This window comes from Bubalus kerabau, chromosome 6 (genome assembly GCF_029407905.1).
Source record: "Bubalus kerabau isolate K-KA32 ecotype Philippines breed swamp buffalo chromosome 6, PCC_UOA_SB_1v2, whole genome shotgun sequence".
In the NCBI taxonomy this organism is placed as follows: Eukaryota; Metazoa; Chordata; class Mammalia; order Artiodactyla; family Bovidae; genus Bubalus; species Bubalus kerabau.
In genome coordinates this window covers 9015218-9156710 of record NC_073629.1, presented here as the reverse complement: position 1 = coordinate 9156710, position 141493 = coordinate 9015218, and the positions used below count along the sequence as shown (strand labels likewise).

At 46.4% G+C, this 141493-nt stretch overlaps 5 protein-coding genes and 2 pseudogenes across 18 annotated transcripts; 1 reads left to right on the top strand and 6 right to left on the bottom strand.

Annotated features, from left to right (window-relative positions):
• Nucleotides 1-1650: 1650 nt before the first annotated feature.
• Nucleotides 1651-2591, bottom strand: LOC129655858 (heterogeneous nuclear ribonucleoprotein D-like; annotated as a pseudogene).
• Nucleotides 2592-15795: 13204 nt separating this feature from the next.
• LOC129655924 (neurotrophin-4-like) lies at nucleotides 15796-16421 on the top strand (annotated as a pseudogene).
• A 39154-nt stretch (nucleotides 16422-55575) lies between these two features.
• On the bottom strand, nucleotides 55576-80013 carry F11R (F11 receptor). 5 transcript variants are annotated; one of them, XM_055587375.1, is made up of 11 exons: nucleotides 79861-80013; nucleotides 59879-59947; nucleotides 59621-59728; nucleotides 59258-59404; nucleotides 58758-58960; nucleotides 58295-58397; nucleotides 58050-58157; nucleotides 57818-57830; nucleotides 57454-57502; nucleotides 57233-57313; nucleotides 55576-56492 (listed from the first exon to the last, which is right to left on the bottom strand). In XM_055587375.1, the coding sequence occupies exons 1-10, from the start codon at nucleotides 79919-79921 to the stop codon at nucleotides 57278-57280; spliced, it is 897 nt and encodes a 298-aa protein (XP_055443350.1). In that variant the 5' UTR covers nucleotides 79922-80013; the 3' UTR covers nucleotides 55576-56492; nucleotides 57233-57277. The 5 variants fall into 5 exon arrangements, 3 of the variants coding, with proteins under 3 accessions (XP_055443350.1, XP_055443349.1, XP_055443352.1); XR_008716423.1 differs by having other exon boundaries at nucleotides 55576-57313; nucleotides 57709-57830; XR_008716424.1 differs by lacking the exon at nucleotides 57233-57313 and having other exon boundaries at nucleotides 57487-57502; nucleotides 57709-57830.
• Nucleotides 80014-99682: 19669 nt separating this feature from the next.
• Nucleotides 99683-101200, bottom strand: TSTD1 (thiosulfate sulfurtransferase like domain containing 1). 3 transcript variants are annotated; one of them, XM_055587371.1, is made up of 4 exons: nucleotides 101020-101200; nucleotides 100668-100790; nucleotides 99964-100134; nucleotides 99683-99877 (listed from the first exon to the last, which is right to left on the bottom strand). In XM_055587371.1, the coding sequence occupies exons 1-4, from the start codon at nucleotides 101093-101095 to the stop codon at nucleotides 99822-99824; spliced, it is 426 nt and encodes a 141-aa protein (XP_055443346.1). In that variant the 5' UTR covers nucleotides 101096-101200; the 3' UTR covers nucleotides 99683-99821. The 3 variants fall into 3 exon arrangements, with proteins under 3 accessions (XP_055443346.1, XP_055443347.1, XP_055443348.1); XM_055587372.1 differs by having other exon boundaries at nucleotides 99975-100134; nucleotides 101020-101185; XM_055587373.1 differs by lacking the exon at nucleotides 100668-100790 and having other exon boundaries at nucleotides 99975-100134; nucleotides 101020-101190.
• A 188-nt stretch (nucleotides 101201-101388) lies between these two features.
• On the bottom strand, nucleotides 101389-107150 carry USF1 (upstream transcription factor 1). Of its 7 annotated transcripts, none has more exons than XM_055587364.1 (11): nucleotides 107031-107150; nucleotides 105079-105171; nucleotides 104649-104698; nucleotides 104371-104486; nucleotides 103929-104030; nucleotides 103499-103694; nucleotides 103163-103250; nucleotides 102960-103018; nucleotides 102721-102815; nucleotides 102341-102469; nucleotides 101389-102143 (listed from the first exon to the last, which is right to left on the bottom strand). In XM_055587364.1, exons 2-11 carry the CDS (start codon nucleotides 105084-105086, stop codon nucleotides 102054-102056), a joined length of 933 nt encoding a protein of 310 aa, XP_055443339.1. In that variant the 5' UTR covers nucleotides 105087-105171; nucleotides 107031-107150; the 3' UTR covers nucleotides 101389-102053. The 7 variants fall into 7 exon arrangements, with proteins under 7 accessions (XP_055443339.1, XP_055443345.1, XP_055443340.1 ...); XM_055587370.1 differs by having other exon boundaries at nucleotides 103682-103694; XM_055587365.1 differs by having other exon boundaries at nucleotides 106996-107116.
• Nucleotides 107151-108836: 1686 nt separating this feature from the next.
• ARHGAP30 (Rho GTPase activating protein 30) lies at nucleotides 108837-124268 on the bottom strand. 2 transcript variants are annotated; one of them, XM_055587362.1, is made up of 12 exons: nucleotides 123673-124268; nucleotides 119059-119161; nucleotides 116767-116911; nucleotides 115498-115580; nucleotides 115271-115378; nucleotides 114397-114524; nucleotides 113754-113925; nucleotides 113571-113674; nucleotides 113417-113494; nucleotides 112733-113131; nucleotides 111257-111522; nucleotides 108837-111164 (listed from the first exon to the last, which is right to left on the bottom strand). In XM_055587362.1, exons 1-12 carry the CDS (start codon nucleotides 123767-123769, stop codon nucleotides 109557-109559), a joined length of 3291 nt encoding a protein of 1096 aa, XP_055443337.1. In that variant the 5' UTR covers nucleotides 123770-124268; the 3' UTR covers nucleotides 108837-109556. The 2 variants fall into 2 exon arrangements, with proteins under 2 accessions (XP_055443337.1, XP_055443338.1); XM_055587363.1 differs by lacking the exon at nucleotides 123673-124268 and having other exon boundaries at nucleotides 116767-116907; nucleotides 119059-119156.
• Nucleotides 124269-126217: 1949 nt separating this feature from the next.
• Nucleotides 126218-140853, bottom strand: NECTIN4 (nectin cell adhesion molecule 4). The gene is made up of 9 exons (XM_055586713.1): nucleotides 140775-140853; nucleotides 131950-132309; nucleotides 130422-130712; nucleotides 129214-129334; nucleotides 128138-128286; nucleotides 127754-127910; nucleotides 127266-127341; nucleotides 126889-126963; nucleotides 126218-126553 (listed from the first exon to the last, which is right to left on the bottom strand). The coding sequence occupies exons 1-9, from the start codon at nucleotides 140851-140853 to the stop codon at nucleotides 126329-126331; spliced, it is 1533 nt and encodes a 510-aa protein (XP_055442688.1). The 3' UTR covers nucleotides 126218-126328.
• Nucleotides 140854-141493: the final 640 nt, after the last annotated feature.

Below are 141493 nucleotides of genomic sequence, written 5' to 3'. Positions count from 1 at the left end.
CTCCATACTATTCTCCATAGTAGCTATACCAATTTACATTCCCACCAACAGTGCAGGAGGGTTCTCTTCTCTCCACACCCTCTTCAGCACTTAATGTTTGTGAATTTTTTGATGATAGCCATTTTACTGGTGTGAGTTGATAGCTCATTGTAGTTTTGATTTTCATTTCTCTAATAACTAGCAGAAAGTGAAGAGAAAGTAAAAAGCCTTGTGATGAAAATGAAAAAGGAGAGTGAAAAAGTTGGCTTAAAGCTCAACATTCAGAAAACTAAGATCATGGCATCCAGTCCCATTACTTCATGGGAAATAGATGGGGAAACAGTGGAAACAGTGTCAGACGTTATTTTTGGGGGGCTCCAAAATCACTGCAGATGGTGACTGCAGCCATGAAATTAAAAGACGCTTACTCCTTGGAAGGAAAGTTATGACCAACCTAGATAGCATATTCAAAAGCAGAGGCATTACTTTGCCAACTAAAGTCCGTCTAGTCAAGGCTATGGTTTTTCCAGTGGTCATGTATAGATGTGAGAGTTGGACTGTGAAGAAAGCTGAGCACCAAAGAATTGATGCTTTTGAACTGTGGTGTTGGAGAAGACTCTTGAGAGTCCCTTGGACTGCAAGGAGATCCAACCAGTCCATTCTGAAGGAGATCAGCCCTGGGATTTCTTTGGAAGGAATGATGCTAAAGCTGAAACTCCAGTACTTTGGCCACCTCATGTGAAGAGTTGACTCATTGGAAAAGCCTCTGATGCTGGGAGGGATTGGGGGCAGGAGGAGAAGGGGACGACAGAGGATGAGATGGCTGGATGGCATCACTGACTCGATGGACATGAGTTTGAGTCAACTCCAGGAGTTGGTGATGGACAGGGAGGCCTGGTGTGCTATGATTCACGGGGTTGCAAAGAGTCGGACGCGACTGACTGACTGAACTGAATAACTAGCAATGTTGAACCTCTTTTCGTGTGTCTCTTGGCCGTCTGTATGTATTCTTTGGAGAAATGTCTATTTTGGTCTTCTGCCCATTTTTTGATTGGATTGTTTGTTTTGATGATATTAAGCTTCATGAGCTGTTAGTAGATTTTGGAGACTAACCCCTCATCAATCACATCATTTGAAAATATTTACTCCAAGTCTGTGGGTTGTCTTTTGTTTTGTTTCTGGTTTTCTCTGCTGTGCCAAAGCTTTTAGGCTTAATTAAGTCCCACTTTTTTATTCTTATTTCTTGTTTCCATTATTCTAGAAAGTAGATCAAAAAGGATACTGTGGCCATCTATGTTAGCAGTGCTCTGCCTATGTTTTCCTCTAAGAGTTTTACAGTGTTCAGTCTCACCTTTAGGTCTTTAATCCATTGTGAGCTTATTTTTTGTATGGTATAAAGAATGATCTAATTTGATTTTTTTTCCATGTTGCAGTCCAGTTTTCCCACCACCATTTGTTGAAGAGACTGTCTTTTCAAAATTGCGTAGTCATGCCTCCTTCATCATAGATTAATTGACCATGGGTGCATGGGTTTATTTCTGGGCTCTTGATCTTGTTCCATTGATCTATATTTCTATTTTTGTGACAGTACCACACTGTTTTGATGACTATAGCTTTGTAGGATAGTCTGAAGTTAGGGAACCTGATTCCTCTAGCTCTGTTTTTCCTTCCTCAAGATTGTTTTGGCTTTCCCTGAAGCATTTTCAGGAACTGAGGACAAGAGACCAAACGTTATCTCAGTGCTCTTATCACTCAATGAACTCCAAGGGTTTAGGGAACTGTAAGACAGGAACTATGGATGAAGACCAAATATATATTTCTCATATATTCTGATTATTACCTGAATGATCAGATATATTTTGTAATAAACCACAGTATCATAGGCACTCTTATAACTTCCATATCTTTCATCATAATATTTGGTTTGGGGTTTGATCCTGATTTTCACCATGATCCTAGTTCCACCTGGTCCACCAGCTGCAGCTCCCCTTACTCCCATTGCTATTGATGCTTGTACATCTCTTTGGGTTGTGCTTTTTTTTTTAATTTACGTGTCACAGAACCAATTTGATGATATGTGCTTTCTAACAATTTCTTTACTGGCTCTTCATCTGTATATGTGATAAAACAAATCCTCATTTTTTCATTTATTTTTGAATCCATGGGGAGTTCAATATTTCAACCCCTCCAAAATCTCCAAAGTATTCTTTAATTTGTTCTTCAGAAGTATCTGGGCTCAACCTACCCACAAAAATCTTTTTAGGAGATTTCTTGCCTCTTAAGTTAATACTCTTAAAGTATTAACTTTTGGTGGGTCTATCAATTTGCCATCTAGTTAGTGTTCTTTGTCTTCCAAAGTCTTATTAACACTAGCAGCATCTTCGAAAAGCACAAATCCAGGTCCTCTTGATCTTCGAGTAATTGGCTCTGTTTTGATTATGCAGTCTACAGCTTACCAAGTGAGATAAGTATTCAGTCAGGTCTTTCTTGCTTATATACCAACTCAAGGCTCCAATAAACATTATACTATCATCCTGCTGATCCTTACTGATGTTGATCTTGTAGCCCTCTGCAAATGCTTCTGGGTCATCATACTTGCTTACATGCTGCATGGTGGGTGTGCGGCACCAGCTCAGCCTCAGTCCAGGCAGCAGTGATGATGGTACATTTTATGGACCTGAATTTAAAATGATGGCAGAAGGGCCCATTCCTTGAATTTTTTAATATTTTGACTTCTTGGGGCCTTACTTCCCCTGGAGGAACTATCCCTGTCAGGGTTAGCTAATTCCTAAGGGTAGCAAACAACTTGCCTGTAAACTTTCCTGTCATGTGCAAACCAACCAATACAGAGCTCGTACCCTCAGCCTTCTGTCTGTTAGGGTCTCACATTCCAGAACACTATCAACCTGCCCCAGTCACCAAGGATCAGGAACCAGACAACTAGAGACAGCCCCTGTGCCCCAGAGCCCGCTGAAATTATTCAAACTAGCCAACCTGAAATCTGCTTATCCTGCTTTACCTCTTCCTGTGGAAACCACAATAAGGGCTCTTGCATAAGATTTCCCCTCACTATCTCTGCCTCCTGATTGACCCTGGTTTCTGCCCTTTATGGCCCCCCACCCTGATGCTGGGAAAGACTGAATGCAAAAGGAGAAGAGGGCGGCAGAGGGTAAGATGGTTAGATAGCATCACCTACTCAAAGAACATGAATCTTAGCAAACTCTGGGAAATAGTGAAGGACAGGGAAGCCTGGCTTGCTGCAGTCCATGGGGTCACAGAGTCAGACATGACTTAGTGACCAAACAACTACAGCTTGTGGGACTGAGCACTTTACCTGTGGAATCTGATTCTATCTCCAGGCAGGTAGTGTCAAAATTGAGTCAAATGCTCAGACACTCTGTGGCATCCAAATATTGCTTGTTGGTATGGGGAAGCCTATACACACACACACAGGAATGAGTCTCAGAACCTTGCTTAGTGCCTACAGTGGTGAGCAAAACTATAGTGGCTATGGGTGGCATGAAGATACTGCGTAGAACTATGGGAAATCTGGATATGGACTAGATACGCAGATATTGGCAAACAGAGCACGTATGGCAATGCATCTCAAGCAGGAGACAATCACCAAAATGATTTCCAGCCATACTAGTGGGGGCATCAGAAAAAACAAGAGTAGTGCTAAGCTATTAATGATTGGCCTTCTGTTGATTTAAAATGATTATTTTGTAAAAGATTTTCTACGGTACAAGACAAAACTATGCCCCACTGTTTATAATTGAAACAGGAGGGAAGGGGGCAAAGCACATTCTTTAAAAGAGTGACATAGCCTGAGGACATGACATAAGCTGATTAGAACCAAACAGGTCCAAGATGGAAGACAAACTGACTTCCACTAGGCCTTGAGCCTTCAGTATATGTTCATTGTAACAGATCAGCAAGCTAAATGACATACCTACCAGGGAAAACCACTAGACCGTTCAGGTATGACCTAAATCAAATCCCTTACAATTATACAGTGGAAGTGACAAATAGATTCAAGGGAATAGATCTGATAGAGTGCCTGAAGAACTATGGACGGAGGTTCATAGCACTGTACACGAGGCGGTGATCAAAACCATCCTCAAGAAAAAGGAATGCAAGAAGGCAAAATGTTTGTCTGAAGAGGCCTTTCAAATAGCTGAGAAAAGAAGAGAAGTGAAAGGCAAAGGATAAAAGGAAAGATATACCCATCTGAATGCAGAGTTCCAAAGAATAGCAAGAAGAGATAAGAAAGCCTTCTTCAGTGATCAATGCAAAGAAATAGAGGAAAACAATAGAATGGGAAAGACTAGAGATCTCTTCAAGAAAATTAGAGATACCAAGGGAACATTTCATGCAAAGATGGACACAATAAAGGACAGAAACAGGGACTTCTCTCTTGGTCCAGTGGCTAAGACTCTGAGCTCCCAATGCAGGGGACCCAAGTTCAATCCCTGGTCAGAGAACAAGATCTCACATGCTGCAACTAAGACCTGGTGCAGCCAAATAAATAAATATTAAAAATAATAATAATAAAATAAAGGACAGGAACAATATGGACCTAACAGAAGCAGAAGATATTAAGAAGAGGTAGCAAGAATACACAGAAGAACTGTACAAAAAAGATCTTAATGACCCAGATAACCATGATGGTTTGATCACTCACCGACAGCCAAACATTCCTGGAGTGAGAAGTCAAATGCACCTTGGGAAGCATCACAAAGTCAGTGGAGGTGATGGAATTCTAGCTGAGCTATTTCAAATCCTAAAAGATGATGCTGTGAAAGTGTTGCACTCAATGTGCCAGCAAATTTGGAAAAGTCAGCAGTGGCCACAGGCCTGGAAAAGGTCAGTTTTCATTCCAATACAAAAGAAAGGCAATGCCAAAATATGTTCAAACTACCACACAATTGCACTCATCTCATATGCTAGCAAAGTAATGCTCAAAATTCTGCAAGCCAGGCTTCAACAGTACGTGAACCATGAACTTCCAGATGTACAAGCTGGATTTAGAAAAGGCAGAGGAACCAGAAATCAAATTGCCAACATCCATTGGATGATCAAAAAAGCAAGAGAGTTCCAGAAAAACATCTGCTTTATTGACTACACAAAAGCCTTTGACTCTGTGGATCACAACAAACTGTGGAAAATTCTTCAAGAGATGGGAATACCAGACCACCTGACCTGCCTCTTGAGAAATCTGTATGCAGATCAGGAAGCAACAGTTAGAACTGGGCATGGAACAATAGTCTAGTTCCAAAATGGATAAGGAGTACATCAAGGCTGTATATTGTCACCCCACTTATTTAACTTTTATTCAGAGTACATCACCCAAAATGCCAGGCTGAATGAAGCACAAGCTGGAATCAAGATGGCCGGGAGAAATATCAATAACTGCAGATATACAGATGACACCACCATTATGTCAGAAAGTGAAGAGAAACTAAAGAGTCTCTTGATAAAAGTGAAAGAGGAGAGTGAAAAAAGTTGGCTTAAAACTCAACATTCAAAAAATGAAGATCATGGCATCTGGTCCCATCACTTCATGGTATATAGATGGGGAAACAAAAGAAACAGTGAGAGATTTGATTTTGGGGAACTCCAAAATCAATGCAGATGGTGACTGTAGCCATAAAATTAAAAGATGCTTGCTCTTTGGAAGAAAAGCTATGACCAACCTAGACAGCATATTAAAAAGCAGAGATGTTACTTTGCTGACAAAGGTCTGTCTAGTCAAAGCCATGGTTCTTCCAGTAGTCATGTATGGATGTGAGAGTTGGTGAAAGCTGAGTGCCAAAGAACTGATGCTTTTGAACTGTGGTGCTGGAGAAGACTTGAGAGTCCCTTGGACTGTAAGGAGATCAAACCAGTCAATCCTAGAGGAAATCAGTCCTGAATATTCATTGGAAGGACTGATGCTGAAGCTGAAGCTCCAATACTTTGGCCACCTGATGTGAAGAATTGACTCATTGGAAAAGACCCCGATGCTGGGAAAGATTGAAGGCAGGAGGAGAAGGGGACAACAGAGAATGAGATGGTTGGATGGCATCACCCACCCTATCAATGTGAGTTTGAGCAAGCTATGTGAGTTGGTGATGGTCAGGGAAGCCCGGTGTACTGCAGTCCATGGGGTTCCAAAGAGTCAGACATGACTGAGCGACTGAACTGGCTGACTCACCAGTGCCATGACCATTCTGAGGTCAACTATCAAAGGTCAAAAGGTGGGTGGTGGCCCAGTTCCTGAAAATCCCTACCCCTTCCTCAAAAGAGTTGAAATAACTCTCCCACTCATTAGCTTATGAAACTACTCAGCCCATAAAACTAACCATGCATATTTCGGGGCCTCTCACCTTCTGAGATAGCACAACTCTGTTGAGTATGTTTCTATCTAAATAAAACCACTTCTTGCCTGTCACTTTGTTTCTCACTGAATTCTTTCTGTAATGAGATATTAAAGAACTGGGCTTCATTAAATGCTGAAGCTAGGTATATGATCTCAGTAGGAAGACTGTGAGTTTTGGCTGGATTTGAGTCCCAGCCTCGTTGGTTCAAGTCCCAATTTCAGTTACACAGTTTCATAGTCACCAATTGATTTTCTTTGTTTTTACTTGTCATTTGTTATCTGCCTTATGACTGAATGTGGATTTGTGTTTATATAAATTTTATTTGTAAAATTTCATGTTAAGCCTCAAATAAATGCTACTGTTGGGGAGGGAGAAACTTTCCCTCACCCTTCTCAAGTTATTCTGGCTGGTCTAGTAATTAAATTCACACAAGACAAATCAACAAGAGGGGAAAAAAACACATTTGTATGTGCAGAGATCCCAGGAATGGTACCTATGAAGCAGTTTTTTAGACTTTTTAGACAAACAATAAGTTTGCAAGGAATTGATAAGACAAACATTGGCTTTGGGTGCTTAACTAATGAAAAATCTACAGAGTTTACTCAAGTAGCAAAGTTTGTTTATACATACTTCTTGGCCCAAATATCACTAACCCTGTTGATAAGGGTATCCTTATATCTCCAGGTGCAGAGAGGGTACCTTTCATGTGGGAAATTTATTTTCTACTTTCAAGGAGACAGAGAGGAAAGTCAGGGCATTCGTCTTGTATTGGCCTTTCCTTAAGTATCTCCCATTCAAAATAATCAATATGCCATTCTGGCATATCTGGGGGCAGCCTGCCCTGAGTCCCAACACCTCCTTCTGTGAAAAAAGAAAAACAAAATGAAAGAAAAGAAATGGTTAGTATACCTGCACTCCCATAGCCTGAGTTAGGTTGCACCCTAGATACACTTCTGTCATCAGATTTATTAAACTACATCGTAAAATCATTTTGCTGGGTTCTGCCTATTAAACATAATTCTTGTGGGTAATCATTCTGTCTCCTTCATCCCTGTGTTCTCAGCTTACAGGGTGGTGTATTGCCCAGAGTTTCCCCGCTCCTGTAACTTAGCGCCTTTGTGGAGTGTAAACAGGTTACAGGTGTCCCAAGAGATCCTGATGGCTGTAAATTTTTTATAGTGATACAAAAGCCAAAACCATATTTCACAACCACTTAAATGTTCACTTCAATTAAAATTATATTTGAATATTATTTATATGGCTTTCCTGTTTTCAGTTATTATCTTAGCAAAAGACTTTAGGTATAATGCCCACCACCAGAATGTCCTCTATTGGCAATACTAAGGAGCGCCTCCCTCAGTAATGCCATGTAAATACCATCCTTGTTGTGTGTGCCAGGGTGTATTTTGGGAGCAGCGACCCACCTAGAAGGATTCTGAAAAGGGATTTGAATTAAATAAGATTGTATGAATGAACTGATGAATGTACTGGCTTTGCCTATTAGTAACTGCAAAGCACCAGCATGCCCAAACCTTGGTATTCCAGCTACAAAGAGAACAATGACTATTTTATAGAATTATGATGATTAATAATAAATGATCTAAGTTCAGCTATAAAACATTATATAATGTAAATTTAGTTACCGACTTTGGCAGTAACAGTTACACTACCATTTCCCTAACTGATCTCCCTTCTTCAGCCTCACTCCTCTGCCATTAAGAATTCTGCACCAAAAGAAAGAATTCTGCACCCTATTCTAGTAGGGGGAAGAGGGTTTCCCCACACTGCCAAGCACCACTAGCTGGGTGTCCTACAATTAAACACAATTCTGATGCTATCTAGCAAGAGGTTAAGGACTCCATCTCACAAGACTTCCCCCTCTGCCCACTTCAGACATCAGTTGCAAGTCCAGAGTGTCATCTGTGCTTCTGACCTACTGGCTATAGATGAGAGGTTCCACTGACTCCTTCCTTGGGTTCAATTAATTTGCTAGAACAGCTTACAGAACTCAGAGAAACATTTTACTTACTAGATGATCAGTTTATTATGAAAGGATGTAACTCAAGAAGAGCCAGATAGAAGAAATACACAGAGCAAGGTATGGGGGAAAGGCTCAGAACTTCTACACCCTCTCTGAGAATGCTAGTCTCAAATCCCCACGTGTTCACCAACCCAGAAGCTCTGGACCCTGTCCTTTGGGGGTTTTTGGAGGCTTCATTACACAGGCTTTATCGACTAAATCATTGATCACTGGTTGATTCAACCTCCAATCCCTCTCCCCTCCCTAAGGGTCAAGAGAGGTGGGAGTGAAAGTTCCAACCCTCTAATCACATGGTTGGTTCTGCTGGCAACCAGCCCCCATCCCTAGGTAGGGCTCAAATTTCACCTCATTTGCATAACAGAAGATACCTGTATCCTTCTCATCACTCAAGAAACTCCTAGGGTCTTAGAGCTCTGTGCCAGAAATGGAGATGAAGACCAAATATATGTATTTTTTTTTTATTATCAATCACAAAGTCAGAGCCATATACCCTGCTCTTATGATCAAATCATTCTTCAAGTCTTTTTCCCCAAATCACTCCTTAAATTAAAATTTTCTAGTCAGCTGCCCTTTGCCTACAGTTTTTTGCGGTTAAGCCTAACTGAGGCCATGAGGACCTTCAATTTTTAACTTTGAGGCAGATCCCTCTGTTCGCTATGACCTGACCCTACAACAGGTCTAAGAGGGAAGTCCAAGACCAATAAGCCAGGTACACCAGCCACTAAGGATGGGAGATCCCAGAGCCAAGCTATATTAAACAAGTTTATCCATAGAAGTCATATGCATGCATGAAGGCAGGCTCAGTAGATGAGGCAGGCAACGAGAAGTCAAAGCTGCAGCAACAGCAGCAGTATTGGGTTTAGAGGTGAAGTAAGGACATAAGTAATACGTTTTCATCAGAATGAGGTCCGTTATGTTCCCCTAGCAAACAGCCTCCAAATTAAGTGGCTTATCACAACACAGGTTTATTGCTTGCTAATGCAAAGTCAGTTGCAGGTCTGGGGAACTGCAAAATAATTATCATCTGTGGAGCAAGTCACAGTAATTATACCATGAGGCCTTCTTAGTTGCAGAAGAAATAATACATCTGGAGTATCTTGCAGGTTTTTCTTTGCTTTAGCCTGGAAATATATGTCATTTTTGCCAACAGCCCATTGTCCACAAGTCAGATGGCCCCACCTAATTTTAAAATGACTGATAAATGCGGGTGTGGTAGCTAGAATCCAAAGATGTAACCCACATACATTCCCTACCCATCAATTACACACATATTATACCATTTATATGAAATATTAAGAATAGTCAAATCCATAGAAAGAATTAGTGGCTACGTAGGGCTGAGGGGGTTTGGGGAAATGGGGTGTGTCCGCAGCAGGTATGGGGTTTCTTTGGTGGTGATAAAAATGCCCTAAATTTGATTGTGATGATGATGACACAGTTGTGTGAATATACTAAAAACCATTCAACTATACATTATGTACAGTTAAACTGTGCATTTACTATACATTTATGGTGTGTGGATTATATTTCAATAAAGCTGCTTTTAAAAATCAAGATAATTTATATACCCTCAGAACTCTTGATAAAAATTGTCCAAAACTCACAAATGAGGTGAAAGGAAGACTGCTTGTGGTTTCAAGGTCATATACAAGCATGGCCCAAGAGGCCTCCCCAAGCATTATCTCACCCTTCTTTCTAGGCTGTCCAATACTCCAACCACAGCCGCAGGTGTCTGCTGACCACCTAATATGTAGCAAGCACAACCCAATGTTTAATTTTATTTAATTTTAATTCATTTAAATGTTAAAGCTAGAGTTATTGGGAAACTTTTAAATACATATAATATATATATATACTTTTTTATAACAGAGGTCTTTGTCTTTATTTGTATCATAGGTAGGGTTTGGGGAAGTTGTTTGTTTTTGGCTGAGCCACACACCTTGTGGCATCTTATTGTTGTTTTTTTTTTATCTTTTAATTGGAGAAAAATTGCTTGATAATGTGTTGGTTTCTGCCATACAACAACGTGAATCAACTATAATTATACATATATTCTCTCTTTCTTGAGCTTCCCTGCCCTCCCCATCACCACCACCACACCCTTCTATGTCATCACAGAGTGCCAGGCTGTGTTCCTTGTGTTAATATAGCAACTTCTCACCAGCTATATATGCCAAACAATGCTCCAACTACCACACAATTGCACTCATTTCACATGCTAGCAAAGTAATGCTCAAAATTCTTCAACAAGGCTTCAACAGAACGTGAACCGAGAACTCCCAAATGTTCAAGCTGAGTTTAGAAAAGGCAGAGGAACCAGAGATCAAATTGCCAACATCCTTTAGATCATAGAAAAAGCAAGAGAATTCCATAAAAACATCTACTTCTGCTTCATTGACTATGCTAAAGCCTTTGACTTCGAGGAATACAACAAACTGGGAAATTCTTCAAGAGATGGGAATACCAGACCACCTTACCTGCCTCCTGCGAAACCCACAAGCAGGTCAAGAAGCAACAGTTAGAAGTGGACAAGGAACAATGGTTCCAAAGGAACCAAGGACTGGTTCCAAATTGGGAAAGGAGTATATCAAGACTATATATTTTCACCCTGCTAATTTAATTTAAATGCAGAGTATGTCATGAGAAATGCTAGGCTGGATGAATGATAAGCTAGAATCGAGATTGCCAGAGAAATATCAATAACCTCAGATAAGCAAATGACACCACCCTTGTAGCAGAAAGTGAAGAGGAATCAAAGAGCCTCTTGATGATGGTGAAAGAGGAGAGTGAAAAAACTGGCTTAAAACTCAACATTCAAAAAATTAAGATCATGGCATCAGGTCCCATCACTTCATGCAAATAGAAGGGGAAACAGTGGAAACAGTGAGAAACTTTACTTTTTGGGGCTCCAAAATCACTGCAGATGGTGACTGCAGCCATGAAATTAAAAGATGCTTGTCCTTGGAAGAAAATCTATGACAAACCTAGACAGTGTATTAAAAAGCAGAGACATCACTTTGCCAACAAAGGTCCGTTTAGTCAAAGCTATGGTTTTTCCAGAAGTCATGAATGGATTTGAGAGTTGGACCATAAAGAAGGCTGAAACTGAAGAAGTGATGCTTTTGAACTGTGGTGTTGGAGAAGACTCTTGAGAGTCCCTTGGACTGCAAGAAGATCAAACTAGTCAATCCTAAAGGAAATCAACCATGAATATTCACTGGAAGGATTGGGGCTGAAGCTGAAGCTCCATTATTTTGGCCACCTGATGGAAAGACGACTCCCAGCAAAAGACCCTGATGCTGGAAAAGATTGAGGGCAGGAGGAGAAGCGGACGGCAGAGGACGAGAGGGTTGGATGGCATCACCGATTCAATGGACATGAGTTTGAGCAAGCTCTGGGAGATGATGAAGGACAGAGTAGCCTGGCGTGCTACAGTCCATGGGCTCACAAACAGTCAGACATGATTGAACAACTGAACATCAGCATCGTCATCTAACCAGCTGTCTGTTTCACACATACTGGTGTGTATATGTCAATGCTACTTTCTCCATTCTTTCCACTCTCTCCTTTCCCCACTGTGTCCGTAAGTCCATTCTCGACATCTGTGTTTCCATTTGTTATTTTTTATTTACTTTTTATTATTTGGCCTTGCTGTGCAGCATGTGGAAACTTAGTTCCCTGACTAGAGACTGAATCCACACCCGCTGCTTTGGAAGCAAGGAGTCTAAACCACTGGACCACTAGGCAAGTCCTAGCCTTGCAGGATCTTAGTTCCTCAAACAGTGAAAATGTCAAGTCCTAACCACTGGGTCACCAGGGGATTCCCAGTATATTTTTAACTAGACTTGGAACAACTCTTTTTGACTGTAAATTTTATGAAACCTAAATGCAACATCAACAATTCTAATGAATATGTAGCATACAAATTGAGTGGAGCTTTATGTGAGTATTAGATACACAGTAGATTTTGAAGACTAAGCAAGAGAATAAATTTTTTACATTGACTACATGTTGAAATGATAATATTTTGGCTACACACATATTAAAATTAATTTCACTTTCTCTTCTTACTTTTTTACAGAGTTAATAGAAAATTTTAAATTACATATGCAGCTTGCATTATGCTTCTGTTGGACAGTGCTGCTCTAACGTCTATACCTTTAATTTACTATTTAAAATTAATTAGGGCTTAAACTGAAGCTACATATTAATTTGTCAATTTTTGCCTGATAAAAGCATAAATGATTGAAGACTACCCCCAAGTTTTGTTGTCTAGTTTGTTTATTAGTTGACTTATTCCAGAAGGCTCCTCCTGACTACTATATAAATCTCTATTCCACAAATTCTCTTTGAATCAGCTTTACTACCCACTAGATTCCTCATTAATGAGTTAAATAAACATCTGACACATGTTCACTTTACAGTCATATGAATCACATTTTGAACTTTTTTTAAATTACACTTTGGCAGAGCCCACTGTCAAGGTTCTACATGACAGATCCCTTCTTTAATAGAAAAAACTATAATCTACTATATCATTCAAATAAAATTTCTAAAAGGAAAAACACTTTACAACCTTGCTACTTAAGAAAATTATTTTGATTCATCTAAATCATCTACCAACGTGGCCTATATGACATTTTTCCACATAGATGTAATTATGATGGATGCTTGTATTTTCAGTATGTGTATGTGCAAAAATCATAAACATTTTCATGTTGATACATGTGCTTTGTAATTATCATTTTTAATAGCTGCATACTATTTTATTGGCCTTTGTGTTTTAACTCAACAATTTGTTTATTGTTGAGAATTTGGTTTCTTTCCAGGTTTTTACTCTTATAAATCATGCTTACAATGGATATCTTTCACATATATGTATATATATTTATACAGGCTTTTGCTTCTGTTTAATTGCTTCCTTAGGGCAGATTCCCATGAAAGGGATTATTGAACTTCAGGGTGTGAACAATTTTATAGCCACTGAAGTATGCTGCTATAATGCATCCAGAAAACTCTGTAACCATTTCTACCACCATCAACAGTCCATTAACTTTTTAGTTTTCCAAAAGTTCCCAGTCTTGGTGAAAGAATGTATTTTGAGGTCTCTTTGTTTGTTTTGTTTTTACTATGACTTGATAGATGCAAAACAAGTCCTCAATTTAAATGCTTCTCATAATTTCCTGTTTTCTTTCTTTTTTGATCAAAAGAAAAACTGGCATTCTGGGGACACCTAACCTGAGAATGATTCTTAAAGTATACCTACCACATAGCCCTCAGCTGTGTGAAGCCAACTGAATGTGTTACCAAGTATAACCACACTCTGCTAGACCCATGACAGGCCAGTGAATACAAGAGATGAGGTGTTGAGGCAAGGAATACAACTTTATTCAGAAAGCTGGCTGACTGCAAGAAGATGGCAGACTAATGGTCTCAAAGTCATCATCTTCTCGGAGAAGGCAATGGCACCCCACTGCAGTACTCTTGCCTGGAAAATCCCATGGATGGAGGAGCCTGGAGGGCTGCAGTCAATGGGGTCGCTGAGGGTCGGACACGACTGAGCGACTTCACTTTCACTTTTCACTTTCATGCATTGGAGAAGGAAATGGCAACCCACTCCAGTGTTCTTGCCTGGAGAATCCCAAGGACAGGGGAGCCTGGTGGGCTGCCATCTGTGGGGTCGCACAGATTCGGACACGACTGAAGTGACTTAGCATAGCATAGCAACCATCTTCTCAGGGTCTGGATGCCAGGTTCTTTTATAGAGCCAGAGGGAGAGAAGCAATGAGGAACTAATGTCAAAAGGCAGAATAGGGACTTCCCTGGTGGTCTAGTGGCTAAAACTCTCTGCTCCCAATGCCAGGGGCCTAGGTTTGGTCCCTGGTCAGGGAACTGGATCCCACATGCTGCAACTAAGAGTTTGTATGCATGCCACAACCAAGACCTGGTGCAGCCAAATAAATAAATATTGAAAAATTGAAAGGCAGAATAGAGAGGGAGAGGCAATGAAGCAGTAAAGTAGAAAGGGTCTTCAGTCTTGCAAAACATCTCTGGGAAGGGCCAGCCTTTGGAAGGGGTGTGTTAATCTCTTCTTTTTTGCATCCATTCACAGGTGGGCACCATCAGATTATCTCTGTATGAGCTGAACAAGCTAAAGGCAAAGTAGAAAAAGAAAGATATACCCATTTGAATATAGAGTTACAAAGAACAGCAAGGAGAGATAAGAAAGCCATCTTAATGATCAGTGCAAAGAAATAGAGTAAAACAATAGAATGGGAGAGACTAGAGATGTCTTCAAGAAAATTAGAGATACCAATGGAACATTTCATGCAAAGATGGGCACAATAAAGGACAGAAACGGTATGGACCTAACAGAAACAGAAGATATTAAGAAGAGGTGGCAAGAATACACAGAAGAACTGTACAAAAAAATCTTAATGACCCAGATAACATGATGGTTTTATCACTCACCTAGAGCCAGATATCCTGGAGTGAGAAGTCAAGTGGACCTTGGGAAGCATCACTATGAACAAAGCTAGTGGATGTGATGGAATTCTAGCAGAGCTATTGCAAATCCTAAAAGATGATACTGTGAAAGTGCTGCATTCAATATGCCAGCAAATATGGAAAACTCATCAGTAGCCACAGGACTGGAAAGGGTCCATTTTCATTCCAATACAAAAGGCAATGCCAAAGTGTGTTCAAACTACCGCACAACTGCATTCATTTCACATGCTAGCAAAGTAATGCTCAAAATTCTGCAAGCCAGGCTTCAACATTACATGAACCTCAAACTTCCAGATGTTCAAGCTGGATTAAGAAAAGCCAGAGAAAGCAGAGATCAAATTGCCAACATCCATTGGATGATCAAAAAAGCAAGAGAGTTCCAGAAAAACATCCACTTCTACTTTATTGACTACACCAAAGCCTTTGACTCTGTGGATCACAACAAACTGTGGAAAATTCTTCAAGAGATGGGAATACCAGACCACCTGACCTGCCTCCTGAGAAATCTGTATGCAGATTAAGAAGCAACAGTTAGAACCTGACATGGATCAATGGACTGGTTCCAAAATGGGAAAGGAGTACACCAAAGCTGTATATTGTCACCCTGCTTATTTAGCTTATATGCAGAGTACATCATGCGAAATGCCAGGCTGGATGAAGGACAAGCTGGAATCAAGATTGCCCAAAGAGCCCCCGACCGTGCCGCCAGCAAGCAGGAGGAGGAGCCGACAAGCCAGAGACAGCCGGGGGGCAGCTGAGGAGGTCTCCCTACACGGTTGCCCCCTCCCTCTCCTGAGATGTCAGGAAGAAGGGGGCCATCCGTGTCCCCAACAGGGGCCCCCTGGAACCGGGGGTCCCAAGCCCTGGAGCTCAGAGGTAAGGAGGTGCTGACAGGTGCTCAGCGAGATGCTCCCCCACCCCTCAGGCTCCCTTCCCATCCTCCTATTTTTCCTCCTCCCCAGGGTCCCAGTGGGCCCCACCCCCCACCCTCACCCTTGACCCCATTTCCAGCACCTGAGTGCGACTTCTTGTCCCCCCCGCGTATCCCTGTCCAGGGGTACCCTCATGGGGCCCCCTCTGCTCTTTGTGCCGGAGTCCAAGGCCTTTGGGGAGCCCACCCGGAGCCCAGCTGACCGCAATCTGCGAGGGGTGAGCAAGACAGCACCAGTCGGTCGCTGTGGAGAGCTGGCCTGTGTGATGCCATCCGCGGCTGGTGACAGACCCCCAGACTGCTGTGGACCTGCGTGGGTGTGAGGTGGAGATGCTGGAGGAGGTGCCTGTGGCTGGCGGCAGTCCCCTGTGCCAGTACTTCTTTGAAACCCACTGCAAGGCTGCCAGTACTGAGGAAGATGGCCCTGGTGGGGGTGGAGGAGGCTGCTGGAATGTGGGCCAGAGGCACTGAGTGTCTGAGTGTAAGGCCAAGCAGTCCTACATGTGGGCATCGACCACTGATGCCCAGGGCCGGCTGGTGATGGATTTGAATTGATACTGCCTGTGCCTACATGCTTCTAAGCCAGACTGGCCAGGCCTGAGACCCATGCCCTGGAACTGGGCAGACAGAGAAAGAAGGAGCTGGATGCTGAAAAACCTCAGGAGTGACCTGGGTGCTCTGGGCCTCAGTCTAGGAACTTGTCAAATGGTCACAAAAATCATTGAGAGTTCATTCTAGGCAAGACAGATGGTGAAATCAAATGGGGTTTTGAAGGATGAATAGGAGTTATCCTGGATGAACTTGAGGGTGAAAATGATGATGATGATGATAGCCAAAAAAAAAAAAAGAAGATTGCTGAAAGAAATATCAATAACCTCAGATATGAAGATGACACCACCCTTATGGCAGAAAAAGCCTTTTGATGAAAATGAAAAAGGAGAGTGAAAAAGCTGGCTTAAAACTCAACATTCAAAAAACAAAGACCATGGCATCCTGTCCCATCACTTCATGGCAAATAGATGGGGAAACAATGGAAACAGTGGCAGACTTTATTTTCTGGGGCTCCAAAATCACTGCAGATGGGACTGCAACCATGAGATTAAAAGACACTTGCTCCTTGGAAAAAATCTATGATCAACCTAGACAGCATATGAAAAAGCAGAGATATTACTTTGCCAAAAAAGGTCCATCTAGTCAAAGCTATGGTTTTTCCAGTAGTCACGTATGGATGTGAGAGTTGGCCTATCAAGAAAGCTGAGTGCCAAAGAACTGATGCTTTTGAACTGTGGTGCTGGAGAAGACTTGAGAGTCCCTTGGACTGCAAGGAGATTCAACCAGTCAATCCTAAAGGAAATCAGTCCTGAATATTCGTTGGAAGGACTGATGCTGAAGCTGAAGCTCCAATATTTTGGCCACCTGATGCAAAGAGCTGAATCATTGGAAAAGACCTTGATGCTGGGAAAGATTGAAGGCAGGAGGAGAAGGAGATGACAGGATGAGATGGTTAGATGGCATCACCAACTTGATGGACATGAGTTTGAGTAAGCTCAGGGAATTGGTGATGGACAGGGAAGCTTGGTGTGCTGCAGTCCATGGGGTCACAAAGAGTCAGACACTACTGAGCAATTGAAATGAACTGAACTGAACAGAACTAGTGACTTCATTTAATCATAATTGTTACTGAACTCAGGTTCAACGGCTCACCACTTGAAAGCCAATATTTGAGAGACAAGTGCTGGTTAGAAAGGAAAATTTGCTTTATTCAGGAGGTTAGCAACCTAGGGAGAAGGTGGACTCCTATCCAAGAACCAACTCATAGATTCTGTTCAACCAGGAAAGTTTTTAAAGGAAGAGAGGGGAAGCTTATCTCAGTTAATCATTTGGAAAGGGGGTCAGAGTCTTTGCTATCTTCCACTGTGTGCAGACTTTCTCCTGATTGGTTGGTAGGGAGGTAGCAAGGCAGTGTTCCAGGAATCATGTACTCAGTCTGAAGTTATCATCTTCCATCTGGGTGGGGACTTTAGTTCCTGCAGAAGAACTCGAAGATATTGTTGTATATATCACCTGAGTAGAAACCAGGTCCCTGTTTTATCACTGCACTATAGTTTCTTGACCATTCTGAGGCAGGAGATAGATAGGTCCATCCCTGGGTAAGATGATAGGAGATTCATTCTCTGTGGACTGAAACTCCAAGATGAGAATAGCAGGGCATTTCAGAGAAGAGGCTAGGCCTTGCCCAGACCACATATTTCTCATTCTCGAAGTCAGGAGATCTCCATGACCATGCATGTCCTTGGAGGTCAAAAGGGAAGTGATGCCAACTGATGCCAGGCTGCCCATAGGCCTCTGGCAGTAGAATCCATCTTGGCTAAGAGATGCATGCACACATATGGGAGAATCCTGAGATATACCAAATATGGACTCTGACCCAGGCAAATCAAAATGATAGGCCTAAAAAAAACCAGAGTGGTGCTCCACAAAAGTGATTTAAACTACCACAAGGGCAAGACTCGGGGACTTTCTCTCTGAGCTCACCTTTGTGTCTATCCACACATATGAACTTTTTCCACCTAGTAAATACTTTACTTGGTTCACTACTTTCTGCCTTTATGGGAATTCTTTTCTGCAAAGCCAAAGAGCCAGGGCTTTGTCACTGACCACTGGTCTAGTGGGTAGGATTTCGTGTTTTCATTGCTGTAACCCACCTCAGTCTCTGGCCAGGAAACCAAAGGCCCACTTCAAGCTGCTTCAGGTTGAGGCTACCAAAGATCAGTTCCTCCTTTCATTTCCCATTGCCTCACTATTTTGATTAACAACTGTTTGAATTTACCCTTTGATAAATCAGGAAAGGTCTAGGAGGCTGAAGCTTCTTTCCTACATACAAGAAACTGGGGACACAGAAAAAATTTGTACCAGGGGAGGTTCCAATCGGGTCCTGCTCAACTTTGTAATCACTTCCTTAAAGGCCTTATGTGCAAATATAAACATAAACCATGTTTATGTTTGATGTCAAGTTCTAAACTGGGTTAGAACTTCAGTTTATGAATTGGATGGGCAGGTAGGGGCAGGCAAACACAGTTCTGCCTATAATTGTAGTTTTAGCAATATTTGTTACAATTTGCAGAAATAAAAGTTTCAAAACCGGTAAAGTTAAAGCCCCTAGAAGGATGGTGCTTAAAAAAAAAAAAAAAAAAAAAATCACAATTCAAATAAGCAATGTAAGGGCAGAAAAAATTTCCCAGCCTCCCGTCTATTGCAGGAGAGGGGGGCACAGGAGGATGGTCACATCCCAGTTCCTGCAACAGCCACCAAGTGTGTGTTCTTGGTTTCATGAAACAAAGAATTCAAGAGCGAGAAACAGTAAAGTGACAAAGGTTTACTTAGGGAGGAAACACTTCGTTGACAGAGTGTGGGCCATCTCAGAAGGCAAGAGAGGCAGAAAAGGCACCAGGCTATGCTAACCTATCCTACTCCTGCTGCTGCTACGGCTGCTAAGTCACTTCAGTCGTATCCGATTCGGTGCGACCCCGTAGACGGCAGCCCACCAGGCTCCCCCGTCCCTCGGATTCTCCAGGCAAGAACACTGGAGTGGGTTGCCATTTCCTTCTCCAATGCATGAAAGTGAAAAGTGAAAGTGAAGTCGCTTAGTCGTATCCGACTCTTCACAACCCCATGGACTGCAGCCTACCAGGCTCCTCTGTCCATGAGATTTTCCAGGCAAGAGTACTGGAGTGGGGTGCCATTGCCTTCTCCGAACCTAATCCTAACCTGAGTTCAAGTCCTAATATGAGTTGTATGGTTTCAATAGTCCTGAATATGGGATTGCCAGTTTTTATAAGGGTGGGTAATTTCACAGGCTAATGAGTGGGAAGAGCGTTCCAGCTCTTTTGGGTAGGGGTGGGGATTTTCAGGAATTGAGCCACCGCCCACTCTTTGACCTTCATGGCAGCTGTGGATGTGTCATTTAGCATGCTGATGTGCTACAATAAGCGTATACTGAGGCTCAAGATCTAGTAGAAGATGACTCATCTGCCATCTTATACCTAGTTGGTTCTAAACAGTTGAAGTTGTGTGTGTTCTCAGGCTATGTCATTCTTTTAAGCGTTGTGCCCTGCCCCCTTCTGGTCTCAGTTCTATGTTCTTTGACTGGTCTAATAATTAAACTATATGAAACAGATTAACAGAGGAAAAACAAACAAAATTACATACCTCCAGGAGCACATGAAAATATAAAGAATCAAAGGCAGCCAGGTAACTGAAGCTTATATAATATCCTGAGCTAAAAAAAAGGGGTGGAGATCTAGAGTTACAAAAGTGTAAATGAGGAAGGACAAAAAAAGCATTCTTCACCACCCAGTTCTACATTGTCATAATCCTCTACAGCTGCCCACCAACAGGGTGAAGAACAGAGTGAGGCTCTCTGTGCTTTGGCCTAACAGCCCTTTGTGAAACTAAGCAAGACCCTGTGGGGCTCCTGGCCTTGGGAGCCTTTCCGTGTCCCCTATTCTTTGTAAGGAACAGACTCCAGCCTCCATGAGCTTCCCTGAGTTCCAAATGACAGACAAACAGTTGTTAATCTGGGAAGGAGAGGATGTAGAGACAAGGGAGAAACAGCCAAGAGTCAACAGTTTAGCCTTGGGGCAGGGGCAGGTTCCGCCTCAAGGAATACACGTAATAATATGTTTATGCTCTTTATAGAAATAAAAACACCAACAGATGAAAGATGTATGCATGGTTGACTGCATGTATTCCCTAGACCAAAAAAAAAAAAATTGTATGTATACTGGTTCTTCCTCTACCACTTCTAAGTTCTGAGCTTCATTAAGTCCTGAGATGAGGTGTATGATCTCAGCAAAAGACTGTGTGCTCAAGTCCCAATATGAGTTGTACAATTTAGCTACTACTTGCCTGTCTCCTCCTTTACCAATACTCAGTCTATCAATCCTCTATCCAAATTACCTTTCTGAAACACGAGGGAAGGGGTCAGGGTAGAGTCTTTAAAAGAATGACATAGCCCAAGGACAAGACATAAACTGATTAGAACAAAATAGGTCAAGGTGGAAGATGCATCAACTTCCACTAGACCTTTAGCCTCAGAGTATGCTCATCTTAACACATCAGCAAACTAAGTGATACACCCGCCAGTACCATGACAGTTTCAAGGCCAACCATCAGAAATCAAACAGTGAGCAATGGCCTAATTCCTGGAAATCTCCACCATTCTCTAAAATAGTTGAAATAATCCTGCCATTCATTCATCTATGAAATCACCCGACCTATAAAAACTAACCTCTCCATATCTGGGGGCTTCTTACCATCTAGTCAAGGCTATGGTTTTTCCTGTGGTCATGTATGGATATGAGAGTTGGACTGTGAAGAAGGCTGAGCACCAAAGAATTGATACTTTTGAACTGTGGTGTTGGAGAGGACTCTTGAGAGTCCCTTGGACTGCAAGGAGATCCAACCAGTCCATTCTGAAGGAGATCAGCCCTGGGATTTCTTTGGAAGGAATGATGCTAAAGCTGAAACTCCAGTACTTTGGCCACCTCATGCGAAGAGTTGACTCATTGGAAAAGACTCTGATGCTGGGAGGGATTGGGGGCAGGAGGAGAAGGGGACGAAAGAGGATGAGATGGCTGGATGGCATCACTGACTGGATGGATGTGAGTCTGAGCGAACTCCAGGAGTTGGTGATAGACAGAGAGGCCTGGCGTGCTGCGATTCATGGGGTCACAAAGAGTCAGACACGGCTGAGCAACTGATCTGAACTTACCTTCTGAGATAGCCCACAGTATGTCAGTGAAGTGTGTTTCTACCAAAGTTGTTCTTACTTTTTGAGATATACCTCATCCTATCTATGGAATATGTATCTCTCTAAATAAATCCACTCTTTACCTATCACTTTATCTCTCATTAGACTTTTTTCTGCAACAAGACATAAAGGACCTGAGCTCACTGAATCCTGAGACCAGGTGTGTGATCTCAATTAAAAGACAGTGGGTTGAAGTCTTAATGTGAGTTGTACAGTTTCAAAAGTCCTAAGTAAGCTCCTGATTATGTAACCAAGCCGGACCATATGGGACCTTTTCAGTTCCCCCATAATTCTGTTTTTTTCTCCTCTCTGAAGTACCTAGATAGTGGTATCTAATGCATCTTTCCCAAGTTTTTCAACTGACAAGTTCAGTTCAGATCAGTCACTCAGCCGTGTCTGACTCTCTGTGACCCCATGAATCGCAGCACGCCAGGCCTCCCTGTCTATCACCAACTCCCGGAGTTCACTCAGACTCACGTCCATCCAGTCAGTGGTGCCATCCAGCCATCTCATCCTCTGTCGTCCCCTTCTCCTCCTGCCCCCAATCCCTCCCAGCATCAGAGTCTTTTCCAATGAGTCAACTCTTCGCATGAGGTGGCCAAAGTACTGGAGTTTCAGCTTTAGCATCATTCCTTCCAAAGAAATCCCAGGGCTGATCTCCTTCAGAATGGACTGGTTGGATCTCCTTGCAGTTCAAGGGACTCTCAAGAGTCTTCTCCAACACCACAGTTCAAAAGCATCAATTCTTCAACTGACAAAACTGCCACCAAATGGATGAAATTAACTATTAATACTTGATGATCATGAGCAGTAGCTTGCTTCTAGTGCCCAAGGATTGATCACCATCAACCAATCAGAGAATTGTGCAGGAGCTGATCACACACCCTTGGACACCTCTTCCTCCCCTTGCCTTTAAAAATGCTTTGCTGAAACCCTTCAGGGAGTGTGGAGTTTTTGAACACAAGCCCCTTGTTCTTGCTCAGCCCTCTGTCAACTACAAATTGGCAGTTGACTGGGTGCTTGCCATCTACCTCTACAAGGATTAAATCATGTGCTGCTACACCTGTTGATTTTCAACACCCTCTGAAAGGAGTTCAGGGTAGACAGCAGAAATTGTTGCAGGTAAGAGCCTTGACTCCATGCTGAATCTCTTTCTTTGACTTTAACCTTTATTTTTTTGTTTTATTTTGTTTTTGTTATTATAATCATACATAACAGCCTTCCTAAAAGGACCCCACCCCTCTGCTGGACTGTTAAACTAAAGTGCCTTTGCTCAGCACACAGAAGTATAACCTGACTCTGCCCACCTGTTAATGGCTGCAAGAAAGAAGGTATTAACACATCCCTTCCCCAATACTGGCCATTCCCAGAGATGATTTGCAAGACTGATGGCCCTTTTTATTTTACTTCCTCATCCCATCTCTCTCTCGTTCTATAAAAGAAAATGACATCCAGACCATGATAAGATGGTTATTTCTAGACATTAGTCTGTCATCTTCCCAGTCAGCTGGCTTTGTGAAGAAAGTCGTATTTCTTGCCTCAACATCTCATCTCTAAGCTAATTGGTCTGACATGTGGCGAGCAGAGAGAGCTTGGATTCGGTAACAAAGTGAGGCACTCTATGCTCGGGGGGAGGCGGGATGAGAACTAATAAGACAGGGCTTCAGATAGTTAGATATTTTCAGGAGCCAATTTTGTTGTTGTTCTTGTTGTTGTGCTGGTTGATACGCAGGTTTTTCTCTAGTTGCAGCGAGTGGGCTACACTCTAGCTGTGGTGTGATAGCGTCTCTTGGTAGCGGCCTCTCTTGTTGCAGAGCACGGACTCCAGGGCTCTTGGGCTTCAGTAGCTGCAGGTCCCAGACTCCAGAGCACAGGCTCAGTGGTTACGGTGCACACACTTAGTTGCTCCGTGGTATGCAGGGTCTTCCCAGACGAGGGATCAAACCCATGTCTCCTGCACTGGCAGGTGGACTCTACCACTGAGCCACCAGAGAAGCCCCAGGAGTCCATTTTTTTGAGCCTAATTCTTGTGTCTCCTCTCTGGAAAAGTATTAAAGTCCATGCTGACAACTCTTCCTGATGACTAGCAAAAGCTTCACAAGACAAGTAGAAACCTTCTGGGAAACATGTGCTTGATTGATTTCCCCTTTACCAAAATTACATATATACTATTTTTCCCTCCTACATCTTGGGAGTAGTTTCTCAGAGATATTGAAGAAGGAATTCATAGGGCCTGGACTCCATCTTAGGCCTGTTCATGCTGATCATGCTCGGCCACCTTTCCAATGGACTCTGAACTCTCTGTTTAGTGCCTATGAAAACAACAACAGAAGGATAAGACCCCCTCCAGACAGGGGAACCTTGAAGATCATATCTAGGTTACTCATCGCCTCAGAGAAACATACACTAATCACCCCCTTCCTCCAGACAGGCCATAAATTTTTCTGTATCTATCGGAGTGTAACCTCGGGTTTATTGATTATTGGCTAACTGACTGTTTGAGCCCATGAGCACACAGCACGTGAATGATGGGGTTACTGGGATTGTATTTTCCTTGGTTTATGTAAGTCTCAAGGAATTTGGAGTGGTGGGTTCAGACATGTGCACATGGGGTATAAAAGGTTTTCACAAATGCTGGTCGGGGTCCTTGGCTAAGAGGAGACTCTGCCTTGGGCCCGCCAGTGTAATAAACTGCATCACTATCTGCATTGTCCTTCTGAGTGAGTTTGTTTCCCGGAACGCGTGGCTACCACAGTATCTGAGATGCCATCTCCCAGGCTGCAGTCCTCGTTTGCCCCAAATAAAACTTGACTCACGACTCTCATATTGTGCTTTTTCTTAAGCTGACACCTCCAATAAACCTTTCCGTGCTCTAAACTCATTTTTGTTTATTTGCCCTAGAGGTAGGAGATACGTGGGCCCAGGCTCAACAGTTTCTCCCCTGTGGACAGAAATTTCATAATAGCAGAAACTCTATAAAAACAGAATGATGGAGGAGGCTGGGCCCTGTACAGTTAAGAGATGAAAGACCACATATTCCTCATTCTAAAGTTAAGGAGACTTCCCCGACTACACATGCACTGAAAGGCTCCTTGGAGGTTGAAAAGGGAGGGGGGATAACCTCAAAGAAAGTGATGTCAACTACCCATAAGCCTCTTTACTAGAATGCATCTGGGCTAAAAGATGTGCACACACACGGGATGACCCTGAGCTATGCCAAATATGGCCTCTTTACCAGACAAAGCAAGATGATTGGTCAAAGTAAACTGGAAAGAAATGCCCCATAAAAGCGATTCAAACTAAAAGTGATTCAAAAGTGATTCAAACATAAAAGTGATTCAAACTCTGAGCCTGCCCATGTATCCATCCACAGGCACTATACTCTTTATCCTCCTAATAAACACCACCTCCTTGGGAATTCCCGTCTGCAAAGCCAAAAGGCTAGGACCTTGTCACTGACCACTGGTCTTCAAGACAATGGTGATCCAGGGACTCCAGCCACTCCCCACAGCAGATCCTGCAAAAGCAACTAAAGTCACCATGGGACCTCTTTAATGACACACGGTGAGAGCTCCATGACTCCAACTAGGTAAGGTCTATGAGGCCCTGTCAGCCTGAAGAAGTTACAGAAAACAGACCTTTGCCTGTCATCTGCCCAATAAAGATTTTTGGGGGTTTATGTTTCTCAGAGGGTGTGATGCAGGAGGTAGATGCACCCCCAACACGGTAGAGCAATTGGAGATTCATTCCCTATGGACTGAAACTCCAAAACAAAAGCAGCAGGACAATTAAGGGAGGAGGCTGGGCCCTATCCAGGACATATATTTCTCGTTCTTGAAGTCAAGAGACCTCCCCAACCACACATGTGCAGAAAAGACTCCTTTTAGGTCAAAGAGGGAGTTATGTCAAAGGATATTCTCTACCCATACACCTATTCATCTTGGCTAAAATCCAATTTGGCTAAGAGATGTGTATGCACACATGAGAGATCCTGAGATATACCAAATATGAATAGTGAACCAGGCAAATCAAAATGATTGGCCAAAGGAAACTCAGAAGAAATGCCCCATAAAAGTAATTCAAACTACAAAAGGCTGCAACTCAGCAATTCAGACACTGTCTCTGAGTTCGCCCATTTGTCTATCCACACATGCTGTACTCTTTTTTTCCTCTGAATAAATATTTTTATTTGTTTCCCTATTTTCTATCTTTGTGGGAATTCTTTTCTGCAAACCCAAAGAGCCAGGCCCTTGTCACTGACCCGTGGTCTAGTGGTTAGGATTTGGTGCTCACACTGCTGCAACACAGCCTCAGTTTCTGGCTGGGAACCCAAGCTCCAAGCCATAGCAGGCTGAGGCCACCCAAGGTCAGCCTCTCTGTGCATTGGGCTCACAAATTTGCATTCAGTAACAAAATTTAAATTCGCAATTTCACCTTGTGTGGTTTTCTTTAAGTAGACAAAGGGGAAGAAAACTATTCACAGGAAGGCAGAGGTGTTTGGAAAACAAAAGGTGAATAAATTTCTTTAGGTGTCTCAGGTAATAGCTCTCTTCCTGGTACAGGCACCCTTTCCAATGTAAATTTAAGCAGTTAAGGGAGAGATAAAAAGCTTTCCTGTTAGATTTAATTACCTTTACCTTGAAATAACCCTCAGGCCGAAGAGGCATATTTTGGGGTGAGAAATTCTGTTCCCCTTCAATACAAAATAATTTACATGGCCCCTCAAAGGACACTGAAAAGGGATAAATCCTTGATCTCACTTAGTAACTTTTCACAGAAAAGACCCTGGAAAAGACCTGAGGCTGGGAAAGGTAGAAAGCAAGAAGAGAAGGGGACAACAGAGGACAAGACCGTTAGATGGCATCATCAACTCAATGGACATGAGTCTGAGCAAGCTCTGGGAGATGGTGAAGGACAAGGAAGCCTGGCGTGCAGCAGCCCATAGGGTTGCAAAGAGTTGGACATGACTGAGCAACTGAACAACAACAACTCTTTTCACAATTCCCTTTCTCCCATCCCACTCACAACCACAGAATACTACTTCGCACCCATAGTTCCCAGGTCTGCTTAGGGACCCTGACTCTTTGTAATGCAAATTTAGTAAACTCTGCTGTTAAAACCTTACCCTTGCCTCTCCCTGACATTCCAGCTCAACCCCATCACAAAAGTTCAAAACCAGTCTGACTGGGATTTTCTCTCCACAAATGGGAGGTGGGGCTGAGGGTGGGGTCAAGTGTCAAACACTGGAGGAAATCAAGTTACATCTTGTTGGAAAGCTAGATGACTGGTTTTGTTGTTATTTAGTCTCCAAGTCCTGTCCTACTCTTTTGCAACTCCTTGGAGGTTACTGGAGGAGTGAGTAACAGTCATGCACTTGCACTCAGCCCCCACCTGTATCTTTCCTGGGAGCCCCATAGACATGCTGGATGCCCCAGTGTGTGGCCCACTGCCCCTGCAGCCCCTTCCTACAGCCAGTGCACAGGTCCTGTCCTCATTTGAAAACACCTGGGGCCAGATTTTTCTATTCCCGCAAAGTCAGGAACTTGCCTAGGATCCACACGACCTGCTCAATAGTTTCCTCCAAGATGACTGTCATTGGCACCCCAAGAATAAACAAAGGGAAAGGCAGCCACTAGATGGCCCCCTTTGCCTTATCCACAGCAATGCAGGGCTCAACTACCTCCCAAAGTTTCACATTCATTTGTCTCCAACTGGGGATTAGGTGACTGGCTTCCTCTTTGGAAGCAAGTGTTAACTACAAATCGGCACCTGCCATCTCCCTCTCCAAGGATTAAATCATGTGCTGCTGCAGCTGCTGACTTTCAATGGCCACTGGAAGGAGTTTAAGGTGGAGAGCAGAAATGAGCCCTTTTTGCTGGGGGGAGGGGTGGAGTGGGGGAACTGGCAGGAGAGGTCTTCATATATCTAGATATTTTTAGGACCTGGTTTTATGTGCCCAATTCTTGTATCTCCTCATATCTAGAAAATCACTAAAGTTCTTTATGGTGATGACTGTTCCTCATGACTAGCAAAAGCTTCAGGAGACCAGCAGAAACCTTCTGGAGAAGGCGTGCTTGATTGCATGTATTCCCCCTTCACCAAAATTACATATATAATGACCTTCCCCCCTGCTTCTTTGAACCAGTTTCTCAGAGCTATCTGAAGTGAAGTGCTGACTCCTGGGCTGCAGTCCTCATTTTGCCCCAAATAAAACTTAACTCACAGTGCTCAAGTTGTGCATTTTTTTAAGCTGACACAAGTTAAGGGACAAGTTATGAGCCCTCGACTGGCTCCACAAGAGGTGGCCCTGGAGGAGTCTGAAGAATTCCCTGAATCCACCCTCAGGGACTTCACATGCAGATACTTATCTTTGGGGGATCAACTTAGGCCTGCATCACTCCCAGGTCCCCATAGCAGGGAGTGGGCATCAAACTAAAAGACTTTGTGTTGTCTGCATCTTTCCAGGTTATCAGATCCTAGTGAAGGGAACAGAATCCCAGGGGGCTTTTCTGAGTACATATCCTTTCTGTGTCTCCCATTTCATGTTTGTAGGAATCAGGCTTCATTCAGCCTCCTAGACCTTCCCTGAGTCCCAAAGGGCTGATTCAAATGGTTGGTAATCAGGGAAGAGAGAATACAGAAACAAAAAAGGAATGTGACCAAAACTCGACTTCTCTATACTCCAGTGCTGAATCATATCCTGAGACAGAAGTAGAAATGAACAGCTTTCTTGCTTTGCCAGGCAAAGGAAGACACACCAGGCTTCTGCCTTGAAAACCTATGTGTCTCAACCCCAGAGAACTTGATGGGTGTTTTTACACCAGGCAGGGTCAAAGGTAGGCTCTGTTAAGATTAGGGTGGGTGCAGGGTTTGCCCTCCTTTAATCCTGTCTCAGGTGGTCAGGTGGTGAGCTTCTCTGGTTCCTTTTGTTGTAGGAAGAGCGGGGGAGGCGGGGGGCGGGGGGGGGGGGGTCCCTTACAGGGCCCCAAGAGCTGGCTCTTGTCTAACACTTGGAAAAGAATTGTCCGAGGAGACACGTGCTGACCAAGCAAGAGATTTCATTGGAAGGGCACCCGGGTGGAGAGCAGTAGGGTAAGGGAACCCAGGAGAACTGCTCTGGCTCACAATGTCGGGTTTTATGGTGATGGGATTCGTTTCTGGGTGGTCTTTGGCCAATCATTCTAACTCAGAGTTTTTCCTGGTGGCACACGCATCGCTCAGCCAAGATGGATGCTAGCGTAAGGGATTCCGGGAAGTGGACGGACACGAGGTGTCTCCTTTAGACCTTTCCCGAACTCTTCCAGTTGGTGGTGGCTTATTAGTTCCGTATTCCTTATCAGGATCTCCTGTCATAAAACAACTCATGCAAATGGTTACTATGGTGCCTGGCCAGGGTGAGTGGTTTCAATCAGTGTGCTTCCCCTAACACTTTCATCTTTGCCTCAAGTGGTTTCTTTGCTGATCCTCCCTTGATTAGCAACCATTCCAAGCCACCATTTGGAACTCAGGGAATGTCACAGAGGCTGGAGTCTTGCCTACAAGAAATGGGGGATAGAAAGTCTCCATCCTTGGGAGCCCCATAGGACTGGGTTTCAGGAACAGTCAAGGAATAATCATGTAGCCCTGGGGCAAAGTTCCAGTTCCTCCTCAGGGGACAAGCACAGCAATGTCTTTAAGTTCTTCTGCAGAAAGTAAGGGCCCCACTCAAGTAGAGGATGGTAATCTCATGCTGAAGCACAAGTTTCCTGGAGTACCACCTTGTTACCTCACCACCAACCAATCAGAAGAAAGCCACACACCCTGCAGCTCTCACCCCAAATTTTGCCTATAAAAACTTTTCCCTGGAAATCCTAAAGGAGTTTGGGGGTTTTGAGCACGAGCCACCATTCTCCTTGCATGGCCCCACAATGAACCTTCCTCTGCCCCTAACTCCAACCTTTTGGTTTGTTTGATCTCACTGTGCATCAGACACATGAACTTGTGTTCAGTAATGGTACCCTCTGTACACTGAGGAATTTTAAGCTGGAGGTAATTAATATGTTCAGTCGTGTCTGACTCTTTGACACTGTTATAGTTCATGGAATTCTCCAGGCCAGAATACTGGAATGGGTAGCCTTTCCTTTCTCCAGGGATCTTCCCAAGCCAGGGATCAAACCCAGGTCTCCCACATTGCAGGTGGATTCTTTACCAGCTGAACCACCAGGGAAGCCCAATTAATATGGTTATTTCCTTGATTCTGGCAGAATGGTGATTTCCTTGATTCTTGCCCTCTCAAGGGAAAGAATTTAGTCGAGCAGCATAGAGAAGTTTTAAGTAGCAAGAGTTTTACCAAGCACAGCAAAAATACACTCCCAAGAAAGGATGAGAGTGGGCTATAAGGAAGACAGTAGCAGCCCTGCAAGGAGGTAGTGTTAGGTTTTTTAGAGTCGTTGCTGTTCCCTGTGTCCTGCATCATTTTGAAACCATTCACCCAGATTGAGACTTGAACCCATGTGCCAGGACTCAGCCAAAACCCAGGTTGGGACTCAAACTAACATGGCTGGGACTCAAACCAACATGTCCAGGACTCAAACCTGGCCAAAATTGGGCTTGGACTCAAACCCACATGGCCAGGACTCAATCCCAGCCGAAACCCACTCTCTTCCAACTGAGACCACAAACCTGGTTTCAGGACCTAAAGAAGCTCTTGTTCTTGATGTCTCATTGCAGGAAGAATTCAGTGAGAGACAAAGTGATAGGTAAGAGGTTAATTTACTTAGAAACACACTCTACAGACAAGAATGTGGGGGGTCCCAGAGAGTGAGTGTGGCCTCAAAATGTGGAGTGGTTAAATTTATGGGCTGGGTAATTTCATAGGCTAATAAGTGGAACGATTATTTCAGCCATTTTGGAAAAGGGGTGGAGATTTTTAGGAACTGGGCCACCACCCACTGTTTGGTCTTTGATGGTGAATCTTGGAACTGTCATGGTGCCTCTGGATGTGTCATTTAGCTTGTTGATGTGTTACAATGAACATACACTGAGGATCAAGGTCTAGTTGAAGTTGACTTCTCTGCCATCTTGGACCCATTTGATTCTAACCAGTTTATGTTGTATCCTCAGGCTATGTTATTCTTTCTAAGATTGTGTCCCCTTCTCTCCTGTTTCAGCATCATGTGGCCAAAGTATCGGAGCTTTAGCTTCAGCAAGAGTCCTTTCAATGAATGAAATTACCCAGCCTATAAAAGCTAACCACACATTTTGAGGCTGCACTCACCTTCTGTGATGGCTCACACACTTGTCTATGGAGTGTGTATCTCCCAAGGCTGCCCTTGCCTTCTGAGATGGCCCACACTCTGTAGAGTATGTTTCTCTCTCAAAAAAAAAAAAAAAAAAAGGAAGAAAGAAAGAAACAAAACACTTCTTACCTATCACTTTGTTTCTCACTGAATTCTTTCTGCAATAAGACATCAAGAACCCGAGTCACACTAGGTCCTAAAACCAGGTGTGTGATTTCAGTTGGAAGATCATGGATTTGGGCCAGGTTTGAGGCCCAACCACACGGGTTCAAGTCCCAAGCAGGTTTTTGCCTGGGTTCAAGTCCTGATACATAGAATCTAAGGTGAATGGTTTCAATGTGAAGAGCTGACTCATTGGAAAAGACCTTAACATTGGGAAAGATTGATGGCAAAAGGAGAAGGGGGAGGCAGAGGATGAGATGGTTAGGTAGCATCACCATCTCACTGGACATGAATCTGGGCAAACTCTGGGAGATGGTGGAGGACAGAGGAACCTGTGTGCTACAGTCCATGGGGTCACAAGGAGTCAGACACAACTTAGTGACTGAACAGCAACAAAAATCCCACAGGCTAATGAGTGGGAGGATTATTTCAACTATTTTGGGGACAGGGTGCAATCTCCAGGAATTGGGTCACCACCCACTCTTTGGTCTGTTATAGTTGACCTTGGAACTGTCATGGTTCCTCTGGGTGTGTCATTTAGCTTGCTGACATGTTACAATGAAGGCTTCCCAGGTGGTTCAGTAGTAAAGAATGTGTCTGCCAATGCAGGAGGTATAGGAGACAGGGGTTTGATCCCTGGGTTGGGAAGATTTATCCATTTGTGTTGTGTCTTCAGGTGAAGCCATTCTTTCAAATGTAGTACCTGCCCCCCTCCCTCCTTGTGTCATTTCTTGCTCAGATTTTTGTCCCATATTCTTATGGGAAGGAAAAAGGCAGTGGTCCATTTTCTGTAACTGCTTCAAGGCTGAGTAGGGGCATTGCCTGTCAGGTAGTAAATATCTCTGGATGCCTGATCTCACAGCCTCAGGGACAAGACAGCTTGTTGTTTTAAGTCAATATGAGCTGGAACACTCCCCATAGCCATCATCTTGATAGGGAACTGTTGTAAATGCTTCACAGCTTTCTTTATGAATCTCCTTGATAATGAAGCACTTTTTCTAAGCACCAGAGTATAAAAATATCTATAAATGACAAAAGACTTAAAACACAGAGTTAAACATCCGGTTACAGTATAATTGATAAACAGTCCTCATTGCTGTTGCTGTTAGGGGAAGCACACTGATTGAAACCGCCCACCCTGGCCAGGCACCATAGTAACCATTTGCCTGAGTTGTTTTATAACAGGAGGTCCTGATAAGGATCTCATTTCCGAGTGTTAGACCAGAGCCCGGTTTCGGGCCCTGAAAGGGGTCCCCCTCCCTGCAACATTGTGACACACAATATTCTAAGATAACTAGAGCTATCACATTATACCAGGACACGTTCCAGTTTTAGAAACTTTATGCAATTTTTAGAATGTCTATATTAATCAAACCAACAAGCTTAAGCCACCTTCAGTACCAGATATTAGTTTTCTTCTGAATATTTTCCAGCTAACATGAACCTGAAATTCATTCTGGCCAGATTATTTTGTGTTTCTGAGTATTATGTAAGTGCTTAATTTCCTTTAAGTCAATTAAATATGGCTCTTTTATGAAGTAATTTTTGGTAATACCATCATCTATAACACTTATAGACACACATGAACACACATACAAACACAGAAGCCTGTCCAAAATTTCAGCCATCGTCTTAGACCCAAACCATTTTCCCAAAATACTTTCCAAACGTAGGAGAGGGTCATTTAGAGCTTCTATCTGTTTGTGCATGTGACTCAGTAATTGAGATACACCAACAGAATTATCTGGAATAAAAACACAATATTCTGTCTTTTTTTTTTTTTTAATATTCTGTCTTAATGATAGCACAGGTTACCTGTCCCCTGCCCCACCCCACCATGAAGCTGTGATAATGTCCAAGGCCATTCTATTTTGTAGGATAGCTTTCCCCATTAGAGGTCCAAATTCTTAAATAGATGTGCAACAGGCTGGTATGTAGGTCCTAAACATTGAGTTAACACACGAAGGGCCATACCTCCTCCTTCAGTACCAAAGAGAAAAATGTTTTTTCTAAATTAGGTGACCTCAGAGCAAGGGGGTCTAATAATTTTCTTTTTAGAATTTGGGAGACCTGTTCTGTATCCCCCCATTTAATGGTCCAGTTTCTGCATTTTGTTTTAGGAGCTCATATAATGGTTTTGCATCTAGCCCATAACCAGGAATCCAACCCAGGAATATTCAATTACTCCCAAGAAGGTCCTAAACTGTTTTACTGTTTTTGGAGACTTTAATCTTTGAATTAACACTATTCTATCAGCAGATATAGACCTCTTCCCTGGGGTAAGCATGCATCCCAGATAACAAAACTTGTTTAGAAATTTGCACCTTAACTGTGGACACCCTATTACCCTTTTTTCATAAATGAGTTAGGATCTTAACAGTATTCTCATCTGATGCCTTTTTAGGGAAAACTTTTTATTAAAATATCATCTACATATTGCCGAATAACTCCATTTGTTCCCTTTAATCCTCAGTCATGGGACAAGAATTCCCAGTTCTTATGCCAAGGCAGTCCCCAAAATATGTGGGCTATCCCTAAATCCTTGGGAAAGTCAAGTCTAAGTATATTGTCCAGTTTCTTTTGTATCTGAATCTGTCCACTTGAGGGCATAAGAAACTGAGATTCTTTGGCCCATGGAATGTAGAAAAAGGTATCCTTTGAGTCTGATACAGTAAGCCAGTTGGCTTCCTCTGGGATCTGAGTCAGAATAGTATAAGGCTTAGGCACAATAGGCTAGATGGTTTCCCTGCTTCATTAATAGCCTTTAGATCTTATGTAAATCGATATTCTCCAGTGGGTGTAAGAATGGGTAATATCAGCATATTGTGCAGAGACTGAGGTACCAATAAACCATGCAAAAGGTATTTTTTAACTGAGGGAGAGATTCCTCTCTGTGCCTCTGATTTTAGAGGGTTCTGCTTTTTGCAGAGAAATTCCCACCCAGGTCTTAATAACCACTGTTTGGATATCTCTGGCCAAGCCTGGACCCTCTATATTCTACACACCAGAGTCTATAAAGGCTTCTATCTCAGCTTCAATCTGTTCCTTCCTACTTTCTGTTAGAACCATTTGGCAATAAGCGTGGTTCCTTTGTCCCTCAAGAAACAGAGAAACCCCTAACTTTAGTTAATAAATCACTTCCTGTTAAAGGGATAAGACAACCAGGCAAAAACAGAAAGGAGTGTAAAAACAGCTGACCATTGATGTTGCACGAAAGGGTCTCCAAGAAACTGTGCCCCTGTTTCTTCCCTGACAACCCCATTACATATCCCTCATGATTGCTAAAGTCTCCAATTCTTTGGGTTTCGACCAAGAAGTTTGCATCAGTGTCTATAAGAAATTCTATCAAGTGGCCCACTACATCAAATGACCACCCGAGGCTCAGCATTAGTTATATAGATGGTATCTCTGGGTAGAGTCACTTTCAGCCTCAGGCTTCATAGGTCTTCTGATTGCAAAACCATCAGTGGCTGAGGGACCTCCATTGCTCTCTGGCATCTGGGGCATTCCTTATGCCAATGCCCTGGATATTTGCAAAGGCCACATCAACTGTAATCCTTCCCCCAGTGCCCCTTTCATCCACACAAGGAACACTGAGGTTGTATGGATACCCACGGACCTTGTGGTCTGCCAGAGTCAGATTGGCCCAGAAAAACCAGACTCTCAGTTCGTGGTCTCTGAGTAGACAAAGCCATTGCAATCATTTGGGCCTTTTGCATATTTCTCAGAGTACATTCAGCCTTTTTGGCCATATCCCTATTATTGAAAACCAAATAAGTCAATTGGAGCAAATTGCTCATTGGAATCTGAAGACCAGCAGTTGCTTTCTGAATTTTGTGCCTGATATCTGGGGCAGACTGAGCTGTGCCTCAGGGCAGAAGGGATCCCTGTTTGTATATTTCCTAAAAGCCTCCACTAATCTCTTTTAGAACACTAGAGGATTTTCATCCTGTAGTTCAACCTCTTTAACCTTATCATAATTAACAGATTTTACTGTAAGTTTCTTCATACCCTCTATTAAACAGTTAATCATAGGGTCTCATCTGTCTCTATCAATTGAATTAAGCCGGTAATTCCATCGCAGTTTTTCCTCAAGGACATCATTCCCCACTCAGAGCACGGCTAGTCCTGTTGGGCTTGGGCTGCCGGTTAGTCCACATGGGCTCTGGCTGCAGGTATTATACACTGCTTTTCCTCAGGGGTGCCCAGTGGGATAGTAATCAATAAGATCTATAAGTCCCCTCAGATGAGATCAAAAGATCTCACTAGTTGGGTAAATCCCTTTGTAAAAAAGCAGGATCATCAAAAAAACTTCCCAACTTGTCCCCTGCCATACTTAGATCAGGCATTGAAAAAGGTACATGGACTCTTATTGTCCTTTGATTTTCATCCGGGCAAAACTGTAAGGGCAGTTTGTTGGTAACTTACACCAACTGCAAGGGCTAGATGGGCTAAGGATGGGCCCCTTGGGTAACCCAGGGTACAAAGAGGTTCCTGAATATGGGTGAGGCCTTTTTCTTCGTCCCTAGCTGTGTTTCCCCTCAGGCAATAGCCAGAGAAGGGGCTCCTGCCTGTGGGTATCCCTCTGAGCTACATACACCTTAAATCCCTTTGGGGTCTCATTTAAATTTAAATACAAGGCCATGAAAATTTGAAGTGCAGAAGCTCACTCCATTCAAATTTCTTTCTACAATATAAATCTAACTGCAATATAGTATCATAACTAAGGGAACCATATGTGGCCACTTTTTTTGGGGGGGGGAGGGGGCTTCCTCCTTTAGTAGCCACTTTCCTTGGCTTCCTAATTTGTATCATGGCCAAACATGATTACATAACCTAATAATTTTTTTTTTTCTTTTTAATCCCTGTAGTCTCAATCTTTCCCAATCCCTGAGGATATGGCCCAGAGGGGTATTGGTTGAGACTGATGCAACTTGACCCATTTCAGACCCAAACCTGAGATGATGTCTCTAACTCCCATTCTATCCAAAATTTCACTCTTAAGTCAATATCCACTGTGCGATTTGGTCAAGATTTGCACTTATGATATTAGATGCTATCTTTTCCAAAATAGTCTCCCAACCAGGTGTTCAGTTCAGTTCAGTCGCTCAGTCATGTCCGACTCTTTGCAACCCCATGAATCGCAGCACGCCAGGCCTCCCTGTTCATCACCAACTCCCGGAGTTCATTCAGACTCACGTCGATCGAGTCAGTGACACCATCCAGCCATCTCATCCTCTGTTGTCCCCTTCTCCTCCTGCCCCCAATCCCTCCCAGCATCAGAGTCTTTTCCAATGAGTTAACTCTTCGCATGAGGTGGCCAAAGTACTGGAGTTTCAGCTTTAGCATCATTCCTTCCAAAGAAATCCCAGGGCTGATCTCCTTCAGAATGGACTGGTTGGATCTCCTTGCAGTCCAAGGGACTCTCAAGAGTCTTCTCCAACACCACAGTTCAAAAGCATCAATTCTTTGGTGCTCAGCTTTCTTCACAGTCCAGCTCTCACATCCATATATGACCACTGTGTAAGTGCCCAAAAAGTTGTTGCAGAGAAGTAACACAGCAGACATCCCAGTGGTATTGATGAGCTGGAGTTGGTCTAGCTATAAATTGGGAATAAAGGATCAGCACTTGTAAGAGTCAGAGAGAGGTATAGTAAAAGCAATAAAAAGTACAATTTGGTGGTCACATAAGTCTTCTAGGGTTATCAGAAGAAAGAACGAAATAGAGAGGGAATGAACAAGAATGCAAGAATGTAGGAGAAAAACCTCAGTCAAAGACTATAGAGATTAACAATTCTGTCCTGGACCCACTGTTGGATGCACATAAGCGTACAGACTTGACCCCACCAATGACATCAGCAGAGCTTCGTCCCTCTGTGGGCTTGTGGAATCCCACATGACTCTTAAGGACCAAGACCTAATTTTAAACCTTTCTGCCTTATCACTGTCCCTTTGTAGTCACTAACTGAAACCATTCACCTCAGACTGGGACTTGAACCCATGTGCTGGACTCAGCCAATACCCAGATTGGCATTTGAACACAGCCAAAACCCATGGTCTTTCAACTGAGGTCACACACCTAGTTTCAGGACCTAACGAGGCTCAGGTTCTTGATGTCTCATCGCAGAAAGAATTTACTGAGAGTCAAAGTGATAGGTAAGAAGTGGATTTATTTAGGGAGAAACACACTCCACAGACAAGAGTGTGGGCTGTCCTAGAGGGTGAGTGCAGCCTCAAAATGTGGTGTGGTTACCTTTTATGGCTTGGCTCAGCTGGTAAAGAATCCGCCTGCAATGTGGGAGACCTGGGTTCGATCCCTGAGTTGGGAAGATTCCCTGGAGAAGGCAAAGGCTACCCACTCCGGTATTCTGGCCTGGAGAATTCCATGGACTATATATTCCATGGGGTCACAAAGAGTCGGACACAACTGAGTGACTTTCACTCTTAGCTTTTATGAACTCAGTAATTGTATAGGCTAATGAATGGGAGGGTTTTTTCAACTATTTTGGGAAAGGGGTGGAGATTTCCAGGAACTGGACCACCACCCACTTTTTGATCTTTGACGGTGGGTCTTGGAACTGTTATGGTGCCTCTGAGTGTGTCATTTAGCGTGCTGCTGTGTTACAATGAGTGTATACTGAGCATCAAGGTCAAGTTGGCGTGTCTGCCATCTTGGACCCATTGATTCTAATCAGTTTATGTTGTGTCCTCAGGTTATGCCATTCTTGCAAAGGTTGTGCCCTGTCCCCCTTCCTCCTGTTTCAATTTGCCTGACAAGCTGATTGACAGCTTTAGGTTATAAAATTTTTGTCCTAGTGCACAGGCACTTACCCATGAGCCCCCGAGTGAAACCCATGGAAAGGGGGAACAACCAAAATCCTAATTTATTGCAAATATGGCATAATGAACCCAAGGTCACTGTGAGTCACCTTTTAGGTCTTGGTGCTCCTATGCTAACTTGTGCTGGAGTTTTGTTTGAAACTTAGAGCAAGGATCTCTGGGTGTGCTCTGATTACCAAGGTCCACATAGGGTTGGGAAATACGACCCTTCTAGAATGAGGTGGGACCCACTCATGTCTGACTAGCTACCTAACAAGTAGAAGTGTAAATTCTGTAATTTATGTGAATTTTATAATTTTCCTTCCTCCCCCCAAAAATCAACTTTGTCTCCATTTGCAGTTTATTTCAGCATTTGTGTTTTTTCTATTCTCGTTTGAATTGGTTATAATATTTGCCTAATTCTACCATATGAGTAAAATAAATCTTTTACCTAACAACATTATTATATCTGTATGAGATTCATGGTTTTACCTCCTTGCAAAAATTATCTTTTAACAATGGTTAGAGGTATATTCACTGTAATGTTAAAGAAATAAAGAAATCTGAGCTTCAGGTCCTCTTCCAATGTATTATTTTCTTAAAGAGACCTCCAGATTGCATAACTTCAGTCCCACCAAACTTATATCCACTACCATAAACTGCCAGCTCCCATTAAGCGGTTGAAATTTTATTAAGGTAAAGTCATAACTCCCATAGGAAATTCAAAATGAACACATGTTAACAATTAATTAGCTCATTAATCAATTCTGTGGAGCAAAAAATGCAATTTCTGGAATCATCTGCTTACTTTCTAGAGTGGAAATCAGTCCCTACCAAACAAAATCCATTTGCATTTCTCTGAACAGGGATTATCTGCATCACCATCAGGCTTCCATGAATTAACTTTTCCCGGTGTGCTTAGTCACTCAGTTGTGTCTGACTCTTTGCAACCCCATGGACTGTAGCCTGTCAGGCTCCTCTGCATGGGGATTCTCTGGGCAAGAACACTGGAGTGGGTTGCCATGCCCTCCTCCAGGGGATCTTCCCAACCCAGGGGTCAAACCCAGGTCTCCCACATTGCAGGTGGATATTCTTTACCATCTCAGTCACCAGGAAAGCCCAACTTTTCCCTCCATAGTTGCAAAATAGTCAAAGATGATAAAGAGTGCAAACCCCTATAGAACCAGAAAATCCCAAGGAGGATCCTCTGGTTTAGACAAATCTTGGTACTCCACTGAAGGGAGGCTCCGTGTTTGTCCATTTCAAAGTCTTTCACAATTTCTCCTTAATTAGCAGCAGGGATTCAGGCAGCACTAAGGTGTTGTTTGTAACAAACATGCTGTTTGTTTCCTCGTAAGAGTGTTGTTTCCTCGAGCCTCCCCTAAGCCTGTCACCCTGCATCAAGGTGACTGACAGTTTGTGGAAATTTTCCCCAAGGTACCTAGAACAATGTTTGGTTTTGGCTGATCGCTGGTGCAAGTTATGAGTTGGGACCATGAGTCTCTGTCACTGTCCACCAACCACATACTTGTTCTAGAAGATTGAGACAGCACTGCCCGGAAGTGCCAGGGGACAGAGACTCTCTCCTTGACCAGACCCTAGTGTGAAACACTGTACTCCCCCATCCATGAATCAGTTTCCCTTGAATAAAGCACAGCAAATTTATTATGATATTGTACTGTTTTTTCAGTTGATATTCCTTACTTTCTAGTTTTCTGTGTTCAGATATTACCAAATTGAGACCCCTTGCCAAGACCTATTGTCTCAGCCAGAGAGGTCCTTGCTCCTGCTTGGATTCTCTAAGCCAATAAGGGAACAAAAACCCATGCTGAGACCGGAACTGCACAGTCTGTATTCAATGGCCAAAGAATGGAAAAGCAGGAACTTAGCTCATAAATCAACTTCTCAACCCTGTTAGAGCAGAGACCTCATATTTAAGAGAGGGTCAAGCTAAAAGGGAGGCAATTGGAAAAAGTGAGAGAAATATTCATGAGTCATCCAAGAACAGGAGTGTGGTTTGGAACGGGAATTGATGCAGCTCTCCTTTTTGTTCTTGTCTGGTCTTGTTCAGTTGTTGTCATTGCAAACTGTCAACGATCATGGCACTGGTGGGTGTGTCTTTTAGCAAAGACTAATGTATTACGGTGAGCATATGATGGAGCTCAAGATCTATGAAGTCAAATCTTCTGCCATTTTGGGCCTAGTTGGCTCGAAACAGTCTTTGCTTTTTACTCTTTGAAGCTTCCTCCTGAAACTTACACAGGAGTAATTGGTCTCCATTGGCAAGAGAGGCAGGCATATGATTCTGGAGCACAGTCTTGGTAAGGCTTTTTCTTTTAGTCAATCACCTCAGTTCAGTTCAGTCACTCAGTCACGTCCAACTCTTTGCGACCCCATGGACTGCAGCACATCAGGTTTCCCTGTCCATCACCAACCCTCAGATCTTACTCAAACTCATGTCCATCAAGTCAGTGATGCCATCCAACCATCTCATCCTCTGTCGTCCCCTTCTCCTCATGCCTTCAATCTTTCCCAGCATCAGGGTCTTTTCCAATGAGTCAGTTCTTCACATCAGGTGGCCAAAGTATTGGAGTTTCAGCTTCAGCATCAGTCCTTCCAATGAATATTCAGGACTGATTTCCTTTAGGATGGACTGGTTGGATCTCCTTGCAGTCCAAGGTTCTCTCAAGAGTCTTCAACACCACAGTTCAAAAGCATCAATTCTTCCGTGCTCAGCTTTCCTTATAGTCCCACTCTCACATCCATACATGACTACTGGAAAGACCATAGCTTTGATTAGATGGACCTTTGTTGGCAAAGTAATGTCTCTGCTTTTTAATATGCTGTCTAAGTTGGTCATAACTTTTCTTCCAAGAAGAGAGCGTCTTTTAATTTCATGGCTGCAGTCATCATCTGTGGTGATTTTGGAGCCCAAAAAATTAAAGTCTCTCACTGTTTCCTTTGTTTCCCCATTTATTTGCCATGAGATGATGGGATCAGATGCCATGATCTCAGTTTTCTGAATGTTGAGTTTTAAGTCAACTTTTTCACTCTCCTCTTTTACTTTCATCAAGAGCCTCTTTAGTTCTTCTTTGCTTTCTGTCATAAGGGTGGTGTCATCTGCATATCTGAGATAATTGATATTTCTCCCAGTAATCTTGATTTCAGCTTGTGCTTCATCCAGCCCGGCATTTCTCATGATGTACTCTGCATATAAGTTAAATAAGCAGGGTGACAGTATACAGCCTTGACGTTCTCCTTTCACGATTTGGAACCAGTCTGTTGTTCCTTGCCCAGTTGTAACTGCTGCCTCTTGACCTGCATACAGACTTCTCAGGAGGCAGGTCAGGTGGTCTGGTATTCCCATCTCTTGAAGAATTTTCCACAGTTTGTTGATCCACACAGTCAAAGGCTTTGGCATAGTTGATAAAGCAGAAGTAGATGATTTTCTGGAACTCTCTTGCTTTTTCCATGATCCAGCAGTTGTTGGCAATTTGATCTCTGGTTCCTCTGCCTTTTCTAAATCCAGCTTGAACATCTGGAATTTCTCAGTTCACATATTGTTGAAGCCTGGCTTGGAGAATTTTGAGCATTACTTTACTAGCGTGTGAGATGAGTGCAGTTGTGTGGTAGTTTGAACATTCTTTGGCATTGCCCTTCTTTGCGATTGGGATGAAAACTGACCCTTTCCAGTCTTGTGGCCACTGCTGAGTTTTCCAAATTTGCTGGCATATTGAGTGCAGCACTTTCACAGCATCATCTTTCAGGATTTGAAATAGCTCGACTGGAATTCCATCACATCCACTAGCTTTGTTCATAGTGATGCTTCCTAAGGCCCACCTGAAGAAGCTGAAGTTGAATGGTTCTATGAAGACCTCCAAGACCTTCTAGAACTAACACCCCAAAAAAGATGTCCTTTTCATTATAGGGGACTGGAATGCAAAAGTAGGAAGTCAAGAAACACTGGGAGTAACAGACAAATTTGGCCTTGGAGTACAAAATGAAACAGGACAAAGGCTAACAGAGTTTTGCCAAGAGAACACACTGGTGGTAGCAAACACCTTCTTCCAACAACACAAGAGAAGACTCTACACATGGACATCACCAGATGGCCAATACTGAAATCAGATTGATTATATTCTTTGCAACCAAAGATGGAGAAGCTCTTTACAGTCAGCAAAAACAAGGTTGGGAGCTGACTGTGGCTCAGATCATGAGCTTGTTATTGCAAAATTCAGACTTAAATTGAAGAAAGTAGGGAAAACCACTAGACCATTCAGGTGTGACGTAAATCAAATCCCTTATGATTATACAGTAGAAGTGACAAACAGATTTAAGGGATTAGATCTGATAGACAGAGTGCCTGAAGAACTCTGGATGGAAGTTCATGACATTGTACAGGAAACGGTGATCAAGACCATCCCCAAGAAAAAGAAATGCAAAAAGGCAAAATGGTTGACTGAGAAGGCCTTACAAAAGCTGAGAAAAGAAGAGAAGCGAAAGGGAAAGGAGAAAAGGAAAGATATACCCATCTGAATGCAGAGTTCCAAAGAATAGCAAGAAGAGGTAAGAAAGCCTTCCTCAGTGATCAATGCAAAGAAATAGAGGAAAACAATAGAATGGGAAAGACTAGAGATCTCTTCAAGAAAATTAGAGATACCAAGGGAACATGTCATGCAAAGATGGGCTCGATAAAGGACAGAAATGGTATGGACCTAACAGAAGCAGAAGATACAAAGAAGAGGTGGCAAGAATACACAGAAGAACTATACAAAAAAGATCTTCATGACCCAGATAACCACGATCACTCACCTAGAGCCAGACATCATGGAATCAAGCACCTAGTGGTTTTTAAGTTTGCTTCTCACCCAGCACATTCAACAGGCCATGTAAGCATCTTCTCCAACCCTGACATGCTGTCTTTTCTATGTGTCTGTTTAGTACTTTCAATACTGTCATAGCTCAAGCATAATCAACTCCCAGTTCCTTTGTAATGTTATGGCAGTCTCTTCGGCAAGTTCTCCCATGAAATTCAAGCTTTTTTCTTGTTGGCTTTTTTAAATATGCAAAACATACTTATAATTCCAAAATTCAAAACAATAGAAAGTGGTATGCTCAGAGCCACACTCCATCATCTTTCTCTTTCACCTTTATCTTACCCACCAATTGTTTTAATGATAAACAATTTCATTAACTATTTTTCTTCCTGTGTTTGTTTCTGCAAAAATAAATATAATATGCTGTCTTATTTCTCATCACTTTTTACCAAAAAGGAAGCCTTGCTTTTTCTTCATTTAAAAAACATATCCCGGGGACTTCCCTGGTGGTTCAGGGGTTAAGAATGCACCTTCCAATGGAGGGGCTGCTGCTGCTGCTAAGTCGCTTCAGTCGTGTCTGACTCTGTGCGACCCCATAGATGGCAGCCCGCCAGGCTCCCCGACTCCTGGGATTCTCCTGCAAGAACACTGGAGTGGGTTGCCATTTCCTTCTCCAAAGCATGAAAGTGAAAAGTGAAAGGGAAGTCGCTCAGTCGTGTCCGACTCTTAGCGACCCCATGGACTGCAGCCTTCCAGGCTCCTCCATCCATGGGATTTTCCAGGCAAGAGTACTGGGGTAGGGTGCCATCGCCTTCTCCATCCAATGCAGGGGACATGGATTCAATCCTTGGGCAGGGAACTAAGAACCCACAAGTCATGGGGCAACTGGGTCTGTGAACCCCGATTAGAGAGCCCACACGCCACAGCAAAGACCTAGTGTAGCCAAAGTAAAAGAATAATAATTTTCAATTTTTTTAAAATTCAGTCTTTGAAGAATTTTATTAAAATGTATAGATATTTTAGATGTATCATATATGTTAAATATATAAACTATGTATTCAAACTGACTTATAGAAATCTTTCTCTTTTTTTAATAATTGTGTAAAGAAAAAAATGTTGTCTGCCATTCCAGTTCCACAAGGATCAAGCCATTAGCCACTGCCATCTTCCACTGAAAGGATGTTCAGATATGCAGGGTGGAAAAAAAGCAGGAAACATTCTGTGCTTTGGCACTAGATAGCTTGGATCCATATCTAAGGAAAATTTTCAAAGGACTCCAGATTCTTGCATCTTCTCATCAACACAAAAGCACTAAAACCTTTAACTTGAGACGTCTGTTCTTTGTGGTTAGCAGTAATATTTTGATGTTTGACTACATGTTCTTCCTAGAAAAAGAAAAAGTTCATATATATCCCAGCTCCTCCCTTACCTCTTTAGAGAAGTTCTTCAGTGCTATCTGAGATGTTCTCTTGTGCTATATAAGGTTCCCAAATAAAACTTAACTCCCAATTTCTTTTTTTAATTACTTATTTATGTATGCATTTATTTTCTGCACCAGGTCTTCATTGCTTCATGCGAGCTTTCTCTTTGTTGCGGTGTGCAGGCTTCTTACTGCAGTGGTTTCTCTAGTTGCAGAGCCCAGACGCTGGGCACACAGGTTTGTGTAGTTGCAGCACTCGGGCTCGAGGGTTCTAGAGCACGTGGGCTCCAGCAATTATGGTGCAGGGACCTAGCTGCCCCAAAGCATATGGAATCTTCCTGGACCAGGGATCCAACCCGTGTCCCCTGAAATTGGCAGGCAGATTCCCAGCCACTGTACCACCAGGAAAGCCCAACTCACAACTTCTACATTGTGTGTTTTTCAGTTGACATGTGCATAGTATTTCATTGTGTGGATATACCATAGCTTATTGAACTTTTTTTTTTTCCCCAGATTTTTTGGTTGTGATGAGCAGCAAGCACGATCTTACTTCCTCTACCAGGGATCAAACTGTCACCCCTGTCACCTTCATTTTCTTGTCCCATCCTTGTTCTGTCAGAATTGAGAACTATCAAAGAAAAGGGGAGGGGGATTAAAAATGAGCAGGAACCTGCAAGGCACAAAAAACCCTGGTACAAAAGCTGCTCCATGTCCTGCGCTTCTTATTTGGAGAAAAAAGTTTTAGTCTCCTAAGCCTTCTCTGAGTTCCAAAGAGCGGACTCAAGCAGTTACTAATTAGGGAAGTGAGGGCATGCACAAAAACAGGAAAAGCAGTCAAGCAAGGAAAGTAATGACGGCTTAACAGTATTTCAGCCATAAAACAGAGTTCTAGTTTCTCCTCGTGGAGAGATTATTTATTACACAGGTAATAAATAATCGGATGCATATATTTGAGTTGTTTTGCAGAAACTAAGACCCCTACCCAGGTGGAGAGCTATGACTTCATGCTGAACACAAGTCCATAGACCCCAGACTAGTTGGAACAGGAAGGCTGATGATTAAGATTCCTGAAACGTCAGGAATTTTCTAGCGGTTCAGCGGTTAGGACTCTGCACTTCCACTGCACAGGGCACAGGTTAGATTCCTTGGTTGGGGAATTAGGATCCTGCAAGCCACTTGATATGGCCTCCAAAAAAAGATTCCTGAAACATAAATAAATGCTGTCCTTTCCTTCGCCACACTGTGTTATCAGTAGACTGGCTTTGCTGCATGGCAGGTGAGCAGACAAGTTTTGTTTGGTAACATGTTGGCCAGGTCATATTTTAAATGTATATGTAGTTTTATTATGATACTGACAATGTCAACTAAAAAAACATGCACAACATGAGAGTTACAAGTTGATTTTGATTTGGGATAAAATAAGGACTGCAACTCAGGAGACAGCACCTTGGATAGCCAAGAACCGGCTCCAAAGAGATAGTGAAGGAAAGTCAATATATATATATATGATTCAGGGGAAGGGGGCCTTCAAAGCAATCAAGCACTTATCTTAACAAAAGGTTTTCTACTAGTCACAAGAAGCTGATGTCATCATGAAGGGATTTAGTGCTTTTCTAGAAATGAGATGCAAGGACTGAGATCATGAAATCATTTCCTGAAAACATCTATCTAAAGACCTGTTCCACCAGTTTCCCTGGAGCGCAAAGTGCCTCTTATTCTCCACCCTGAACTCCCTCAGGGAGTGTTGAAGGTCAACAGAGGCAGCAGCACAGGATTCTATCTTCACAGAAGCAGATGGCAAATGCCCTCCTTGTTGCTGTTGTTGTTCAGTCGCTGGCAAATGCCCTTGGCAAGGGCCAATTTGTAGTCGACAACAAATTGTCCCCCTTCACATCAGCAAAATATGTGTTTGTTTCTCCCAGCCTTGATGATCAAGTGTATTATCAAGTGAAGGGGAGCAGAATATGCCACCCCAACATATGTCCTTTTGGTATTGAAGAGGAAGAAATTTTCCTCTCCCTTTTTAGCTTTTTCTGGCTAGTTTAAGAAATAAATTGACATGAACCAGATTAACAAAAGAAAAGCAAAATTTAATTAATAACATGTATCCAGGGGAGAGACCCGGGAAACTGGGTAACTGGCTCAGGAAACTGAGTAACTCAACAAAATGGCCAAACTCTTCACCTTAAATATCATCCTCAGCTAAAGACAAAAGAGAATGTTGAGAATGGGGGCAGTGCATTATGCGAAGTTACCAGGAAAAGCACAGTAAAGAAGGGTAATTGTGATGCAGATTTTGGTCATTGCCTTCTCTGCTGATAACTTTCCAGAGATTTGCTCATCTTCCTCTTACAGGTACAGAGAAAGCACACCATTACAAATGGAGATTTCCCTCACAAACGTAATCATTTCTTACAAAAGGGCAACTCCTACCTGGTTTATAGAGCCCCCGCTGGAGAAGGGATAGGCTACCCACTCCAGTATTCTTGGGCTTTTTTTCCTCTGGTAAAGAATCTGCCTGCAATACAGGAGACTTGGATTTTATCCCTGGGTTGGGACGATCCCCTGGAGAAGGGAAAGTCTACCCACTCCAGTATTCTGGCCTGCAGAATTCCATGGACTGTATAGTCCACGGAGTTACAAAGAGTCGAACACAACTGAGCAACTTTCACTTTCACTTCACCATGTCTACTGTTTCTCAGAGAATAACCAGCTTAAAACAATGACTATGCCAATAAGAGGGGCTTCTCTGGTGGCTCAGCTGGTAAAGAGTCTGCCTGCAATGCAGGAGACCCCAGTTCGATTCCTGGGTCTAGAAGATCCCCTGGAGAAGGGACAGGCTACTCACTCCAGCCTTCTTGCCTGGAGAATCCCCATGGACAGAGGAGCCTGGTGGGCTACAGTCCATGGGGTCGCAAAGAGTCGGACACAACTGAGCGACTAAGCACAGCACGGCATGCCAAAGAGACATATTTTACAGTGGCAAATTCTGCTCCCCTATGTTGACATAAGGATTATCTTGAGTTGATTACTTTTTAAAAGGAGCAAACAAAGATAAATAAAAACAACAAACATAGGAAATGATCTGAAAACTAAGTAGAAGTCAACCTTTCGAAGAGAAATTACAGGGTGGGGTGGGTAGGGGGCGGATGGGGAAAAAAGGGGCAGTTCCTCAACCAAGAACTTAGAAGGGTGGATGCAAAATTCTTTTTCCTCCCCTGTACAAGATTTTAAAATTTTGCCAATCTGATAAGGGAAGTTAACTATTTTTAATTCCTCATACTTAACTCTATGTCCAGGAAATCATGCCTTTAACATCGCATCACCTTAGGAAGAATAGCCATGACAGAAGGGTCTAGCTCCACCTGGTGGTAGCATGTCTAGCTGCAGGAAAGCTGCACCTTTTCTTCAGGACTATTTGTGCCTTTGTACATTTCCCTACCTCTGTCAACTACAAATTGGCACTTGCCATGGGTGCTTGCCATCTACCTCTACAAGGATTAAATCATGTGCTGCTGCAACTGCTGACTTGCAACACCCCCTGAAAGGAGTTCAGGGTGAATAGTAGAGATGAGACACTCTGGGAAAAAACTGGCAGGACAGGTGTTCAGATAGTTAGCTATTTCACGGGCTGATTTAATGAGCGCAATTCTTGTATCTCTTCATATCTAGAAAAGCACTAAAATCCTTCAGGGTGATGACTGTTCCTCATGACTAGCAAAAGCTTCACAAGACTAGTAGAAACGTTATGGGAAAAAATAGGTGCTTGATTGCAAGTATTTCCCCTTCACCAAAATCACATATATCACCTTCCTCTTTGGAACAGCTTCTCAGAGCTATCTGAGTTGCTGTCTCCTGGGCTGCAGTCCTCATTTTGCCCCAAATAAAATTTAACAGATGTGGGGCTAGCCAATTAAAAAGATGCATAAAGTGAGAATTGCAAGTTAAGTATTATTTGGGGCAGCCTGGGAGACAGCACCTCAAATAGCTCTGAAAGACTGCTGCAAAGAAGTAGTGGGGGGGACTTCCCTGGTGGTCCAGTGGCTAAGGCTCCATGCTCCCAATGCAGGGGGGCTGGGGTTCAATCCCTGGTCAGGGAACTGGATCCCACATGCTGTAACTAAGACCTGGCGCAGTCAAATAAAAATAAAAAAAAAAAAAAAGAAGTAGTGGGGGAAGGTCAGTATGTAAGATTTTGGGGAAGGGGGATTTCAATGCAGCCAAGAGCTTTCTTTACAGGATTTTCTGCTAGTCAGGAGGAGCTGATGTCGCCATGAAGGGATTGAGTGCTTTTCTAGATATGAGGAGATGCAAGGATTGGAATCATGAAATCAGTTCCTGAAAATATCTATCTAAAGACCTGCTCCACCATTTTCCCTGGAACACAGAGAGACTCACTCTCCACCCTGAGTTCCCTTCAGGGAGTGTTGAAGGTCAGCAGCTGTGATAGCATGGCTAGAAGGCAAAAGCCCTTCTTGTTGGTGGTGTTCAATTGCTGGCAAATGCCCTTGGCAAGTGCCAATTTGTAGTTGACAGGCTTAACCCTTTTACCAGCTTTATTTCACAAGTAGACCTGTTGTCTTGTCCTTTCATCCACTGAGACCCTTTAAAATATTAGAGGATCCCTTGGTTCATTTAGGCCACTATAACAAAATACTGTTGACTGGGTAGCTTATGAACAATGCGAATTTATTTCTTCAGTTTTAGAGGCTGGAAGTCCGAGATTAGGATGCCAGTATGGTTGGATGAGGGCTTTCTTCCAAACTGCAAACTTCTGGTATCCTCCCTGGTGGAAGGAGCCAGGGAGTGTTGTGGAGCTTCTTTTATAAGTGCAGGAATCCCATTAATGAAGGCCCTCCCCATCCCTCATGACTTAAACTTCTGCTAATGACTCCACCTCCTAATACCATCACCTTTGAGGGTTAGGATTTCAGCATATGAATTTGGGTGGAACCCAAACATTCAGACAGTAGCAAAGGGCAACCTTTAGACCACCTGGACCTTAGGCTCTGTTCTAACATTGAAGGCTAGAGGTTGTCATCACCTGCTTCCCACACTAGCCAACTTCTTTCCCCTCATTCTATTTTCTTTTTATTTCTTCTTTTCTCTTTTCCTTTCTCTCTTCTACATGATCAAGGCCTAGGACTAAAAAAATTTTCAGTGTATAGGGAAATTTGCCCTGCATCCATAAGAAATGTTTTCTTGAAATAGACCTCAGCTCCAGGCCTGGATTCTGCAGGCACCACAGGGAGCTACAGGCAAGAGCCCCAGGTTGCGTCCTCCTGGCATTGCTTACATTGAATTCCACAAGAGCAGCACCTCTGGCTGCAATGCCTCCCAACGAGGCATCTCGTATTCTTGAATTTTCCAAAAAGCCTCTGGAGTTGTGTACAGAGTGACAGTGCTGGTGTGGTTTAGGGAAACTTTCCAATAGCTCTTTTTCATACAGATAATTACATTTCTATAACCTTGGAAGAGGCAGAATAGTGAGTCTTTAGAATTTGGGCTCTGGAGTCTGGGTCTGCATTCTGGCTCCACTGCTTACCCCTATATGACGCTGGGCGAGGCACTTAACTGCTTCCTGCCTCAATTCCTCATCTGCGAATGTGAATGATAGAGTACCTTCCTTTTAGGTGTGAGGATTAAATGAGGTAGTGCATTTATTGGTTTTAGAACAATGCTTGGCAGTAATGAGGATTCCAGGCCAACTATCACTATGTAAAGCATTAGGCAACTACAGCTTCAGGTCCTGCCCTCCAGCCAGATTGCTGCTCCCTAGCGAACAACTTCCTGGAGAAGGCAATGGCAACCCACTCCAGTGTTCTTGCCTGGAGAATCCCAGGGACGGGGGAGCCTGGTGGGCTGCCGACTCTGGGGTCCCACAGAGTCGGACACGACTGAAGCGACTTAGCAGCAGCAGCAGCAGGGAACAACTTCAGCCACATCAGCTCTCCTATGATTCCTAAATGTGTAAAAGCCCCATGAGGGAAAACATAAGGCTGTTTTTCACCTAAATCTGCTTATCTCAAACTCTAGAGAATGGTCATCTTTCTCACACCTTTGTAAAAAATCTGTGATGTTTCTGCCAACAGTGACATCCCTTTTCAGCATGGACATCTTTAAAAATTTCAACCTGTGTTTCTTGGAGATGCAGATGACACCACCCTAATGGCAGAAAGTGAAGAGGAAGAGAAGAGCTTCTTGATGGAGGTGAAAGAGGAGAGTAAAAAAGCTGGCTTAAAACTCAACATTTAAAAAACTAAGATCATGGTATCCAGTTCCATCACTTCATGGCAAATAGATGGGGGAAAAATGGAAACAGTGACAGACTTTCTTGGGCTTCAAAATCACTCCAGATGGTGACTGCAACCATGAACTTTGCTGACAAAGGTTCATATAATCAAAGCTATGGTTTTTCCAGTAGTCATGTATGGACGTGAGAGTTGGACCATAAAGAAAGCTGAGCCCTGAAGAATTGATGCTTTTGAATTGTGGTATTCTAGAAGACTCTTGAGAGTCCCTTGGACAGCTGGGAGACCAAACAAGTTAATCCGAAAGAAAATCAACCTTGAATATTCGTTGGAAGGATTGATGCTGAAGCTAAAGCACCAATACTTTGGCCATCAATGCTAAGAGTTGACTCATCGGAAAAGACCCTGATGATGGGAAAGATTGAAGGCTGGAGGAGAAAGGGCAGAGGATGAGATGGTTGGGTGGCATTGTCGCCTTAATGGACATAAGTTTGAGCAAACTCCAGGAGATAGTGAAGGACAGGGAGGCCTGACATGCTGCAGTCAATGGCCTTGCAAAGAGTGAGACACAACTGAGCAACTGAACATCAACTCCCCTCCAAAAATAGATATTGATGGGTAGCAGAATATGCCACCCCAAAATATGCCACTTTGGCACACTGAATATTTCAAGCTGAAGAGAATGAGTAGTGGATACAAGAAAAGCCCTCTGCCCTTTCCCTATTTGCCTAAAAGCAGGACATAAATTCATTAAGGTGCCCCTCCACCTTTACCAGAAAGGACAGAAGTTAATCACCAGAGACAACTCTAGACTTTAGCCCAGAGACGGCCCAAGAAAAAAAATCTATATAACAAACCTAACATTCATGTCCCATTAGTTTCTCCCATATACTTGCTGCCGCTAAGTCATTTCAGTCGTGTCAGACTCTATGCGAACCCATAGACGGCAGCCCACCAGGCTCCCCCGTCCCTGGGATTCTCCAGGCAAGAACACTGGAGTGGGTTGCCATTGCCTTCTCCGCTCCCATATGCTTTACCACCTGAGCCACTAGAGAAGCCTCCCATATACTTACTTCCCTTCAATTTGCCAATCCTGGAAAGTCTTTTTCCTTTTGTCTGGTCATTTCACTAAAACTTTATTCTTTTGTTATGCTGTATACGCCCAAATTGTCTTTTGTCAGTCTAATGACAGGTTCCCAACTGAAGAACCTAGGAGGGTAGTGGGGAAATGATTTTTCTTCCCCTACAAGGTAGACTTCAAGTGTTCTGTGTGTAAACAGAATTAGATCACAAGTCTCTAAGGAGTGTTGTCAAAATATTGATGGGAAAAGGTGAGAGAGAGATGCCTGGAGCCTTAGGGGTTGTCCCTGCTCCTTGCTTATCCCTCTGGCCACACTGCTGTTGCCAGGCTCCTTCCAGACCAGGATAAATGGACCTCATTCTCAGCATTCAGCCTTTCCTGTATAGGTTGATGCCTCCCCAAGGAAGGTTTCAATGTGCTCCTTCCTGGCCACCTCAACAGTTAAACTGTGAGCTGGGCTCAGAGACAGGAAGAGCACTGAAAACCCAGGAGCCCAGGCCCCTGGGAAAGACTCCACACCAGGAAGTGAATGAGGCTGCTCATTGTCTTCTCAGCCCTGTACCCCATTCCACTGCCTCTACAGCCCACACACCAAGAACAAAATGCAGGCTTCAAGGCCCGGGACCATCTGTCCCCTATCTCTCTTCTGCTTGTTTTCATTTGGCTAGCACTTAAAAATCAAGAGGTGAGAATGTTAGTGAGAGAGGATATATGTATACCTACGGCTGATTCATGCTGAGGTTTGACAGAAAACAACAAAATTCTGCAAAACAATTATCCTTCAATAAAAAATAAATTAATTAAAAAAAAATTGTTGGTGAAAAATCTGGTTTAAAATTCAACATTTAAAAAATCTGGCTTTCCATTCACTCCTTTCCTGCAGGGTCCAGGGATTTAGCCCTTATTCTAATCCAGGTGTTCCCACTTACTCTGTTGTCTGAGTTTCTTTCTCCACAGGGATGTCACAGACCTGGACCAAAGAAATGTTAAAGTCTATGTTCAAAATCAAATAGGTTAGGTGCTTTAGCTTCTTGATAGCTCAGTTGGTAAAGAATCCACCTGCAATGCAGAAGATCCCGGTTTGATTCCTAGATCAGGAAGATCCATTGGAGAAGGGATAGGCTACCCACTCCAGTATTCTGGCCTGGAGAATTCCATGGTCTGTATAGTCCATGGGGTCACAAAGAGTTGGACACAACTGACTTTCACTTTCACTTTTATGAATAAAATAGGGCTTCTCTGGTGGCTCAGATGGTAAAGAAACTGGCTGCAATGCAAGGAGTTCGATCCCTGGGTCAAGAAGATCCCATTTAGAAGGAAATGGCAACCCACTACTGTATCCTTGCCTGGAGAATCCCATGGACAGAGGAGCCTATAGTCCATGGGGTCACAAAACTATAAATTTTATTCTCCGGAGGTATCTTTGAGCTCACCAAGTGGACTCTATGAGCCAAGTTCACCTTTCTGATTTGTAAAAAAAAAAACAAAATTTATGGAATAAAGTTATCATTGAAATTAAACCATGGCAGACATGTCCAAAAAACATTGTGGAGATTTGATCCCTTTGATTCTTGAGGTAGATGAATGTGTGGAGATGGCAACCAGTGGGCAACAGAACAGTATCAGAATGGGGTAATATGAATAGCATCATCACGTTAGAGGACTTCCAGTGTTTATGCTGCTGTGTTCACCAGAAAAACTGATTGCTTCTTCACGTCCCCTCTCCAGCATGTCTTACTATGATATAAAAATCGGGTTGTGTATATTTTCTTCCCACTCCAGTATTATCACCTGGAAAATCCCATAGGCAAAGGAACCTGGCAGGCTACAGTCCATGGGGTGAGTCAGACACGACTGAGCAGGTCCATGTACACGTTCTTTCCCCCATACAACACCCCTTCCTTAAAGCTCCGAAGGGCACATTCTGAATTATAACCAGTCTTCTTTCTTGGACATCATCCATTGATTCTAATTTCCTCCCTTGGGGACATCCATCCAGTAATCTTCAAATATTTGTCTTGCTTGAGTCTTTGATTCTTTGGGTTTGACATGGTTTCAGAAGTTTCTAGAACAGTTTTAAGTCCCTTCACCATCCATATCACTTTCTATGAAGATATTCTATTTGTCTGTAATCATCTTAAAAAGTTTGACACCTAACACAGAACTTCATATAGGGTTTTAGCACTATCAGCAAGGAGTATCTCTCTGCTTCTAGACATCCTACATTTTCCCAACTTTATACATGGATAATTGGTTTTGCAAGTCCAAAGATACAATCTTACACTTACTACTATTGAACTTCTAAGATGCAGTTTATCATTCCTGCCTGTTGAGATCTTTTTGTATTCTCATTTTGCCAACAAAAGCTGCTGTTCTCGCTCCTCGTTATCCACAAATACGATGTGTCTTGTTTGCCACCTGGGCCACAGGCAGTGACATTATCTTTCATTCCAGAAGGTGGCACTCACAAGCCCTTCATTTTACCAAGAGCTTCATAAATGCTAGTCACAATCTGTACTGTAGGTACTGTTGGGGTGTGACAATTCAGAGAAAACCCCAAGTGTCATTGCTCTCTCCTAATCCTCACATACACACCTCCCTTGCTGCTGCTGCGTCGCTTCAGTCGTGTCCGACTCTGTGCGACCCATAGACGGCAGCCCACCAGGCTCCCCCGTCCCTGGGATTCTCCAGGCAAAAACACTGGAGTGGGTTGCCATTTCCTTCTCCAATGCATGAAAGTGAAAAGTGAAAGTGAAGGCGCTCAGTCGTGTCTGACTCTAGCGACCCATGGACTGCAGCCTACCAGGCTCCTCCGTCCATGGGATTTTCTAGGCAAAAGTACTGGAGTGGGGTGCCATTGCCTTCTCCACACACCTCCCCAGAGAAAGCTAAATTTTGTCTCCAGCTCCTCCTGCCCTTTCTCATGCAGGTTCACTGTGAGAACATAAGCTACCCAGCCTCTTCTAAAGCTGTCCTGAATCCTAGATCTACACTTGGCTAGGTTCCTTAGCATTTCTGTGCCTCTTTTTCCCAATCTGTGAAATGGGGATAGTAATAATATACAGTAACTTTATGAATGATAGTAATTTTTCAACAAGCAACTGGGGAATTCCCTGGCGGTCCAGTGGTTAGGGCTCAGGCTTTTGCTGCCGTGGGCCAAGGGTTCAATCCCTGGTTGGAGAACTAAGATTCCACAAGCTCCAGTGTGGCCAAAAAAATTACAAATTCCTCTTCTTAGAAAAGTTCCATTTCATACTAGATTTTTACAGCTAGTAGTACCAAGGAAGGGACAATAAATTGCAAGAGCTACAAAATTAGAGATTTTTAAAGTGCAAGTGGCTCAGATGGTAAAGCGTCTGTCTACAATGTGGGAGACCGAGGTTCGAGCCCTGGGTTGGGAAGATCCCCTGGAGAAGGAAATGGCAATCCACTCCAGGACTATTGCCTGGAGAATCCCACGGACAGAGGAGCCTAGTAGGCGACAGTCCATGGGGTCCCAAAGAGTCGGACACGACTGAGCGACTTCACTTACTTACTTCACTTAAAGTGCAAGTTGTCCTTTCCTCATGTATCTCCTTTACTGATCTGTCCCATGCCCCAGCATGCAGAAATGGACCAATCTATTTCCCACTTTCCCCCACCTTGATCTGCAAATCCTATTAACACAGGGACAACAAACATATCCTTAATGTTCAATCATTTTATCTCTAATCAGGTTGGGTCCATGTCTAAAACACGAATCTCTACAGAATCACCCTGTTCTCCAACACCAAGTCTCCTTTTAATATAGATTATATTCATTTGAAACATTACCATTCAAGTACAGTCTAATGGTAAGTTAAAGTGAAAATGAAGTGGCTCAGTCGTGTCTGACTCTTTGCAACCCCATGGACTGTAGCCTGCCAGGCTCCTCCATCCGTGGGATTTTCCAAGCAAGAATACTGGAGTGGGTTGCCATTTCCTTTTCCAATGGTAAGTTAAACTGAAATCTAACCACCAGATTCTGTAGAAGGATATCCCTGATCTCTTAAATACTACAGGGAAGATAATTGAATGTCGAAGTCACTCTGGGAGTTCCAATTCTTTAAAGCTAGAACTTCAGGATTTAAACAAACTCAATGTGAAAAATAAACATTTATTACAAAAATTAGTTTTAACATTCTAAAATGAAAGCAGATGAGGTGTTTTCCAACTCAAAGGGGCTGTTGTTAGCTGGAGAAGTAAATTCCAAGGCTGGTAATTACTGACTCATACTCCTCAAGTGACTTAGGGAGTGAGGAACCATTTGCTCCAGACTTGCAAGAGCAATGATTCACCTCTGCCTCCCTGTGCCCTTTACTCCCTTTACTCCTTCCCACCCTGTCTCCCAACCAGGAAGCTGAAACATACTTTGATATTTTCATTCTTACTGAACCGTTTCACAATCTCTACTTTCATTGCTTAATTAGATTTTATTTCCATCTGGAAAGCTTATTTTTTATTGGTGCGTGACAATATGATTTGTTTTTTGTTTTTCCTTCTGGACCCTGGATGAAAAGAAAACTCAGTTCTGGGAGGAACTGTTAGTCAGATAAGGGTACAGAATATGGTCAAATGGTGCTCAGTCTCCTCCACAAAATTAGCAAAATCAATCCTAGAAGATCCCTTATTTGCCCTCTTGCTAGTTAATAAATAGACTACTGGGGTAAAGGGAGAAACAGATTCAAGGGCAAAGAAGGGTCCAGATGGGATGAGGAAAGCAGGGCCCGGCGTGCCTACCCCACTCACTCCTGCTCTCACTTACGCCTATCCTCTAAATAAAGTAGTAGTACTACTTTAAACTACTAGTAAAGAAGTGGTTCTCCAAAGGATTTGAGAAATCCTGCCTCAGGCCCTGGAGCAGCTTTTCCTGTAGCCTCTGGGAAGTGTACTAGCGCATCTAGGTTGGCAGAGGTGGGAGGGTGGTCTTCTTTCACTGGGTGAGTCAGATCAAGTAGAACCTGGAGCACAGCATCACTTCAGCCAGGTGCTCGCCTCCTACCGCAAGAGGACTCTGGAACATTAGATTTCAACATAGGGCTAAGACCACACACACACACACACACTCTCACACGCTCAGCAGAACTGACTGCTACACAAATTTCCATAACCCTGCAGACATATCTTAAAAGGGCAGGTCAAGTTGTTCCAACCAAGAGAAGGGTGATAGCTTGAGCTACCCACTCCAGCTTTCTTTTCTGCAGATCAGCGTCTTGTTTTCCCTACAGACACAGTTGTCAGTCTGATTGTGTTCGGGAAGAGGATGGTGCAGGAGGATCCCAGTGGCACTTCCCATGGAAGACAGAAGAAAGTGGCCTGCAGAGGTGGCAGAGACTCGACACCATTTCCAAACAACCATTCCAGCTGCTCCAGTCTCCAGCCCCCACTCTAGAACAGCTGCACCAGGCCTCAGCACGGCAGGAAGGAGTCAAGAAACCAGACTCCAGATTCCTATCTGAGAACCACTACATGCAGGGGGCAGTGAGTACCCCACTGCTCTTGTGGTCTACTTGTGGTCAGCAGGCATCAGTCAGGACTTCTCTCTGATCCCTTGTAGGGCTGAGACAAGAAGGTTTGAAACAAGTCCCAGGCCACTCAGCAGTGGTGGGAAAGGAAGGGAGGCAGGAAGGTGCACATTGCTGAAATTATTATAAAACACAACCTAAGATAAAAGTGGGGGCCCCTGAGGGGGCTCGAAGACACATAAGGCATCCTGTGAAACTACAGACTTCAGGGGCCAGAGTCTGGTAGCACCTGAGTAAGGCAAGCACTGAGGACAGGAGAGAAGCCGGACCAGGGTCACACCAAGAATGACGAGGTCTGTCTGAACTCCCCCTGGAGAAATAAAACATCCAAGTCAGCTCTCGTCAGTCTTCTCTAGCTGCTAGATAATCCCCAGAATACATGTGAACATGGGCTGGAAACCCCCGACTCCAGCCAGGGGGCCCTCCTCATCCCAGGGCAGGCATACTCACGTCACTTCGAGCACTGGGCTGGCTGTAAATTACCTTCTTATTGGAGGTCCTAAAGACAAGCCAGAAGATGGAGACACTCAGCACCCGCCTCGCCCCCGCCATCCCTCTCCTTAACCTCCGCTCATTAACGTTAGATGTCAGGACTGAGAACTTCATGGACACATGGAGCTCTTGGTAGGCAGGTTTGGGTGGAGGGAGAAAGGACAAGCACAGGACCGCAGTGGACCATGGTAGGAATCCAGATGTTCTCCCTACCAGGCTGGTCGTCTCCCCTCCAACCTCTTCCCCTGGGCACATTTCAGCTTCAAACCATTCACAAACACGTTCTCAACCTCAGAGAGCCCCTGGACAGCAGCTCACTCACCCTTTCTTTGCTCCTGAAAGACAAGAAATGGGACCATGAGTGTCAGCAGAGTAGAAGACAGCATGGCACCGGAAGATGGGGAACCCAGTGTGTGGTCCTGAGACACGGGTGAGCCATGCTTCCCGGGAGGTAACGCAGCACACAAAGGCTCAGTACCAGGTCGGCACTCAGGTGGCACTCAAGAATCAGGCCCCGAAGCAGGGAGGATCCACCTTTGAGGGCAAATACTCACTGTCAAAGTAGCCTCGGCTATAGGCGAACCAGATGCCAAAAATCAAGGCTCCCAGGAGAATGAGTGTTACAAGGACAGCTGCCACGATGCCCCCAACATTGAGCTCCACTATGGGACACAAGGGAGAGGTCAGGCGCCTGAATACGCCTTCACGGCACGGACAGCACCACCAAAGCCAGGACGGAAAGCAGACCCCAATCCGCACCCCAGGTCTGAGCGCAAGCTCCAGCCACACCCTCACTCACCAGCATCCATGTGCACGGTGTCTGACTTCACGGGGGACGCATAGCCATTCTGTGCCACACAGGTGAAATCTCCAGTGTCAGAGGCCGACACGGGATCAAAGATCTAGCGGGCAGAAAACGAATTGGCTTCCTGCTTGAAGAAGCCACTTAGCTCTCTTTTATGTCTCCTGACCCTCATGCCAAAGTTACCTTGCTGCTTGCTTTTTCCCCACCTTCAGAGCTTCTATAAGCCTGCACCCCATCACTCACACCTTTTACCCCAACCCCACCTGCACTGCCTGCAGTGCAGGAGACCCAGGTTTGATCCCTGGGTCGGGGAGATCCCCTGCAGAGGGAAATGGCAATCCACTCCAGTATTCTTGCCTGGAGAACTCCATGGACAAAGGAGCCTGGCAGGCTACAGTCCATGGGGTCACGAAGAGTCGGTCATGACTGAGTAACTAACACACACACACATCCGTACCAACTCCCCTGTCTTCTGGTTCAGTGTATAGGAAGAGTTGCTGAAGGCACGGTTGCTCTTGGGTTCCAGAGGCATCTCTACTCCATCCTTGAACCACTTGTATTCAGACGGCGGGGAGCCATCTTTCTCTGAGCAGGTCAGCACAGCTCGGGTTCCAATGGTAACAGAGGAGGGGACGTTGATTGTAGGCTTGGATGGAGGCACTGGAGAGGGAGAGAAGGCACTGGTCACAAGGGTGGGAGGGCTGCCTGCAGGCACAGTAGCAGGCACCCCCATCCATCAGCTCTAACCCTCTGTCCTTACTGTGCCCTTAGTTTCCCCTAACCAGGTGCTTATCACTCTCTGTCAGCACCAGGACTCTGAATACCCTCCTCCCTGCCCCACCTGCAACCTGCCATGAGCATGCTCACTATTAGTGAGCTCTGAAGCTTAGCAGAGTCTGCTAAGGGTTTAGGGAAGCAACCGACTGCAAACCCACACAGAAGACCTGCGGCACGTACCGAGCACGATGAGCTGGACAGTGACCTCCCCGTAGGTATTGCCGCCCTCATCAGAGACCATACAAGTATACATCCCCGTGTCTTTCCGGGTCACAGAATGGAAGGTGATGCCAGTATCCGAAAAGGTCACTCGGTTCTCATAGGAAGCTGCCAGGGGAGAGGAAGCAGGGGAAGAGTGAGCTGGAGAGCTGAGAGAAGCTGATGACGGCAGCACCCAAGACACAGGGGCTCTCTTCCTCCCACCAGCAAGGGCGATGGGAAGGCCCTGGAGACTTGAGCCCCAAGGTGCCCCCCTCCCCTGGAATCCAAGCACAACCAATCCCTCTACAAGTAGGCAGTCAGCAAGGAGATGGAGCGACTCACCTGTGATTTTGTTGTTATAGCAAACGAGACCTCTGATATCACCATGGGTAAACTTCCACTCCACACGCGGCGAGGAGAAGCCCGAGTAGGAGCAGGACAGCTTGGCAGCTGCAGGCAGAATCCAGGTGAGTTGGAGGAAGGAGCAGGAGTAAATGGACCCAAAGCACCACGTGGGTTGGATATTCCCCAGAGGTCTGCCCCTGCTCACCTCCCTCTCACCCCAGCCCCCACCATCCCCCACAGCACCTCCCAACTCACGGTTATTCTCAGGAACTCTGACTACCGGTTCATAGGTTTGCACCGCACCCCTGCCCAATGCCAGGGAGCCTGAGAAGAAGAGAGGTAGGTCCATCAGGAGTGGACAGAGAAATGCCATGGAGAGGGAAGAGCAGTCCCAGCTGATGGAGCATCTGGAGCCGGGACCCTCTGTGCTGAGATCTCAAGGTCAAGGGATTCAAGAGATCCAAACTCCTCTCAGATTTCACACCCTCTCACCATCTTCTTCAAATGCTTTTTGCTAAACTGCAGGCCAATACTTGTTTAATCAATGGAAATAAAACATTTATTTCTAAGGCAATGTCCTTCATTAAAAAAAAAAATTTCCCTCTGTGACTATCAATAATCTAATTAGTTCCTACCAGTCCAAGAACAGTTTCCCAAATGACATTTCAGAGTTCAGAGAAAGCTTCTCAGCAAATAATTGTTGTCACTCGTCAGACAATCCTGGCAGGAAGCCAGAAAGCTGGAGGCAAAGACGGGAAAGAAAGGAAGAGGCAGTAATAGGGTAATAATACTCGGCATTTTGAGGGCATTTTGTGCTTTTTAAGGTGTTTTCACATACATTACTTCGTTTGATCCTTGAAACAAGAAAGACAGATCAGCAGGACAAGTATCATCCCAGTTTTACACAAGGAAATAAAGTAAAGAAACGTGTCTAAGATCACACAGCTGGTTCTGGACCAGAACTGGGCTCAGATTACCTCAATAGAATCTCAATCACTGGGTTGGGAAGATCCCCTGGAGAAGGAAATGGCAACCCACTCCAGTATTATTCCTTGGAAAATCCCACAGTCAGAGGACCCTGGTGGGCTACAGTCCATAGGGTTGCAAAGTTGGACACGACTGAGCAACTTCACTTTCACTTCTGCCCAAAGGAAAAGGGAAAGAAAAGGTGGTGTGTGTGGTGGGGTTGAGAGAGGAGGTGAGAGACAGGCTAATAAATAACATGGTGGGAGAGAGGCAGCAGGTTCACAGGAGGGGCTGACACTCCAAAACAAGCGCCAGCACAGGACTCTGGGATGGTGATACAGTCACCAGCCTGCACTTGCAGAGTTACTCTCAATTATGCTTTCCAAGCCCAAACTGAAGAAAGATGTTTTAGTCAAAATCCTGTCTTTCTTAGATAAATGCAAGCACATCTGTTCAATGCAAGTATATTTTTCCTTTATTAAATTACTCATATAACTGAGTATGCAAAAGTAGGAAATCAAGAGATACCTGGAGTAACAGGTAAGTTTGCCTTGGAGTACAAAATGAAGCAGGGCAAAGGCTAATAGAGTTTTGCCAAGAGAACACACTGGTTGTAAGCAAACACCCTCTTCCAATAACACAAGAGAGGACTCTACACATGGATATCACCAGATGGTCAATATCGAAATCAGATTGATTATATTATTTGCAGCCAAGGATGGAGAAGCTCTATACAGTCAGCAAAAACAAGACCAGGAGCTGACTGTGGCTCAGATCATGAACTCCTTATTGCCAAATTCAGACTTAAATTGAAGAAAGTAGGGAAAACCACTAAACCATTCAGGTATGACCTAAATCAAACCCTTTATGATTATACAGTGAAAATGACAAATAGATTCAAAAGATTAGATCTGATAGACAGAGTGCCTGAAGAAGTATGGATGGAGATTCACGACATTGTACAGGAGGCAGGGATCAAGACCATCCCCAAGAAAAAGAAATGCAAGAAGGCAAAATGGTTGTCTGAGGAGGCCTTACAAATAGCTGAGAAAAGAAGAGAAGCTAAAGGCAAAGGAGAAAAGGAAAGATATACCCATTTGAATGCAGAGTTCCAAAGAATAGCAAGAAGAGATAAGAATGCCTTCCTCAGTGATCAATGCAAAGATATAGAGGAAAACAATAGAATGGGAAAGACTAGAGATCTCTTCAAGAAAATTATAGATACCAAGGGAACATGTCATACAAAGATGGGTACAATAAAGGACAGAAATGGTATGGACCTAACAGAAGCAGAAGACATTAAGAAGAGGTGGCAAGAATACACAGAAGAACTATGCAAAAAAGATCTTCCTGACTCAGATAACCACAATGGTGTTATCACACCACAATGGAGAGCCAGACATCCTGGAATGTGAAGTCAAGTGGGCCTTAGGAAACATCACTACGAACAAAGCTAGTGGAGGTGATGGAATTCCAATTGAGCTATTTCAAATCCTAAAAGATGATGCTGTGAAAGTACTGCACTCAACATGCCAGCAAGTTTGGAAAACTCAGCAGCAGCCACAGGACTGGAAAAGGTCAGTTTTCATCCCAGTCCCAAAGAAAGGCAATGCCAAAGAATGCTCAAACTACTGCACAATTGCACTCATCTCACACACTAGTGAAGTAATGCTCAAAATTCTCCAAGCCAGGCTTCAACAGTACATGAACCATGAACTTCCAGATGTTCAAGATGAATTTAGAAAAGGTAGAGGAACCAGAGATAAAACTGCCAACATCCGTTGAATCATCGAAAAAGCAAGAGAGTTCCAGAAAAACATCTACTTCTGCTTTATTGACTATGCCAAAGCCTTTGACTCTGTGGATCACAATAAACTGGAAAATTCTTAAAGAGATGGGACTACCAGACCACCTGACCTACCTCCTGAGAAATCTGTATGCAGGTCAGGAAGCAACAGTTAGATACGGACATGGAACAACAGACTGGTTCCAAATTGAGAAAGGAGTACTTCAAGGCTGTGTATTGTCACCCTGCTTATTTAGCTTATATGCAGAGTATATCACAAGAAATGCCGGGCTGGTTGAAGCATAAGCTGAAATCAAGATTGCCGGGAGAAATCTCAATAACCTCAGATATGCAGATGACACCACCTTTATGGCAGAAAGCAAAGAAGAAGGCTTAAAATTCAACATTCAGAAAACTTAGATCATGGCATCTGGTCCCATCACCTCATAGCAAATAGATGGGGAAACAGTGAAAACAGTGTCAGACTTTATTTTGGGGGGCTCCAAAGTCACTGCAGATGGTGACTGCAGCCATGGAATTAAAAGACACTTGCTCCTTGGAAGAAAAGCTAGGACCAACCTAGATAGCTTATTAAGAAACAGAGACATTACTTTGCCAACAAAGGCCGTCTAGTCAAACCTATGGTTTTTCCAGTAGTCATGTATGGATGTGAGAGTTGGATCTTAAAAGAAAGCTGAGTGCTTGAAGAATTGATTCTTTTGAACTGTGGTGTTGGAGAAGACTCTTGAGAATCCCTTGGACTGCAAGGAGATCCAACCAGTCAATCCTAAAGGAATCAGTCCTGAATATTCATTGGAAGGACGGATGCTGAAGCTGAAACTCCAATACTTTGGCCACCTGATGCGAAGAACAGACTCATTGGAAAAGACCCTGATGCTGAGAAAGATTGAAGGCAAGGGGAGAAGGGCACGACAGAGGATGAGATGGTTGGATGGCATCACTGACTCGATGGACATGAGTTTGAGGAAGCTCCAGGAGTTGGTGACGGACAGGGAGGCTAGCATGCTGCAGTCCATGGAGCTGCAGGGAGTTGGACACAACTGAGCAACTGAACTGAACTGATTACTGAATATAGTCTCTTGACCCCTGAGGCTCCCTTTTCTCATCTGAAACATGAAGGGTTTGAACTAGATATTCTGTGAAATCCTCTAGGTTCTTTTTCTTGTTTCTTTCTCTTTTTTTATAATAAATTTATTTATATTTGGTTGTGCTGAGTCTTTGTTGCTGCATGCGGATTCTCTAATTGCTATGGCTTCGGGCCATCCTTCATTGTGCAGTGCACAGGTCCTGGTTACAGTGGCCTCTCTTGATGTGCAGCACAGACTCTAGAGCACAGGCTCAGTAGTTGGGGCACACGGGCTCAGTTGCTCCACCACATTTGGAATCTTTCCAGATCAGGGATCAAATCCATGTCCCCTCTCTTGGCAGGAGGATTCTTATCCATTGTACCACCAAGAAAGTCCCTCTTTCTTTCTTCCTTTCTTTTCTGGCTTAAATATTTAGAGAGGATTTTTATGTAATTTATTTCAATTTGATACAACCACAGTGAATTAGCCAGGCTAAGTATTCTCTCTCCCATTTTATAGATGAAAAAATTGAATGTCTAAAAGGGTAAGTGGAAGATCCCAGGTTTTATAGCTAGGAAATGACAGAGCTCTGATTAGCATACAGGTTACTCCTATCCCTGCTTTCCTCCCTTATTATACCATATTTTATACATCATGCTGCTTTTCAGAAAAGCCACTGGTTTAACGGAGGCAGTGCTTCCCAGGTAGCTCAGTGGTGAAGAATCTGCCTGCCAATGCAGAAGACACGGGTTCGAACCCAGGGTTAAGAAGAGCCGCTCAAGGAGGCAAATACTGGAGTGGCAACCCACTCCAGTATTCTAGCCTAGGAAATCGCATGAACAGAGGAGCCTGGAGGGCTACAGTCCATGGGGTCTCAAAGAGTCAGACACGACTGAGTACACACGCCTTAATGGAAGGAAACTGTACTAAAATATGATTCTTTTAAAAGTCAGGTCCATTTTATCTCTAAATCACTTCTAATCATATTATTTTGTGTCTGTATATTTGGCACTACATTTCAAAGTCAAATCTATAATCAAGTGTAACAACAGACACAGAAATAAAGCAAATAACCTTTACTAAATTGAAATCTGAGGACATGGGAGTTCTCTGACTCAGCTCTCATCAAGGATGCTGATAATGAAATGTTTTGATTTTTTGCCCAAGTCAACTTTCTCTGCTTTGATGATGGGAATTTTGGGTGTTTTTTTTTTAAGATTCTCAAATTTTACAATTTGCTACCTGTGATGTGCACTGAGATACTCAAAACCAGATCTCTCTTCAGGAATGCAAGATTCGTCTTGGTTGCGGGACTACTCCCAGAAGAAAGCCTGCTGCTGTCATCCCTCTCTGAGGGTAACCAGAACACTTGCCCAGGGGCATGCCTCCTACCAGGCAGAACAGGGTCAGGGTACCAGCATCCAATGCCTGATCGAGAGGAGCGGGGGTTAGGATTCTGGACTTCCACTGCTGTAGCTTGGATTCAATACGTGAGTGGGGAACCGAGATCCAGCCAGTCCTGTGGCCAGAAATAGAGAGGGAAAACCAGCAAGAACTGACTTTTGGGGACTTCCCTGGTGGTCCAGTGGTTAAGACACTGTGCTTCCAATGCAGGGGAAGCGGGTTCAATCCCTGGTCAGGGAACTAAGATGGCACATGCCATGTGATAAAAAAAAAAAAGTGGGGTGTGGGGAGGACATATAAAGCACAATGAAGGGATCTTTCTGCTTCAAAGTTCCCTGTGCAGAAGGCTGAGGCCTTGTTGGGACTAGAGTGCAGCTCAACTTCTCCCTCTGCCCAATCCGGTTTCCTTTCCATAGGTGTGGATCCCAAGAGCACTCCCTCCTAAATGTCTTAGGACAGTAATTGACATCTCAGAGTCGGCTTCCCGAGAAGCCAACCTATGACACCACCCAAATAAAGAACAGCTTCTAATTAAGCTAAAAACTAGCCCTTGAAATAAAAGGCCACCTAAAAGAAGACAGATAAATAAACCACAGCATATGAATTCCACGGTTATTTCTGCCTTACTTCTAACTTTAGCCAAAGTTCTTTTTTGCGTCCTCTCAGGTCATCAGATCTAGACCATGCTCAGGAATGACACCACCACATAGATTCACAAACACACTGGACAACAGGCATCTTCCCCTTCTCATGAAGTCTGACTGCTATTACCTAGTCCAGGCTTCTCTTCTCTTATTTAAAATACAGGGCCCTTTACCTCCTGGCCCTCCCACCCTCCTCTGATGCAGGCACTGCTGATGACTTCCCCATGACCTGACTGCAGTGCTCAGAGTTCTACTGTGACTGCGTGCATATTGCACCATGAGTCAAGTCCAGCCACCGTGTCCTTCCTTCCTAGTGACCGCAGGACACCCCAGTCATCCTGATCCATGGTCCCTTTCTCATTCCAGAACAAGCCTCTGGAACCAGCCTGCCTGCATTCAAATCCCAGCTCTGTTACTTATAATTTGTGTGACCTGGGCAAGCCACTTTGAACCTCAGTTTGCCCATTTGCAAAATGGGGATAATAACAGTTTCAATATCAAAGGGCTGTTGTTGAGAGTTAAACAAGTTACTACAAATAAAGGGCTTATAAGAGTGTCTGACCAACAGGAAGCACCTAATAGGTATGATGCCTTATTATCATTATCATCTGCCCATAGGTCCTTCTGTACACACTTCTTTTTCTGACTTCAAAGTAAGGTATATAAGTAAATGTAAATACTTCTGAAAAAATGCTTACATTCCAGCCCACCAAACCATCTCTCCTCTATCACCGTGACTTAGCCTTAGGAAGACTGACTCTTTTCTAGAACCACCATGTACAGACCAGCAGAGTTGAGGGCTTTCCCTCATCACATCCCAGCTACGTCACAACATCCACAATTTCCACACCCATTCTCCTCATCTATTTTATATTTTCCCTTACCGCATCACAACCTCCCTTTTGCATTTAACCTTGGACCTATATTTGGCATACTGTATGTGTGTTAGTCTCTCAGTCATGCCAAATCTTTGTGACCCCATGGACTATGGCCTGCCAGGCTTCTCTGACCATGGAATTTTCCAGGCAAGAATATTGGAGTTAGTAGCCATTCCCTTCTCCAGGGGATCTTCTCAACCCAGGGATCAAATCTGGGTCTCCCACATTGCAGGCAGATTCGTTACCATCTGAGTATACTTGGCATAATGTACATACATACAAATGTCCTACTATTGATAATTAACATGGTAAACCACAACAGAAGAAAATTTCACCTTTTCCATTGTGATGTGTAATTTACCCTTAAGTTCACAACAAGAAAAGTTACAGAGTCAAAGGTATCAATAGATTTTTGGTGCCTTTCTGTACAAAAAACCCTCACTTAATCTTGCACCCCTCTCAGGTTACAATTTTTTCCTCCCTTCTTCTCCAAATTTCTTAAAGAAGTAGTCTACACATACTGTTTGCAACCCAACATACGTGTTCACTGCTCAGCCTACTTCAGTACATCTTTGGCTCTCAACCTGAAATTAAAATTGCTTTTACTAAGGGCACCAATCATTGTATTCCTCAATTTTAAGATACCCTGATTATAAGATAAAACACTGGTTTAGTAAAAACTTCTTGGGGGGAAATTAAATATATACAATAGACTTATATTGGCTGTAAGTCACATCCCAATTTCTAAAACATTAAGATAGCCTTAGAATTAAAATATCCAGTATTTGCTTTTTCAGTTACCTTCTGTGCTCTTGGTAAGATGTTTGATCCTGCTGACTAGTCCACTTTTAAGTCATCACCATCTTTCCTTCATTCTAGTCAATCAAGCACCAAGCACTACAATGTCATCTCCCAAACCTCCCCAAATTTTTTAGTACCATCACCATCTGTTGTTCGTTGTTCGTCACTAAGTTGTGCTCTGACTCTGCAACTCCACCAACGGCAGCACGCCAGGCTTCCCTGTCCTTCACTAGCTCTTGGAGTTTGCTCAGACTCACGTCCATTGAGTTGATAATGCCATCAAATCATCTTACGCTCCGTCGTTCCCTTCTCCTCTTGCCCTCAATCTTTCCCAGCATCAGGGTCTTTTCCAAGGAGTCTGCTCTTCATATCAGGTGGCAAAGTATTGGAGCTTCAGCTTCAACCCCAGTTCTTCCAATGAATATTCAGGATTGATTTCCTTTAGGATTGACTGGTTTGATCTCCTTGCAATCCAAGGGACTCTCAAGAATCTTCTCCAGCACCAGAACTCAAAATCATCACCTGGAGAATTGCATTTAGTCTTTCAGTTGTTTTCTCTGCCTTGTTTAATCTTGGCCCACTCGCATCCATCCTCCACCCCACTGATGGAGAAAGAGTTAACATTTATTGAGCACACACTATATGCCAGGCACTGCTATGAGCACATTACATGGACTACCATTTAACCCCTACAACAACCTTAGGAGTTGGATGATACTGTTATTATCATCTCTTTTCTACATGGGGAAACTGAGGCCCAGAGCTACAGATTCAAACCAGAGCAGTCCAGTTCCAGAGACTGGGCTACACTATACAGCCTTCTGGAAAGTCCAGATCTCACACTTGCTTCAAGCTTCCAGTGATTCCACATTGCCTGTAATATAAAATTCAAATTTTTCAGCCAGGCAATAGTTCTAGTAAAACCCAACCTGGTGATAAGTTTATCATCTTCATCACCCTCTCTACTCTTGCAATTTACCCCCCAGCAATACAAAACTACTTAAAATTCCCAGCAAAGAGTTTCACAACCTCTGCTTTTGCTCATGCTATTCTGGCCATGCGGAATACCCTTTCCCCTCTTTCTTCATCTGGCCAGCAGATATTCATCCACATTATTTTCTGGAAAATGACTTAGCCCACTCCCAATCCTTCCTCCGTCTCCTTCCTAGGCTTGCACTACACCATGCAAAACACTGTCAAAGTACTTCCCATATTATAATGACATCATCTATGTGCCTGTAGGTCTCCCCTATCAAGCAGTAAACTCCCAAAGGAGCAGGAACTTATGTTAATCTATCATTCTTTCTCATCACTTAGCATAAGTACAAATTAGTACAAATTGACATTGAACAACACAGAACCTTAACAAATCAGGTCAGAGCAAATCATTCACTATAACGTCTACTTGTTAAGATAAGACCATTTTTCAAATTGACAGATGAGGCACACCCCCACCCCCCAAAAAAAACTTGATTCAAAACACTAGCTTTAAAGCTGTAGGTATCTGCCTGCACAATGGTAGACGCTGGTTTCCCGCATGCAGAAGTGTGCAGAGCCAAAAGTGGAAGAAGTGCCAGAAGGTTTTCTAATGCAAGGTCTAAAATGTGGGGAAATGGACAAAAGATGTAAATCCATTTAAAACACCCCCAGCTCTTTGAGGAAAACTCAGCTGCTGCTGCAGCAGAGCCTGGAGTTACCTGCTCCAGCTCCCTGACTCACTGCTTGCTCTCGCCAAGTCCTGCCAAGGAACTAGCCTGCAGGAAGCCCCACAGCCACAGTCATGGCTTTTGAAGATACAGAAAGACTCCTGTGGAGCCAGAGCTGACAATTCATAGGATTAAAATCACCCCCACCAGCTGCAACGTTAAGTCTTTGGAGAAGGTATGTACTGACCTGATCAGAGCCCCAAAGGGAAAGAATCTCAAAGTGTAAGAACGGGTTCGGATGCCTACCAAAACCCTGAGAATAACTACAAGGAAAAAACTTTCTCCTTGTGGTGAAAGTTCTAATATTTGAGACTGATTCCAGATGAGGATCCATACACAACTCAATGACCTGCACAGTCCTGAGATTGCCAAGCAGATCTCTTCCATCAGTATGGAGCTAAGAGTCAAGGTTGAAATCACCATTGCAGAAGCTTAAATTAACATTTTTCTAAATATTGACAACCAGTTGTTAAACAAACAACAAAACCTATTTCTTTCATGATCACAAAAGCAACCCAAGTAAGCCCAAGCCCAAGTCATCTGAGGAGACACCTGGCTAGATCATTGCTCTTTCTGCCAAATCTTCAAAATGGTTTCTGGGGTTTAAGGATTGAATTGTATTCCCTCAAAATTCATATACGAAAGCCATAACTTCAGAAAGTAACTGTATTTGGAGACAAGCCATTTAAGGATGATATAATTGTTAAAATGAGGCCCTTAGGACATGCCCTAATCCAATCTGATTGGTGGTGTTCTACAAAGAGACACTAAGCATGCTCATGCCATAGAGGCAATGACCAGGTGAAGAGGCAGCAAGAGCTTGGCCACTGTAAGCCAAAGAGAGGTTTCAGAGGGAGCCATCCCTACCAGCACTGTGATCTTGGACTTCTGGGCTCCAGAACTGTGAGAAAATAAATTAGTGTTGTTCAAGCTACCTAGTCTTTGGTATTTTGTTATGGCGTCCCAAGCAGACCAATACAAAGGTTCAAATTGGACATCAGCAATGGCATTCTGGTTGAATCCCCAGTCACTATAGCCTTGACTCAAGTATGCATGATGACATGAACAGTGAAAGAATCAACATGCTGCACAGCAAAGGCAACCACCAACAAAAGGAAAAGGTGGGTCTTGCCTACAGTGTAAGACTCACGCTTCTAAGACAGGAGGTAAGGGCTTGATCCCTGGTCCAGGAACTAAGATCCCACATACCACACAGCATGCCTAAGCAAATAAATAAAATTTTAATTTGTTAAAAAAAAAAAAGCTAAAAACGCAACGTAGAGAATGGGATAAAATATTTGCAACTCACTTAACTGATAAAGGATTAATACCTAAAATGTATAAAGAATGCATACAAATCATAGTTAAAAAAAAAAAACAAACAAACCACACCTAACCAATCTATTTTAAAAACTGTCAAGAGGATCTGCATAGACATTTTTCCAAGGAAGACAGGTATGTCTTCCAAGGAAGATGGCCAACAGGTATATGAAAAGATGCTCAACATCATTAATTATCAGGGAATGTAAATCAAAAACCATAATGAGATAACACCTCACACTTGTTAGAATGGCTATTATCAAAAAAGAAATAGGAGATTTACTGGTGGTCCAGTAGTTAGAGATCTTTGCTTCCACTGCAGGGGGCATGGGTTTGATTCCTGATCAAAGAACTAAGATTCCACAAGCTCCCCAACCCCAGAAAAGACGAGAAACAATGAATGCTGGTGAAGACATGGAGAAAAGGGAACCCTCATGCAAACTTCATGTTGGTGGGACTGTAAATTGATACAGCCATGATAGAAAACAGTATGGGGTTCTTCAAAACATTAAATGTAGAAGTATCACATGATCTGGGGCTCTCTCTACCCAGGTGGCAAAGAAGAGTCCGCCTGCAGGAGATGCAGAAGAAGCAAGAGACGCAGCTTTGACCCCTCGGTTGGGAAGATCCCCTGGAGTAGGAAACAGCAACCCACTCCAGTTGTTCTTGCTTAAGAATCCATGGACAGAGGAGCCTGATGGGCTACAGTCCACAGGGTCGCAAGAATCAGACATGACTTAGCAACTAACAACAAATCTAAGGAGAAAACAAGATGCAAGTTACCTTCCTGACAGTTGTTTTCCTCTCAGTCTCTGCCCCCAATTTCTGCCCAGTCCTGCAAAGACTCAAAGGCTAAGGATCCCTTACCCTCCACACAACTCTTGAGCTGGAATCCAGGCTCCCACACTCACAGACCTCGTGTGAGTCTCAGCGGCACTTGCTTCCAATACAGACATCCCCTTTTTCCCTTCACACTGGGGCCAGCACAGAGTTAGCCGAGGCTTCAGTGCACACATAATATACAATGGAATATCACTGAGTCATTAAAAAGAACGAAATCTTGCCATTTGTGACAACAGGGATGGACTTTAAGGGCATTATGTGAAGTGAATTAAGTCAATCAGACAAAGTCCAAATACCATATGATGTTACTTATATATGGGATCAGAAACAAACAAAAAAACTCCAAGCTCAGACACAGAAAACAGATTGGGTGCTTGCCAGAGGCAAGGAGAGGGTGGGGGGCAAAAATGAGTGAAGAGGATCAAAAGGTTACTAACTTTCAGTTAGAAAATAACTAAGTCATGGGGATATGATGCACAACATGGTAACTATAGTGAATAATGCTATACTGCATATTTAGAAGTTGCTAAGATATGCAGATGACACCACACTTATGGCAGAAAGTAAGAGGAACTAAAAAGCCTCTTGATGAAAGTGAAAGTGGAGATTGAAAAAGTTGGCTTCAAGCTCAACATCCAGAAAACGAAGATCATGGCATCTGGTCCCACCACTTCATGGGAAATAGATGGGGAAACAGTGGAAACAGTGTCAGACTTTATTTTGGGGGGCTCCAAAATCACTGCAGATGGGGACTGCAGCCATGAAATTAAGACACTTACTCCTTGGAAGGAAAGTTATGACCAACCTAGATAGCATATTCAAAAGCAGAGACATTACTTTGCCAACAAAGGTCCATCTAGTCAAGGCTATGGTTTTTCCAGTGGTCATGTATGGATGCGAGAGTTGGACTGTGAAGAAAGCTGAACGCAGAAGAATTGATGCTTTTGAACTGTGGTGTTGGAGAAGACTCTTGAGAGTCCCTTGGACTGCAAGGAGATCCAACCAGTCCATTCTGAAGGAGATCAGCCCTGGGATTTCTTTGGAAGGAATGATGCTAAAGCTGAAACTCCAGTACTTTGGCCACCTCATGCGAAGAGTTGTCTCATTGGAAAAGACTCAGATGCTAGGAGGGATTAGGGGCAGGAGGAGAAGGGGACAACAAAGGATGAGATGGCTGGATGGCATCACTGACCCGATGGATGTGAGTCTGAGTGAACTCCGGGAGTTGGTGATGGACAGGGAGGCCTGGCGTGCTGCGATTCATGGGGTCGCAAAGAGTCGGACATGACTGAGCGACTGAACTGAACTGAAGAGAGTAAATCTTAAAATTCTATCACAAGGAAAAAACATTCCATAACTATATATGATGACAGATGTACATTTATTGTGGTGATCATTCTTCAGTATAATTGTTATATTATTATTTTGTACATCTGAAACTAAAATGTTATATGCAAAATATACCTCCATAAAATATTTTTTTTAAAAAACCAACAGAAATTTTTTTTGGAAGGGACCCTAGGGAACCTCTATCCCATCCTTTTATAAATATATAATTTTGTTGACTTTTGACTGTGCTGGGTCTTCATTGCTGCACAGGCTGTTTTCTAGTCTCGGTGGGCAGGGGCCACTTTGCGGAGCACAGGCTCGAGGGCTCAGGCTCAGCAGCTGTGGCCCCTGGGCTTAGCTGCCCCACAGCATGTAGGATCTTCCCAGACCAGAGGTCAAAGCTGGGTCTCCCGAACTGCCAGGTGGATTCTTTACTACTGAGTCATCAGGGAAGCCCAACAAAACTAAACAAGACCTCTGCAAGGTTTGTCCACTGAAAGATTTAATTAATTATATCCAAATTCTAGACACATGTTACTGAGCATGACCAAATAAATAAAAAAAAAAGCGTGAATAATAAGATAATAGCAGCTAATATTTCTTGAATACTATGCACCAGATACTCTTTTGAGCCCTTTACAGGTTCCATTAAATCCTTGTAACAATGCTATGAAATAAATTTTATTATTGCTCCCACCTTATATATGCATTAATTGGAGCACAGAAATAAGTAATTTGCTCAAGGTCTCAAAGCTAGTAGAAGGTAGAGCTAGGATTCTAACCAGGTAACCTGGCTCCACGGTACAATAAATTATACAACTAAGTAAAAATAAAAACAAACAAATAAAACTAACCATATTGCCATGCCAAAGGTTAAGGTAGATCAATTTATTCAGAAAAATAATCCTAGGATACACGTAAAGGTATCTCTAAGAATAGATTCCAAACCCTTGACAGTACGTATTATCTGAGAGGTGAGAATACAGGCAACTTTTCTATGTTTCTATGTTTTCTACATTTGTGTAATGGCCAAGTATGTATTAAAATATTTTAAGTTAAAGAAAAAAGAGTAGGAAATGGGAGTTAAAAAGGAAAGGAAAAAAAAAAATCAGATCACAAGAAGCAAAGAAAAATAAAACATAGCCAGAAAGAGGAAGCAAAAGCAAAGGCAAAAACAAAGGAAGAATGATCAAGAGTAACAAGAACACACCAGGAAGCACAGGAGAATGAAATAAAACTTTGAAGGTAAAATGAAATAACAGATGAGTAAGAAACAGGAGATTACAATCAAGATCCTGTATATGAGTCTGATAAATTTCAAGGAGAGAAAAAAGGCAGGAAGAAATGTGAACACATGCATTGGATTGTCTCATGAAAAATGTTTCGAGGAGAAAGAAAACAACCCTGGAAGGCAAGTATTATTGTTACCATCCCACTTTATAGATGAGAATACCAAGGCTTTTTCATAGTTGCCCCAAATCACTCAGCTGCAAACGAGGTGGGAATCTTAACCCAAGTCTGCCTGATTCTGAGTCTCCAAAACTACTGTACTACACAGTGTCTCCAGCAGAGAAGCCGGGAAACACCATTCACCCTTCAAGATTCTGGGCCAGCGTCCCTCAATCCATTATACCTTTCCCCAGTCAAAATTAATCTCTCTCCAACTTCTAGGAATATAACCTAAGAAAATAATCAAAGGTAAGCTTAAAGATGTATATTCAAGAACAATTTAATGTTATACAGCAAAGAAAAAAAAAATGCTCAGCAAAAAGTGAACAATTAAGTAAATTACAGGATAGTCATACAGTATAATACTGTAGAATGGATTTTATTTAAAGCACTGTTTGCTCAAAAAAAAAAAAGAAAGAAAGAAAAAAAAATACATATATGGCCATGATTTGCAATAATACGCTACCATCATAGAACATTAATGTTCCTGTCCTCTCTGTCATGGAGGTAGTCACCCATTTCATTTAAAACTGATATTCAGCCATTAATAATCTAAATGAGAAGGGCTCTATAACACAGTTTTGTTTTTTGCCACTGGAATTCCTACCTAATCTGACAAACTGGCCATAGCTCAAAGCAGTTTAGTACACAACTTGGTTTAAACACTGGTATGTATGGATTTCTGTTGAGCTGGTGTGACCTAAACGAATATCTGCCCACAGGGCCAAGGCTTAAGGAAAAGTCAATGGCATCAAACAGCCATTTCATTGTTTTCCAATATATTTTGCACAGGTCAGCTACACCACATATTAATCATAGAGGAAAGATTAGAATAAAGCCAGCAATCACTGTTATCTCTAGAGAACAGGATGGGATGTGATTTTATTTTCTCTATATCCCTCTGTTTTCCGATTTTCTGCATTGAATATCTATCATTTCTTAATAAGGAATTTATCATTTTGAAAAGTAATTCTATGTTCCCCAAACATTCTGTACTTCGATGACAGCCCCTGACGCATGGTGCTCTGTATTCTACTTAGTAAATACATGTCTATAGTTCCTTAGAAACAGAGAAAACGAGATACAGTTGTATCCTCCCCTGTTCTTAGAGCTGTGCTTTGCCACCAAAGCAGTGCTGTGTTAATAAGGTGGTCACAGAGGGTGGAGGCATCCAGATATCTGACAGAACCCAACCCGCCAACCTGTCCCTGTAAACACAGGTCAAACCCACAACAGAAAAGCTACTTCCTTCTACTTCTTTATTAAGAAAACTTTGGTCTCAGTATGCAATCCTGTTAATAATTAGAATTTTCCTTAAGGTGTTTTCATGCAATGAGTTTGTTTTGATCCATGTAAAAACAAACAAACAAAGGAAGGAAGGAAAAGGAGGGAAGCCAGGAAGCCAGCCAGCCAGTCTCTGGTTTTCTCTAAGAATTCATCCAAACTTCCCCTCTAAGCAGATGAGCCTCACAGGACCCACCAGCCTCAGAATAAGCCAAAGCCTCAGAAAGCCCCCAGATACAGCATGCTCACAGTTTTCAGCTGTTGGCTAATGGTTACAAATACCTGACTGCCCTTAGAGTTTCTTAATAGCAGAGGTCATTCATTTTTTAATCCCTAATCTCAGCACAGTGCTCAGAACATAGTAAACACCAATGCTTGTTGGATTAACAATTGAATCTGACATTATAGTGCAATTAGAACCTGGACCCAGGGCTTCCACCCCCGGTTTGCTCTTTCCTTCCCACCACTCACCCTGTAGAGACTGAACTCACTCCTGGGGGTTGAGGTGGGACAGATAAGGAATGCGTGGGCAAGAGGAAAGCTGTGTGAGCCAAAGACTGGCTGGGCTAAGTCTAAACAGTCAGGCTTGGCTGTACTTTCAATGACGTGGGTCAACTGACACAGCCCTCTGAGTACAGCGGAGAGTGCTGATGGCTCTGCAGGACAGGAAAGCTTTCACTCCATTGCTCCCTCCAACCCTCTCTCAGCAGAATTTCCAGTTCTACCAGCTCGGCTCTCCTCCCCCACCCACCTACTCATTACAGAGCAGGCTGTGCCTGCCTACCCAGGGCTCACTCCAAGGGCCTGGCATCAGACTTCTGGCCAGCCAGCTGCTTCCTCCCATCTGACCCCCACACTGTAAAACGAATGACACCAGGCGGACTTTGGACAGAAACCCTGCTTATCAGGGAGTCCCAGGCAGATGAACTCTGAGTTTTCAATGCCTGGAAAACCCCAGTGTGTTGTATCCACTCACTTTACTTCTCACAACCCTCTGACAACACTGAAACCTCTTCCAGTTACATTTGACAAGCGGCCATCCAGCGCTTTCCTGAACCTCTAGAGAGGAAGCTGGGCTGAGTTTAGAGATCCCCAAGGTCTCCCCTCAATGCTAACAGAAAACAAGCCCAATTTTTTTCCTAATCTCTCACATAAAATGTTTGTAGCTTTTAAATCTGTCCTTGAGCAGGAGTGTCAGCTCTTCTGAATCCACAGAATAGATACCTCTTAAACCAGAGGACTTGGGGAGGAGGTGGGGAGAGGGGTGGAATATTCTAACAGCCAAGGCCACACCAACAATATGAAAAGAACTCCAGGGCATATCAAATGAAATAAACAAGATACAGGATGGAATACAATGTATAGAGGGTGCCTCCTTTTGTGTCAGGAAAGGGAAAAGAAAGCAATATATATTTATATATACTGATATTTGTATAACAAACCACTGGAAAAATACACAGGAAACTAGGGGAGGTGTGAACCAGGTGGGAGTGATAACCCCACTTGTTTAATATTATTTTGATTCTCGAACCACGTTAATGTATTAATCTCTTCTAAACAGACAAACATTGTTGTTTGGTTTTTTAATTACAGCAGCTCCACCCCGAGCTAAAACTAGGCTGGAGATACCAGGGCAAGCCCAGATCACAGGAAACTGAAGAGAAATGTCATAAGGGGAAAGTGTTCTGGAGCAAGGAGAGAAAAACTAATAAGACACTGGAATTCCACTACCACTCACTTCCTTGTTTCATCTTGTGGCGTCACTAGTTTCTAGGTTCTGGTTTCGAGGGAACAATTCTTTCCTGGGAGAACCCCCTGAAGAGGGAGGGGAAAGGAGTGACTCACCAATCTACAGTTTGAGGTGAGTCTAACCCTGAACAGGAGAGCTAGAAAGGCTTGAGTCCAAAATATCGATATGAAACAGCCAGACTCCCAGGCTGACCCAGACAGGCACAGGGCAGCATTTTCTCCCTACTGAAATGCCTCAGTGCAGACACTTCATGAACGGGTGTGTGTGCAAACCCCAGGCTTCCAACCAGGTTTCCACTTCCCCTGCGGTCACAGCTGACACATACCATCTTGCTAAACAGAAATGCCTCTTCCTGCCTAGGAGATAGCTGGAAACTTTTTTTAAGCACAGGCTCTCTAGGGGGAGGGACGCTAGTATTGCTGGTCACCAGTTTTTCTTTTCCCAGGCCCAGTTCTCCCAGTGTTTATTCTCTAACCCTGTCCCAGCAGGTTCAGGCCTTCTTCTCCACTAGATTCCCCAGGCAGGGGTAGGGCCACTACTTGATCTTTTTTTCTTCCTTCCTGATGACAGAGTCCAGGTGAGGAGCAAGGACATGCAGGCATCCTATATAAGCTTCCAATATCCCAAGGGCAGAGGACAGACCTGCCAGGCAAGAAAGCCCCTACTTTTTCACTCTAGCCATTTGGAATCTAGCAGGATCCCTCCCTGCTTTCTCTGACCTGCTCTACTATGGGCAGCATTCTTTCACCCTCACAAAATCCAAAGTGGGGTAAGAGCTGCCCACTAATAATCGCTTTCATGGATGTCATGCAGCTATTATCCCAGTTGAGCCACAGGATGAGGTTAGAACAAGTATTATTACTCCTGTAATACTCTTGTATTATAGATGAAAAGACTGAGTTACTAGACTATGATCACAAATAAGCCAGAAAGTCAAGCGAGAGCCCAGGTGGGGGGTGGCCTGGTTGTTATTTCCATTCTCACTGTGCTAATCAAATAGCATCTCCCAGGTCTAGCCCTATTTACATGTGACAAGGTCAGTTCCTCCATCTCCTGGACATGTTACTTCCCAGGATCCATCGCCCTGTCAAGCTAATACAATATCATCTCAAGTTCCCTCTAAACCACTGTTTATTGATTCCCTGAGCAGACTAGAGGGCATCCCCAAGCTCAGAAGGGTGATATCACAAGGCTTTCAGTGTCAATCTGTGACAATATATTGTGGGGTTATTCTAGAAAATGAGGGGGAAAGAGGAAAAGGGAGAAGGATGCAGTTCTAGGAGTCTTATAAGCCTGACAAATACTGTCACAAATACACTTACTGACTCAGAAATTTCTAGGTTGGGAGGTGGGGGGATGAGTACGAGGGTTGACAGGGTTGGCAAAGTGTTTACTACTGAGCACCACACCCAACAAGAAAATGACTGTGGGTGTCACTAGCAGTTCTAAGATACAGACAAGTAAATGGAGAAGAATGGGAGGGAAAGAATGGAAATTGAAGAAAGCAGGAAATGGAAGAGTAGAATGAAAGGGAGGAGTGAGAAAAGAAAGAATCTAGTGAAAAAGAAAAATTGAAAAAGGTGGACTCTGGAGCAGTATCCCAAACTGATGTTTTGATATGCTGGTTCCTGTGTCACAGGGTGCCTGAGGTGGGCCCCGGGGTAGAAAAAGGAGAAGTGAGTCAGGAGACTTTGGTTCCAGTCCCAGGTCCTTTGGTCAGTCTTATCAAGTCATTTCCCCTCTTTGTACCTGTTTCCTGATCTGTACAATAGAGGGAGGGAGGAACTGATTTGTTACTGGTCCAGTCCATCCCAAGGGTTAATGTTTTTGTGATGAGAAACAAAGAAGTCAATCCATCTGTCTAAGGGCACCCTTCACACTAAGCAAAGTGAATTATCTTGTAACCACCAATATTGGTCTTAATTGTTCATCTCTTCTACATTTCCTTAAATAGGGATCTTGAGGAGGAAATGGAGATTCTTACAGACCCCCTGCCGACACAACTATTCACAGTAGCACACACAGACGCTCAAGAATCAGGTAAGGATACAGGTGCTGACACGGGTAGACTAAGGCACAAACCATAAACTCAGTCAGGCACAAGCACAACTATAGACAGAGGCCTGCCCAGCAAGGGAGACTCATTGTTCCACAGGAAAGGGAGTGTACAAAGGCAACAAAAACTCTCAAACATGGCCAGGGGGGAGGGCAGAGTTCTGGCTCCGAGAAGGAACCAGCCAACCAAAAAACAGGACCTTCCCCTGGGAATGGTCTCTCAGTCAACAACATTTATCAAGGACTCCTGAAGTAAGTTACGCTAGAAAGGAACTTTGAATGCTGTGCTAAGAAATTTTAGATTTCAATTTTATGTATTTCCTTCCAAAAAAAAGGTTTTACAACTGGACACTTTTCCTGGAGCAACCATGCAACCTAGAGGTTCGGGAAAAGCTAAAAAGACACTTCAGCAACAACCAGGGAAAGGGACTTCCACTCCAGTCGACCTCCATTAGATTTTCTCTGAGGACCCTTCAGGAGCAAAACATCCCAAGAAAGTCAGAGGACGTGAGGCTCTCGACTGATCTCGGATGGTTTGCGGATGTTGGAGGGGCAGGATGGCCCTTCCCAGATGCTTGATCCCGGCTAGGCAGCGCCCCCGAAGCCACCAGCACTCACCAGTAAGTGAGAATGGAGGAAAGGTGAACCAACCTTTCCGCGTTATTTTTGGTAAAAGTGCGGAAGAGGCAACTCCCTCCAGGTGGATGTAAGAGGGGATCCTTATTCATAAATGTGGGGGAGGGGAGCCAGCCACTCACCAGAGGAAGGGGGAAGGGAAAAAAGAGGGACGAGTCTAGGGTGGAAAAGAGGACTAGGAGGGTGAGGCGGACTGATTTCAGAACCCCTCCCCTTTCGGGAGCCAGAGGTGTGGGGAGCGCCTCCCTCCAACCTCCGATCAGACGCACAGATTACTCCGAAAACTCCGGGAACTTACACAGGATCATCGACGTAAAGAGAAGCAACTCTGTACTGCCGACTTTCGCCTTTGTACCCATCACGATCAAGATCCCGATGCGACAGCAGTCACTGCGACCCTAGAAAGAGACACCAGCTTCGCCCACAGCAGCGCGGGGACTAAACTCCAGACGCCAGGTTGAGCCCAGCCCGGCCCTTCCCTTCACGCCCGATTGGTCGGCGCCGCTCCTCTGCACTTTCCGATTGGTGGAGGGAGCCGCCGCTCCTCTGAGTGATTCACCGTCGCCAGGTGCAGCCCCGCCCACTACTCCCCGTAAGGCGGATTGGAGCCTTTCCAAGCCCAATCCGCCCCTGATTGGGCCAGGAGACTGTCGCTTACGGAGACCCAGGCCTCACCTTCTGCAGGTGAGGACTCTCTGATTGGGCGGCGTTCCTGAAGTAGGGACTTTATGACTGGCTAGGCTCTGAACTGGAGCCGGAAGATTATCAGAGGAACACCTTAAAGGATGTGATCGGGAAGGTGGTTGGTCTGTGGGACGCGAGAGAGAGAGGCCTGCTTTTGTTTGTTCGTTGTAATGGTCTGTTTGTTTATTCGGAATGTAAGTTGCAGCTGCAGAAACCTTGGTCCAGTCCTTTGTCAAGTGAAAACCACGTGTATTAATATGTGAGGGTCGGGAGAGAAGACCCTCAAAGTGTGTTCCTCTGCCCACTCCACTCGCAGGATTCAAGGCCGCGCTAGAGGAGGAAAGGGAAGAGGGGAATGAAGCGCTCAGTTCGGTAGTGGGAAGGGCAGAATCGAATCACCAAACACACCCAGATAATAGAAACTGACCTACAGACGCTCTATAAACATCACTGTGAGTGACTGTGGGTATGTCCTTTACACATGTTTAATCAGTCAGCAGAGGTCTGCATGCATTTCAGTATTACTTATCTTCTCACTGCGGATAACTGCGTGCCTGCTGAACCCTCTTTCTATAGGCTATGTTGATACTGTTAATATTTATATTGTTACAGCGTTTTTATTTGAAACCCATTCTCAACACCTTTACTATTTCTAGTTTCTAATATTTTACAATGATTTTACATTGTGATCGTAATACTTTTTTTTTTTTTTTTTTTTGAACTTTTTGGCTGTGCAAGGCTGCGTTCTGGATCTTATTTCCAGATCAGCAATTAAACCCACGCCCCCTGCAGGAAAAAAAATAGGGAAGTCCCTATTTTTTTCTTAGTATATCCAGGTTGTCCGTGGGAAAACTTCCTGAACTTTATCTCACTGCAAGTAAGAAGTCCATAGTGAAGTGAAGTGAAGTCGTTCAGTCGTGTCCGACTCTTTGTGACCCCATGGACTGTGGCCTACCAGGCTTCTCCGTCCATGTGATTTTCCAGGCAAGAGTCCTGGAGTGGGTTGCCATTTCCTTCTCCAGGGGATCTTCCCCACCCAGGGATCAAGAGCAGGTCTCCCGCATTGTAGGCAGACGCTTTTACCATCTGAGCCCCCAGGGAAATCCATACTTGTATCCAAAACAGTGGTATTTTTTTGACCTTTTGCTCTTTCATCTTTGTCCCATTCCTTTGGGCCAAAAGTTCTCTTCATGTTTCACCCAACTTAAAGCAATGTGTATCAAGCACCTATTGGGTGCTGTGAGGGAATACAAATAAATATAAACCATAATCTGTGACTTCAAATGACTTACAGTTTACTTCCAATACAATACAGGAAACAGGACAGTATGTATCCAAAAAAGAAACTTCCTAAAGTTTCAAAAGAGAAACACTTGCAACACTCTGGTTTTTAGCCTCAAGGGAATTTAAAGTCTTGGAGAGACATACACATCAAGTTAAATATGACAGTAAAGAGAATAGAGAAGAGCTTAGAGAGGGGACCAGGAACTCTGGACTGTGATTGTCAGAGAAAATTTTAAGATGGGCGAACTTAAGCAGGGATTTTATCTATTTACATGTACACACTGTTTGTTGTTGTTTAAACCCTGAGTTGTGTCCAGCTCTTTTGTGACCCCATGGACTATATATAGCCCATCAGGCTCCTCTGTCCATGGGATTTCCCAAACAAGAATACTGGAGTGGGTTACCATTTCCTTTTCCAGGGGGTTGTCCTGACGGAGGGATCGAAGCCGTGTCTCCTGTATTTGCACGCAGATTCTTTACCACAGAGCCACCAGGGAAGCCCTAACAGTGCTTTATTTGTTTATTTTTTGCTGTGCTGGGTCCTTGTTGCGGCACACAGGCTTTCTCTAGTTGCAAAGAGCAGGGGCTACTCTCTAGTTGCAGCCCGTGGGCTTCTCATTGCAGCAGCCTCTCCCGTCTTGGAGCACAGGCTCTAGGCACACAAGCTTCAGTTGTTGCCGCTTGAGGGCTCTAGAGTGTAGGTTCCGTATTGTAGCTCACCAGCTTAGTTGCTCTGAGGCATGTGGAATCCTTGGTCACAAGGGATTGAACCTGTGTCCCCTGCATTGGCAAGCAGATTCGTAGCCACTGCGCAGAGGAGTCCCTCAAGCAGGGATTTAAAGGAACTCTGAGACTGATCAGTCTCAAAGGTCATTTAGGTCACTTTCTCAGCCTTCTCAGAAAGGAATTCAGTGACAAAGTGATAGGTAGTGGATCTATTTAGGGAGAAACATACTCCACAGTATCAGGACCATCTGCCATCTCAGAAGAGGCCCTGAAATAAAATGTGGTTAGTTTCTATGGGCTGGGTAATTTCACAGGCTAATGACTGGGAGGATTATTTCAACTGTTTCAGGGAAGGGGCAGGGATTTCCAGAAATTAGGCCGCTGCCCTCTTTTTTGGCCTTTGAGGGTTAGCCTCAGAACTCTCATGGTGGGTGTGTCATTTAAATGCTAATATATTACAAAGGCTTCCCTGGTGGCTCAGATAGTAGAGTCTGCCCGCACTGTGGGAGACCACGGTTCAATCCCTGGGTCGGTAAGATTCCCCTGGCGAAGGAAATGGCAACCCACTCCAGTATTCTTACCTGGAAAGCCCCATGGATGGAGGAGCCTGGCAGGCTACAGTCCATAGTGTTGCAAAGAGTTGGACACAACTGAGCGACTTCATTTCATATTACAAAGAGTGTATAATGGGGCTCAAGGGCTTCCCAGGTGGTGCTCAGTCCGTTCAGTTGCTCAGTCATGGCCGACTCTTTTCGACACCATGGACTGCAGCGTGCCAGGCTTCCATGTCCATCACCAACGCCTGGAGCTTGCTCAAACTCAAGTCCATCGAGTCAGTGATGCCATCCTGTTGCACCCACATGTTCTGGGAAACAGACTCACTCAGAAGGACGATGCAGATAGTGGAGTGCAGTTTATTACACCTGCGGGCCCAAGGAAGAGTCTTCTCATAGCCAAGGACCCCGACCAGGTTTTGTGAAAACCTTATATACCCTAAGCGTATGTGCCCAAACCCACCTCCCCAAATTCCCTGAAACTAGTCTCAACAAAGGAAAAAAACAGATACAATCAAAGTTAATGGTGATTCATATGCCTTAAGCCTAGGTAGTTAACAGTGGACAATTATCAATAGGCTTGTGGTCATACCCCAATAAGCATAATAGAATGTATGATTCTATTCGGTTACACAGATAATTAGGGTATTCTTTTAGGCGATGGAGAGCCCTGGGGCTCTTCCTTCCGGGGGCCTGGTTTTCCAGTTGGCATGTCGTTTCCATCGATGTTGGGCATATAGCTCAAAGTCCACAGTCCGGCCCAAGCTGGAGTCCTGCTTTCAAGATAGGGCCTGTTCTGTTTCCTCCTTCAATCCAACCATCTCATCCTCGGTCATCCCCTTCTCCTGCCTTCAATCTTTCCCAAGTGGTGCTAGCAGTAAAGAATCCGCCTGCCAAAGAGGAGACACAAGAGATGCAAGTTCCATCCCTTGCATCCCATTCCATCCCAGGGGGTGGGGAAGATGCCCTGGAGTAGGAAATGGCACCCCACTCCAGAATTCTTGCCTGGTAAATTCCATGAACAGAGGAGCCTGGGGAACTACAGTCCATGAGGCCACAAAGAGTCAGAGATGACTGAATGACTGAGCACTGTCTGTCTGTAATGGTGTTCAAGGTCCATTGGAAGTTGAATTTTCCATCTAGGACCTTGTGGGTTCTAATCAGTTTTTGTCAGGGCCAATGTCTATATCATTCTTTTAAAGGTTGTTCCCTGCCCCCTTCTCTCCTGTTTCATTGCAGATAGTCTTCATATTGTTACCCTAAAACTGGGTTCGCCTCTTGGTATCACACCAATAGACAGCAAAGCCAATGATCAGGAGAAGGAAGAGTTTATTATCTCTAGCAGTAAGTACAGAGAAGGCAATGGCACCCCACTCCAGTACTCTCGCCTGGAAAATCCCATGGATGGAGGAGCCTGGTAGGCTGTAGTCCATGGGGTCGCTAAGAGTCAGACACAACTGAGCGACTTCCCTTTCACTTTTCACTTTCATGCATTGGAGAAGGAAATGGCAACCCACTCCAGTGTTCTTGCCTGGAGAATCCCAAGGAAGGGGGAGCCTGGTGGGCTTCCATCTCTGGGGTCACACAGAGTCGGACACGACTGAAGCGACTTAGCAGCAGCAGCAGCCGCAAGTAAGGAGAGCACCAGGGATTTTTCCCAAAGTAGTATCTCCTGAAAAGCAAAATTGGGGAACTTTTAAGCTAAAAGTACATATATATTCAGGAAGGGGCTTGAGGAGAGAACTTAGCATAGAATTGGGGCAAAGGTTGACAGAGTCCAAACTTCTAGTTGATTGGAGTCAAAAGGGTCAGCAGCATCATTCCATCCTCCACCTGTGTGGAGGTGTTAGTTCCACACAGGACCTATTATTCTGTATATCCCTTGAGGAGGAACTAGGACTCTGCTCTTTCATTGTACTATTATTTGCCTTTTCTCTGTTAGTGCATTCCTTTGTTCCTTAAGATGATTAATTACTGAGACTTGTTGAAGGGTAAGCATAGCTCCAGGCTTAGATCACAAAATGTCTTAGGCCAAAATGACTTCTCTTACAATAAGAAAGCCATTAATTGTTCTCTTTCTCCAGAGATTCCCCTAACTTATCTGCTTACAAAATGGCACAGATTCACATGCCCCCCAGTTAATCTCACTCCTCTGGATAACCCCTTGTTTATTATTTTACCAAGAACAGAACCAGGCGCTAGAGAAACTGTCTCTCTAAGGGATAGACAGATCTCGGTTAAAACCCAGTTCCCCAATCTACCTATCTGTCCTTGGCCAGCTCACATTTCTCTGACATTTTCTCCAGTCAGAAGGCAGTTATGATGATGGCAATATTGTCCTTTTTCTATTCTAACTACCTAACAATATGACTTACCTTAGGACAGGGAAGCTGGCATGCTGCAGCCCATGGGGTTGCAAAGAATCAGACACAGCTGAGCAACTGAAAAACAACCACGGCAAAATAAGAATTAAATAATATAAAAGATGTACTATGCTTCCTTAGCACAGGGCCTGGTACATTTTCAGAACTGCAATGGTAGTTATTTTCATCACTCTTATTTTCAGTCTAAGAATGCATTTGCAACCCCATACTTATGTCAGTTAATCTACAACAAAGGAGGCAAGACTACATGATGGAGACAAGACAATCTCTTCAATAAATAGTATAGAGAAAACTGGACAGCTACACATAAAAGAATGAGATTAGAACATTTCCTCACACCATATTCAAAAATAAACTCAAAATGGATTAAAGACCTAAACATTAGACCTAGAAGAGAATATAGGCAGAACACTTTTTGATGTAAATCATAGCAATATATTTTAGATCAGTCTCCTAAGGCAAAAGAAATAAAAACAAAAATAAACAAATGGGACCTAACTAAACTTAAAAGCCTTTGCACAGCAAAGTAAAAGAAAATCTAGTGAATGATAGAAAATACTTGCTGATGATATGATCAATAAGGGGTTAATATCCAAAATGTACAAACAGCTCATATAACTTAATATCAGTAAACAACACAGTTTTATTTATTTTTTGGCTGCACTGGGTAGCATGTGGGCTTAGTTGCCCCCAGCACATTGGGTCTTAGCTGCTCCACCAGGGACTGAACCCATGTCCCCTGCTTTGGAAGGCTGATTGTTAACCACTGGACCACCAAGAAAGTCCCTATTTTTTTAATTTATTTTTAATTGGAGGATAATTGCTTTAAAATGTTGTGTTGGTTTCTGCCATACAACAATGTGAATCAGCCATAGGTATATATATATCCCCTCCCTCTTGAACCTCCCTCCCTAATCCACCATCCCACCCCTCTAGGTTGAGGAGAGCACCAGGTTGAGCTCCCTACCACTGGGTTTTAAAACAGCCCAGATAGACAACCTTCCAAAGAAGACATGCACATGGCTAATAAGCACATGAGAAGATGCTCAACATCACTAAGTGTTCGGTACAGTTCAGTTCAGTTGCTCAGTCATGTCCGACTCTTTGTGATCCCATGAATCGCAGCATGCTAGGCCTCCCTGTCCATCACCAACTCCCGGAGTTCACTCAAACTCATGTACATCGAGTCAGTGATGCCATCCAGCCATCTCATCTTCTGTCATCCCCTTCTCCTCCTGCCCTCAATCCCTCCCAACTTCAGGGTCTTTTCCAATGAGTCAACTCTTCGCGTGAGGTGGCCAAAGTATTGGAGTTTCAGCTTCAGCATCCATCCTTCCAGTGAACACCCAGGACTGATCCCCTTTAGGATGGACTGGTTGGATCTCCTTGCAGTCCAAGGGTCTCTCACGAGTCTTCTCCAACACCACAGTTTAAAAGCATCAATTCTTCGGTGCTCAGCTTTCTTCACAGTCCAACTCTCACATCCATACATGACTACTAGAAAAACCATAGCCTTGACTAGATGGACCTTTGTTGGCAAAGTAATGTTTCTGCTTTTGAATATGCCATCTAGGTTGGTCATAACTTTCCTTCCAAGGAGTAAGCGTCTTTTAATTTCCTGGCTGCAGTCACCATCTGCAGTGATTTTGGAGCCCAAAATAATAAAGTCTGACACTGTTTCCCCATCTATTTCTCATGAAGTGATGGGACCAGATGCCATGATCTTAGTTTTCTGAATGTTGAGCTTTACGCCAACTTTTTCACTCTCCTCTTTCACTTTCTTCCACAGGCTTTGTAGTTCTAATACTTCACTAAGTATTCAGTTCAGTCGCTGAGTCATGTCCGACTCTTTGCGACCCCATGAACTGCAGCATGCCAGGCCTCCCTGTCCATCACCATCTCCCGGAGTTCACTCAAACTTATATCCATCGAGTCGGTGATGCACTAAGTATTAGAGAGATGCAAATCAAAATCACAATGAGATCACCTTACACCTGTCATAATGATTATTATCATAATGTCTATGAAAGTGAAAGAGGAGAGTGAAAAAGTTGGCTTAAAGCTCAACATTTAGAAAACTAAGATCATGGCATCTGGTCCCATCACTTCATGAGAAATAGATGGGGAAACAGTGGAAACAGTGTCAGACTTTATTTTGGGGGGGCTCCAAAATCACTGTGGATGGTGATTGCAGCCAGGAAATTAAAAGACGCTTACTCCTTGGAAGGAAAGTTATGACCAACCTAGATGGCATATTCAAAAGCAGAGACATTACTTTGCCAACAAAGGTCCATCTAGTCAAGGCTATGGTTTTTCTAGTAGTCATGTATGGATGTGAGAGTTGGACTGTGAAGAAAGCTGAGCACCGAAGAATTAATGCTTTTGAACTGTGGTGTTGGAGAAGACTCCTGAGAGTCCCTTGGACTGCAAGGAGATCCAACCAGTACATTCTAAAGGAGAACAGTCCTGGGTGTTCTTTGGAAGGAATGATGCTAAAGCTGACACTCCAGTACTTTGGCCACCTCATGCAAAGAGTTGACTCATTGGAAAAGACTCAGATGCTGGGAGGGATTAGGGGCAGGAGGAGAAGGGGACGACAGAGGATGAGATGGCTGGATGGCATCACCGACTCGATGGACGTTGAGTTTGAGTGAACTCTGGGAGTTGGTGATGGACAGGGAGGGGTGGCGTGCTGCGATTCATGGGGTCACAAAGAGTCAGACACGACTAAGTGACTGAACTGAACTGAACTGAGTGATTAACAAGTAATATTAATGTTATTATAAATACTAAGTAACTTATAGTCAATTTACAGCAAACTAAAACCCACAAGCCTCTTATTTTTTAATAATATTTATTTTTATTTATTTATTTGACTGCACTAGGTCTTAGTTGCAGCATGTGGGATCGAGTTCCCTGACCAGGGATCAAACCCAGGCCTCCTGCATTGGAAGCAAGGAGCCTTAGCCACTGGAGCACCAGGGAAGTCCCAGCTTTTTATTTGTGCTTGAACTACTATTAAACCAGATCTCTCACATACTATCTTTATACAGTTGTGGGATTTTGGCCACCCTGTACAGCATGCAGGGATCTTAGTTCCCAGCCAGGGATCAAATCTGTGCCCAGCGCATTGGGAGCTCAGAGTCTGAAGCACTGGACCACCAGAGAAGTCCCTATACAATTTTTTTTTAATATTTAAATTTGTTTATTTGGTTACATCAGGTCTTACTTGCCGCATGTGGGATGTAGTTCCCTAACCAGGGATGAATCTAGTTCCCTGACCTGGGCCCCCTGCATTGGGAGCTCGAAGTCCTGCCCCTGGACCACCAGGGAAGTCCCCCTGTGCAATTTTAACCAAGTACATTTGCATTTATCCGTACTCAATTTTATATTTTTTGTTTTGAAAATGAACTAATATACAGAAAAGTATACATGTAATAATGTTAATGATTAAAGTAAATACAAATAATGTGCATTCCAATTATTTCTATATAAAACATTTATGTGTATATTTACAAAGCATAAAGGGGCTCTCCTAGTGGCCCAGTGGTAAAGAATTCACCTGAAAGGCAGGAGACTGCCTGCAATGTAGGAGACGTGGGTTCTATCCCTGGGACAGGAAGATCCCCTGGAGAAGAATATGGCAACCCACTCCAGTATTTATGCTTAGGAAATCCCACAAACAGAGGAAGCTGGAAGGCTACAGTCCATGGGGTCGAAGGAGTTGGACACGACAGCAACTACACCACCACAAAGCATACAAGTAAATTTGGAGTGTCCAAATAACTGTTTTAATTCTGTATTTATTTCTGGCTGTGGTGAGTCTTTGCTGCTGCTCACGGGATTTCTCCAGTTGCGGCCAGCGTGGGGTACTGTCGAGCCTCAGTGCGCAGCCTTCTCACTGCGCTGGGTTCTCGTCCTGGAGCTCAGGCTCTAGCAGTGGCGGCACACGGGCTCGGTAGTTGTGTCTCTTGGGTTCAGACTCGGGCTCAGTAGTTGCGGTGCATGGGCTTAAGTCGCTCTGCAGCACGTGGGGTCTTCCCAGACAGGGATGGAAACCATGTCCCCTGAATTGGCAGGCGAATTCTCATCCACTGACCACCAGTTCACTTCAGTTCAGTTGCTCTGTCGTGTCCAACTCTTTGTGACCCCATGGACTGCAGCACGCCAGGCCTCCCTGTCCATCACCAACTCCCAGAGTCCCCCCAAACCCATGTCCATTGAGCCAAGTGATGCCATCCAACCATCTCATCCTCTGTCGTCCCCTTCTCCTCCTGCCCTCAATCTTTCTCAGCATCAGGGTCTTTTCAAATGAGTCAACTCTTCTCATCAGGTGGCGAAAGTATTGGAGTTTCAACTTCAGCATCAGTCCTTCCAATGAACACCCAGGACTGAACTCCTTTAGGATGGACTGGTTGGATCTCCTTGCAGTCCAAGGGACTCTCAAGAGTCTTCTCCAACACCACAGTTCAAAAGCATCGATTCTTCAGTGCTCAGCTTTCTTTATAGTCCAACTCTCACATCCATACATGACCATTGGAAAAACCATAGCCTTGACCAGACGGACTTTGTTGGCAAAGTAATGTCTCTGCTTTTGAATATGCCATCTAGCTTGGTCTTAACTTTCCTTCCAAGGAGTAAGCATCTTTTAATTTCATGGCTCCAATCACCATCTGCAGTGATTTTGGAGCCCAGAAAAATAAATTCAGCCACTGTTTCCACCGTTTCCCCATCTACTTGCCATCAAGTGATGGGACCGGATGCCATGATCTTAATTTTCTGAATATTGAGTTTTAAGCCAACTTTTTTACTCTCCTCTTTCACTTTTATCAAGAGGCTCTTTAGTTCTTCTTCACTTTCTGCCGTGTCATCTGCATATCTGAGGTTATTGATATTTCTCCTGGAAATCTTGATTCCAGCTTGTGCTTCTTCCAGCCCAGCGTTTCTCATGATGTACTCTGCATGTAAGTTAAATAGGCAGGGTGACAATATATAGCCTTGACGTACTCCTTTCCCAATTTAGAACCAGTCTGTTGTCCCATGTCCAGTTCTAACTATTGCTTCCTGACCTGCATACAGGTTTCTCAAAAGGCAGGTCAGGTGGTCTGGTATTTCCATCTCTTTCAGAATTTTCCACAGCTTATTGTGATCCACACAGTCAAAAGCCTTGGCATAGTCAATAAAGCAGAAATAGATGTTTTTCTGGAACTCTCTTGCTTTTTCCATGATCCAGCAGATGTTGGCAATTTGATCTCTGGTTCCTCTGCCTTTTCTAAAACCAGCTTGAACATCTGGAAGTCTGAATTTGGCAATAAGGAGCTCATGATCTGAGCCACAGTCAGCTCCCAACCTTGTTTTTGCTGACTGTATAGAGCTTCTCCATCTTTGGCTGCAAAGAATATAGTCAATCTGATTTCGGTGTTGCCCATCCGGTGATGTCCATGTGTAGAGTCTTCTCTTGTGTTGTTGGAAGAGGGTGTTTGCTATGTCCAGTGCATTCTCTTGGCAAAACTCTATTAGCCTTTGCCCTGCTTCATTCTGTACTCCAAGGCCAAATTTGCCTGTTACTCCAGGTGTTTCTTGACTTCCTACTTTTGCATTCCAGTCCCCTATAATAAAAATGACATCTTTTTTGGGCATTAGTTCTAGAAGGTCTTGTAGGTCTTCATAGAACCTTTCAACTTCAGCTTCTTCAGTGTTACCACCAGAGTAGTCCCAAATAATTTGATATTCACCAGGTTCTTTTTCCCATAAAGTGATGAAATAAATAATAAATGTTAAAGTTTTTTTATCATTAACATTTGTTTTCTGTAGTCTTAAGAAAAACAGATTTTGTAAACTTCAGATTGGTGAGTTTTTTTGCAAAGTGGAAAATTCTAGAAGGAAATATTAAATATAAATCTTGATTCTGTCATCCAGTATATTAGCAGTTGAACCTGAATCTACATTATATGCCAGTTTCATAAGCATGCTGTCTCTGACCCAGTTCAAAAAGTTTTTGTTTTAAATATGGCCAAAGACAAGAGTTGAAAACAGAATCCTTAAGTGACCTCTTTCCAAGCTGGCAGAGTACACTGATAGCACTGGAGCTATTGATATATCCAGAGGTTCCTGTCGAAAAATGCTGTGCTTCTGTCACATATTAACTGTATAGATGCCTTACATTTTATAATTGATCTTGTTAGTCATTTTGCTTTATCTCTAGGAAGAGCAAGCCAAAATTTGCAATCCAAATTCAAATATTGACATGCATTCCTCATTTCTTCTGACTTTATCCTGACTTCATCTGACTATGTTATTCAGTTTTCTCTTTGCCCTGAGATTTCCTTCCCCTTCTATCCTTTTTGGAATGTAGGGTTTTCTATACATGCAAACATGCTGTAGTGATGCTGTGATGTGCTATTCAGACTCCTTCAGAAATGAAGGATGATTTCCCCAGCTGTGGGCCTCTCTGGGAACTACTTCCACCTGAGAGAGTCACACAAAGTTGTGCCCCCTTCCCAGGGTGGTGGTGGTGGTTTAGTCGTGTCCAACTCTTTCAACCCCAGGGACTGTAGCCCCCCAGGCTCCTCTGTCCATGGGATTTCCCAGGCACAAATACTAGAGTGGGTTGTCATTTCTTTTTCCAGGGCATCTTCCCAACCCAGTGATGGAACCCAGGTCTTCTGCATAGCAAGTGGATTCTTTTGCAACTGAGCTACCAAGGAAGCCTCTTCCCAGGACAACCTATATCTACTCTAATTCCTGTATATCGTTCCTGGGTCACCTTGAAAGACATTTCAATAGAGTAGTGGAATAGGCAATAAAACCTGTATGGAGTAGGCTGAGGAGAGAATGTAAACTGAGAAAATATAGACTATGACCACAGACAGTTCAAGAGAGATGTTGCTGAGAAGGGCAGCAGAAAAAAGAAGCAGCAGCTGGAAGGGTGCTGGATGAAGGCAGAGTAGGTATTTTGTTTACATGGAAAGGACTATTTGCTAATGGCAATGGTCCAGTAGAAAGAAATGCTGTATGAAAGGGGGGTAGTTGCAGTACTCTGCTCTTGAGAGGAGATGGAATCCACAAGCTGAGGCTCAAAAGAGAGCAGAGATAACCACTATGACTAGCAGGAAGTGTATGGTGCCATTGGAACATTTGTGGCAGGAAGATGATACAAATTCAGTCTAACTTTTGTTCTCTGGAGTATGAGGTAAAGTCACTAGCCAAAAGTACAGAGGAAAAAGGAAAGTTTAGGAGACTGAAGAGTGGGGAGAAGTAGAGACAGAAACTGTACGTACTAGGGAAGTGTATTAGGACTGGTGAGCAGTAACAAGTGCCTTCAAGATATTTTAGACATAAATTTGAAGCGAGACCAGTCAAGCTGGTGTGACTTTTACTCCAGCTCTTTGACTATAGAAAAACAGTAAGTGGTTAGTTGGATGTGACCATAGTTGGGACTTTCCTAAACAAATGGATGGAGACAGCATCAAGGATGTTAAAGTGGTATTTAAGAGAATGGCAGTTTACTTAATTCTGTGTTTTCCCAGAGAGTTTTTTGGGTTTTTGTTTTTGCTAATATAAGCAAATATAAACATATATGTATATTATTTTACTTTTACTCTATTATTTTGCTTTTTTCTTTTTTACACAAAAGATAGCATATATTTTTTTCACCTGAAAATATGTCTTGGAGAATGCAGTTCTCAAATAAATTGTTTCCTCATTCTTTTTTACAGTTGTACAATATTCTGTTTGTAAGCTTCCCTCATGGCTCAGACACTGAAGAATCTGCTGCAATGCAGGAGACCCGACTTTGACCCCTGGCTTAGGAAGATCCCCTGGAGAAGGAAATAGCAACCCACTCCAGTATTCTTGCCTGGAGAATCCCATGGAAAGAGGAGTTTGGCAGGCTCCAGTCCATGGGGTCACAAAGAATCGGACACAACTGAGCGACTAACACTTTACACTTCTAAGGGCTCTTTATACAGTCCAGGAATTAGCCCTTTGTGTATGCTATGACTTCAATTTTCCCTTTACTTTGTCTCTTGGCTTGTGTGATGTTTGTTTGGGGGGCTTTTTTCCTTTTGTTTTTCTTTTTTGGCTGTGACACACAGCAGGCAGATCTGTTACCAGACCAGGAATAGAAACTGCGCCCCCTGCGGTCGACTAGTGGGGAAGTCCCTATTTGTTTTTGTCTGTTTTTGCCACCTATAAACTTGCTTGTTTTTTTTATCAGTCTTTTCTTTCATGGGTTCTAAATTCTGACTCAGAGATCTTCCTCGCTTTTATTTATGCAATTTGTTTTCTTATAATGAAAACCTTTACTATGTATTCTCTCAGCAACTTTCACATACACAGTACAGTATTATTAACTAAGTCACCACGCGGTACACTACATTCCCATCACTTTTTTTTTAATTGATTTTTTTTGGAATAGAGTTGTTTTACAATGTTGTATTAGTTTCTGCTGTGCAACAAAGTGAATCAGCTATCTATATACCTATATCCTCTCTTTTTTAGATTTCCTTCCCATTTAGGTCACCAGAGAGCATTGAATAGTGTTCCCTGTGCTATAAGTAGGTTCTCATTAGTTATCTATTTTATACATAGCAGTGTATACGTGTCAGTCCTGATCTCCCAGTTCATCCCACCTCCTTCTCTCCCTTTGGTATCCATACATTTGTTCTCTACACCTGTGTCTCTATTTTCTGCTTTGCAGATAAGTTCATCTGTACCATTTTTCTAGGTTCCACATATAAGTGATATTTTATGATTTTTTTCTCTTTCTGCCTTAATTCGCTCTGTATTACAGTCTCTAGGTCCATCCACATCTCCACAAATGGCACAATTTCATTCTTTTTTTATGGCTGAGTAATATTCCATTGTATATATTTGCCACATCTTTATCCATTCCTCTGTTGATGGACATTAGGTTACTTCCATGTCCTGACTATTGTAAAGTGTTGCAATGGACATTGAGGTTCCCCACTTTTAGATAATGAACTAATTCTTCTTGATAGTTTCCATTTTTACTTTAAATTTTTGATCAATTTGAAACTTTTCTTGGTATAGATTGTGCAGTTTGGAACTCATCTAATTGCAAATAACCACCTTATTATATATTGTAATAGCTGGTAAAACTTGCTCCCACTCATGTTTTTTTTTTTTTTTTTTCCTGGCAATTCTTAATTTCAACTAAACTGATACGTTTATGGAATTGAGTCTTCCTATCTGAGAATCTTCTGTTTTTTCTTTCATACAGGTCTTCTTTTAAGATTTTCATTTTCTTCAATATGTTTTGAATTTTCTTTGTAAGTTTAGTCCCAATTATGCAGAATAATGATGATAATAATAGACATACAGGGGGTCAACTGGATTAGGAGGAAAATAAGGGCATGAGGAAAATAATAGTGAAACTGAGGTAAGGTCTATTAATTGGAAGACTTGACAGGTTGAGGAATATGATTAGGACTGGAAAAACTAAGGGAATGAATGAGCTGGAAGGACTTCCCACTGGGAAATACTATCAAGTCTAGGTTCTTTAGATTCTCAGCTTTCCTGACTCCTACTCTCCTTCGAGTCTTCAGCTATTTAACTGATATTTTTCTTTTAACTTAAAAAATTTGCTTTCCTATAGTCCATTTTTTGTGTCTAGTTGTTCTTAGTGTTTTCTTCTTTGGTTAATATGAATTCCAGGAAACATGGCCTATTATTACCATGTAAACATTAACTGAAACAAAGCTTATGTAGTTGTAGTAACAGCAGATAAAATAGACTTTAAGGTAGAAAGCATCATCAGAGATAAAGCAGGATGTAATAAGAAAAGGATCCATTCTGGAGGAAGCATAGCAATTCTAAATCTGGAACATCTAATAACATCATCTCCAAATATATACATAAAAATGTCAGAAAAAAGAGAGAAAAGACAAATCCAAATCACAATGAAAGATTTAAACATATCTTTGTAAGTAGCTAATAGAATAAGCAGGCAAAAAAAGAAAAATCAGCAGAGCTATAGATTTGAAGAAAATAATTAATAAACTGGGACTGATATATTAATATACAGAACACTCCACCCCAAAACTGTAAAATATACCTTTTCAAGTGTTCATGGAACATATGCAAAAATCAACCACACACTTGGCTATAAAGCAAGTTTCAACACAGTTTAAATGATTCAAATCTCAGTATATGTCTTCTGAGCAGAAGCAGTGGTTAAATGAGTATGTAAAAAGTCATCAAGCTGCACATTTATGTTATCTGACTCTTGCATCAAATATATTAAAAAACAAGAACAATTTTTCACTGCCAGTCATAAATTCCCTTCCATCAATTTTCAGTTATATCTACACTATTTTATTTACCTTCTTGTGTTTACTCACACATACAATCTCTAAATCTACACATTTTGAATGGCAGGCACTTTTCATATGTTTACATATGCTATTCCAGTAAACTTTCAGAACCACCCAAACAGATGAGTCTTTTAACCCTCCTTTTATAGATGAGGAAAGTGAGAACTGGAAAGTAACTCGCAGTGATCACTAAGTAGTGCTGAGTCAGAACTGGAACTTAGAACTCTGATTCATAGCCTTGGTTCCTTACATAACATGCTGCAATACCATGTGTGAGTATTATTCCCAACTTTCTCCCCTTGCATTTCCCTCCCTGGATTATTAAACACCTCAGTAAAAAATTCAGCATCTATTGAGCACCTCCTTTATGCAGTTCTGGTTTCATTATTGGCCATACAGAAATGAAATAAACAGTCCCTCCCCTTTAAAAGCTCATTCTAGGACTTCCCTGGTGGTCCAGTGGTTAGGTGTCCACCTGTCAAAGCAAGGGACATAGCTTCCATCTCTGGTCCAGGAAGATTCCACATGCCTCGGGGCAACTAAGCCTGTGCACCACAACTACTGAACTTGTGAGCGCTAGAGACCATGCTCTGCAGCAAGAGAAGCCACCGCAATGAGAAGCCCATGAACCGCAACAAGAAAGTAGCCTCTGCTCATCCCAACTAGAAAAAGCCTGCATGCAGCAACAAAGACCCAGCAAGGCCAAAAGTAAATAAATTAAACAAAACAAAAAAAAAAAGAGCTAGGTCCAAGGGGAAGAACCACAAAGATTAGAATACAGTGTGGTAACTGCTACATTGAAGCGCGTACCTTCTCCAATATTCTTCTGGTCCCTCTGACCGTCATGAATCAGTTACATAATTTTATCGGGTTATTTTTCTTCCTTTTCCTTCAGTTTAAAAGCCCTCTGGATGAAGATAGCAAGCATCCTGCCAAACACATTCTTCTAATTTTTTGTGAAATTCAGAGTGGCACAGAAGAGGCTGGAAGCTTCCCAAACAGGGTAAATGGTGAGTAAAGGCCAGGGTCAGAAGGGAGGAGGATCTACTTAGGCCACTAAAGAAATTAGCCTGATGGGGGCTGGCAATGAAAGATGTGTTTGAAAAGTCAGGGTGCTGCCAGATCCAGACTAAAGACTGCTCGGAATGCCAGGTCAAGACACATGCTTGAGCCACTAGGCAACAAGGACCTATTGTAAATGATCAACTCTGACTGATAAGATTAAAATGTTATTTTAAGGTTGTTCAGGCAGCAACATTTCAGAAAGACTGAAATTAGGAGATTCTGAAAGTTGGGAGGCTAGTAAAGCTCAACAAACACCTACTGAGAACTTGAGTCCCACACAGTGGAGATAAGGAAATGAAAGCCAGTTCCTACCTTTGAGGAATTCATAATCAATTGAGAGAGAAACAAGCAAAATGTAATGCAATAGATACAATGACACACTCAACACAAACCTAGGGTAGATAAAGTATGATGAGAGAGGAGTCTGATGTAGCATGGGGAGAGAAGGCAAGGGAAGACAGCCGGCACACAGCTCCTCAGCCTCACCTGCTGACATAGTTAGCTATGAGGAGAGGGCAAGGTTGGCACAGCCCAACAAGGTTACGACCCACACAGTTAATGATAGGGAAAGAGGAATGTTCTCTTAACAATGATCAAGCCAGAGGGCATGGTCAGGTAGTGGGTCAGCTCAGTTTACTTCCAGGATTCTCTCTAACCCTCATCAGCTGAACTGAAGAAAGCAAGTATTGTAGGTTGGCAGGCCAGGAAAGAAGCTAGAAAAGTAGTTTAGGTGGCAGAAGATAGAAAATGGTTGCCTAAAAAGAGATAAAGGATGGAACTGACTGGTCCCAGGGAAATTTTGGAGATTTCAGTGTTCTATATCTTGGTTAGGATGCTTCCTTCAAGTAAGTGTATAACTGTCAAAACTCAATGAAGTGAACACTTAAGAACACTGCATTTTAGGGAATCCCAGGGCAATCCAGTGGTTGGGACTCCATGCTTCCACTGCAGAGAGCACAGTTTGGATCCCTAGTTGGGAAGCTAAAAGCCCACATGCCATGCCAAAAAATAAAAGCATTTTATTGTAAGTAAATTATGCTTCTCTAAAAAAGAAATGCTATAACCAAATTATAAAATTTGAGGAGGGATAAAGAAAGACTAGAACAGTTGAGACTCAACAAGGGAAATTTGGGACTTCCCTGGTAGTCTAGTGGTTGCGAGTCTGCCTGCCAATGCAGGGGACACGGGTTTGACCCGGGAGGATCCCAGGCTTCCCAGGTGACACTGGTGGTAAAGAAGCCACTGCCAATGCAGGAGATACGAGACGCAGAGTCTACCCCTGGGCTGGGAAGACCCCTTGAAGAGGGCACAGCAATCCACCCCAGTATTCTTGCCTGGAGAATCCCCATGGACAGAAGAGCCTGGTGGGCTACAGCCCATGAGGTCACAGTCGTACATGACAGGCAACTTAGCACACGTGCATGCTGGAAAGATCCCACATGCCAAAGGGCAACTGAGCCCACATGATACAACTACCGAAACTCAAGCACTCTAGAGCCGGTGCTCTGCAACGAGAGAAGCCACCACCAAGAAAAGCCCAAACACCACAAAAAAGAGTAGCCCCTGCTCACCGCAACTAAAGAAAGCCCCTGGAAAGCAATGAAGACCCAGAACAGCCAAAAATAAATAAAATTTTTTTAAAAGAGGGAAATTAAAGCCCAGGAAAAATTTCCCAACCAGTCTGAGAACCAAAGGAATTTTGGTATTTGAGGAAAGAGTAACTGACATCTATTATTTGCCAGACCCTAGACTAGACTCTTTCACACACTTCAAGTTTATCTCCAAACCCAACAATGTCCAGCTAAACTCAGTATTGTGACTAGTCCAGGGAGAGAATGAAATAGGTTTGTGAAAGGAGGTGGAGAGCTCAGATGAATGGAAGATTTTATACAGTGTGCAGTGTAGACTGTGAGGTAAAAGATGTATAAGGGCTGGGTACAGTCCCAAAAGCAGAAGGAGGAGAGGAAAAGGTGAGGGAAAGGCAAGGAAAACAGGAAATGCCTCCAAGGAATTTCTTCAGAAACTTGAAAAATCAGAAAACTGGGCCCATCTCTGACTCAACCTTCTGTTCCACAAATTAAGAAGTAAAAATTTTTTATAATCAGACTTAACACATCAGAACTGAGGGACTTCCCTGGTGATTCAGTGGCTATGACTCCTGGCTCCCAATGCAGGGGGTTTGGGTTTGATTCTTGGTTAGGGAACTAGATCCCACATGTACCAATTAAGAGTTTGCATGCTTCAATTAAAGATCCTGCGTGCCTCAATAAAGATTCAGTACAGCCAAATAAATTTAAAAAAAAAACAAAAAAAAAAACTCTGACATTGAAATATTTAATAGGTCTGGAAGGATATGCATTAAACCATGAACCATGACAAGGAAATTACCTACTGTAAAGTGTCCCATTTTGTGCTGTTTCTGTTTTTCTTTTAAACCAATTAAATTTTGTTAAATCTACTCTGGAATCAAGGAACTGTGCTGGCAAAAACTCAGACTTCTTTCTGGTGGCAAAGGGGGAGCTCCTCATACCTGTGATCTGTGCTTGGGATTAGGGGTGGCATCCATTCCTTCACCCAACTGCCTGGGAGAACCATTTCATTTCCTCAACCCAGTGACAAAGTCTGAGGGAAGTGAGGTTGGGGCTGGGGACCTGAAGACCTAGAGCAAGGGTACACAAACCTTCTATAAAGGACTAGATACTTCAAAGAATTCTGTTGCCACTATTCTCCCATTTTGGCACAGAAGTAGTCACAGACAATGCGTAAACAAATGGTCATGGTAGCAAGACCAAGTGAGGCCATAGTTTACTGGCCTCTGGTTTAGTTCTGGCTCCTGACCGCATATTAGAATTACTTGAGGGCCTTGTAGAACCAGGTCCCACCAAATCTGAGATGAGGCTCAAGTTTTGTTTTGTTTTTAAGCTACCAGGTGATTCTGGATTATAGTCTTTCAGCAAACTTCTGGGTGTTTTGGTTTTGTTTGGGAGGCAGATGAATGCTGGAAGGAGGACCGAGGGCTGAACTGAAGTCTAGGTTATGATTAGAACTGTTTTCAGTTCACCTGACAAATTAAGTGCTTCCAATACTTTGATTAAATGCTCTTTATTTGCTGCTTTTCATGCACAGCGCTATAAGAAGTTGCTCAACCCAACATGTCAGCTCCTTCATCACTCTTAGTTAAGGCGGCCACTGGCAGCAGGGAGGGAGCATTCAGTATTCCACATTCTACCTAACCTTCTTTCTGGAGCCATTCTCTATAGGCCCCTTCATAGTTCCGAGCCCTGTGAAGAAAAATAGGGGTGAGGGAAGGACAGAGCCCAGGAGGCAGTCCCCAGTCACCACCGCCCCCCGCCCCCGCCCCAGTTACCAAGCCCATACTCTTTGTATCCGAGTCTCTGGGCCAACTGCGTGGCCTGCAAGCCCCGCTTGCCCATCTGACAGAAGAAAATGAGATTCTCTTCCAGCTTTGGCTTCTCAGCGGAGTACAAAGCCTTGAAAGCAGCTGGCTCCATCTGCAGGGCGCTTTCCAATTCTGACACTGGGAGGAGGAGTCAAGAGGATACAATGGAAAGCCGGCAGTTGGGCAATCTCAGGTTCAGTGGTTGGGTCTGGAAGGACCGGTTCTGTGGTCGAACACATCTCCAAGGGGCCCCAAAACAACACACGGTGAGAACTCCTCCCCCCGCCCCCACCCACTTCGAGGACAGGATACGTCCTACCTGCACAGGTCAGCCAAACCACCTCTGAATGGAAGCCACTTCCCTAGTTTGTGAGGAGGCGCGGGCAAACTCAGGCATCCAGCTTTGGGGAGCTCAAGCGTGTGAATCTGGCCTGCCCCCTCCTCATTGCCTGTTACCCCTCAAACTGGAAGGGCCAGTTCCGCTGCCAGGATCCGCCTCCCATCAACCCTTCTTAAGGGAAGTTTGGGGGGCGCGAGCCACAGGAATACCGGACCCCTGTAACCAGTGCCTTCCCACATCATCCTAAATGAGGTCCTATTGGATAAGACCCTCCTAAACTGTCTGCAATCCACCACCAGGGCTTCCCCCCCCCCCCGCCTCAATCCCGTACCCGGGATGTTGAGAGCCCCAGGGATGGTTCCAGCCGCCGCCTCCTCCCGGGATCTCACGTCAAAGAGCCGGGCCCGGCCGGAAGCCAGGAGCGAACGGAGTTCAGGGAGCGAGACCGTAGGCTCTGAGGAAGGGGCACGCGAGCCTTGAGGGAAGCAGGACTGCCGCCCGCTCGCCTGCCGCCGGGCCCCCCTCACCTGGCAGCGCCCCAACCTGGCGGGGGATGCGTGAGGACCCCTCCGCCACTCCCCTTCGCGCCTCCCTCCGCGTACACCTCCACCGGGGGCGTTCCGAGAGCTCCTAAGGCCACAAGTTGGCTTAGACCGGATCCCAGGTCTCCCCTACGTACGTACCTCCAGCCATGGTGCGCACCGCAAATGTGAGTTTCAGTAACTCGGCCCCGGCCCGCCCCCTGGGAACGGGCAGCATCTCCCCCGCCCTTCCGAAGCTGCAGCTGAGCTGAGACCGACCGGAACCGGAAGCAAAGGCACCGCCTCCCGCATAACCCCTGCGGCACCTGTTCCCGGTACTCCTAACACACTCGCTAGAGAAATCCTCGCGATTGCGGGCGTGCACTGGCCTGGCCCAATAGGACTCATTGTCCTAACTATAGGAGCTCCGATACCCCACCCAACCTTGACCCAACCCTTACTGGTCAAAGCAGTGTGTTCCCTCCCTCCCAGCCTGGAGCCCACAAAGGGAGGAAGACCCAGAGACAGTCATGGCTCTTTACATTTTATCTTAAAAAAAAAAAAAAAGGAAAGGAAAAAAAAAAACCGTCCCCACAATGGGGTAAGGCCCCCAGTGGGCCCTGCCTCCTGTTCTCCCTGGTGCCAGAGACCTGCATAGGCCTCAACTGCTTGCTGGCCAATCTCCTCTTCCTGGGGCAGCAGCCACTGCTAAGCCTCCGATCCCCACTTCCTGCTAAAGCCTGTTCCTCAGAGTCCTGAGGAGCACATCTGAGCTCCAGGGAAAGGAAGAACCAGTGGAAGCGCCAGTCCTGGGGCAAGCCAGAACACTGCTTGTCAGCAGACCGTCTGCTGGCACTTTAAGCAAGCACAGGGCAAGCCCCCCAGTTTAGTGTGTCCAGTGTCCAGCATGGAGACAGCACATGCATTGTGCAAGAGGAGCACAAGGGCCCAGGGGCTGCATGGGAGGGTTGGTTGGGCGAGACTGTCGGTGCACACCCACGTGTGTGTTTCACACCACTGCAGGCTGCTAGATCACAGGGCCTTAATTCAAAGATAGGCCTTCTGAACTCCCCCCAGTCCCATGCCAAATGTGGGCAGTGAAGAAAAGGGGCATGGGGTTATTAGCCTGTGGCTCCTGGGCTATCTGAAGTTCTCGGAAAGGGGCTGTAGACCTTAGAGCCCCTGAGTCCCCAGAGTTAGTTGCTGTCACTCTTGATGACAACCTCTACTCCATGGTGCCGCAGCTGAGCTCGTAGCAGCAGATTCTTGTTCTTAAGATCTTCTACCTGGACATGGGAAAGAGCAGTAAGGGAAATAGGTAGAAAAGTCTCTGAACTTACGCAGACACCCACCAGTGACGAGGTAAAGATAAAGCTCTCTCTATGGAAAACAAAATAGGGAGTCCCAAGATTGGTTGGTGGCTAGGGAGTCGAGGACAGCTGTACTGAGGGGGGGCAGCGGGGGGCAGGGGGGAGGGTCTGACCTGCTGTCGAAGCACATCGTTGTCCAGCTGTAGTTGGTCAAGCCCCTGCAGTTCTTCAGACAACCGGTGGTTACTCTGCCGAAGTTCCTGGATATAATCACAGGCTTTGGATAGAATTCCACCTTTACTCTGTTAAGAAAAAGCCAACACAATAAGGACTAGGATATAAAAATACCTGGCTTGCTTTCCAAAAGCATGTTCACACTCTGGACCTTGTTTTCCCTTAAAGGGTGGTGGAATAAATTCTCCCAGGGATTCAGGAACCTCAGAGACAGACAGGAAAGAGCTACCGCCATGTGTGCCCACTGTCTACCATTTCTGGAAGCAACACCAGGAGACAGAATTCAGGCATCCTGCCACTACCAGGGTCTTTCCATGACCTGGCCGGACTTGGTGCTCTCCATGGAGCAGTCTGGGATGATCTTGGACAGCTGTACGATCCAGTTGTTAATCTTGTCTCGGCGGCGGCGCTCCACTGTGGGGCAAGTAGAGGACAAGGTGACTCGGAGAGAACTCACCAAAGGCCCCAGGATAAAATCACCTAACCTCTCCCTTCAACATCAAAGAGGTCCCCAATCCCAGCAGGCAGCGCCAAGCTTCACATGCAGATCGTGCCTACCTTCATTATGCTGAGCCCTGCGTTTCTCATCCCGAGTTGTCCGGGGAGCTTCTGACTTCCTAACAATAGAGCCCAGGGTGCCCAGAGTGAGAGGCAAGATCAAAAACTGAGATTGGAGTTTGGGGTGAGGAACCAACCGCACCAAATCTCTGGAAGGGATCAAGACTATTCCTGGTAACTGAGAAGAAACAAGGGTCACTCACGGGGAATAAGGGTGGGTCCTGGGGGCAATAGAGCGCTGGCTTCCTCCCTGCAACACTTCTTGTGGTGACATCATCACAAAGAACTGACCTGTGAAGATGCAGGGGAGGTTCCGTCAGGACAGGACTAGGACCCTCACCAAGCTCTAAGGACAAGGCCCTGGGCTCCTCCTCTAAAACAAGACACACTGCCTCCTGCTGGAAGGGCAGCCCCAGACTCACTGTCTGCCCAGGTCTTAGTGATCATTAAGGGATCATGAGTAAAGGCCCACTGCCCACCAGCCATGTCCCACAGCCTATCCTAGCCCCTCCAGCCAGCATCCTCACATAATATCTCACCAGTGCCAGGAGGGGTCGCCTGCCCCAGTAGTGCCTCTGAGCCCTGGGTAGTAACAACAGCTGCTGTACTGCCCGATGTGGTACCCCCTGCCCCATCTCCCACTGCAGTGCTGGGGAAGTAAGTATAGTGCGTCTCAGCAGCTGTCCCCTCTGTGTCAACTGCATCATCACTCGTGAACGCACCCTGGATCACGGCCTGGGAAGGGGAGCAAGAGGACAGAGACAAGTGACAGTCAGACACTTCCCATGAACTACTCTGCAGCTCTATCTCTTGTGAGGAGACAGGGAGAAACATCCAGAGAAGAGTCTAGTGCTTTGGGTCAAGGCAGCCCCAGATGTCTCACCATCCCAGCTACGCCCATCCTATTAGTTCCCTTCTTCATCTTACTACTCAGAGCTCAAGACCCCTCTGCAGCCCATACCCCTGTACCTGGGTCATGGATTGAGTGGCAGGATAGCCACTGATGGCACCAGTCCCCTCAGTCTGGCCATCCAGCTGCCCTTCAGACACCTGGATCACCCTGTACATCACCTAGATTCAGGGAAGGAAAAAGGAGGGGAAGAGAGAGTAAGTGCTAGAGACTCCAGAGCCCCTCATAAAGCTTCTCTTGGATAGGGCCCCCCAAAAAGAATCCAACGGAGACGTATATTTAGCCATTCCCCATCCTTTTCCCATATAGTGGTTTCAGCATGGCCCCCACCCCATACCAATCTCTACTGTAAACCTCATATTCCACCCCACAACCCCCACCCTCCAATTAGTCCACATCTTCACCTCATCCTCCAAACCAAGTCTCCACATGACAGGTTCAGTCACCTCCCTCAATCCCAACCCCAGGTAACACCTGCAGCCACCTGGCCCCCTCCCTTACCTGGCCCCCATTTTCAGTTCGGAAGACGTACTTGACGTTGGGGTCAGGGAAAGTGGCAGCTGACTGGATACTAGCTATAGCCACACTGGTGGGGTCCTCCCCAGTTGCCACTGCACCTGAATTAAAAGCAAAAAGTCTGTGAGTTACTGCTTTTCTCCCTCTGTTGCACTTGCGTGTCATTTGAAAGGAGAAGGGTACACAGGTGATAGGCCCAGGGGTTGTGGGGCGAGACCACGATGGGCTGTTGGCCTCAGCTCAGTTCTGTTTCTCCCACTAACCTTCCTGAATCTGCACTGTCCCCTCTTCGGTTTCTGCTGTTTTCTGCTGCCTGTTCATGAAGGGATAAGAGGAAGAATAAGGGAAAAAGTGAATGAAAAAGTGAATGTTACTGGCCCAGTAACATATGGCTCCCAAACTCATTGGCATTCCCAACAGATGCTAGGGGAGTTTAGAATAACCAGAGCTGGTATTTACTTAGCACTGAGCCAAGCATTTAACAGGCAATATCTTATTTAGTACTAAGAACAGCACTTATGAGTAGGTAGCACTACTTGCATTTTATAAACAGAAAACCAGATCACATAGCTAGGTGATATAGCTGGGACCTAAACTGAGGTCTGCCTGACTCCAGAGCCAGTGCTCCTAGCCATTCTGCATTCTCCCAGGCCTCCCATCTCCCATTCCAGGCCCTACCTCTTCTTCACTCACCCCTTCATCTCTCTGTGAGGGGGCACATCCGAGGAACTGGTCCTTCTTTGGAAATCTTCGTATCTCCTGCCTCACAGGCCTGAGTGCTAAGTCCTGGTAGAAATCAGGGAGTCTAGTGAGTCTAGGAAACTGAAAGCTCTCCTATTTCTAGAATAGAAATAGGCTCCATGAAGACACATCCAGGAACATAACCAGTCTTCTGCAGGGGACAACCAGCTTTCTCCATTCGGATGCTGAAGGCTGCCTACAATGACTGAAAAAGCAATTCTACAAATAATGTTCCTCACCTCTCCAATTCACACTCCATCTTCTGGTGGAGAGGGGATAATTATTCTGAAAGACTGAAAAACAACATATTTCTGGATGGATCATTATTAAAGCTATTATGATCTGCCATGATATGGGGATTAGGAAGGGCCATGTTTAGACCACAGCTATCAAAAAATACAGGACCATAGACCCTGATGCTTATTCCAGTTTCTCAGGCACACATACTGAACACCAAGAAATTCCTGTCCTCAGATCTAGGAAAAGAAAACCTCCAGAACCATAAATGCCAGACTTGGCCCTTGGGCCCCATTCTACTGATCCAGCTGTTGTTTGGGGAAGTCCAAATATATGTCATTCATTAAAAAGACCTTAAAGCCCTAGTGTATCATCTTCAAGCCCCTACTATTTTATTCACCAAGCCTTCCTGTAGAACAACATAGTTGCTAAAATGTTGCCATGACAACTCCAAATCAACTGAACCCAGTAAGAACGGAGAAAACTCCAGGGTTCGGAAAGAGGAGACAATGGGGGAGGAACGCATCAACAAGGTGCCTGCCTTAAGGCCCTAACGGGGGTGGGGGGGGTTGGGGGGGACGGGCTAGGGGTGGGGGGAGACGGCTGGAGGGCGGCGGGAGGTGGGCAGGAAAAACAAAGGAAGGCGCCTCCAGAAGGAAACAGCTATACAGTGTAAAGCAATAAAATAATCTCGACAGGAAAGGGGTAAGGTTCTTGTAAATTCTCTACCCATAAGGTCCCCCAAACCTTTATCTTCAGCGGATGAGTCATGGAAAGCTTGTATCCAAAGTGTTAACCCCAAAAAAAGGAACTGAAAGTGAAACCGTCCAGAGGAAGTAGCGCAGCAAGAAGATCCCAGTCCCTAAGGGGGAAGTAGGACCAGTGTGTGAAGACCACCTACCGCTCCATCCTCAAACCTGCGGAGGAAATGCCCCTCTGAAGCTTGCCGCACTGACAGCAGAAGGAAGCAATCAGAGGGCAGGGTACAAGAGGCGTCTCTATGGCCCACAGCTGTCAGCCAGGAGCAGCCTCTGAGGACAATCAGCAACGGGGTCAGGCTACTTATTCGAATCTTAGTTGGACATCCGGAAGCATTTCCTGAGCTTTAGGGGTATGCGACACGGAAAGTGGGCTAGGATGTTGTGGCGTGCACGCTCCGGGAAGGAGGGCCCTGAAAGAGCTTAGCTAAGTCTGGACACAAAGGGAAAAATCAAGTCCGCAAAGAAGTCAAGCACCTAGACCTCTCCTGAGAATGCGGCGTCTCCCTGCGGGCCCACCAACCAGCAGGCGCTCAGCAGCTGAGCTACGGCCAGGCGCGAGCCCAGGGGCCCGCGCGGTGACCCGGCTAGCCCGGCCGGGCTCACCCCCAGCCCGCGCTGCTCCTCAGAGGTAGGGAAGGACGCCGGGGGCTCAGCTAGCCCTGCGGTCTCCGGCCCAGCGGCCCGCGGCTGGCAGCGCAGGAGGGCGGGGACGTGCGCGCCCGGGGGCGGGGAGTGAGTTTGGCCCACACAGAGGGTAGGAGATAAAGAACCGGGCACGGCCCCCTCCCTCAAAACAAAGACTTCCGCCCCAGGAGTTCCTGAACCTAAAAAACGGAAACAAAATCAAAGCTGCTATGCGTTGCCGGCTCACCCAGTCTCCAGACTCCCGTTATGTCCTGCACTCACCGGCCAAAGCCGCCGCAGCCGCCGATCTCCCCCGACCGTGTTCTCCCTCTCCGGACTCGGGTATCTCCAGGGACAGCTGATCATGCGCACTCCCGGCCCGCCGCCATGTTGGTGAGGGGCGGAAGTGTCTGTTCGACCCACCCAGCCGTCTCTGCCTCCGAGCCGCCCGATTTCCGTTCCCTCCATGTTGCTGAGGGTTTGGATGCGGGCTTGAATAGTGTGGTGCTGGTACTGGGAAGAAACAACCCTTTGGGGTCCTGGGAGAAGGACACTGAAGTCCAAGTGGCTTTAGGCAAGAACGGGAGAAGGACGATTAACTTGGTGCTACCATTTTTCTGCTGGCCAGGGCCTTTTTAGTTCCAGAAGTGAGCTTATATCAAAAGAGGCACATCAGATGGAGGCAGAGGCACAGTCTTTAAAAACAGCTATTGGGGGGGTGGGGGGTGGGGTGGGGCGGGCATCTTGAATCAGGCCACCTATTTGAAGTTTCCTATTGGCTATTAGGACATATCTGGGCATATATAAATCTGGATATGCTCACGTGTATTAGTGTTAGCCGGGCTTCCCTGGTGGCTTAGTGGTAATGAATCCTCCTACCAGTGCAGGAGACGTAAATTCCATCCCATGGTTGAGAAGATCCCCTGGAGAAGGAAATGGCAACTCCAGTGTTCTTGCTTGGGAAATCCCATGGACAGAGGAGCCTGGCCGGCTACATTCCGCGGGGTCGCAAAGAGTTGACAGGACTTAGTGACTAAACAGCAACATTAGCCGTAGTCACTCGAAGACCCCGAAGGTGTCTAGTTTTTGTGAGTCTCAGTTTCTGTGAAAGGTATCTTAATTCCCATTCTTTTCAGTCAGGACCTACCCTTAATGGATTTGAAGTAGTGTGGTGTAAGGGAATGAGTTCAGACCCTGAGCCAGACAATTTTGGGTCTCAGACCTACCTCTGCCACTTGTTAGTTCTGAGACCTTTGGCAAACATTTTGACCTAATTAACTTTTGTTTCCTCGCCTACAAAATGAGATACTAGAGACTTCCCTGGTGGTCCAGTGGCTAAGACTTTGTGCCCCTAATGCAGGGGAAGCCAGGTTCCATCCTTGGTCAGGTAACTAGATCCCACATGCCACAAGGACGCGTTCGCAGGCAGCAACAACAAAAAAAGCCCACGTGCTGCAACTAAGATGGAAAATCCCACACTTCAATTAAGACCCAGTCCAGCCAAATAAAACTTTTTTATTTTAATGGAGATACCATTACCAACCTTACAGAATTATTAGGTGGACTAAAAATTAAGAGCATAGATTCTATGCACGTAGGATACCTAGCATTACTGGCATATAAAGAGCATTATGTAAATATAAGTTTCCCTTCCTCATTTCCTGACCACCATGAACCCAGCTCTAGTTTCTAGCTGTAGGTCTCCACCACGACAATTGAGGAAGAACACCCAGACAATAAAAACAGAAGAATGCAACGTTTGACCAAACATGAAAATATAACTATGCGTGCTAAGTCACCTCAGTCGTATCTGACTTTATGACCCTGTGGACTGTAGCCTGCCAGGCTCCTTAGTCTGTTAGATTCGCCAGGCAGAAATACTGGAGTGGTTTGCCATTTCCTCCTGCAGGGGGTCTTCCAACCCAGGGATGGAACCCCCATCTCTTACGTATCCTGCATTGGCAGGTGGGTTCTTTACTACTGGCACCACTTTGGAAGATATGGTATCTATCATTCAAAACTTTAGTGAGAGGAAAAAGAAACCACACAATTTATGTGTAAAAATACAGCATTTATTCTGAGATATTGCCCCTTGGGTCCTGTGGCCCCAACCCCTGCAGAGAAGCAATCCCAGAGCCTGAGTGACGCCATCCCTCTTCCCTAAAATAGGAAGTTATTCCAAAGGAGAAAGAGGAGGCCAGAGAGATCAGCATAAGACCTCGGTTCCTAGACATCCAGGGAGGCAGAGGGTTGGGGAGCTGGGAAGGGAACTAGTCCCGCCAACAAATATTGTGTATTCAAAGAGTTTCCTGGACATTTTTCTCCTAATCTGGAGTTAATAGGAGCAGGAGGTATCCAAGGGACCAAGAGTAGAACAAGGATAGGTAACCTCTAAAAGTGTTTGTGTGTAATGGGCTCCAACCTGGCCCTGACCCCGCTTCTACTCTGGACTTCCATGAAGAGTTCATTGCCTCAGAGGAAGGCAGGACCTTGGCTGGAGTTCCCCCTTCATTCTTCACTTTGAGAAACAGTTAAGTTTTCCACCTACTATTTGTTCCCTTTGGCCAGTGACCCCTCTCTCTGGGGACAGGATCTTGGTGACTCTCAGGAATCTCCTGAGGGATAAGTGCTTTGTGTCTGAGACAAACCCAGGTAAACAGATCAGGACAGTGCTTCCCACAGTCACAAAGAGAAGCGGGAGGGCCAAAACCTATAGAGTTGGACACTACAGCTGCTCAAGCTGCAGATGAAACAGTCCAAGACGCTGGAGACAGCTACTGTCCCTTATGCCCAGTGCTCTTGTCCTAATTACAGTCCCTCACCTTTCCCAGAGTTAGCCTGTGTTTCGAATCCATATGATCGGCGCTGGGGGGACATAAGGGGATCAGGAGGTTGGGGTTCTCTGGGGGGCAGGCTAAACCGACTCCGGGGTCCAGACCCTTCTGTGCCCTCAGCTGGGATCTCCAGGCAGCTAAGGGGCCGGGGAGCGTAGGCAGGGATCAAGCTGTAGGGGGAGGTTTTGGGGATGAGGCTGTAGTCCCCAGCACCAGTACAAGTCTGGGTCCGCCGAACTGCCTGAGCTTCAGTCCTCTGGCGGTCCCGGGCCAGGGCCACAGCAGCATCAAAGGAAAGACTACCCCCATTCCTCCAAGAGGAGCGGGAGGCTCGGGAGCCCCAGGCCCTGTCCCCATCGAGCCGGCCAGGCTTTGGGCATGGGTTTGCTGGTGCCACGTGGATCTTGCCACACATTGCACTGGGCATCTTGGCAAACTGTGGTTTGGGGGGCACCACAGGCACAGAGCGGACCTGTTGGACCTGAACGAGGGTGGAAGCCAGGCGCATGCCCACACCGCCAGCTGAGCCAAGGGGATTGGGCTGCCCCTCAGGATCCATCTCCTCCGGCCGAGGTGGCTGTGGGGTTGCCTGTTCTATCTCAGAGGACTGGGAGTTTCCCTCTTTGGCACTGTCAACCTCCAGGGACTCTACCCGTGACCCTTCAGGAAGGGAACCCTCTTCTACACGTTCACCTCCAGCTCTCTGGTCTCCCTCAGCTTCTCCATGTCCACACTCCCGTTCCTTGCTGATCTCCCCTGCTCCTCCTTCAGCTGCTGCTTCTGGGATCCTGCTGTCTTCGCCATCTCCGTGGTCTTCTCCTGCCTCTTGACCCTCATCTCCCCTTTGTCCTTTGACCTCATCTTCTCTGCCTCCTTCACCCTCTTGTTTGTGTACAACCTCCCAGCTCTCTTCAGCAATTTGGTTTTCCTGGGCCTCATGCTCTGAGTCCTTTCCAGCTGCTACCTGGGCTTCGTCTCCTTCCTCAGCACCTTCCTGTCTCTCCGTCTTTCCTTCCTTCCCCTTGTCTTTAGCCTGCTCTCCTCCAGTTTCTCCCACACCCTTCGCTTCCTCCGTTCTCTCACCCTCCTGCTGACCTTTGTACTCCTCTGCCGTGGCCTCTGTCTCCTCTGTCTCTTCCCCACATCCTTCTTTCAAACTGTCAGTCACCTTCTGGCTCCCCTCAGCCTCTGCTCCTTCCTCAGTGGCCTCTCTGCCCTCCACGCCACTCTCTGGCCTCCCTTCAGCCTCCTCGCCATTGTCCCGTCTGCTTCCAGGCTCCCCCTCGTCCACTCCACCCTCACACAAGGCTTGCTCACCCTCAGCCTGTCCTGAAGCCTCCTGTCTTCCAGACCCTGCCACCTTTTCCTCTTCACTGCCTGGACCCTCCCAGCTTGGGAGTTTGGGCTCCAGAAGGGGACTTAGGTCATCATAGGCACTCAGGAAGACTTCCTCCCCGCTTTCCTCCTCTGTTTCAGGCCTGGGGCCAGGAGAGTCCAGGGAACAGCAGCTGGGAGCCAGGACAAACTGTGCCTCATCCAGGGACAGGTCATCCAGGGGTGGCTCCACAGAGAACTCCTCCACCTGTAAATACAGCATCATGGCTTAGGACTTGGTGGCCCTGTCCACCCTCTGGGTTCCTTAACACCCCCAAACCCAGCACAGCGCCTCCTTACCTGAGGCCCAGCTCCCAGGAGCTCCTCCAGGTAGCCCATCCCAGGGTCTTCCTCCCCAGGGGAGAAGGCTGCTCCTGCTGGTCCCGCCTTGGCCACCTCCCCGTCCTCCACCCCCACCCACTCAGGTTCTGAGCTGCTTGAGTCCTCTAGGAAGGAGAAGGAATCCTGCACCTCCTGGGACAGGCAGTCCTCCAGGGCAGGGGCCACGTCCACTGGGCCCGAGTCAGCCGAGGGACCTGGGGCTGGACTTGCCTCCAACTTCTCATCTGTTGGGAGAGAGAGAGTCCCAGGAATACTAAGGTCAAGACCAGCTCTGACCCTTTCCAAGGTCATTCTTCCTAGCACTGCTTACAGTATGGGCCCAACATTCCCAGCGTAGATGATTCCTGTGGCTAATCCTCTCTGACCAGTATCCCTAACTATTGGCTTATAGCCACCTTTTAGAGCTCCTGCCAGGCGCCAAGCACTGTGCTGGATGTTTTATAATGCATTGCTTTATTTTCTCCACAAGACAACTTTATAATGTCAGGTATGTATCCCCATTATATATATGAGGAAGTTGAGACTCAGAGAAATGTGTCCAAGTGCCGGAAACAAGTGGCACAGCCCAAATTTGAATCCCAGTCTGCTTTACTCTGCAGTCGTTATCCTTACCCACTACCCAGGGCTACCTCAGTACTTCTTATTATTGACACTTAGGAACTGGAGTCAGAGCACAGATCAGATTCCAGCTGTGCCACCTCCTACCAAATTGCTTAACATAAGTCCACTGCTGTAATGTACGGACAATAACAATACCTGAGTCAACACTACGAGAAAATGAAACGAGCTAATGCCTTCAAAGTCCTTAAAGCATATCATAAGCTCTCAATGAATGTTAGCTATTCTTATTCATGTTGTTGTTATTATTTTTGTGATGCACAGGCTTAGTTTCCCTGAGCATGTGGAATCTTTCTGGAGCAGGGAATGAACCCGTGTCACCTGTTAATGTGTCTGTGCTCAGTCATGTCCAACTCTGTGCAACCCAGTGGACGGTAGCCTTCCAGGCTCCTCTGCCCATGGAATTTTCCGAACAAGAATACTGGAGTGGGTTGCCATTTCCTTCTCCAGAGGATCCTCCCAACCCAGGGATCGAACCCAGGTCTCTTGCCTCTCCTGAATTGTCAGGCAGATTCTTTACCACTGAGCTACCTGGATAGCCAACTATTATATCTTCCTACTTTGTACTTAGTAATCCCTACTGTGTATATCTGACACAAATCCCCATTCTTGGGTGTATCACTGATCTAAGGCTGCCAGAGAGCCTTTCTACGTGAAGCTCATACAACCTAATAATATTACTGGATTCCCTCAATCTTGAATTTGGAAAGGCAGCTAAAGATAACCACCACAGTCCAGGGCAGATTCCCAGCTTCAGAGCCTCAGCCTAGAGTTCTAGTCCCTTCTCCCAGTCCTTGGCAATCCTTGGGTCCTCACCTGGGGGGCCAGGGCCAAGGCCAGGGCCAGGACCGGGGCCAGAGGCAGGGCTTGGCCGGGGCTGTAGGGCAGGGCGTTCAAGACCACGGGCAAATCCCGCCAAGGAGATAGAGATGTTGTTTGAGGATATGTTGAGCATATTGCTGATGTGTGCTGGGAGGTTGACATCATAGGGCTCTGAGATATGGACACCAGCACGGCGCTCTGCATGGCTGCTGCCCCCAACACGGACTGCTGACCGCCCAGGTCGTGGTGTGCCAGGCTCGGAGCTCGTGCCACCCAGCGCCTCTGGGTCGGGCTCCTGCTCACACTCTGCCGCTTCCACGGAATCATTCTCCAGGCTTTCTGTCAGCAGTGGGCCTGGCCGAGGACTGTTGGATCCGACCAGCCCCTCTGGTTCTGTGGAGGAGAGAAAGGTAGACCATAACCTCCACCACAAGGGGCCTGGACACACCTCAGAAAGGCTCTGGAGAGTGCCCTCTGTTTTGTCTATAGCTTGGAAGGCACCAGGCCCAGCTTCCCTTAGCCACCGCTGCCAACCCTTCACAACCAGCTGAGCGGAGGTCACCCCACCAACACATATTTAGGAACACCCTCCCCTCCCTGGAGATGGAGTCACTGGCCATCCCTACCCTTACACCCCCCTCCCCCCCACCAAATACACGAGTGCACACCTATACTCACCATCACTAACCCCAGCCACAGCACTCAGCGAGTCCATGCTCTTGGCTGGCCGCAGAGTCCCCTTATCAGATTTGTCCTCTGCAAGACAGGGATGTGCATAGAGCCAGGACCTAGTGCACCTCAGCAGAACTCCCCCAAATCTCTGCAGACTTACCCCTGTCCTCAGCCCCCCGTGGAAGTTTGCGTTTGGTCTCATGGCCAGAGCGACCCAGGTTGAAGATGGATCTCCACTTCCTGACCTTCAGAGACCCCTTCCTCCTGGAGGGAATGGAGAAATCACTGCAGTTGGAGCCTGACGGCCAGTGCAAGGGAGAAGGGCCCAGGAAGAAGGCCTTACTTATGCTCTGCAATCTCTATGATGGTGTGGTAGGGCCGCATCTGGGGGGGTCCATCACCAGCCTGCAGGATGCTAGGCAGATTGTAGGGCAGGGACCGTGGCATAAGGTCCTCAGGGCTGCCTGACACCCGGACCCCTGGAAGTGACCGCCATCCACTTTCCACTTCACTACCTAGGAAAAGAAAGAGGAATTGGCCAGCCCGGAACAGAAAGAGGGCTTCGGGTACCCACCCCCTAACTGCATCCTCCCACTCACTAACTACCAAGGTAGGGGATATACCTGGAGGTCAATCCTCTGTGCTCAAGAGGAAGTCCTCAGGGACATAGAGGTCAGGAGATCCCAGGACATTCGCCCAGTGGACTGGGGGTGGGAATGATCAGTCACTAGCCTCGAGAACTGGGATGGGTGTTGATTAAGAGGTCAAGCTATGCCCTAGACTGAGAGTGGAAGAGGCCCGCTCAAGTCCTGACTGTACCATTCTTCTGCAGGGTCTTCTCCACAAGACCATAAGAACTTAGGAGACTCAGTCCTGTCATCTGCACAGCGGAGAGACTGAACTGGATGATCTTGGAGGCCTTCTCTAACTCTGACGTGACTCCCCAGGCAGAGAGTGGTGATGTGGGGGGTGGGAAGGACACTGACCAGAGAGAGCAGCACCCCCAAAAAGCTGGTCCACATGCGTGAGGATGAACTCGACGACGATGGACTGCACACGCACCTCCATGAAGGCTGCCGTCCCATTGAAGCCTGAGGCCTCTATGTCCTTAGACCTGTGGAGGTGTGGAGTTATGCCCCGCAGCCCCACCGCATCTCCCCATTCAAATTCTCCATAAAAATACCTTATACCCTTTCCTCTGCATGCCATTAAACCCATTCCGTCTTTTAATCAACATGCATGATTCAAGTCTCAAAGGGCCACTTCCTCCCGGAAGCCTTCTTGGACACCCTCCTCAGGATATTAGTCTCTACCTCCTCTGCCCACCAGGGTGCCTGTGTATGCACCACAGGGAGTGACATGCAGGCTACTTCTCCAAGATATTTGCTCAACAAACATTTGACAAGGCCCATCCCACCCCCACCTCCCCTCAACCCCCCACAGTCCCCCAGCTCCCACACTCTGCACCGCCCCCATCTCCTGTCCTGCTCCAGTCCCTGAGCTAAATGACCACAGTATAAGAAAACATAAAGGCCCAGAAATTCCCTGGTGTTCCTGTGGTTAGGATTCTACCCTTCCACTGCAGAGGGCACAGATTTGATCCCTGGACAGGGAACAAAGACCCTACATGCTACTCAGTATGGCCAAAAATAAAAGAAAACACAAAGGCCCCGTCCTTAGGGACTTTACTCAAGCTCAGAGAAAGGGCTCGCATAGGTGAGCTCTAGACCACACTGTGTAATCCTGAGCCTTCCTGTTCTCACTGGGTGAGACCCCTCTCCAGTACCACACAGCCACACTCCATCCTCAAGCAGCTCCCCAGGGGCTAGGCTCCACCAGGACACCCACACACGCACCCACCTCAGCAGGTTGGGGGCCCACACGATGGCCAGGTTGCGCGCATGCATGTTGGTCTGGGCGCTGAATGAGGCCATGTGCACCAAGTGCCTCATGAGGAACTCCAGGGTCCTGCAGAAAGGGGGCGTCATGGGGCCAAGCTCACACAGGGTGGGGGCCAGAAGAGAAGCGACAAGTCAAGGCCCCAGGTAAAGAGAGAGCCCGGGCTTAGCGGGGGGAGCCCCACACACCTGTAGTTGGGGACCGGAAGTTCTTGAAGCACCTCTAGGATCTTGACCAAGCGCTCAGGTTCCAGTTGTACCGCCACAGCCTCCTGGTTGGGAGCAAGGGGCAGGAGTCGGTGACCCAGTGCTGCCCCAGAGTCCTCCCCAGAGCTCTGAGCCAAACTCTCAGAAACAGTCTGTGCTCAACCCCACGCCGTCCCCCAACCCTGGATCTTCGAAGCACACTGAAGTAGCAGACGGAACTTGGGTTCCACAGAGACCTGCCGCTGCCTCTTGGCTATGCCACTTAGGGCTTTGTGACCCTGAGCAGCTCCTGCCACCTCTCCGCCTGAGCGTCCTCATCAGCAGTGCTCTGGTACTGGAAAACACTCGGGGTTTCATCCTGTGGGCGCGCCAGGGGCTGTGGTTTATTTCAGGGTGTCCGGGAAGACCTATGCCCACCCAGCTTGGTCTATTTGGGCTGAATGGCATGCCCTGGCTGTTTAGGATCTGTAAATGATGTCATGCTCAATAAAATGCAACTTAATTTAAAAGTGTTACTCAAGGCAGTTCCCTGGGGGTCTCCCGTCTCAGTGGTTAAGAAGCTCTCACAGTCGGGGACCCCGTTTCAATCACTGGTTGGGGAGCTAAAATCCCATAAGCTAGAAGGTACAACCAATAAATAAATAAATACTTTAAAAAATATAAGTAAAAATGTTACTCAGTTCAAAATAGCGCTTCTGCCATGTATTTTCTTTCCCTTTAAAACATTCTTTATGTATTTGGCTGTGCCGGGTCTTAGTTGTGGCGTTTGGGATCCAGTCCCTTGACCAGGGATTGAACCCTGGGCCCCTGCACTGGGACCGGGAGCCCTAGCCACTGGCCCACCAGGGAAATCCTGTCATGTATTCAAGAGATGTTCAACACACAAATCACAGTTCACAGAAGGGCACATTTGAAAAACATCTGGCTTCCTGAAAGTGTTCTCATTCTCTGAAATGTAGGGAAGCTCTGGTCTAGGTGATTTCCAAGGGCTTTCCAGTGTCTGCTCCCACCCACCCCCGCCCCCCATCTCCCCCTGCACTGGGTGCGGTTTGCAGGCCTTGGGGAAAAGAGGGGCGGGGGAGGGCGGAGATGGCAGGACCAGGAGACTTGTAGGGAAGGGTCTTGTCGTTTCCATGTGGTCTCCGCCACGCGGGGTCCCTAGGACTCTGTCTGGCGTTAGACTCATCTGGGGTGTTGCATCAGAGCGGCCACCCTCAGCCTTCTCTCCCACTCCCCTTCCACTCAACTCACAGCAAACTTGTCATAGAGCCGGTAAGTGAGCAGGGGGTCCGGCAGCTCTCTGAAGTAGGCCTTACACAGGGAGGAGACACAGTGAATGTCCTGAAGGTAAACATCTCGCCGCAGGTCTGGCTTCCGTTCAGCCTCAAATTCCTGCCTGGGGAGGTGCAGAGTAGTCAGGAGTGGCGGGGGTCTGGGGCAACGTGTGGACAGCGGGAGCTGTAGAGATGGGCTCCAGGCAGGGTCGAGGGCCAGCATGTATGAAACTTGAAAGGAAGAGGTTGGGGCGTGTATATGCGTGAGGCAGCAAGCTTAAGGCATTGTTCTTGTCAGCATGCAGTTGATGTGAGGTGGATGAGTGGACCTATGCATGAACAGGATACATGTCAGGATGTAGAGGCGTCAGCGGCAGCATAGGGGTATGTAGGAATCAGAAGTGGAGGAATGAGCCTAAAATGTGTGTTCCTGGCTACATGCAAAGATGGATGCAACTAAGTCTTAGAAGGAAACGTAAGTGTAAATCTTCATGACCTTGGACTAGGCAACAGTTTCTTGGATATGACACCAAAAGCACAAGCAACCAAGGAAAAAAATACATAAATTTAACATCAAAGTTACAAACCATTGTGTGAGAAAGGACACTATCAAGAAAATGAAGAAAACCCACAGAACGGGAGAACATATTTGCAAGTCATAGATTTAGTCAGTATCTAATATTCAGAATTCATAAAGAACTCCTACAACTCAAAACAGACAAATAACCTAATTTTTTTAATGAACAAAGTTGATGAATAGACATTTCTCCAAAGAAGATATACAAATGACTAATAAGAACACAGTATTTGACATCATTAGCTATTAGGAAAATGCAAATATAGATGAAATATCACTTCACACCATTATGGTGGCTATAATCAAAAAGACACACAGTAACAAACGTTGACAGGGATGTGGGGAGATTGGAACCCTCATACATTGCTGGTAGGGATGTAAAATGATACAATTGCTGTGGGAAATTGTGTGACAGTTTCTTTAAAAGTTCAACATAGAGTTACCATAGTGATAGTGAAGTAGCTGACTCTTTGCAACCCCATGGACAGTGGCCAACCAGGTTCCTCCGTCCATGGGATTTTCCAGGCAAGAATACTGGAGTGGGTTGCCATTTCCTTCTCCAGGGGATCTTCCTGACCCAGGAATCGAACCTGGGTCTCCCGCATTGTAGGCAGACTCTTTACAGTCTGAGCCACCAGGGAAGTCCCATACCATAGAGTTACCATACAACCCAGCAATTCCACTTTTAGGAATATACTCAAGAGAATCGAAACCATGCTGCTGCTGCTAAGTCGCGTCAGTCAAATCTGACTCTGTGCGGCCCCACAGACGGCAGCCCAACAGGCTCCTCTGTCCCTGGGATCCTCCAGGCCAGAACACTGGAGTGGGTTGCCATTTCCTTCTCCATTGCATGAAAGTGAAAAGTGTCGCTCAGTCGTGTCCAACTCTTAGCAACCCCATGGACTGTAGCCTACCAGGCTCCTCTGTCCATGGGATTCTCCAGGCAAGAGTACTGGAGTGGGGTGCCATATATGTCCACACAAATACTCGTACGCAAAATGTTTATAGCAGCATTACTCATAACAGCCAAAAGGTAGGAACAACCCAAATAGCCATCACCTGATAAATGGGTAAACCAGATGTGATAACATCCCACAATGGAATATTTTTCAGCCATAAAAAGAAATGAAGTACCGGTGCATGCGACAACATGCATGAACCCTGAAAACATGCTAAGTGAAAAAAAGCCAGCCATAGAAAGTTACCATTATATGATCGCATTTGTGTGAAATGTCCGGCATAGGCAACTCCATAGACTGAAAGTAGACTTGGGGCTGGGGGGGAGGGAAATGTGGAGTGACCGTGGGTACAGGGCTTCTTTGGAGTTGATGCTCTGGAATTAGTGGTGGAGGTTCACAGCCTTGTAAATATACTAAAAACCATGGAATTTTACATTTTCAAATGGTGAAGTTTATGGCTGGTGAATTATATCTAAATCTGTCCATAAACCTGGGTGGGTACACATGGGAGTGGAGGAGTGTGTGTATGTGTGTGTGCGCGTGTGCATACACATGCGTCTGTGCAGGCTAGCCTGTGGGAAGTGTGGGGCATGGTGTCAGCCTATCCTGAGGAGACTAGAGCGCATCCCTTGGACAGTACCTATCACCTGTGTTTCCTTCTCCCCAATTCCGCTCACCCCTCTGGCTTCCTGGCCTCATGGCTGCAGAGCCCTCCCCTCACTGCCTGACTCACCGGAGCTTCTGGATGTTGGAAGAGACCCCTGAGAGGCGGTAGATCCCATCCACCACTCCATACTCCTCCACAAACTCTGCACAGCTCCTTAGCACCTGGGGCACTGGGGACACAGAAGGTGCAAAGAAAAATCAGAAGGTTTGGGAGATCAGAGATCCCAGAGCATCTGAGAAATGGACACATCAGGAAAGGGGGTTGGGGAGATAGAAGGCAAAACTCATGGAATAAACACTTGTCAGAAAGATTCTTGCAGGATATCAGCTCCAGCCTGCCAACCTGTTATAATCTCTCTGCCCATTGGTTCTAGAGTCTTGGCATAAATTCCCCCAGTGAGGGTGAGATCACTGCCTCCCCAGACTGCCCATTCCCATTAGAAAGTTCTGCCTTTGTTGACCTGAAATTTCTCTCTCTGTAATTACTAGCTGGTACTACAAAAATTTTAGAGGGACAGCAATGCAGTTGGAAGAGGTAAAAAACTGGTCTTCAAAGTGCATTTACTAACACTCTACAGAAGTGAAAGGAACATTAATTCTTCCAACCAGGATGGAACAAGAGCTGGTGGGCATTATTGTGAAGTACCTCCTCTGGTTAGTGAGTGCATGGATGTTAGATCTATCACAGGAAGGTACACAAAATTGTAACAGACCTTCAAACTGGTCCGTTCAGGAGAAAAGCACCTATGTGCCAAGCACTGTGCGTTAGACATGAAAACAGAGGATCAAAGAAGTAATGAGTGCCCAGTATCAACCTGAGAGAGCCAGAATTCAAATCCAAGAATGCAAAAAATTGTGTTATTTCCCCCTGCCTTGGAGCCTTCCCCAGTTACTGGACTGTAAGCCCCTTAAGGACAAGATCTAAGTGTAACCCATCTTGCTTTCCCTCATTTTATCTGTTATGGTGTCTCAATCATGGGAAAACCTCAAAAACCATGTGTTGAATCTCATCTCCACAAGTCCACAAAGGTATTTCTCTAAAGTACTTCCATGCTTGAAATCCTTTGCTACATATATACTCTGCTCCACCCCAATCTTCAACGCTTAGCTTACAAACACAGAATAAAATAAAAACTCCTCAACAGGTATACTGCATAAGACCCTTCACAAACCAGATCCAACTGCCATCCAGCCTTACCAGTTCCAGCCAGCCCCCTCTCCGCACGCCGCCCCGCCCAGTAAATCCTATGGTCCAGCCCTTTGCTGTTCCTTGAACAAGCCTTGGTACCATCACTCATGTTTTCCCTTGCTTGGATTGCCTTTCTCACTGTCTCTGCTTGGTGAATCCCTATGCATTCCTCAAAACACACCTCAGACATCACTTCCAGTTCTAAACTCTTTGCTGATATCTGTATTATAGTTCCCACGGTCCTTTGTTTATATCTGTACTATAGTGCTTATTGTACTTTGTTATGATTAGTATATTTTGTATCTATACCTTCTGACAAATAGTAACATCCTCCCCAGCATCTAGCACAGTGTTGAAACAGAGCAGGTGCTCAACAGATGTTTATTAAATTACTCAACGAATTAGTCAATGAATTGGAGATTTAATAGAGAATATTGCCTAAGACAAAACACTGGGTCCAATTAACTGAGATGCAGCAGAGAAAACCCTGTCTTGTGTGCATCCGAAAAAGATGTGCTTCTCCTAAGCCACCTATATTTTTCATGTGGGCTTTATGAATTTTATATCTGATTATGTTTACCTCTTTAACTGTCAGGAAGCCCATATCTTGGAACCATACAGAACTACTTGAAATGCATTTCTGGGCACCGAGCTCACCCTACTTGTTTTCCCTTCACCTTAATTCCTTCAGTCATTTATTCTTTTTATTTGGCGTTTTGGAAGTCATCCATCCCAAGCTCACTGTGGAATTAAGTAAGTTAGAAATACAGACTGAAGAAAATAATAAATCCATCAAACACTATTTTAAACCCTTCTTGTATGACCTGGTGTCCACACCCTTTACCCTCGTGCACCCCAGAATGAGGACTTGGTAGGAGAAGGAAAGCACCAAGGCTGCACAGTTTTTTTGAAGGCTGCAGAATTTAAGGAAGCACTCACTCTTAGGGTCATGCCAGAGCCAGCTGTGCACATAAATGATCTTGAGAGTGAATGCCTCCTTAAGAAAGAGGCACCTAGGGCACTTGCCTGGCCCTGAGCATGAGAGCTTCCTTAAATTGTGCCCTCGTCACTTCTCTTGCCTCATCTTAGTCCTGGCCCTACAGTTTGACATCCATCGCTTTAGGATCTGGGCCCATTTGCCAGGGTCTCCCAACCTCAGGTTCCCAGCATTGAATGCTCCTCATTCAAGCTGTTGCTCTACTCTAATGCTACCCCAGCTCTTTTAGCCATCACTCTGTTAACTCATAGTTTGCTGTCACCTAAATCCCAAGCTCTTTTCACATGAACTGCAACCAAGTCAGGTCTTCCCCATCCTTATCTGTTGATTTTTGAACCTCCAGAGGAGGCCTTGAAAGAAGACATCGAGAGCCTAAGGAGTCAAAGCCATAGAGGAAATGGGTCAAGGAGATGGGGGAAGAGATAATAGGATCAGAGTGATGGAGGAGTCAAGGAGACAGAGATAAGAGAAATGGGGTCAGAGATAAAAGACTCAGAGTTGGGGTGGTAGAGTCAAACAGAGTCAAAGGGTGGGTCAGGGAGGACGGCCTGAAGCTTAGAAACCCGGAGAATCAGAAACCTGAGCAAGGTCTCAAAGAGTTAAAGTTTAGGAAAAGGAAACTCAACACACATAAGGGCTTAGGAAGGAAGAGACCTACCTGAGGCAAAGAGCTGGGAGAGGTTGCTGAAATGGAGCAGAGCAGCAAGGATTTGGGAACCCAGGATAATCAGGATAAATTAACCAGAAACACAGCTTTCCACTGGCCTGGACTTTCACTTTTGCTGTGTCTTAGCTTAAAGAGAGAAGCGGTTATGGCTTCTCTCTATCCTTCAATTTTCCACCTGTCTGTGCTAGGAGGAGCTGGGAGAAGGGGAGAAGGCTGCAGCTGCTGCCCTGCTGCCTAAGATTCTCCTCTACCCTTGGATTCAGATGTGGCTTTGGTGAAGGGCAGGAGGTGCTTCTCTCTCTCTCTCTCTCTGGGATTCATTAGGATCTGGACACAGCAACCTGTCTGTCCCTTCCAGAGAACATGCCCCGCACCATCTGAGGCCAGGAAGGTTACAGGAGTGGGATCTGGGTTGGCTGTGGGGTCAGCGTTTCAACATGAGGTTGGCAGGGGGTCCACAGGGAAGGACAGTGCCAGGATGAGGAGGCTGAACCGAGGGTTTGCAGAGAACTAGAAGAACATCAGCCCCAGCGAAAGCATGTGGCCCTCGGCCAAGAGCCATCTTTCTCAAGATTGTGATTCCTCTTGTCAGCCCTGCGCTGGCTGCTGGGCTCTGCCCCATGAGAAGAGAAAGGTGCAGAGAAACCACTTCAGCTATTGTACACCCTTCCTTGGGGCCCGGGTTTTCCCTTAAGCGAGGCCTGTGGGGATGGGGGCCTCTGGGGGAGGAGAAAAGGGGAAGGAGGTGTCTGGAGACACAGGGGCGGGCCTAAGAGCAGGAAATGAGCTGGGACCCACCGTCACCCTGCCTCCACTGCAGGCACCACAGCCCAGAGCAGAGAAGAGGACAAAGAGGAAATGACAGATTGGGGTGGGGTTGGGGGGGGAGGCAATAGAAATCGTGTCCTTCTTTGGGAGGAGCTCAAAGTACCAAAAAACAAGCTGGGCTGGGCAAGTCAGAATATATGCATTCAATTCCAAGTCAAATCAAGGAATGTTTCTGAGTGTCTACTCCACACCAAGCATAGTCGGGGGCCAGTGTTGTTCTGGCCCTGCTGGTTCCCAAGCCCCTCCGAGGCAATCCAGGCAAGGTGCTGTCCACAGGCAGTCCTCACGCCCACCTTCTTTTGTACCCTCCACCCCCACCTTCAAACCAGGCTCAGGCCATCCCTCTTACTCTTCTGGTGTTCCCCATTTTAGCAGCATCTCGCCTTACCCTCCACTTTGAACCTGCTTCTCCTTTGCACAGGGAGAACCAGAGAATCACAGAGACTGGGGGAGGGGACCACCCCTACCCCACATCTTCACCTGTGGCCCAGCAAGGCTGCAAAGAGACCAGAGCCCCGTAACCTCTTCTCCTCCAACCAGGAAATCCCCGTCCTTCCCATGTACCACCTCACCCTCTCCAGGGGCCCTTCTACGCCTTCTTTCATTCAGACCCAAGGACCGTCCATGCTCCTCAGCCACTCATTTCCTGACCCTGTCCCCTCAGCCTTCCTCTCCTGTCCCATAGCTATCATCTTCTCACCGCTACTTCTTCTCCCTCTCCCGGGTTTCCAGTTTTTCCATCCTCTCCTGTCAAGTGTCCTCATTCTCATCCCCAGGCTCTTCACCCCAGGCAGTCCCACGGAAGAGCTCCTCGGCCTTCTTCACCAAGCCACATTTCCTGCCCTGCCTACGCATCAGCCTCCTGGGGGTGACCCCACGCCTCTGCCCCTTCTCCACGAGCTCCCAGAAAAACTGCTTCTGTACCCTCAAATTCGATCAGGCTGGAGAAGCCCCGTGCCTCTCCATCCACCCAACAGCAGCTCTGGGCTAGCCTCCTTACCCTCCTGGCCTGAGTGCTGCAGGTGCTCCTGCAAGTCACACCCAAACACCCGCTCCTTTGAGCTGCCCTTCTTCTTTCCTTTCTGCCGAGACTTCATGGCCGGAGCCCCAGGGCCCTGGCCCAGCCACCTCGGTCCCCCAAGACCTTTGCCCTACCAGTCCCCCATGGGATCCCAAGCCAGCCTCTGGGCTTGGCCTGGCCCCAGGGGGGCAGGGCTCAGAACTGGGGGTGGAGAGTGGCCTGGGCAATGGGCAGCAGCTCCTGCCTCTGGGGCCCCGGCCACACGGAAGTAGCTGTGGAAGAGGAAGCTGCTAGGACCCCGGCAAGAAGCTGTGTCTCGTGGCCGGGACTGGCACTCGTCCTTCTCGCCCTGCTCAGCCCTGGGGCGGCAGGAAGCCGTGCAGCTCCTTAAACCCGCTTCCTGTTAGAGCATCTTTGCAACCACAGGGCTGGGGTGGGGGAGGTAGCTGACATTCACATCCTCACCCATTGCTGGGCCTCTGCTCATTGGTCAAGAGGAGGTGATGTCAGAGCCCTTGGGTGGGGTGGTAGCGCCTGGGGCACAAGCAGGTGACTGGCACTCTTAGAGACAAGAATCCTGGGGTCTGAGGTTGATACCCCAGAACTGCCTGGGAGCAGAGCAACGCAGGGCTGTGCAGGGCACACCAAGGAGGCAGGAGGCCGAGCCTCCGATTCTTACAGGCCTGCAGTGTCATTCGAGCTAAGCCTCGGTTTCCACACATATGAAAAAATGAAGAGTAGACTAAGATGACCTTTAAATCCTTCCAACTCTAATATCCTGTGGAACCCATCTGAGTTTTGGGTTCTTTGACCATAAACATTTTAAACTGCTGTTTACTTTCCAGGCCTGTTGTAGTAAGACTCCAGTAAAAGATAAGATATAAAATACTGTCCAAGTGAGTTACTGCCTATTCTGGAACGGGTCTTCCCTTCCACTGTCCTACCTGGGGACTCTCAGAGATGGCTCAAGGTCTGGTGGAGACCATTTCTCTCCCCGTCCCTCCCAGTTCCAGGCATTCTAGCTCCTCCCCAACTTGGAAGCACAGGGAGGATGTGCTGAGACAGAAGAGTATTCAGTATTCAGGATTTACACCATTCAGGGAGCAAGACAGGAACCAGAAAGAACAGGTTTTATCTGTTTATTTAAAAACAGAATATCATTTATGTACAACTATGCACATATTTACACCAAATGTACATACTAGAATTCCATTATCTTCAGGTTCCACATGCAAAGTCCTGGCTGGCTGGAGAGCAGGGGACGAGAGACACTCCTTTGGTCAGAAATCCAGCAGAGTTCAGGCTGAGCAGGGTTTGGCACTAAATCTAGGTATCCTGGTTGAATGTATTTGGGTCAGGCAGGCAAAAAGGGACCTCATCTAATCCCAGCCCCCACCCAGCGAAACTGCTGGAAGAGCCCCAAGTTAGTGACCCTGAGACCCCTGGGGAAAAGGGGATATTCTTGCTCCCAGTAGCTCCTTCACCTCACTTGAACTCCCACCCTCCCTGGTTCTATTATCACTATTCTCTCTCCCCTACACCATGACTAAACCAGGAGCCCTTGTCACCAAGTCCTAGTGACCCCCCACCACGGGACCACAAACACCTGTGCACGCAACTAAGAAACCATGAGCCTAGGGGAAGAGCCGAGGAACCGCTAGGGCCAAAGACCTTACTTGTCCTCCCGTTACCAGTAACTGTGGGGCACACGCGCCTCCTTCAAACTCCATCAGATCTTAGTCTCCTTCCCAGAAGGCTGTCCAGACTAGATGCCTCAGAAGGAGCACCTTGAACCATAGGAATTAACCTCCCGGGGTCAGGCCCGAGCAAGGTCTAGCTTTGCTGGATTCCTATGTAGGCTTATGACTCTTTAAGCAATCCTTGTAACGATAAACATCCAGATGAGTCCAAAGTTTTTAAAAAAGTCTTTTCTCTTAATGAGTTTGGGGCAATATTCCTTAAAGAGGCTCCCCTGTGCAGGCTTTTTTACAGAAAATATGTACATGCAACAGGGCTAGAGACCACCAGAGGGCAGTTTGAGCTTCTGGCGGACCCCGGCCACTGCTTCACACTTGCCCCAGCGGGTCCCAAGTGGTGGGAGCCCTGCTCCCCAACTCAGGAGGCCAGATTCCAGCTCCAGCTATGCCCGCACACCTGGATCTGGCCAAGTCTCCACCTCCCGCCTTGAACCTCTGCATCATTAATACTGCTCTGGGGTCTGAGGAAAACACCTGCATTTTACAGGCAAAGGTCCCACGGCCGCACGACACACAAGCCCATCCCCGTGACGTACCCCCCACATTGCCACCGAACTGGGTGACACACGTACCACAGCTCACTCGTGACAGCAAGACGCACACCACGGGCACAGTCACCCCTGCACACACACGCAGCACACACTCAAACAAGGACACATGCACACACAGCGACCTGCACACACTGTGGGAGGGACTCAACCAGCAGAGCCCTTCCATTTTCCAACGGAAGGACTGGAAGGACTGGAGATCAAGCAGTCAGTGGGGTGGGGAGCATCTTCCTCAAGAAAAGAGTGTGTAGGGAGGCCCCCCTGGGGATGAGCTGAAGGCTTCCCTGTCAGCAGAGGGAGCCAGGCTTAGGGGACGGAGGCAAGCCTGGGTCAGACCAGATGCCCCCGCCCGTTGATGTAGATGCCATTGCCCGTGGGCTTGGCCCGCAGGGTCCCGTTCTCCTGAATAAAATGGTTCATGGCCTGCTTGATGCCTTCATCCCGATCCTCCTCCTCCTCTGCCCGCCCAGGGCCTGGAGACAGCAGCTCGGTCTGCGTTTCAATCTCCCTCACTGTGGTCAGCGTGGAGTAACTGCGGCCCTCCGGCTCTTCACTCTGGAGACCAAGGGCAGGGGGCGAGTCAGGAGCCTGGGCGGGGTGGCCACGCGTGAGGGGGCTGGCTGGGGCACGGTGGGGCCAGAGGTCAGGCACAAGCAGGGGTTACGGTTGCTCAGCGGCTCAGCGATGGACAGGAGTGAATGTTAGGTGTGGGGAAGGGGCGACTAGAGAACAAAGGCGTAAGGGCATAGCTGAGGGTGTAGGGGGAGGCAGGCGGGCAGCGTGAGTCTCAGCAAGGGGGCTGGTGGAGGGGCTGCTGACGCACCACATCGGGGGCCGGGAGAGGGGCCTGAGCAGAGTGCTGGGGACACCGGTGGGGCCGGGGGCCTCACCATCACAGAGCAGCTACTGTTGTCCTTGAGACTATCGGGGTGGCCCTCGGCTCTCAGCCCTACACTCTCCTCCGGCTGCAGGGCCCGGACACGGGGAGGAGTCAGGACGGGGCTCAGGCGCCTCCCTAGTCACCTTCCCCCGCCCCACAGACATCCTCATTCCCCCACCCTGACCTTGACCCCACCCTGACACCAGTGCTAACCATGGCTTCCCAGAGCGACCTCGAGGCCAGTGACGAAGAGGGCTTTCTAAGTGAGCCAGCAGACCCAAAGAAGCGCTGCCCACCCCGCCACCTCCCCCCAGTGCAACCCTCCTATGCTCCTGACCTGCAGAGGGGCCCCGGCCCCACGAACACCCCCAACCCTGGTGCACACACCTGGTTTCTGGGGTCCGAGTGATGGGAATGCAGCCTCCGGATGGAGTTCTCCCTGGTCAGGGTCAGCTCCTCCTCACTGGGAAGACACCCCCTCGTCAGGAGCTGAGGGTAGTGGTAGCCTCCCAAGGCCAACCTAGTCTGGCGACGCCTCTATGAGCTGGGGCTGGAGGGTGTGGGCACTGGGCCGTCCCTGAAAGTGTGAGCGCGTGGCTGCAGGTGGCGGTGTGGCTGCAGAGTGTGTGTGCCTGGTGCCATGTATGTGCCCGTGTGTGTGACACCCTTGAATGTGGATCTGCCCTCACTCGGGCAGCGTGGCTCCCCTCACCCAGCTGCGGTCCGGGCCCCCAGGCCTTTCTCACCTCCCAGGAGACTCTGCCTACCTCTGGTCCACAAGCTCCTCCTCTTGCTCCTCAGTCCTGGCCCACCTCCTGCTTGTCTCCTCTCTGCTCCCCGCTGACCTCACCCGCCCAGGAGGGGCCAGTACTCACTATTTCTGGGTCATCTGCTGGGCCTTGCGCCGATGGTATCGGGACATGAGCACCACGACCACCACCAGGAGGCAGAACAAGAGCGCGGCGATCACGCCCACCACCACCACGGAGGCCGACACGAGGTCCACCTGCTTCCCGGGGGCGTCCTCGGGGTCTGCTGGGGGCAGGCCGCAGTCTAAGGCAGACGTCCAGATCTCTGGCCCGCCCCACCCTGTCCGCTCGAGACACATCCCAGACCACCCCTGCAGCCTGACCCTCTGCGAAATACACACAGTCCCGACTCCTCCAGATAAACACTCTCCCAGTTCACTCTCTGTCTTGCTTCCCGTTGCCCTCCACCAGGCCCCTGGCCCAGGTCCCAGCCTTTGCCCCCGTGCTTACCAAGAACATCCACCACCACCTGAGAATCCCTTGAGGAGAGTGCATTGCTGACACGGCAGACGTATGTGCCACTGTGCTCAGGGGTCAGTGTGGGGAAGCCCAGGGTGTCTCCTTCTGCTCGTACCCCACTGGGCAGAGGCCCGTCCAGCCTGGAGGACAGGGAAGCTGATGGGCGGGCTGAGGCTGCCACCATCCAACGTGCCCAGGCAGCTCTCCACCTCCCTCCCCCATGACGTCACCCAGAGCCACCGGCTGTTCCCACGGTGCCCCTCCCTCCTCTAGGCAGGTCTAGGCAGAGGCCCCTTCTCCCTCCCGCCCAGCCTGACCTGGGCACCCCCGCACGCACTCGGGGAAGATCCACACGCACACTATCTCACATGCTCCTGTGGGCATCACGTCACTCAGCACTGAGCACCAGGTCCACATGGCATAAAGTCCGTACGACAGGACTTTCCATTCCTATTTGGGCTCAGATGTACTTGGAAAAACGTGACTGCATGCCCCAATACCCCTGACATCGCATGGTAGGGTACATGAACAGAGCCCCAGGCACAAGGCCACATACATGGCTCATCCGCTCATATGTGAGAGCATGCGTGTCATGGGCTCACACACATGTGGCCCTGACCCCCCCCCTCCCGATTCTCTGGACATCTCAGACCCTGGAAAAAAGCCAGGGAACTAGCAGAGACGGGAGGGCGCTTCTAAGGTGCTGGCAACGTGACAGCGGTTATAAAAGTGCTGCTTCAACAACAGTCCCAGTCAGCTGTATCTTTTTGTCTTATCCACTTCAGGCACTTACATAAAAAGTGTTAACATTTAAATACTGTATTATATTTCATAATTTTAAAGTTAAGGGAAAAAGCCAAGCACTTATTAGCTAACTCCCTACGCATTGCCATGTATCCCACACTCCCTGGTGTAAGCCAATAATAATGTTAGGTGACCATGCGCATTCTTGTATTGGTCTGAACATGTGACCCAATTTATTTGGGTCTCAGAGTATATTGCCCCAGTTCGTGATGAGTACGTGTTGTTCCCGAGGGAAGGATCGCAGTCTCAAGCTTGGCCCTTACCGTGTCCAGTTGTACGAGGGTGGGGGCTGCCCTTCACTCAAGCACTTGAGCATAGCCCCTTCTCTGCCAACCTGCCACAGCTTTCGGTCTTCAAGGCCCCTCACAGAGGCTTCCGCAAGGACTGGAACGAAAGGTGGGAGGAGAGAGAATGGGAGTGATGCTTTTCCTCGAAGACCCCCGGTCCCAGGCCTCACCCTGCCTGGAATGGCCTCTTCCTGCCCTTCCCTGTCCTTCCCATCTGTGGCCCAACCTAGCCCAGCCCCACGCTGCTGACAGCTCCGTCCCCTGAGTTCAGAGAGTCCATGCTGGTTTACCTGTGCAGTGAGCCTATACGTTCCTCTGCATAGCAGCGTGGCAACACCTTTTGAATCCCCTGTGGGCCCTAGCATAGTGCCAGTCACAGAACAGGTGCTCAGCAAAACCCCTCCCTGATTCTTCAAAGGTTTAACCATCCTCCTAGTTCCTTCATTTCTTTTTTATTTTCCCTGACTGTGCAGCACAGCTTGTGGGATCTTACTTTCCCAGATCAGGGATCGAACCCAGGTCCTTGGCAGGGAAATAGTGCAGTCCTAACCACTGGACCACCAGGGAATTTCCAGCTCGTTCATTTCTTTAACAAACATATGTTGAGGACCTACTTTGTGCCAAATGCTATGTTAGTATGAGTAGAAACCAGTGCCATCCCTCACAGAGGCGTGAAGTCCAATGCCAGGAAAACAACATCTGCCATTGACCTGGCACCATCCATACACTAAGCACCGTGTGAGAGGCTTTGCATTTGTGGTTTCTAATTCCCATCAGAACCCTGTAAAGTTGATATAATTACTCTCCTTCTGCTAACGAAGAAAATGAATCTTGACTGAATAACAGCTGGTAAATAGCAGAACTAGGGTGCATTCCAAGTCCATCTGTCTTCAAATCCTAAACTATTTCACAAAATTCTTTCAATTCCATATTTATATCTGACCTCCCTGAAACCTGTAAAACAGGGCAAGCTCCTTTGTAAGCAGGAGGACTCTGAAGGTCAGGGAGTGATTTGCCAAGGTCATCTGGGATGGGCTCCAGGTGTTACACCTTGGACTGGTGCTCTCTTGGCCACACAGCATGCCCTGTAGGATCCAGGCTGGCCAGACTGGCGGGCCTCAGGGTCTCTCAGGATCTCACCCATCTTCCTGGAGCCCATGGGGGTGCCCTACCCAAGTACTCACAGGCCACTTGGAGGATGTGGGTGATCCGTTGGTCCTGGAGCAGGCCAGGGTGGGATACCACGCAGGTAAGTGGCTGTCCATTCATGCTGCGGCTGGGCACCAGATGGAATTCTGAAGTGACGGCAGCTGAGCGGGAGTGTGTGAAGGAGCGGTGGGATGTTGTGCCCTTGACCTCTGTGTCCCAGGTAACGCTGGGGGCTGGGCTGCCCTCTGCCGTGCAGGAGGCTGCCAGTGTCAGGCCCTGGCCCTCTTCTAGCGGCGGACCAGGATTCAGCGAGGGCAAGGGAGGCACTGCAGATGAGGGGAGGCGGAGATCACCATCTTCACAACCCTGGTTAGGAGGCCCTACCCCATCCCAGTTCAGTCTAGCTTTTTCTTCTTTCATATTATCAACAGAGAGGTCAAATGAGTGGTAGAATTTCAACTGACTTTGTACCTTTCTCCACTCTTTGAATTATTTACAATGAGTATGGGTCATTTTTTTAATAAAAATAATGAGGTAATTTAAAAACTAACAAGATAACATCTATATTATAGTAATAGTAATAGCCACTATTTTTAAAGCACTGACTATGTGCCCAGTACTGTGCTCAACACTTTACAAACGTTATTTCTTTTAATCCTGTCAACAAACATGAAGTATGTATTATTATCCTTATTTCATAGCTGAAGAAACTGAAGCTCAGGGAGGTTAAATGATTCAGTCCAGATCATTAGCTATGGGGTGGTGAAGCCAAGATTCACACTCAGGTTTTTCTACTATGGCTGGTATTGCTAAATTTCATGTGGATAAAGGAAAGCTATGAAGGTCTTTATTTTTATCTTCATAACATTAACAGTTCAAGCCCAGAATGGAAAAGACTTGACTTGACCATAAGTCCAGGGCATCCGTTGACCACGAGAGTCCACAGTGCCAAGAAGTGGTTTACAAGGCAATTGTGGCTTCCGACCGCATTCACTGAAGGTCAGGATCAGGGAAGGCATGAGCCCCACTGGTCACGCACAGCCACTCTGGGCAGAGCTGGGCCTGTGTGTCCATGTCTAGGTCCAGTATTTTAAATGGAGCCCAGGAGGATGAGGGAGGCTCTGAATGAGTGTGTCTGGTAGAACTGTTGCAGAAACTAGTAAATTTAGCTTGAAGAAGAGATTTGAGTGAGGCATGACAGAGCTCCACATCTAGTGGAGAGGCTGTTTGTTGTGCAGAAGAGAGAAGGCTGTGTCATCTCGCTGCAGAGGGTGAGAGTAACCAAGAGGGAGATTTCAGGTCCATAGAAGGAAGACCAGCCTAATAAATGGATTCTTCCCCAAGGCTGATCAAGCCATATCAAGCTTTTGGGATCACCTGAAAACAATCTCTGGATTGGGGTGGGGGTGGATGGGCTAAATGAAGCTCTCTCAGTCCCACAGGACCCCACCTCTTCCTGTTTCGACCCCACCCCATTCATCTCTGCATCCCCCTGCCTCTGGCTCTGCCCTCCAAGACCCAGGGCCTGAGGTTCTGGCGTCTCTGGCAACTGGCCTCACTTACCCAGAACACGGAGCCGCAGCCGCGCCTGGAAGCTTCCAGCAGGGAAGGTGCTGACGCGACACTCGTACTCGCCCTCGTCAGCCTGCACCGCATTGCGCAGCAGTACCGCACCATCCAGGGGGTTCCGTGGGGGCGGCGGCTGTTCCACGCGGCCCTCATAGGCTGAACTCACGTGCAGCCCGTATTTGGAGTTCAGCAGTGCCAGTTCCCGGCCGCCCTCGCCTGCATCCACGCGAGCCCATGCCACCTGCTCCACCTGCTCGCCCGGATCCCCTCGGTAGAAGCAGGGCAGCTTGGCATCCTGGCCCAACACCACCGTCACCAGGTCCGAGGTCTCCAGCTCACCAGCAAGGCGCTGACCTGCAGGGGGCAGACAGAAGCAGCTAGGATTAGGGGCGCTGCCAGAGCTGGGGAACACTTATTCATAATGATAATGTCAGCAAAAGCAGCCCAGAACTCCTGGAGCATTTTATGCTTGCAAAGCGCGTTCAGTCCATTACCTCATTAGATCCACAAACCATTCCCAAGAGGTAGGTGTTATTATCGCCCTTTAACAGATGAGGAAACTGAGACCCAGAGAGAGGAAGTGACTTGCCTAAGGCCACACAGATGGTATATGGAAGAGTCACACCCTCTCTCAGCCCTGGATCCTATCTTGAGCAGTTGTAAGGTGGGCAGCTATAACAGGAGAAGAGACCCAGCCTCTGCCCTCTGGGAGCTCAGGCAAATGCATTTTATGCCACAAAGACCTGGAAGCCATGGACAGACTTTCACAGAAGGCTTAACCTACCAAGAGAGGGAAAGAGAATGCTTTCAGAAAGTGACCAGGAGCCAAGGCAAGGGTCGAGATGAGTTGGTGTCTGGGATGCAGCACTTGGTGTAGGAAGGGTCCATCCCAACAGGCCCTTTGGAACATTCTTTTCATGGTTTGAAGATAAGAGGATGAGAGACCTGGGTTCCCAGAGAGAAGAAGGTATGCTATGTGGGAGGAATGGCATGAACCAAGACTCAGAGACAGGAATGAGCAAGTCATTGAAGGTAGAAAGGCCCAGGGTCAGAGGCCCAGAGGGAAGAGGTCAGGACAGATACATTACAGGGTTAGAACCATGAACCAGAAGCAGAGGACTGGAGGTGGGGCCCAGGGTTGAAAGGTGAGTATTATGTGCATTGATAAGGAACAGTATGAAGCCCTCAGGGAGATCTATCATGTAGCCTTATCAGCAAAGAAGGATGCATGTCCTGCACTTAAAGAATCTGAGTTCTTCTGGGGAAGAGATATGTATGGAAACATCTATGGAAATATGTGTGATGGTTTCTTATTTAGTGGTTAGTGGTGTGTTGCAGGTTAGTTATGGGATAGGCTAGTCACAGTGGTCCTGATTCAGGTAGGAGGGCCTCATGCATGAGGTGGGTAGAATCCGGAGGGGGTGAGAGCTGGAAAGGGATCCCAGGTAAGGGCCCAAGGTGGGCAAACCCCAGGGAGGTGGAGAGTCTGGCTGGTTCAGGAAGCCAAGAGGAGAGGACACAACTAAGGCAAGGCGTGTGTGTTGAGTGAGAGTGGGACATCTGGTCACAGCAGAATCCTCCAGGACCTTCCACACCAGGCAAAGGAATTCAGATTTGGCCAGGGGAAATACGGAGTCACTAGAGCATTAAGCCAGTGGTCGTGTGCCCCCCGACTGGAAAGAGAGACTGAGGGCAGGAGACACATTAGGACCCTGCTGGCATCCTGCACGGTGCTGCCAAGAGGAGGGGACAGTTCCAGGAGAAGCTCGGCAGGCCTTGCTCACTGACCAGAAAGAGGAAAGGCTCAAAGACAACTCCTAGGTTTCTAGAATGAGTAACTTATGAGGGAGGGAGGCCCAGAGAAGCTCGAGGCTGGGAAGAAGGAGATTTGAAGTTGTGGAATAAAGTGCATGAAACAGGGCTGGGGGCAGAGGGCTGCGGGCAGAACGAAGGCTCTCTGGAATGGTGAGAGCGCCTTGCCTGGGGATGCATGTCCAGTAATTCCACAAAGTTCAAAGCTCCTACCTCTGGCCAGCATTTCACACACCCTGCCGGCCTTCACCTTGCTCATGCTGTGATCCTGCCTGGAACGCCCTCCTCCTTATGTCTGGTAGCTCCTACTCATCACCGTCTGGGTGACTCCTACTCACCCTTAAAGACTCTGCTTAGACATCACTTCCTCCCGGAGTCCTCCCTTCCCCACCCCCACCTGAGGCCGGGTGATTGCCCTTCCTCCGTTCTCTCTCTAGCATCCTGCGTGGACCCATTACAGACTGCATTTGTTGATACCACAGATTGTATTTGCTGTTTTCTCGTCTGCCTCTTCCACCAGACTGAGAACCTCAAGGGTATAAACTGGATCTCACATCACATATGCAAACATGGCTTCTGATTCAGTGCTCAGTGGTCTGCATTCCTGGCATATAACTGGTACTCAGTTATTATTTATTGACTGACTGAATGACTGGATGAGTGGATGAATGAATGAATGTGAGAGACAGGCGGAAGAAGGAAAGCGTAGAACGAGGAGGAATGTGCAGTCTTTGGTTGGGTTGGGCAGGGAGGGGTTTAGCATGGCAACCTTAGGGTGGAGACACAATAGGCTAGCTAGCTGGGTTCTCTGCCAAAGGGAGTACCTCCAGACTGGACCTAGGGTGAAAGTAGAGGGTGGAGGGAATCAGACATGGGGGGAGAAAATGAAGCCCCACTAGAGTGGCCAGAGGGTCCCAGTGAGGCAGAGCATGGGACAGAGGAAGGGGGTCCCACGGCCCTGCAAACGGGAAGAGGGAGGGAGGGTGCTGTTGGGAGCTGGGAGGGCCCGAATGGGACGGGACAGACCTGAAGGGCCAGATACCAGGGCCCTGACCTGCCCAAGCTGATGTTGGTCCCACCCAGCCCAGCCAAGGAGTCCAGCTAACCACCTGTCACCCCTCCCAGGCACCTCCTCCTGGCACCAGAGGGAGCAGGGCTGCCAAGGAAGGGCTGAAGTTGGGCTTGAGATTGGGGCTTCCTGGTACTTCCCCTGCTTCTAATCCCAATGTCCATGCAGGTCACAGGGAATCCAAGCCCTGCTCCACTAGGAGACACTCAAACCCTTCCAAAGCCTACTCCTGGAACAATGTCAGTTGGCATCCTCATTCCTATACTTGTCAAGCAACTAGCCCCTCCCCGCCGCTAATCACATTTCCCCACCAAAAATACCTTCTTAGCGTACAACATGCATCGAGTCCCTAGCACATGTCTGAGTCCGATCCTCCACATCCCTACCTGTGGCTCCATGATCCCCAACCAAGTGATAAACCCAAACTTTGCAGGATGAGGAACCCAGTAAAACTGGAAAGTCCCTTCTGGGTCTCTCCCACATCTCTCCATTGTCCTAAATTCACTATTTACTGGGAGCATCTCAGCTTGAGCAACACTCTCCTTCACTTACACACACATACACAGGCTGCAAGAGAAGGACAAGAGAACTTGGGCCCAGTAGGCAGACCCAGAAGCTGAGACTCCCAGGGTAGGGCAGACCAGCACTGTCTCCTCCTTCTCTCCCCCACCCAGTGCCCGCCCGGCGTCAGCATGATGATGTCACCAGAGCAAAGGAGACACACCGCCTGCCTGGTGAGGTCACCCCGCGGGCATGTAGTGGCCAGGCCAAGCCCACGGACCCTTCTGCTGCAGACTGCTGAGGCTGGTGGACTCTGCTGGCTGAGCGCCCCTCCCTCTGACCCTCCCCTCCCCTCCTCCCGGGAGCACCAGGACGCTGGTCAGGAGCCTTGGTGATTCAGCCGCTGCTGCACAGCCAGCCTAGCCACAGCCGCCACCAGCCACCACCTTGCGCAAGGCAGAGAACAGGCCCGACTGGCCGGACGGGATCCCTGCCCTGGTCCTCCCCCACCCCTGGCCAGGCCCCCACGGGCCTCTTTGGGGCCCTGCCCTCTGTGTACCCCACCTCTCCCAGACAGGCCCTCCGTTCCCGGCCTGGGCTGGCTGCCTTCTCCCTACCCTGTGCCCCAGCTCTCCTCTCTGTGCGAGGCCTGGCCTCTAATCTTCGGAGGGGAGACTGAGGCTGGCAGTGGCAGCTCTCCTGCATCTCTCGGGCAGGCAGCTTCCTTTCTGCGGAGGCTTTCTCCGTCAGCATCCACGCTGCATCTAGGGGCATCTAGATCTGGGGGCATCTAGGGGCACACAGTGGGGTCCTGGAGGTGGGTCCAGGAGGAGGAGGAAGGGAGGCAGTGTGAGCTCTGTGTGTCTGCATGTCCGTCTTTGGGTGAGGGCCTGGTGAGTCTCAGTTCTGGTTCACATGCAGGAGAGGCTGCCTCTTTGCATGAACTTGGGGGTGTTTCCCACATATATGTGTCCACTTTTTCTCTTCAGGAGTGCATGTGTGCTTGTCAGCATCAGAGCAAGCCTTGAAAAGGCATGTCTGTGATGTGCACACATAGTAAATATTTTCATGTTGGTTTCTCTTAGCTTCCGCATAGTTGTCTGTCTCAGCTGCCTTTGGTCAGTGGTGTGTGGCTCGGGGCCTTTGTCTCTGCACCTACTGGAGTGTCGCCCAGGCACCCCTCCCCTCCTCACCCCAGACTTGAGGCAGATTCATCTCAGGCAGAGGGACCCAGAGATGAGGTCACTGTCCCTCTGGGGTGATGGGAAATTGTCATCAAGGACTACCCCACAGAACAAAACAAAAGCTCTCTACCCTTGCTCCTCAGGTTCCTACTGGAAGGACCCCCACCTTTCTCAGCCCCTCCAGTCACGCCCCAGGCCCCCCCAGTACCTCTGGCCCCTCAGGGAGGCCTCTCCCTGGGAATCTCTGTCAGGTCTCTGCTGCTGCCGCCACCAGAAAAACCAGCTCTCGCTGCAGGCCTGGGGTGAGGGTTGTCTGGTGGAGGTTTGCTGGGAAGGAGGAGGGGGATCCTACCTGGGGCTAGGGGGAGCGGGCTGGGCTGTCTAGGGTCTCATTCTCCTTTGTTAACTCTTGCCTCCCCTCACCCCACAGCAGCAGCCTCCGCAAGAAAGAGCTGGAATGTGTGGGTGAGTTTGGGGTAAGAAAGGACCTGGGAAGGGACCCCTGAAGCCCCTTATTCAGGACCGTTTATATAAACAACCCAACTTTTTTTCCTTCCATCCTTCCCTCTGCCCCATAACCTTGGCCTTGGAACTTTGAAAACCAGCAGATTCTCTCTCTGCCTTCCTCCACTTCCCTCGCTTACCCTCCATTGTCCTAAGCCCCTCAGCTTAGTGAGAGCTTCCCAACCCGGGCAAAGCGCCCACCACAGATTAGTGTCTGGGGAGGGGGGCCACACCAGTCACAAAGGGAGGTGAGAACAATGGGGGAGGACGGGCCTTGAGGCAGCCCCGGCTCCGGCCCAGACACAGCTCCCAGCACAGATAAGTCCCCTAAACCCCCCGGAGCCAGAGTCTGAGCCTGGCTGAGTCACCACAACAGCCACACTGTGGGTGGGAGACCCAGAATTCAACTTCTCCCAAACCCCTGGGATCCTAGCCCCCTCCCCAATCCTGCCAGCCAGCCGCCCCTCCCCCACCTCTGCAAGTGTGGCCAGCTCTGCCCCACCCCAAATCACAGCCTCAACCCAGCTCTCAGGACAGCCAACCAGTTTTAAAGGCAAGGGGGTGTGGGGGGGGGTGGCCTGAGAACTGTGGGGAAAGCATCTGAAGCCTGAGGCTCCCTGTCCAGTGAAAAAGTGATCTTGTCCCCTCCCCCTCAGGCACAGGCCTCCTCCTCCAGCTCTGTGGCTGGACCCCAGTTCTGAACTTGACCTTCTCAGTTTAGATTCTGTTCCCAGATTCAGCCCCTAGGCTTCTCTCCTCCCTTCCCTCCTGACTCAGCTCCCCACCCCACCCCATCCCTTCTGTCTGCCTAGACTTTGGTCAGCAGAAGGGCAAGTTTGGGAGTCCAAAAAGCCCAGGCATTCTCTCTTCACTAGGCTTGCTCCCACTGTGGCTGACCTCCCTTCATCTTGCTTGGAGGGCCCCGGGATCCCGAGGCTGAGGTCTAGAGGTTGGGACCGTGGACTCTACTATGAATCTCTTACTGCCATCTCAGTGGCTGGGGTCCCCTTGGCCCAGCTCCCTGAAACACTGGGGTTGGACTAAGGTCACTGGGGGCCACAGGGCTTCCCTGGGATCCTCCTAGCGCTCCCCACCTTGGGCAGGGATACTTGCCTCCCTTTCTGGGCTTCCCCTGGGGCTTGGGTAGGTCCTTCAGAAAAGGGCCTGCCCCCACCTCTGTAAATAGGAGTAGAGAAAGGGATGGGGTCCCTCCCTTTCTAGAAAACTAACTTCAGACAGAAAGCTGATCCTAACCCTCAGAGGCCAGACTTCAGAATTCAGAGAACCCTGTGTTCTCTGGGGTCCTGCAGGGCTCAGTTGGACGCAAAGATTAGGAGCTAGGACCCTACTGGCAGGGTATCTACAGATTTGGGTCCCTCAGCCCCAGGGCAGGAGATGGGAAGGAGAAGGGAGGAGACCTCACCCGGAAATTCATCCCATTAAGGAGAGACAAAGAGCTGTGGTTGTTGGGGTGCCTCCCCAGCCTGGGCTCCTCTCCCTAACAGGGGTGGGGCAGGGCCTGGGGCTCAGAGCACTAATGACCCAGGACTTGGTGGGACACAGATCTGCAGCAGTGCAGGGGCGGAAGGCAGTATCTAGGGTAAAGCTACCCCTGGTCCCCGCTGAGAAAGGCGGTCAGGACCTTTCCCCCTTCTGTCGCCACAGCCAGATAGACTGCCTCTACCAGCACCCAGCACCCTCCTTCAGTCAGGGCCTGGACGTTCACGCAGCCACAGGCTCTCAGAGCTGGAAGGCCCTTATAGATCATCTGGTCCCACCTCTTGGTCTCCTGAAGTCTAGATTCTTAGTGGCCCAAGGTCGTGTAACAAATTAACTGCAGAAATGGGGCCAGAACCCAAAACTCCTGCTTTCCCAAGGTTCCTGTCCAAGGCTTTCTCCGAGACAAGAACACTCCAGTTTCCTGGGGGCCGTTGAGGAGATGCCCACAGGGGAGCCAGAATGGAGGTGGCAGTCAGGTGGGCCCATCTGTTCCTCAGGCTGGGAACCCGGGGTCTGACTTCTGGCCCGCAGAGCACTCTCTGCAGGTCACAGCAGCTGAGTGTGGCTCCCTGGGTGCCAGCTTCCCTGGAGCCAGGCTGCTTCCCTGGCCACGGCACCCATCCATCAGGCACCAGACAAGGTTGGGGTGATGCCCTAACTAGAAGGGGTCTCCTCTCCCTGCCATGGGCTTCTCTGAGAAAGAACAGCTTTGTGTCCTGGAAAAAGAAGGCAGGGACTATGTCTTGCTAAGCGTTGCGTGTCCAGCATCCAGTGCCCTGGCTCTCCCTAGTGAGCACTCAGAGGTGCTATGCTCTGATGACAGGGGTTGGAAGACCAAGAAGCTAACCCCCATTATGCTTCTAACACTGAGGAATCTTGAGATCTCGCTGGCCTTTCTATTTCTTTCAGTTTTCCCTGGAAACTTCCCTGAGGGAGTTGGATCTCTTTGATCCCTTCCGAGTCCTGAGACATCATGGCTCCACTCTCTAGATGTGGGTAGATCCTTTAGGTGTGGGTAGATCCTACAGGAAAGTGCCTGCTGAGTGCCCTGGCCCCAGCAACCAGGCCCCACCCTCTTGGCCCAAGCAAGTGAGAAGAGTTGTCTGGAAGATGGGAATTAAGATGGGGGGAGGGGAGGGAGAGATGGCAGAGCTTAGAACTCAGTATCCTGCCGCTGGAGGCTGGGTCAACGACCCTTCTATTAGAAAATCAGAGCAAGAGCCGCCCCCACCCATCCACACATCTAGGTCTGACTCTTCTCCTGACAGCTTTAGGTGGGGATGGAGGTTGGGGAGAATCACTGCTGGACAACTGCGGCTCTGTCACCACTGCTCCTGGGACTTGGAATCAAACTGTTGTATGTAGGTGAGGCCCTGTCTTTCTAAGGAGGAAGATTTCTCAGTTGTCCATTACCTTGGGAACAGCCTAAGGTATCCTACCCTGGTTTCATTGTGCATATGCACACTTACAGACACACACACACACACTCTCTCTCCCCCACTCTGAAGATTATAAGTTCCTATAATTTCTAAGCTTCTGTACATAGTGCTAGACGGGAGTGATCCAAGACATGGGAGGACCATGCCCTCTCTGGAAGGTGCCCCACTTCCACTCATGGAAGTAGCCGTCCTACTTTGGAATAGCACCCCTCATAGTGTGCTCAGAGACAGGGGCCAGAGTGAAAAGAGCTTCCAGCTCCCCGACAGTCCCCCAACAGGTGCCACAGAACTGGTATTCTGGGCCATCATGGAGATAGGAGGGGAGAGAAAGACCCTGTCCATTCTCTGGACATCAGGCATCCTACACCCTGATGACTGGGGAAACCAGCTCAGCCCTGAGTCAGCCGCAGCCCCAGTCAGCAATTCTGAAGCCCAGCGGGTAGATGAGGGAATCTCTACGAAACCCTGGGGCAAAAGGGTCCCCACCAGTTCCACCTCCCTGGCCGCCTGTACTGGATTACCACATCTCTTCCCCCAGAGGCAGCTCCAGCCTTTTGGCTAAGGTGGTCAGGGAGCCCAGACCCAGAGACCTGGCCTGGGGCTGGAAAGGGACATGAAACAGAAGAGCTCCAGTGGCTCTCCTGAGGCCCTGGTAGCAGCTGGAGAGGCGAGAGGGAGGCCGGTTCCTCAGCTCAGAGTACAGGAAGGGAATGTGTATGTGTGCACGCGTGTGCATGCGTGTGGATGTGTGTGTGTGTGTGTGCCTGGTCAGCTTGGGCTCAGGAACAAGGGTCCTGAAGCAAGTCCTACCTGTAAATGACGCCAGGAGCAGCAGCAGCAGCAGCCAAGCCGCAGGACCCCACATCTCGGCTCCCAGGGACAGAGGCATTGGTCGGGAGGCAGAGCTGCCCAGTGTTTCTGAAGTTCCACCGAGGTCTCCCTGGGAGCCGCTCGAGAGCTGGATAGGGACCGACCCAGACGGTAGGCAGTCACAGAGTCCTCCGGCAGGGACGCACCTGCCTGCCCCCTGGGGTCTCCGCTAGGGGACCCAGCCCCCTTGCACCCACCCAGCTGTAGCTACCCCCAAGAAGCCGTGATCGGGAGCTCCGAGCTCCCCCAGAGCTGCTTCCCACGCCGTGGCCAACAACGAAGGCAGAAACTTGGGAACCTGCTCAGCAGGTCAGAACAGGTGCGTCTCCGGGGGCTGGGCCTGGCACGGAGACTAGGCAGCCGCCGCCCCCACGGCTCAGGCTGGCTAATGGGCGCCACAGAGGGAGGGAATAAGGGAAAGACCTGGGGGGGTGTGGGATCCCATCATCAGCTGCAGGCTTTACCTGGCAGTGTGTGGAAGGGGCTGTGACGGGAGGGGCCAGGTGGGGGGAGGGGTAGGAAAGGCCCAGGGTGGCTCAAAGAGGGAGGCACCTGGCCAGGAGGAACCAGGGCAAGGCCCTTGTGGGTGGAAAGCAAGCCAGTAGTCCCGCACCCCGGCCGGTCTTGCTGCCTTCCCTTGGGTTTTGCTGAGTTCCCCA

Excerpts from the sequence above, each read along its gene's own strand:
- F11R (XM_055587374.1), bottom strand. The coding sequence starts at position 79,921 with ATGGGTACAAAGGCGAAAGTCGGCAGTACAGAGTTGCTTCTCTTTACG. Across the intron at positions 58,961-59,257 it reads TGTCCAGCTCATCGTGCTCG|TGCCTCCATCCAAGCCTACA; the intron begins GTACGTGCCGCA and ends CTCCCTCTCCAG. Across the intron at positions 57,314-57,453 it reads AGCCCAGTGCTCGAAGTGAC|GGGGAGTTCAGACAGACCTC; the intron begins GTGAGTATGCCT and ends TTATTTCTCCAG.
- TSTD1 (XM_055587371.1), bottom strand. The coding sequence starts at position 101,095 with ATGCTGCCCGTTCCCAGGGGGCGGGCCGGGGCCGAGTTACTGAAACTC. Across the intron at positions 100,791-101,019 it reads GGTGCGCACCATGGCTGGAG|AGCCTACGGTCTCGCTCCCT; the intron begins GTACGTACGTAG and ends CCCCTTCCTCAG. Across the intron at positions 99,878-99,963 it reads ATACAAAGAGTATGGGCTTG|GGCTCGGAACTATGAAGGGG; the intron begins GTAACTGGGGCG and ends TTTTCTTCACAG.
- USF1 (XM_055587364.1), bottom strand. Across the intron at positions 103,251-103,498 it reads GGCGACCCCTCCTGGCACTG|GTCAGTTCTTTGTGATGATG; the intron begins GTGAGATATTAT and ends GCATCTTCACAG. Across the intron at positions 103,019-103,162 it reads AGGACCCACCCTTATTCCCC|GAAGTCAGAAGCTCCCCGGA; the intron begins GTGAGTGACCCT and ends CTCTATTGTTAG.
- ARHGAP30 (XM_055587362.1), bottom strand. The coding sequence starts at position 123,769 with ATGAAGTCTCGGCAGAAAGGAAAGAAGAAGGGCAGCTCAAAGGAGCGG. Across the intron at positions 119,162-123,672 it reads GCAGCACTCAGGCCAGGAGG|TGCCCCAGGTGCTAAGGAGC; the intron begins GTAAGGAGGCTA and ends CTGTGTCCCCAG. Across the intron at positions 113,132-113,416 it reads TGTGGCTGGGGTTAGTGATG|AACCAGAGGGGCTGGTCGGA; the intron begins GTGAGTATAGGT and ends TCTCCTCCACAG.
- NECTIN4 (XM_055586713.1), bottom strand. The coding sequence starts at position 140,853 with ATGCCTCTGTCCCTGGGAGCCGAGATGTGGGGTCCTGCGGCTTGGCTG. Across the intron at positions 132,310-140,774 it reads GCTCCTGGCGTCATTTACAG|GTCAGCGCCTTGCTGGTGAG; the intron begins GTAGGACTTGCT and ends TGCCCCCTGCAG. Across the intron at positions 129,335-130,421 it reads CCACATCCTCCAAGTGGCCT|TCCTTGCGGAAGCCTCTGTG; the intron begins GTGAGTACTTGG and ends CTTTCGTTCCAG.